Below are 140,138 nucleotides of genomic sequence, written 5' to 3'. Positions count from 1 at the left end.
AGTCAGAGAAAGGATTACCACTTCATGGCCCCAATCCAGAGAAGTAAGTCCTGCTAAGCACAGATTCACTTTCTTTGGATCGTGACTGCCCCCCCACCCTTTCCCCCCTTGTAGAAAACATCATTAAGAAACAGGCCCCTAAAAACAAACAAGGCCTAGCTTAAATTGTTTGGGGGAAATATGTGGCTATTATAAAAATAATAATATTTGGATACAGAATCCCTCTGGAGAACAGAAGAGTACGACACAGTTCCCTTCCAAAGGCTCATTAAGCATTCTAATGGCACATCGATTTTTTCAGTTCAAAGATGCAGGAAGGACCACAAGCCGAGACAGTGGGACTTCTGGCCTGCCGAGAGGCCTCCCCAATCATCTCCTGCTCAACAACCAACAAAATCTAGCCGAGAATTCTCCAAACGTACATGTTTTAAAATGGCTTTTTAAAGAAGCAGAACAGATTCAGCAAATTCAGAGAGGAGGATAGGTCTATTGATGGTTGCAATGCCACCTTGGCTAAATAGAGCCTCCATGTCCAGCTGCAGTCTACCCCTTGAGTATTGGATGCTGCAAGCGAAAACAAAAAACAAAATCTAACAGCTGTGGCCTCCGTGTTCTGCTTCCTAGAAACATCTGCCCTGGGGCCGCTGTTGAGAACAGAAGGCCAAATTAGAATGGGGCCTTGGCCTGACCTGAGGGCTCTTCTGGAACTAATAGCCATGATAGTCCAGAATGGAGCCTCCATATTCAGGAGCAGTCTACAGAGAACCGGACGCTCAAGAGAGATGGGCTTTTGGTCTGATCTAAGAAGGCAATACTTGAGCGTTCTTGTTTTGCATTTGTTAACCCTGGCTGTTTTGTTGCTGCTTTCCCCCTCTTCCTCTTAACCAAAGCAAAAAAAAAAAAACAACCCACAACGGTGGTGGCAAGTCTACATCGATACAGGCTCCGACTCCCACAAGAGGGGATGCAACCCAAACCTCTCGCTTCGCTCCCATGTGCCAGGAGCGAGGCCTGAGGACACAGAGGCTTGTGCAAAAAGGAGAGCGAGGCCTGTGCGTTTCCATGACAACAGAGTACCCCCGCCACTTCCAGCCTCTGCATCCCTTCTCCATCCAAGAACATTCAGCAATTCAGAAAAAAGGCCGCCGCCGCGCATACTGAATTACAGCCATTTCCCACCGACTGAGCCGTCTTTGGGAGGGGGACATTTCGGCATTCGTTCCCCACCTCCCCGATTCCCCAGCGAACCGTTTTTCTTTTTTCTTTTTTGACACTTACAAAATGGCCGCCCTGCCCGAATTTGTATTCAAGATTTTTCTTCTCCTTCCGAGAAACGAACACCACCACACTTACAATACAATACAATAAAATAAAATAAAATAAAAAATCAAATCAAGGGCCAGGTCATATCCTGAGGACCACTCCAGGGGAGGGGGTTAGGGAAGGATGTTGGAGGGGAGTGTCCTTCTCCCCAGCTTTTTCCATTTAAAAAAACAAAACCTCCTAAAGGAGTAGAGGATGGAGATCTCCGCCCAGCCAGGTCACCCCCGAAATCTGGAGTTAATTATGCTGGAGAGAATCTAGTTGCAACCCTCCAGACCCCAATACACTGCCCCCCTCACCCCCAACACTTGCTAAAGGCCACCCCCCGGACAAATTTTTCACAAGAAATACAACCAGGATGTCCACAGGCAGAAATCAGGAAGAGTTGCTTCTCCAAAACACAGAACCAACGGGCATTATTCCTGGGGCTGGAACAAGGCAGTGGGGGGTGGTTTAGCAGCCCCCATCCGATATGAGGCAGCAAAGTTTCAGTGTCCAAGGCAGCCAGGATAGAAAATCTTGCAGCGTTATCGGCTTCAGACACGTGGCCTCAGGCCTGTTGTGGGTCCATCCCACCCCGCCACAGTCTTAAGAGTGTTGCCGTCATAGTCCAGGAGGGGCGCATCCCAAAGAAATGGCTAGGACCAACTTAAGGATCTCCCCCCCACCTCAAATGACTGTGTTAGAAACTCACCAGCGTATAAACCATACTGGGTGGCACAGCATGGAGAGAAAAGGAGAAAAAAAGAGAGACAGGAAGGAAGAAAAGAAGCGTCACCAGAGTAAAGTCACAAACAGCAAAGAAAGATCCGCATTTAGACTAACGGCCCATTTGCAACAACTACGATAGGAACGTTGAAATATCAAATCTGCACAAATTACTGCAACCAAAGTAATAGTTTTGGAGGGAGAAAAACCCATATATACTATTTGTTTTTAGATGCACATGGATCCATTTCAGAATGGACCACTTTAGAAGAGGCATTCTTTCCTGGGAAAGATGGGGGAATGCCTCTTACAGACAATGAACCTTTCAATCCTCTTGAGTTTTCACTGCTTTTCTGCAGAGCTGATAGAGTGGGCAAGCAACTCAATGCCCAGTGGCTTGAGTGCAGGAACATGCAGTTTACCAAAGAATAGATGTGCTAGCTAGGGATCTGGCTTCCACAGGATTCCTGCCCCCACCCCCTGCAAAAAACAAGTAGCGACAGCATCCATTCCCCATGCAAAACCATTACCCACTGTGGAGCAGCCTTCCTTCCTCTAGGTTGTCCCCATCACTGTGTTCTTAACATGGTTTTCCAAGATTGCCTCATAGTTCACATATGCACCAACCTTCGCTTGCCAGATCTAACACGTAAAATGATCTTCAAATCCAAAACCGACTTACCTGTACAAGTAATAGAAGAATGACAACAGGTAAAAGGCCAGTTTGCACCATGACTCCTTCTGGCAATAGTTTAAGATGTCTGCGTTCATGATGGAGACGGCATCATACATCACCTCCGAGCCATCTGCCGGGCGGTGAAAGTACCTGGAGAGGGAGAAAACAGCTGGGTGAGGACTCCCGAGAAGGGAAGCCATGGCCATATCGACAGGGAGGAGCCTACAAGAGCTTCAGGGATGTCCCAGACTTCTTCCCTATACATTTAGCTATTTAGGAGTTTGCTGTTCAGCATTGCCTTTATAATGGCCTCTCCAAATGTACCCTTAAACATTTCTGGGTTGGGGGATTACAGGAGAGGCTAGATTCTGAGCCAGGGCTGAAACCAGATTTCAAGGCCAGGGTTTCAGCCTGCACAATTATCTTTGGCCGGAGAAGGACAATCTCTCTCTTTCCTCTCCCCACTCACCCTCACCCCCACAAGCTCCTTGGAACAGCAATTTCCAGGACCAGAACTTCAAGTCTCCAGAGATGTTCAGGAATAGACTATAATCTCAGTAGCCTAACAGGTTGGTCCCAATGCAGGGAAACATAACGATCCCCTCAGGCTATTTATGTCTTGCAGACAGGTCAAATTTCACAGCTAAAACTGTTTTTGTTTTTTAAAACCCTGTTTTGGTGGGCGGGGTGGTTTGTGTTTGTTTTTAAAACAATACTTCGGCTAAACACCCAGTTCTGAAGACCCGGAATCCGGGAGTTCTAAATATGGTGTGTCTTTCCTGAAACCCACTGCAGCTTGGAGAAAAGAGTGCCTCCGACCATGTAAAGCATCCTTCCTTCCACAATGAGAATGACTCAGTTTTGAGACCAGATGTTCAGCCTCTCCCCAACCTCACCCCTATAAAAACCCGGCTGTTAATGCGGGGTCCCATAATATTTTATTGATTGATTGATTTCATTACATTTATATCCCGCCCTTCCTCCAAGGAGCCCAGAGCGGGGTGCATGGTTGTTTCTCCACCACCAAATAGGTGACGCGGGATATTAATGTGCTTCTCAAATAACCACAGAGCTACAGTAATTAACCTCTGGTTTTTGAAAGGCAAAACCAGAATCTTTACTAGTTAGTGCTGCATCCTGCCACATCCTCATCCCAACTGGACCAGCCCAGAAAGACCCCCTGCAGAAAGAAGAGAACTCCATTGCTGACTGGAGCACTGCTAAAACTAGGAAAATGCCCCACTCAAAGAGGCGAAGGGGGAAAGACAGGCCCTGACCGGTCCCGATCCGTGCAGACAATAATGAGCTCAGTGAAGCAAAGGTACCTGCAGAAGCAGAAGGAGCTACCTCTGTAAACTAATAACAGGCCATCAGAGCTCAATCTCACCTCCATAAGTGGTAGAAAAGCAGTGGGATGTTGAGACCCAAAGTCACCCATTCGGCTGCACAGAGAAACATCAGGCAGAAAAGACCATGAATGGAATATTCTGGAACCACGAGCTGCAAGGAAAACACTCCCAATCATCAGCACTCCGCGGGGACACCCAACGAACGACGGTGACAGGCAGATTATTTTAACACTCCAGACTTAAGCTGGTTTATTTATCGTACGTTTATCCGCTTTTCCTCCGAGGAGATCAGGGAGGCACACATATTATCCTCTCCCTTTGATTCTCACAGCGACTCATGTATAGGCCAAGAAACAGTGGCTGGCCTGGGTGAATGACGCCCAACATAGGAACATAGGAAGCTGCCATATACTGAGTCAGACCATTGGTCCACCTAGCTCAGTATTGTCTACTCAGACTGGCAGCGGCTTCTCCAGGGTTGCAGGCAGGAATCTCTCTCAGCCCTATCTTGGAGATGCTGCCAGGGAGGGAACTTGGAACCTTCTGCTCTTCCCAGAGGGGCTCCATCATCCCCTGAGGGGAATATCTTCCAGTGCTCACACTTCTAGTCTCCCTTTCATATGCAACCAGGGCAGACCCTGCTTAGCTAAGGGGACAAGTCATGCTTGCTAGCACAAGACCAGCTCTCCTCTCCTAAAAAAAAAAAAAGCAAAGCAGATGCTCTACCACTGAGCTAGGGCCCCATGTGTCATGTAGGAACATAGGAAGCTGCCATAGTCTTCCTGACATCAGACCCTTGGTCTATCTAGCTCAGTATTGTCTTCACAGACTGGCAGCGGCTTCTCCAAGGTTGCAGGCAGGAATCTCTCTCAGCCCTATCTTGGAGATGCTGCCAGGGAGGGAACTTGGAACCATCCTGACGAACAGTGCTGGATTAATGGAGACTGGTGCAATCCTATACACAGTTACCTGGGAGTAATTTCCACTGAGTTCCCATTTATTTCAGAGTAGACTATGAGGTGTGGCACAGGCTGTGCATTCGACTGCACATGCGCGAATACGATTTCACTAACCCAACACGAGTCAGGAACGCAGGCTGCAGCTTTGGCACAAGCAGCGAGCTCATTCACAATTGCAGTCTTAGGCAGGATGTTGGCCATCATTTACACAGGACAGTAACTGTTTCTCAGCCTATACTTGAGTTGCTGTAATACAAAAACACATGACCGACTGTTTCAACATCGCCATCCCCACAAGGACACAATCTCTCCAAAAAAGGAACCCTCCTAAATCGACCCTCTAATACCACAGAGGGCAGCAACACATCCATCCGGGCTAGCGTCAAGGCTCTTCTGTGGGTTAATTTATTTATTATTTCTCTATGTAAACAGCTTTGGAAACTTTTGTTGAAAAGTGGAATATAACATTTGTTGTTGTTGCTGATGATGATGTGCAAGTGGTATGCATTGTTAATCTGAATAGTGAACTCCTCTAAGCCCCTCAAGGGACCTCCTCTCTGGGGTGCAAGGACGCTCCAGAAGAACCCCGGACCTCGCAGTCCTAAGAAAGACTATTCAGAGGAGAAGGGTAAACGGGGGTGAAGAGAGGCTCAAGGAAACTCACCTTTCTCAAGAGGCAGCAGATGCGTTCAATGTTTTTCAATCTCTCTCTCTGTGTGGAAAAACGGGGCAAAATTGGAGTCTCATTGCTACAGTAGGAAGTGGGCAAGACGGGGCGGGGGAGGAGGAGGGGGAGGAGGGGTTGCATTCATAGGAACATAATCAAGCAGCATTAAATACTTCCGTAGGGATTATACAGTGGGCAGAACAAGAGCTTAGAAAAACATCAAGCTTTTTCCCCCTATGCCTTACGAAGCTAGGAAACGCACAAATAGATTTAAGTGTCTAGGAGGAAGAGGACTTGGCAACGACCCAACATGAAGATCTGAAAGCATTTTACACACCCTCCTTCTCAACTCCCCCTGTAACACAGTTGGGGCAGAGAATGATTACCGTATTTACCCCAATAGAAGATGACCTTGAATTTAAGACAACCCCTTTAAAATTATGGGTTAAATAAAGGTTTTACTATTTACCAAAAAGGAAGAGGACCCTACATTTAAGACAGCCCCCCAGTTTCTAACACCAAAGCACTTGGAAAAAAACCTAGTCTTGGATACAGGTAAATACAGTAATCGGTTTTTGTAAAGCACCTTAGTCCTCTAGTAGATGCTATGTAAAATCATCATCCTAAATAGATAAAACCCAGTTGGCAGTATTTTGTCCCGTTCTCTCCAATAGTCTGTCACACAGAACACAAGAAGCTGCCTTATACAGAGACAGACCCTCAGCCCGCCTATTCATTTATTTTTTATTTATTCAACATATTTCTATACCACTCAAACCTTGCGTCTCTGGGCGGTTTTCAATTAACATCATTTAAACATTAAACCAATTAAACAATTAAAATCATTTAAACAATTAAAATCATTTAAACAATTAAAATCATTTAAACAATTAAAATCACTTAAAGCCCAACATTAAAAATATTAAAACTATAAATCTAATTAAAAGCCTGGGTGAATAAATGTGTCTTCAGTGCCTTTTTAAAGGTTGCCAGAGATGGGGAGGCTCTTATTTCAAGAGGGAGCGCATTCCAAAGTCCGGGGCAACAACGGAGAAGGCCCGTTCCTGGGTAGCCGCCAAACGAGTTGGCGGCAACCACAGACGAACCTCTCCAGATGATCTTAGCAGGTGGTGGGGCTCATGGCGAAGAAGACGTTCTCTTAAATACCCAGGGCCTAAGCTGTTTAGGGCTTTAAAGGTAATAAGCAACACCTTGCATTTTGCCCGGAAACATATCAGCAACCAGTGTAGTTTTTTTCAACACAGGAGTAATATGGTCTCTCCTAGATGACCCAGAGACCAACTTGGCTGCTGCATTCTGGACCAACTGCAGTTCCCAGACTACGTACAAAGGCAGCCCCACATAGAGCGCATTGCAGTAGTCCAGCCTAGAAGTTACCAGCAGATGTACCACCGTTTTGAGGTCGTTCGTCTCAAGAAACGGACGCAGCTGGCATATCAGCCGAAGCTGGTATAAAGGCACCTAGCTCAGTAACCCTTTACACTGACTGGCAGCGGCTTCTCCAAGGTTTCGGGCTGGACTCTCTCTCAGCCCTACCTGATGATGCTTCCAGGGATTGAACCAAGGACTTTCTGTATGCAAAGCAGATGCTCTACAATTGAAAAGAGGCTTTGCAGCATTTTTTGGTGGATAGATGCTCCATAAAGAATAAATGAGCAGCCCCCCTCAGGCAAAGGTCGGCCTTATTAAGTGGCTCCTGCAGACCAGGCCAAGGGCACCTTCTCAAAATGGCGCTAAGCACCTTTTAGAGTGGTGGTTCTCTTCCGTTTAGTAGCAGCAGAGCCGTGGTCTCCTTCAGCCGAGCAAAGCAACTCTCCAGAGGCTGTTTCTGTTTCTTTTTAGAGGCCCTTTGGGGGAAACTCTTTTCCCATCCCCAAATTTCTTCTGCTAAATAAACCTCTCTGAGAATGTAAAGATGTATATAAATATTATACATGCACCTGTTTTCTTAGGCTTCAAGGGAAAACATCTCCTGAGCGAAAAACATTTTAAGACTCCTTTAATTGTTTTCCCCCTATATTTTTAAAGCAACGTACACCGTCTAGAAAGAGATATGTTAGGTGGCTTACAAATATGACAAGCAAACACACACAACTGCAGATGTTGCTGCACAAATCATTAATAAAAAGCCTTGTGTCATTCATTAATTGCTATTAATTACACCTATACCTCACACGAAAAGTCAGGGTAGGCTAGAGGCAATAATGCACCGCAAAAGCTAAATCAGATAAAAGCTGGAGTGTGAGGCTGACCAGAGTGTCTTAAATTGCTTTTTACAAACTATAGTGGACAGATTTCTGCCCGCCCCCACTCAAAGATTTCTGGGAGGAGAGCTGGTCTGGTGGTAGCAAGCATGACTTGTCCCCTTCGCTAAGCAGAGTCCACCCTAGTTGCATATGAATGGGAGACGTGATGTGTGAGCACTGGAAGATATTCCCCTCAGGGGATGGAGCCGCTCTGGGAAGAGCAGAAGGTCCCAAGTTCCCTCCCTGGCAGCATCTCCAAGAGAGGGCTGAGAGAGATCCCTGCCTGCAACCTTGGAGAAGCTGCTGCCAGTCTGTGAAGACAATACTGAGCTAGGTAGGCCAGTGGTCTGACTCAGTATATGGTAGCTTCCTATGTTCCTTTAAAAGGGCATAAGCAAATAAGGCAGAGGCTTAGTTCATTAACTGACAGACACCACGAATCCCTGGCAAAAGAGACGTGGAATTGACCAGGTGCTGGTTTCCTCCCTTTGCACTACAACCAAGCAATCCCAGTCAAAGGCGGTTGGAGTAGAGACCGCATGTTGAGCGGTCGTCTCGAAAGCAAGGCACCATGTAATCCGCCAAGCGTGTGGGGAATACATCTGCCAGCAACCGGGGATAATGAACAGTTCAAAATCGTATTTATCCAGCACGCTGCCTTATCTGGTTTGCAGCCCTTAATCCAGAAATTGTATTTTTAACTAATTGGCAGTAATTATTTTGTAAGCCTCGGCTGCTGGCCCTGAAATCCTGACCCTGCATCGTCCGGAAGGTCAAGGCTGCGATTCCATTCATACACCTCCCGCTCTGACCCACACTCTGTTCTTCCGGACTTGGAGAGCAGGGCGCCCCTCTTTTTATAAGTGGCAATATTTCTGAAGACAGACTGGCTAGAGTCTAGAACCATTCCTTCTAAGTCTACGGTCTCTCTCCATTTCTGCTTGCCTCTGTTTGTCGACTTTTAGACTGCAAGCGCTTTGGGGCAGAGACGGGTCTCTTCACACTCCAGAGCATTCGACTCTGACACTATTCCAACTTCATTAGCTACCGATACATTTCTGGGCCAAATTCAAAGCCCCCGGCACCTTGACCCCTGCTAACTGAGCAAAGAGACACCTTTTTAAAGTGCTGATTCTCTTTCTTTAGCAGGGGGAGAGCAACTGGCCCTATCCATCCCCAGCATGGCATCTCTCCAGTGGCTTTTGCTGGTGTCTATCTCATACTCATTTTTTAGACTGGGAGCCCTTTGGGGACAAGGAGCCATTGTATTTATTTATATCTATGTATTTATTTATATCTATGTAAACCGCTTTGGGGACGTTTGTTGAAAAGCAGTATATAAATATTGGTCATATATATTCATAATGTACACTGATAGCACACTCGGTGGACTATCTACTTCTGGTTTAACATTTATATGGGCCCTTCCTCCAAGGAGCCCAAAGCGGTGTACATGGTTATATTTATCAGCAACCCTGTGAGGTCGGTTAGGCTGAGAGAGAGGTGACCAGCCCACAGTCACCCAGAGAGTTTCATGGCTGAACGGGGATTTGAACTCGGGTCTTCCCAGTCCTAATCCAACACTCTATCCACTACACCACCCTGGCTCCAAAGAACCCTTTTCAGGGCCTATCAGACTGAGTCAAAATCCGACACGTCACTTTCATCACCCCATTTGTAGGTGGCAACATGGGAGAGGCATTTTAGAAATTTTGAGGGTGATGTGAAATGCGGGGGGGGGGGAGATATGGACAGCTTATGGGGGCACTCCTCTAGATAGCTAGCACCCATTTCCCTCTTTTAGAATTTTGCAACACAGCGACATAGCGTTGTTTCTGGGGAGTTTAATATACTTCTATACTGCTTTCCCAAAATTTTTTTACAACTTTATTGAGGGAAATGAACATGGTGGCCACTAAGTCACCCGGAGACGCATAACCACTACTGTGAAACCCCATACCCCATCACCCTCTAAATTTCATGCCCAAAGTTTGGCTTCAGCCCTAGGCTTTTTTTAAGGGGCGAAAAAACCAGAAAGAAACCATGTTTCTTTCTTTTTTTTTTTTTAAGCAGGAGGCTGCAGTCTTCCTATTCTTTCATTCTTTTATGCGCTTTTTTATTGCTGTGCAATGTTTTTATTTTCTTGCAGTTTTAATTCACTTTATAAGTCGCCTCTGGGACCGAAGGGGCAGAATATAAAATTCATAAATAAATCCAAGCCATGCCCCAGAGAGGCCCATAAACCAGATCCATGCTTCCTGCAGTTCTGCTGAGGGCCCGGGGTCCATTAGCTGCCCTGACAATACTGTCTACACTGACTGCCAGCAGCATCTCCAAGGTTTCAGGCAGAGGTCTTCCCGAGCCCTACCTAGGGATGCTGCCAGGGATCGAATGCTGCATGCAGGGACCTTCTGCATGCAAGGCAAATGCTCTGCCACTGAGCTCCGGCCCCATCCCTAAAGGTGGCCTGGGAGGTCTTCCGTCCAGACAATGGCCACACCACGGCAGCATCAGCAAGGTGGCTGTGTCGTGTGCTTAATCTAGACCAGGCTCTGGGAAGGCTCTTGGCGATGCCCAACTTTTAAAGGGAGAGAGGCCCCGTTTCTGGCACCAGCAACCTGGATCTAGGATGCCCTTGCGTTCCCGATGACGCCTTCCTGCAGACCGGGACAGCCTTGGCTGTGTGCCGTGCGTTCTTCCGAGATGCGAGGAGTGGAATTGAGGTCAAACAAAACTATTTTTACTTGTGGGGCGGGAGGGGCAGCCTAGAAGATTCGCCACTTCCTCAGTTTGATGCCAGCTGTACCACTCATAGTTTCAGGGACATCCCAGAATTCAACCTACTTATTCTCCTCTACGACAAGCGGCCGCTCAGTACCCTTGAAATGCTCCTGATTTTCCACCTTGGGTCTCCTCCTGTCCTGGATTCTCCTTCCAAAACACATCTCCCTATCTGCAAGAGAGCTATCATTTGGGCACCCACCCAAATTAACCGTTAAATAGCTGCAGACCTTTTGAAGTTATCCAGGCCATTCATGGTGAGGTAAAAATGTGGCTTCCTGCCCGCCACCAAAAAAGCATCCCTGTTCTTTGCTACCCTACCCTCTGATTTTCCCCATTATCATAAAGTGTAAGCCCATTAGGAGCGAGGACCTGTTGATGGCTTTGCTTAGAAAACTCTGCAACGTGCCACAAACACGCACGGGGTTGTAATAATGAGAGCAGTAATATAGCTATCGTCCACCTTCAGTGGCGCGGCGGGGGAATGCTTGACTAACAAGCAGAAGGTTGCCGGTTCGAATCCCCGCTGGTACTATATCAAGCAGCAGTGATCTAGGAAGATGCTGAAAGGCATCCTCTCATACTGCGCGGGAGGAGGCGTTGGTCAACCTCTCCTGTATTCTACCAAAGAAAGCCCCAGGGCTCTGTAGGCGCCAGGAGCTGAAATCGACTTGACGGCACACTTTACCTTAACTTAGTATAGCTATCAATAGCTCAGTAAAGTTTTGTTAAAAGATACATTTGTGGGGTCGAGTCGGTGTCGACTCCTGGTGCCCACAGAGTCCTGTGGTTGTCTTTGGTAGAATACAGGAAGGGTTGACCTTTGCCTCCTCCCGCACAGTATGAGATGATGTCTTTCAGCATCTTCCTATATCGCTGCTGCCTGATAGAGGTGTTTCTGGGGAAAATACCAGCAGGGATTCAAACCAGCAACCTCTTGCTCCCTAGCAAGAACCAGCAACCTTCCCGCTGTCCCATAAGGTGGCATAAAGTTTTGTTAAAGAGTGACTATGTGGAAACTTCATGTACAGGAGCAGTATACCTATGAATACTAGTTGCTGGGGTACAAAAGCAGGCGATGGCCATAGGGGATGGGGCCATAACTCGGTTGCAGACCACCTGCTCTTGCATGCAGAAGGTCCCAGGTTTAATTCTTGGTGTCTCCAGGTAGGGCTGGGAAAGACCCCTGCCTAAAACTCTGGAGAGCTGCTGCCAGTCAGTGTAGACAATCCTGAGCTAGATGGACCAAGGGTCTGATTCGGGATAAGGCAGCTTCACCTGGATTTTCAGATTATCCTTAGGGGCCCTGCTCCAGGCCACCCCCATGGCATCTGAGGCAAGACGAAGAGTCACCAGAAATCATTGTGGCGCCCAGTCGACAGAACCGCCCGCCCCAATAAAGAAAGTCCCTTGTTGCCTCCCCCACAATTTCTCTTTATTCCTTTTGGCACGCGCTGGAAACATTTCTATTCCCAGGCTTCTAAGATCTAGTTGGTTTTTCTCTGCCTTTATATGTTAAAAAAAGTCTTTTCTGCTCGTTTCGGTTGTTTGTTTTAATGCCGTATCGTTGTACGGCGCTCCGAGAGCTTCGGCTGAAAAGCAGCTTACAAGTGTCACGATCCACGCGAAGGCTGCAGGACGGAAAGAGCCGGGGGTCCACTTCGCCCACCCGGATCTGGGCCATCTCTAGCCCCCCAGCGTCAGCGAATCGTCTGGCCTGCCGAATTGGCAGCCCTTCTGGCAGGCACAGAGCGGGGGAGGCAGCACAGAGAGCTGGGGGGGGCAGCGGCTTCCCCCTGCTGCTTCAAGAGGGTGTTGAGCGACACTTTCAGGGCGGGATTTCAAAGGATTTCTGCAGCTGAATGTTCCCGGCTCCTGCCATTTCTTTGTGCTCTTTCAGCGGCTGATGAAAGGCGTCTTTCATCCTCCAATTGCATCACAACCGCCCTGCCAGCTTTCAAAAATCAGCTTTTTCCTGCACTCTCCCCTTGTCCTCCTCTCCCTGCTTGCCTCCTTCACCCCATGGGCCATGACTGCAGCGAGGAGGCGCCCAGTTCAAGGCGAACCTCCTTCGGGGAAGGGTGTTTTGATTTTCCCAAAGGGCCCTTTCCAAACCTACAGCACGGAATACCTTTGTGATCCTTGTCCTGATCAGGCATTCACACGGTCTAATGCTCTCAGCACGTTATAACCTTGGCTTGAATCCCTTTAAATAGGGAGGCAGCTTTGGGTCAATAGACCCATTAGATTTTCAGCGGCAGACCCCAAGAAAATGAAGGGCTATCGTGTGGGATTAAAGGCAGGCCCTTGATCTGAGATGGCTGGAATAAATGGGGCCTTAGCTCCATATTAGAACATCGGTGCTGCATGCAAAAAAAAATGTCCCAGGTCCAGTCCTGCATTTCCAGGAAGGGCTGGGAAGAATTCTTGAGACCAAAACCATTTTAATTTTAATTTATTTTATTTATATTTATTTATTTCTATGTAAACCGCTTTGGGAACTCTTTTTGTTGAAAAGCGGTCTATAAAAATATCAGTCATCGAAACCTTAGAGAGACACTGCCCGGTCAGTGCAGACAATACTAGATGGACCAAGGGTCTGGCTCAGTATAAAGGCCCCTTCCGATGTTCCTAGTACTGGACTGAGAGAGGGGAGCCAGTCTGGTGGTAGCAACCCTGACTGGTCCCCTTAGCTAAGCAGGGTCCCCCCTGGTTGCATTTAAAGGGGAGATTAGAAGTGTGAGCACTGCAGGCGATTCCCCTGGATGGAGCCGCTCTGGGAAGAGCAGAAGATTTCAAGTTGGCTATTCATAAATACACTTAATATTTTAATTGTGTCTTTTTTTACCATCTTGTGTTAAAAAAAATTTTTTTTGCTTTAAACCACCTTGGGATTGCTTTAATGAAAGGCAGTATATAAATTTAACAATAAATAAATACATGATCTTGGGCAGAGACCTTTTCTTTCCTGCTAGCAGGAGCGGCCTTTTCATGAGGCGAGTCCAGGGCCGTTGGGTGGCAGATCTCTGGGTCACCAGCAGGGCGCTAAGACAACATCGGCGCTGCTCTGTAGGCCAGATCTGGCCCTTGCAAGCTTTGTCCGGAGAGCTTCTCTCCGCCCTCTTTGCAAAGCCTGCAAGAAGCACGAGGAAAGGAGAGGAGAGGGGGCTTCTAGCCACCTCCCCTCCTCCCTGCCCTCTGTGCCACTCCCAAAGCTTGCAGAGGCCGGTTCTGGAAGGGGGCTGTGCCTACGTCAGGGATGTGGGGCCAGGCCTTCCGTGCCTTGCCTTGGACTCCACGGCGTCCCGCTCGCCAGGAGATGCTCGCGCCGTCCACGCCACGTGTGCCTGCCGATGCAGCAAAACGAGGCGAGAGGATGCCGAGAAAGCAGAACGGAACCGCCTCGCTGGGGAGAACAGGAGAGGGGTGCCACTTACAGGTCCTCCCTTCCGCTGTGTTCAGAGGCAACTCCGTTCCTGACTGCAGGGAGGTCTTAGAACAGAGAACCTATGCAGGAAAAGGCTACGGCCGAACCGTGCAGAGGAGGGCTTCGTTCTCGCACCTCAGCAGGCTGCCACCGCCTCCTGCTGCACAAATGGGTGGTTCGAGGTGCAAGGGCTATGGGCTATTCTGCTTGTTTCATAGGAACCTAGAAAGCTGCCCTATACTGAGTCAGACCCTTGGTCTATCTAGCGCAGTATTGTCTTCACTGACTGGCAGCGGCTTCTCCAAAGTTGCAGGCAGGAATCTCTCCCAGCCCTATCTTGGAGATGATGCCAGAGATGCTCCATCTAGGGGAATAGCTTGCAGTGCTCACATTTCTAGTCTCCCCTTCATATGCAACCAGGGAGGACCCTGCTTAGCGAAGGGGACCAGTCATGTTTGCTACCACCAGACCAGCTCTCCTTTCAAACCAAACAGGGTTGCAACTGTGCGAGAAGGGGCAGGGGTGGAGGGACGGGAAGGGGAGAGACAAACGGATGGACACAGAGAGACAGACACACCTCAGACATGACATGTATTGACTTACTGCCCTGGCCGGGTTGCCCTGGTCGATGGGGTTCTTGAAGTCCATCCGCAGCTCGTCAAAGGCGATGATCTAACCGGGGGAAAGGAGGGAGGCAAGAAATTCAGCTTATTCCGGGGACCTGCCGTTCCGAGAAGCAAACCTCAAACTGTAGCATCAGCAAGTTCTAAGAGCAGGTGTTCATGAAATCAAGGACGTTTGTACATCCTTTATTGGATTCCTTTATTTATTTGCAGCAGGATTTGGGGTTGGTTTGTTTTGCATTTTTGCTTGCGGGAGGGGTCTCGGTTTGGGGAACAGACACGGAGCAAGGTCACAGGATGCAGCCCCTACTTGTGGGGCCACAGTTTGGCCATCTCTCCCCACTCCTTCGGCTTCCTCCTCAAGACCCACCTTCCCCAGACAGCCTAGACCGTATGCCTTTAATCTGCCTTCCTGACTCTAGCCAGATAGAGATGTGAGGGCCTGGATGGAAACCAGGAAAGTGGGGGGAGGAAGGTTTCACCCCCCTTTTTTTAACTGGAAAAAACTGGTCCCCCCCAAGGGGGGGGCAACTGGTTTTTTCAAGGCTTTCACATATCTGTAGCCAAGCTTTGTCATGGCCTTCACCCATGTTTTTACCTCTCTATCCGTCTCTCTCTCTCTCTCTCCCCCACCCCACAAGTTCCCTTGGGATTTGTCTAGTTTAGATGGTAAGCTACTGGGGAGCAAACATCTACGTGATTCATGCATTCATTTATACCCCACTTTTAAATTACCCAATGGACCAAATCAAATTTATGTCCTTAATTGCTAAAAGCACCGTTAGGAGAAGACAGCAGCCTTTGACACACTTTAAATGCTCACAGGAAGCTGCCACATACCGAGTCAGGCCCTTGGTCCCTCTAGCTCAAAGCTATCTACACAGACTGGCAGCAGCTTTTCCAAGGTTACAGACAGGAGTCTCTCTGCAAGGAAGCAGGTACTCTTTCACTCAGTTACAGCCCCTAAGGGGGATATCGTACAGCGCTCACACGGCCGACTCCCATCCAAATGCAAGCCAGGGCAGACCCTGCTTAGCCAAGAGGACGATTCACGCTTGCTACCACCAGACCAGCAATCCTCCCAATACTGCTTTTGGGGTACAGGGGAGGGGTGGGGATGAGCTTCTCCTTGCTCTCCAAAGCTCTCACCTGGAGAGAGACGGTGGGGATCTGTTTTCTGACATCCACCAGCTCTTTGGCCCCATGCCTTTTCCCTCCCTCCCTCCAAGAGCTCTCTCTTCCCCTTCCCCACCTCTCCTCAGCATCTCAAGGAAGTTCCCAGCCATCAAGCAGTTGCCACGAAGGGGGCGGAATGAATAACCCAGCCATTTCCCTTGGTGTGCCACCCCCACCCACCCCCCCCGGACCCCGGTGCCTCCATTTTCCTTTGGCACCAGATGGCACCCTACCCAGAGCATCTTCTCAGGAACAAGCAGGCCTGCAGGAAGCAGCCAAACGGAGTGAGTCACTCGGGATCTTCGGAGAGATCATCTCAAAATCAGGGATGCGGAATCGGGGGGGGGGAGCCCTGCTGGCTCAGAGCCCCTAGTGCTGCGGCGTGCGCCAGAACCACCCACGGCCTGACAGGTCTCCTCCCTGTTGCTAGCTGTGCTTGCAAGGCTCCGTCCCCGGCACCTGTAGTTCAAGGCAGCCTTTCCGCGGAGAGATGCCTCTACCGCAGGGATGCTTTCCCACAGCTGCGGGCCTCCTCTGCCACACACCTGCCCTTGCAAATTCCCATTATGGTTTCGACTCCTGGCAACCTCTATGTCGGCAAATTTGTTTGTCGGCAAATTTGTCCTGGCAAATTCCCATTACGGTGTTGACTCCTGGCAATCACTGAGCCCTGTGGTTGTCTTTGGTAGAATACAGGAGGGGTTGACCATTGCCTCCTCCCACGCAATATGAGATGACGCCTTTCAGCATCTCCCTAGATCGCTGCTGCACAATATTGGAGTTTCCCATCATCTGGGAAACACACCAGCGGCAATTCGAACCGGCTTGCTAGTCAAGTCATTTCCTCACTGTGCCATTAGGAGGCTCCCACTGGGATTAGCGGCTACAAAATGTGTGGCGAGGGCCACTAGCTGGATTCAGAACATAAATTTGCTGAAAAGCTCCATTTAAAAAACAAGTATCTAGCCCTTATGGTCAGCACCTCATCTCGCAGGGCTCCTCTAAGGTCGCCTTTTCCATACAGCCTTGAGCATAACCCCTTGGTCCCCAAACCTCACCGAAACCTAACACTTTGGCCTGGTTCACACAACCGTCCACATCTGGGTTTTTTTTCTGTGGGTTACCAACATTAGTGTGAGTGTCAACCCGTGCCAGGGTGGGGCTCTCAGATTCCTCTCGGGCCATAAACCGCCTAGGTTTGGGTTCACACAGTCACTGCTAATGTTGGCCACCCCCACACCGAACTAAGATTTGGCAAACCAGGCCCTTGTTTTAGCAACTGAAGGCAAAGTACATCCTTTCCCCGCTTTGCCTCGGGCCTCCATTTCTTCCCCTTTCCTCTGCCCTCAACCTATGCTAAATTTAGATTGTGAGCACATCTGGGCAGATACCTGTCCTCTTAGCCTTTCCAAAACACCTTGCACAGAGATGACACCGAGCCAAGCACAAACAGGACAGTATGCCTCCATACACACACACACACACACACACACACACACACACACACACACCCCAAAAAAAAAGTATGCAGAACTTCGCAAAGGTGGCAAAGTTAATAAGAAATTATGCAACACGTTTTCCTGACCAAAACAACAGCTGCACAACCTCCTTGTTGTCCACAACCCTTTCTGGGGGACCCTCATTTAGTCTTCTTCTAGATGCCCTCCGGGAGCCTTGAATTATGGGAATGGGGCCATAGCTTAGTGGTAGGGAGTCGGCTTTGCACACAGAAGGTCCCAGCCCCATCCCTGGCAGCATCTCCAGGAAGGAGTGGGAAGGACCTCTGTCTGAAATCCAGGAGAGCCGCTGCCAGTCAGGGTAGGTAACACTGAGTTAGACGGCCCAATGGTCTGACTCTCTGCAAGGCAGCTATGCGGAAGATCTCAGGCTCAGTCCCTGGCAGCATCTCCCCAGGTAGGGCTGGTGAAGACTCCTGCCTGAAACCTCGGAGGGCTGCTGCCAGTCAGTGCGGACAGTCCTGAGCTGCATGGACAGGTGGTCGGGCTCAGTAGGAGGCCGCTTCCTAAATCCGTCGGCTCCCAACTAGTAGTGAAATAATTGAAGGCAAACGCCACGTGCAGGGCCTTTGAGCGGTGACCTGCAATTCCCCCGGGCTCTGCTCTCCCTTGTCTACTGATGTTTCTCAGTTCTAACCAGCTGACCCCCCAGACAGACAGAGAAGGACCCTTCTTCCTTTGCGAAGTCTCTCCGTGTTTGTTCCAGTGACAGTCAAGGCACCCGTCACCTGTCAAAGCAACACCGTGTGCTACAGGCGCCGGTTGGGGTTGCCTAGCAACGCTCACACGCCCGGTTCCGTGTTCCTGGCACAAGAGACAGCATGCCATCCATTCTTTCCCCGTGCCATCTCAGCCCTCCTTTTCTCTCTCCCTCTTTCCCTGTCAACCAAGTGTCACAGGGACATCGGAAGCTGCTTTCTGCCGAGTCAGACCCTTGGTCCATCTAGCTCGGTCGGTATCATTGAACCAGGCTGGCAGCGGCTTCTCCCAAGGTTGCAGGCAGGAATCGCACTCAGCCCTATCTTGGAGATGCTGCCAGGCAGGGAACTTGGAACGTTTGATGCTCTTCCCAGAGGGGCTCCATCATCCCCTAAGAGGAATCTCTCCCAGTGCTCACACTTCTAGTCTCCCTTTCATATGCAACCAGGGTGGACCCTGCTTAGCTAAGGGGACAAGTCATGCTTGCTAGCACAAGACCAGATCTCCTCTCCTAAAAAAACATGCAAAGCAGATGCTCTACCACTGAGCTATGGCCCCATATGTCATGTAGGAAGCTGCCATAGTCTTCCTGACATCAGACCCTTGGTCTATCTAGCTCAGTATTGTCTTCACAGACTGGCAGCGGCTTCTCCAAGGCTACAGGCAGGAGTCTCTCTCTCAGCCCGATCTTGGAGATGCTGCCAGGGAGGGAACTGGGAAGGACCTTCTGCAGGCAAGCAGGCAGGTGCTCCTCCCATCCCCTACAGCGCTCACACATGGAATCTCTCATTCAAATGCAACCAGGGCGTACCCCGCTTGGCGAAGGGCACCATTTATGCTTGCTACTGCCACCAGACCAGCGCTCCAGCTCGCCAAAGAAAGGGGGCCGGAGATCAGCCCAGGGGGCTACTCCTGGAATCAAAACGGAGATGGAAGCAAGGGTAGAGATGGTGAAGAGGGTAGGCACAGGGTTAAGGTGAAGGTAAAGTGTGCCATCAAGTTGATTTCGACTCCTGGCACCCACAGAGCCCTGTGGTTGTCTTTGGTAGAATACAGGAGGGGTTTATTTTATTTTATTTTATTTTATTTTATTTTACTCTACTCTATTTTACTCTATTTTATTTCTATACCACCCTTCCGAAAATGGCTCAGGGTGGTTTACACAGACAAATAATAAATAAGATAAGATGGATCCCTGTCCCCAAAGGGCTCACAATCTAAAAAAGTAACATCAGATAGACACCACCAGCACAGTCACTGGAGGTGCTGTGCTGGGGGTGGAGAGGGCCAGCCACTCTCCCCCTGCTAAATAGAGAATCACCACATTAAAAGATGCATCTTTGCCAAGTCAGCAGGGGTTACCATTGCCTCCTCCCGCACAGTATGAGGTGATGCCTTTCAGCATCTTCCTAGATCGCACTGCTGCCCGATAGAGGTGCTTCCCATAATCTGGGAAACATACCAGCGGGGATTCAAACCGGCAACCTTCTGCTTGTTTGTCAAGCATTTCCCCGCTGCGCCACTTAAAGTGACAGGCACAGGGTGAGGCTGGATTATAAACAAGAAGAGTGGAAGAGACTGGGTGGGGGGAGAGAAAAGGAGAAGGCCAGAGGCCTGGGAGGGAGGGAGGAGTTTTTAAAAATATATGTCTGGGTGGTGGAAAGATGGCTGAGGCATCTGTGGCTGTGGAGAAGGTTTGTCTAAAGGCCACAGAGAGAACAGGGAAGTACAAGCAGCACAGATTACCTGGGTGGAGAGGGGCAATAGACGGATAGCAGGGCACTTGCTATTCATGGAGACGGACGCCATCTGAAATCCTTGGCATCTCCAGGTATGGCTGCTAAAGGCACCCAGTCAGAGAGCTGCTGCCCGTCAGTGTAGACAACAACGAACTAGTTGGACCAAGAGCCTGACTCAGTAAAAGGTGGCTTCAGAGAACACACACTAGAGAAGACCTTATACTGGGTAAGGAGCAGGTGAATAATTTGTTCGTTTTGTTTTATTTAACACATATTTTTAAACCGCCCAAAACTTAGGTCTCTGTGCGGTTTGCAACAAAGCAAAATAAATGGCAACAGGGAAAGTCAAAACATTAGTTAAAACAAAACAAATGACAAGGGGAAAGCCAAAACGTTAGTTAAAACAAAATAAATGACAACGGAAAAAGTCAAAGCATTAGTTAAAACAAAATAAATGACAACAGGAAAAGTTAAAACATTACAACCATTTAAAATTTTAAAACAAAACAATGTTAAAACTATTAAATCAATATTTAATTAAAAGCCTGGGTGAACAAATGCACCTTTAAAGAATTTTTTAAAGTTGTCAGAGATGGGGAGGCTCTTATTTCGGCAGGGAGCATGTTCCAAAGCTTTGGGGCAGCAGCGGAGAAGGCCCGTCCCCGAGTAGCCACCAGAAAAACTGGTGGCAACTGCAGATGGACCTTTCCTGATGATCTCAACAGGCGGTGGGGTTCATGACGAAGAAGACGTTCTCTTAAATACCCGGGGCCCCAGCTGTTTAGGGCTTTATAGGTTCTAACTAGCACCTTGTATTTTGCCCGGAAACCTATCGGCAGCCAGTGTAGCTTTGGCTGGATAGCCAATTCTTGGATCCGTATTCGCCGTCACTAATGCAGATTTAAAAACTCTTAAGCATGCATCAAGAGCAGTGGTGCTGGATATGGAACGAACCTTTTATTGCTGGCTTAACCATCTCCTCCAATGCTATGGACTAGATAGTACAAATGTATTCAACAGTCCATCCCGTCTGTGTGGTTTAGCAGCTGAAGTGTTGGGTTTGGGGCATGAAGCCAGGCAAATGCACCCCAACATGGCAGAATCTGGGCGCCTGAGAAGGCCCCATCTGCACCTGCTGAACATCTGAACAAAGCCTCAGGTGTCGCTGCAAAAACTTGGGCAGGTTCCTACAGGAGGAAGAGATGCTTCACGCATCCTGTCCTCTCCCTACGCACCCATGATGCTTCTGGGCTCACTGGAGGAAAGGAAGAATGGAAATTCAAGAAATTAATGAGCGCAGACAGGCTGATTATAGTCTGCAGCAAGCAGGCAGCCGTTGTCAGTGCCTGACTCAATGGGATAGTTTGGGTGCCACAAGCAATTAAAGCCACACGCCAAAGCCAAGGCCAGAGAACTTAACCTACAAAGCTAGCGTCCACCCAGTCAGACCACCCGGGCCTCTCACGCAGTGGCATTTTCCAGCTTTACCAGAGATGCTGCCAGGGAATGAACTTGGGGATTTCTACGCAAAGCAGAGGCTTCACTACTGAGCTAAAGATGCTTCCGATGGAGCTATGAAGCTGCCTTCTACTGAGTCAGACCCTTGGCCCGTCGAGCTCAATATTGTCTGCACGGACTTGCAGCAGCTCTCCGGGGTTTCAGGCAGGGGTCTTTCCCAGCCCCACCTGCAGGAGCCAGAGATTGAGCTTGAGGACTTCTGCATGAAAAGATCAGGTGCTGTACTACGGAACGAAGCCCCGTCCTGAAGCAGCCAACCAACATCCACAGCTCAAGGGGGCTGGTTCTCAACAGCTGCAATCGAATGCACACTTACCTAAGAAGTAAGCCCCACTGAACACAGTGGGGGCTGAGTGTCAAACAGACATACATAGGACTGTGCGGACTGACTGAAGTTGCCAACATGTGTCTAGGTTGCTCTGTTGGCACCCCACAAGTGGGGACTCACATGAAGAAATAGTATAACTTGTAGGGAGGTGAACAAATTAAATTTCCAGATTCGATTCGATTCGAATCCGAATCAAAACTGGTCAATTCAACCCCAAACAAGCTGACTCCATGCAAATTAAAATTGATTTGCCCTATTTTGGCAGCTTTTTTGACCAAGCAGGGCACCTGAATGGTTTTTAAAAGGTGCCAAAATGTCCCTAAACGGTCACTGAATTGATGCCAGTTGGAATCTGGCCAATTGGAATGTGGCCAGGGTGCTTCGATTTGGATTTGAATCAGCCAGATTCAAGTCAAATCTTTTTGAATTCAAATCAGTTCAAACATCCCTAACAGCTAGGCCACAGACCTTCTGCTAACTGGGCAAAGCGACACACTTCAGGAGGTGCCCCTCTTATATTTAGCGGGGGAGAGCAATTCTCCCAAGTCAACCGAGCACAGCATATTTCTAGTGGTTGTTGCTGATGTCTCCTTTGTATCACTTTTTTGGACTGTGAAACCTTTTGGAACAGAAAACCATCTTATAATTTATAGATTTATGTACTGCTATGTAAACCACTGAGAATTTTGTCACAGGATATAAATATTCTGCAAGAAGTATTCTGCATTTGGCATCTCCAGGTAAGGCTGGGAAAGAACGCTGTCTGCAGCCCTGGAGAACCGTTTCCAGAGAAGACACTACAATAGGTGCCTGTTCTCTGATGTCTGTGGCTGCTTTTAAAGACCATATACAACCTTTTAAAAATCTGTCCAGGCTTTTACCCCTTAGGGGTAGCCAGTCTCTCTGCTCTCCTGATGTTCCGTCTATGTCCTTCTATGGCGGCGGCTGCTTTTTGGTGTTTTAATTGTTTTCAATTGATTTTAATATTTTTATGGAGTTCTATTGTATTTTTACTTTTGTAAACCACCTTGGGGTGGGTTTTATGATAAATCAGTCAGTCAGTCCTGAGCTAGATGGACCAAGGGTCTGGATCAGTATAAAGCAGCTATGTACTTATGTAAAGGGAGCTGGTCTTGTGCCAGAAAGCATGACTTGTCCCCTTAGCTAAGCAGGGTCCTCCCTGGTTGCATATGAATGCGTGAGCACTGTAAGATATTCTACATGCGTGAGCACTGTAAGATATTCCCCTTAGGGGATGGGCCTGCTCTGGGAAGAGCATCTAGGTTCCAAGTTCCCTCCCTGGCAGCATCTCCAAAATAGGGCTGAGAGGGATTCCTGCCTGCAACCTTGAAGAAGCTGCTGCCAGCCTGTGTAGACAATACTGAGCTAGGTGGACCAAGGGTCTCACTCAGAATATGGCAGCTTCCTATGTTCCTAACTGTATGAACCAACAGAAATATCCCATCTCTTAATTTCCTTAAAAATAGGAGAGGAGAGCTGGTCCGGTGGTAGCAAGAATGAACTTGTCCCCTTAGCTAAGCAGGGTCCGCCCTGGTTGCATATGAAAGGGAGACTACATGCGTGAGCACTGTTAGATATTCCCCTCAGGGGATGGAGCCGCTCTGGGAAGAGCATCTAGGTTTCCATTTCCTTCTCTGGCAGCATCTCCAAGATAGGGCCGAGAGAGAATCCTGCCTGCAACCTCGGAGAAGTCTGGGTAGACAATACTGAGTGAGATCAACAGAATATGGCCGCTTCCTATAATGTTCCTGTGTTCCTAACTGGATGAACTGCCGGAGAAATCCCGTCTCTTAATTTCCTTCAAATTAGCTGCAGATAGGATTCCGATTTGGACTGAGTCCGCAGTGCTGGAGGAAAGGGCATTTAACTTTCTCCCCCCACTACAATATTCCTGATGTAATCTCCCTCCATTTGCCCTGTTAGGAAAAACATACTGGCACCCTAACCCTCTCCCAGTGCTGCAGTCACCATCAGTGCTGGGGGATTGCCCTGCGGTAGATGGTTTGAAGGGGAATTTAGGGAGCCAAGAAACCCAATAACAGGCCTCTAATGCCGTACCTCGTTGCACTCATTATTTATTTGTTTGTTTGTTTGTTTGTTTATTAATTTGATTTCTATACTGCCCTTCCAAAAATGGCTCAGGGTGGTTTACACAGAGAAATAATAAATAAATAAATAAATGAATGAATGAATGAATGAATGAATGAATAAGATGGCTCCCTGTCCCCAAAGGGCTCACAATCTAAAAACACACACAAGATAGACACCAGCGACAGTCACTGGAGGAATGCCGTGCTGGGGGTGGAGAGGGCCAGTTACTCTCCCCCTGCTAAATAAAGAGAACCACCATGTTAAAAAGGTGCCTCTTTGCCCAGTTAGCAGGGGATAAGTTAGCATTTAGCTTGGGAACCACCTAGCACAAGCAGTGGTACTCCAGAGGTTGTCGAACTACAACTCCCATCCTCCCCAGATGGAAGTTCTAGTTCGACAGCGTCTGGAGTGCCACCACAAGCTGGGAACCGCTGCCTTAGAGAGACCCTACTTTTAGTGTGTGCGGTGCACTGTCTGTTCTGCACACCACACGCTGTAGATTCAGCACTGTGGACAGCGCCCACAGCCCCTGCTGATGGGGAAGCAGAGGAAAATATTCTCCCAACATTGCAGAGTCAGAAATTGGTATTCACAGGCCCCAGAAGTTATGGCCATTACGGCGAATATTTATATACTGTTCTTCAAGCAAAGTTCACAAAGCGGTTTACAAAGAAAAATAAATAATACTTAAATAAATGGTCCCCTGTCCCGAAAGGGCTCACATTAGCCAAGATGCCTGTAAGAGGGGATTAGAAAATCCATGGAGAATAAATCTGTCAATAGCTACCAGTCGTGTTGGCTATATGCTACCATCCTTAGGGGATGGAGCTGCTCCAGGAAGAGCATCAAGGTTCCAAGTTCCTCCCTGGCAGCATCTCCAAGATAGGGCTGAGAGAGATTCCTGCCTGCCACCTTGGAGAAGCCGCTGCCAGTCTGTGTAGACAATACTGAGCTAGATCGACCAAGTGTCTGACTCAGTATATGGCAGCTTCCTATGTTCCTAGATAACAAAAAATGGAGCATTAAAAGGCCTCTTTTAAAAGATGTGTTTTAAGTTGTTTTTTTAAAAACACTGAGGGAGGGAGCATGGCAAAGCTCTTCAAGGAGAGTGTTCCAAAGCCGAGGGGCCACCACCAAAAAGGCCCTGTCTCTAGTCCCCACCAAATGGATCTCTGTCAGTGGTGGGGCTATGAGCAGGGCCTGAGATGATGAGCGGAGGGCCCTGGCAGGTTTATATAGGCAAATGCGGTACAGGTACCCCAGCCCCAAGCCATGTAGAGCTTCAAAGGTCAAGACCAGCTCCTTGAATCTAGACCAGAAGGGGACTGGTAGCCAATGAAGCTGCTGAAGGATGGGTGTGATGCTCATGAAGTGACTTGCACCCACAAGCATCCTTACAGCAGCATTCTGGACCAACTGAAGCTTCCGAACCGTCTTCAAGGGCAGCCCCACGTAGAGCACATTGCAGTAGTCCAATCTGGATGCTACCAACACATGAGTGACAGAGGTCAGGTCCGACATTCCACAGAAAACCTCATTCTATGGAATGCCACGGGAGGTGGTGATGGCTACCAGCTTGGATGGCTCTGAAAGGGACTTAGCCAAATCCAGACAGGTCTATCCATGGGAACTAGTCTGGGTGGATAGAGGCTTCAGGCAGGACACCTCTGAGTCCCAGATGCAGGGGAGCAACCCGCGGGAGAGAGGGCCTGCCTTCGTCTCCTGCCTGGGGGGTTCCCTGGAAGCATCTGGTGAGCCAAGCAGGATGCTGGACTAGTAAGACCTTGGCCTGATCCAGCAGGGCTGTGACGTCCCCTTCTATTCTCTTTGGCACTCAGGGTTCCGTAGCATTCAGTACCCATTTCATTTTGCACGGAAACAGGTGATGCTTTGCTGGTGTTCTTTGACTGCTGCAGACAGCAAAGATGGAAACACACCCGACCCCCCCAAAAACCCACCACCATCAACGCCCCCCCTCCCCCAAGCCTCCAGGATTTAAGAAGCTGGGCTTCTATACCCTGTATGGATACGCTCCTTTCACAAAGACCTCTCTTCCTCGCGCAATGCCCTCTCTTCTCCGAGAAGCCTAAGGCACAATCCCGTAATCTCCATCTCCTACCGTAACTAAGCTTAAGTATGCATAATGAAAAAATAATCGCATCATCTTCTGCTGTTTACCTCCGCCTCCAATCCCCCTCCCTTCCTTCTCTTGTGTCAATATCCAGACCGGAGGCCCCCCAAGGAAGAGAGCTGTCTTTCCACTCTCTGGAAAGCACGGTATATCGGGACCCACAGCCTGCAAAAATTCAGGAATTGAGGACCACCTGAAGGGATATTCACGGTAGAGATGTCGCTCAGGGAAATTGGGAATCAAGGATGAGGAACGCAGGAGGCTGCCTTATACCCTTGATCCTCAGGATTGTCTGCACGGACTGGCAGCAGCTTCTCCGAGGTTTCAGGCAGGGGTCGTTCCCAGACCTACCTAGAGATGCTACCAGGGAGCATCTCTAGCATCTCATCACCTTCTACATGCAACGCAGATGCTTGTCACTGAGCTAAGGTGCCATCCACTAAGGGGACTATTTTACAGCAGACAGCATTCAAGTGTCGTCACCCCACCAAATGCAAACCAGGGCAGGCCCTGCTTAGCAAAGGGGACACTTCACGCTCACTACCTCACAACCGGCTCTTCTCTCCTAAATTACTAAAGAGAGATGCACCAGGGAATCTAGGCAATGATGCCACACTCTCTGGCCTGGAAACTATACCCTTTAAACCCAAATACATACTGTAGCCACTGGCTGGTGACCCAGCAGTGAGGGGAAATGCACTTTGCACATGCTCAGTAAGAATTTCCTTCCTGCATCAGACGGCCAAAGGTCTGCCTCTTCTGGGGCTCTGCGGAAGTGGAAATTTGTAGAGCAAAGCACAGCAGAGGTCACTGTCTCTTGTGGGCTGTGAGGTGACCAAATGAGGCTGATCCCAGCATCTAGCCCAACAGCTAACAGGGGGTTATTATTTCCTCCAAAAAGGAAGGCTCAGCTAATTGGCCAACAGGCCCAAGGAGTTCCATGAAGTTGCCTCATTCTTTTAAGAAGCCATCACCACATCTGGTGGCAGGGAATTCTCTAAGTTCATAAAGACTTATTACCTTGCTTGTAATAAGAACAGCTCAGGCTGAAAACAGACCCTGAAGATCACTCCGATGAAGCCCTGGGCAGAAATTAGCTTATTTTCCTTTCTTCCGTAGCTCAGCCCCCAAGCAGTTGTGCGAACTAATCAGGATTCCAGAGGAAACCCTCAAGCGCTTTGTCAAACTGCAAATATGGGTCACCACCGTGAGTTTTTTAGGGGCTCTTCTGCCGAACATAAGAATTCCCATCACTTTGAAAAGCAGGGGGGAAAGGGTGCTGATTAATGTCCTATCACTAGCCAAGAAAACTAGTACTAGATATCAAGGGCAGCCCAAAGTTGGCATAAGGAGACCATTTATCAGTGTCAGTCTGGGATGTGTGCACACATCAGGGATTGTATCTCTCTGTATAGTAGGTTGGAGCCAAAGACGCCCTTGCCTTGCGCAGGAAATGTCTTTCGCTCATGGAAGGGCTTACTTCACTCCTCATGCGGGAATGCTGAACTGGAAGAGTGGAATGAAATCCAAAGAAGCCTGTCCACTTTAGTCCATAAACTAGGCCCACAAATAATGGTCATCTCCGGGGACGAACGACCATAGTGGTTTTCAGCCATGTCTGCCCCACTGGTGTGGTGTGGTGGTTAGAGAGTTGGACGAGGACCGCGGAGACCCGAGTTCTAATCCCCGCCCAGCCATGAAACTCACTGGGTGACTCTGACCCAGTCATGTATCCCTCAGCCTAGCCTACCACACAGGGTTGTTGTGAGGATAAACATAACCATGTACACTGCTCTCGGTTCGTTGGAGGAAGAGCGGGATATAAGTGTGTGGGTTTTTATTATTTTATTTTAAAGGTGATCGCATTGCTGCTACTGGCTTCATCACCACTTATTGAGCTAGAGGAACCAACCGTCTGACTCAGTGCAAGGCAACTTCCTAGGTTCCTTTATGCTTCCCAGGCCTTCCTGGAAATGCTGCCAGAGATTGAACCTGCGACCCTCCTGCAGGCAAAGCTAATGCTTCGCCAGTGAGCTACAGCCTCAGCAAGAGGCCTCTCTCTCGATCTTCAGGAGGCAACACAATACAAGGCTTTGCCTACTCATGCACACTCTTGAGACCAGAGCTGCGGTTATGGGATGTACTGTTTTTTTAGGGGCTTTGTTCTTCTAGGAGGGCTGAGGCTCTGCTCACGGCTGCCCGGAGGAGCCTGTCTTGTTGTTCGGAGTGGAGACGGGATTGTTGGACGAGGGGGTCTGACTCTGACACAGGGAGCCCACAGAAGTCGCAATATTAGACATTGTCTGGGGCAAAAAAGAACCCACCAAACCCATCTCACTGCCACTACAAGGGGCAACCTTGCAGGCACGGTTTATTTCTCTGTGTAAACCACCCTGAGCCATCTTTGGAAGGGCGGTATAGAAATTGAATGAATGAATGAATGAACGAACGAACCAACCAACCAAGAGGCAGCAGGACGGAGTTCTTAGTAGCAGGCCTGGCCTCTTCCAGGCTGAGTGAGTGCTCAGAGCTTCCTAGGGCATTGACTTCGCTCCCTCAATGGACGAGCACACTCACGTTCAAAGCTTGCCCCTTGTGCTGGAAAGAAAGAGGCAAGATGTCTCCCAAAACCAGTTGCAGGGCAGTAGCAGCAGGAAAGAGAGCATGCCCTGTGCCCCTGCCCTTCCCAGAGGCATCTGGTGGGACGCTGTGCGAATCAAGATGCTGGACTAGCTAGGCCTTGGGCCTGACCCAGCAGGGCTGTGCTTACGTTCCCCACCCAGGATCCTTGTTGCTTGGAGAGGGAAGTTTGCCTTCCTCTACACACCACCCAGCTTGGCTCACTCATTTGAGAGCTGTACGCTCTGCCAGAGTTCCACCTTAAAGTGGCACAGTGGGGAAATGCTTGACTAACAAGCAGAAGGTTGCCGGTTTGAATCCACGCAGACTCAGGTTACCTGGGCATTGCCTTAGGGAGCCCTTGTTGACAGAGAATAGAAAGCCAAAGAAGAGGCATTTGTAATGCAAATGTTGGTTTTGCATTTTGTTTGGAGCTTGGCTGAAGCCTCCTTCCTGTCTGAATACATGAGGCAGCAGGAAATAGCTTGACTACCAAGCCAGAGGTTGCTGGTTCGAATCCCCACAGCCAGGATGGCTTTAAGAGGGGTTTCGATAAATTCATGGAGGTCAGGTCTATCGATGTCTACTAGTCTGGTGGCTATAGGCCACCTCCAGCCTCAGAGGCAGGATGCCTCTCAACGGCAGTTGGAGTTGGGGAGAGGTCATGCCCTCAGCTCTTGCCTGTGGGCTTCCCGGAGGCATCCGGTGGGCCACTGTGTGAAACAAGATGCTCGACTAGATGGGCCTGATCCAGAAGGGCTTTTCTTACGTTCTCATGCAAATATATTGCGAGCTCTCTCGAGAGCATTCCCGTGGAAAGGCTGCATACAATATGGAGGTAAAACGAACAAACACAGATGAGAGCTGGTCTGGTGGTAGCAAGCATGACTTGTCCCCTGAGCTAAGCAGGGTCCACCCTGGTTGCATATGAAAGGGAGATTAGAAGTGTGAGCACTGGGAGATATTCCCCTCAGGGGATGAAGCCGCTCTGGGAAGAGCATCTAGGATCCAAGTTCCCTCCCTGGCAGCATCTCCAAGATAGGGCCAAGAGAGATTCCTGCCTGCAACCTTGGAGAAGCCGCTGCCAGTCTGTGAAGACAATACTGAGCTAGATGGACCAATGGTCTGACTCAGTATATGGCAGCTTCCTATGTAACATTAAATAACAAACATGTTTAATCTGCCCTGAGCTTGCTGAAGGGAAAGAAGAGACACGATATAATAGAGCGGTGTATTCCAAACGACCCAAGGTTATGTTTGGGAAGCAACTTTGGGACAATTATTCCGTTTCCTGCACCTCCAGACTGTGGCAGTTCATGCTGAGCACGGACGGGCGTTCCCGTTGGAGGGTGTCCCGCCACCGCGGCGGCCACCGCGGCCTCTCAGCTCCGTCCTCACGACCCAGCCTGCCATTACCTGGAGGCCTGAACTCTGCGCCCTCTACACCTTGCTCAGACAAACCCGCTTTTCGCCTCCGGTTCTGCAACGTGGAGGCATCGTGGGGACCGGGGATGACGTGTGTCCCTCGTATCATTATCTCCACGCGGAGCCATTTCCAACGCGCCAGTGGATATCAAAGGCCTGCCGCTCTCGACTGCTGTTCTGCTTCCACACGCCCCCGCACACACGAGGCTCCCCCTGAGATCAGAACTTGCCCCTGACAGGGAGGGAGAGAAGATGGCGAGTGGTGGTGGGGGGGGAGATAAATACAGCATCGTCTTTTTCACCTCAGCAGCCTAGGCCTGGGAGGTTCAATTGGTTGCCAGGGCAACCGTGGCTGCCAATTGTGGGGAGGGGGGCGGTAGTTAAAACCAGACCCAGCAGGCAAGATTGCCTCGTTTGTACTCTCCAAGGACACGTTCACAAGATCGTTCAGCATGCATTTGTGGCCCACAGCGGCCCTCTCAAGAGGCGTGTGTTTTAAATGCCCCCTTGGAGGAAGGAAGCCCTCCCACGAGGCGAGGCAAAGCAGTGGGTTTGGGGCACCATTCAAGGCACAGGGAACCTAGGAAGCTGCCGTATTCCAAGCCAGACCCTTGGTCCATCTAGCACGGTATTGTCGGCACGGACCGGCAGCAGCCATCCAAGGTTTCAGGCAAGGGTCCTTTCCAGCCCTACCTGGAGATGCTGCCAGGGACTGAATCTGAGACTTGTGCTCCCTATAACAGGGACTCCCAGACGTTGTTGACTACAACCCCCATTGCCCCCAGCCAAAGGCCACTGCAGTTGGAGATGATGGGTACTGTAGTCAACATCTGGGAATCCCTGTTACAAGGGACACCGTCTGGGACCTTACGGCTTCTCTAACACTGAGCTACGGCCCCGAACCCAAAGGGGAGTATTTTACAGCAGACAGTGCTCACCTGTGGTCACCCATCCAAATGCAAACCAAGGAAAGCCCTGCTTAGTCAAGGGAACAATTCGTGCTTGCTGCCGCAAGACCGGCTTTCCACCTTGCAAGCCAGCGGCAGGGTCCAATCCGGTGGGAAGCTCTCTCACGGATGTCCTGTTGAAATGAACAGGAGCTGTTCTGAAGCCCCGGGGCAGAGGTCTCGAACCTTGGGTCTGTGGATATGGCTGGGCAATGGATGATGGGTAGTGTAGTCGAGCACCTAGGGGCCCAGCTTAACACATGGCAGCCTTTGCATGTTCTATGTGTTATCATGTATTTATTTATAAATACATGATAGAATTTATTGATTAAATATTTACATGTTTGTTTATTTTTTTAAAAAATGATTCCGTTTCAGCGTGTGCAGGCAGCAAAATGCTGTAACTCTAATGCACAAGGAAGAAAACACACGTTTCGAGAAGAACACGTACACTGACTGAAAAGATAGGTACATGCACCGGCAATTGCTCCGGATTCCCCCCCTCTACACACACAACTTTGGAAGCACCTTTGGTGCAGGGAGCAGATCCCGGTTTCTTTTGAACAAGCTGAAGTCTTCCTTCAGTTCCAGCAAGGCGGTGAGACAGGTCACCATGCTTTGCTTTGAGCTGATGAGCATGGTCTTTCAGCATGGGGAGCAGCCGCGAGGGGGCTACACGGTGGAGCCAGACCCTTGGATTCCCCCCCCCTTTAAATGCATACCATTATTTTTCCGGCTCTTCTAGAACCAGCCACAGAGGCTCTTTTGGAAGAGGTGGAAGCCATAAAACACGCTGTAAGGACTGGGATGAGGGATGCCATTAACAGCCGCTTCGGTTCACTCCCTGTCAGCACAGACGGCTGCTAGCTGTGTGTCACCACGGCCCGATACTGCTAAAATGAGGGGCTTCGAACCTAGCCCTGCAGATCATGTTCTCAGAGCGAGCTGTCGCTTTTGCTAATCAGCAGAAGAGAGACACAGGAAGGGAGCAGAGGCAAGCTTACAGCCCGCCAGGCTTGGTGTGGTCTACTCTGAGTAGTGGCAGCAATCCAGGGTCTCGAAAAGGGGAGCCCTCTTGTCCTGCTACCTGAGTGGCTTCCCGATCCGAGGTGAATGTTGAAAGCTGCCTTCTGAGTCTGACCTTTAGCCCATCAAATGCAGGATAGTCTGCACTGGCTGGCAGGGGCTCTCCAGAGTTTCAGGCACGAGTTTCCCGCAGGCTCGTCTGGAGATGTCAGGGTTCGAACCTGGGACCTTTTGCATTCAAAGCAGATGCTCTGAGTACAGCCCATGCCCAGGGGTGCTGAGCCTGGAAACCACAGGACACATGCTTTGCCACTAAACTTAGATGTAAACTTCCTTGCCAGTCCTTTATTTATTTATGTATTTATTTATTTAGATTTCTATACCACCCTTCCAAATATGGCTCAGGGCGGTATACACAGAGAAATAATAAATAAGATAAGATGGCTCCCTGTCCCCAAAGGACTCACAATCTAAAAAGAAACATAAGAGAGACACCAGCACCAGTCACTGGAGATACTGTGCTGGGGGTGGAGAGAACCAGTTACTCTCCCTCTGCTAAATAAAACGGAATCGCCACGTTGAAAGGTACCTCTTTGCCAAGTTAGCAGGTTAAGGTAAAGCGTGCCGTTGAGTCAGTGTCAACTCCTGGCGACCACAGAGCCCTGTGGTTGTCTTTTGGCAGAATACAGGAGGGGTTGACCATTGCCTCCTCCCGCACAGTGTGAGGTGATGCCTTTCAGCATCTTCCTATATCGCTGCTGCCCGATAGAGGCATTTCCCATAGTCTGGGAAACATACTAGCGGGGATCCAAACCAGCAACCTCTGGCTTGGTAGTCAGGCTATTTCCCGCTGTGCCAGTTACTCACCACAAAATGCAAAACCAACATTTGCATTACAAATGCCTCTTCAGCTTTCTATTCTCTGTGAACAAGGGCTCCCTAAGGCAATGGCCAGGTAACCTGAGTCTGGCTTATTGGTCAGGGGTCCCGGGACAACGCCTGCCCAGGGGCCATATTGGCAGGCGCTTCTGGTATCTTTAGGTAGGGCTGGGAAAGCCTATACTCTGGAACCCTGGAGAACTGCTGCCAGCCAGTGTAGACAGTACTGAGCTAGAGAGACCAGCATTCTGCCTCAGTAGGTAGCAGCTTTATGCCGAAATAGCACAAGAGGCAAAGCTCAAAGGCAACTCAAGCTTCATGGGTATATAGGAACATAGGAAACTGCCTTTTACTGAGCCAGACCATGACAGGGAGGGAACTTGGAACCTTCTGCATGCAAGCATACAGGTGCTCTTCCCAGATCAGCTCCCTCCCCTAAGAGGAATTTCTTACAGCGCTGACATGTAGTCTCCTATTCAAATGGGAGGACCTTGCTTAGCAATGGGTTGCTACCATAAGACCAGCTCTCCTTCTAGGAGGACTGGGTAAAAAAAAAAAAACAGCAGTCAAGGCAAGGCATTCTGCATATGCTCAATGGCACTTGCGCCTTGATTTTGCTGCCATGTCCCCAGGCTGAGCCCGGCATGGGAAAACGGCCCAGAGTCAGCCTTCAAATTAAAACCGGCTCTGCCTCTAGAAGCCTGCCAATCGCTTGTGTACAAGCGAGAGACAGAAGGGGCAGCCGCCGGAGATGCCATATTCACAAGACTTCACCCTTGTAGACCGTGTTAACACACCAGGGAGAAAAACAGACACTCCCCCCCACCCCCACCCCACGCTTATGAATGCAGCTCAAATCGCAATTTTACCTACAGGGACACACAGAATTGTTAGAGGGAACCTTCGCCGGAGGAACCTTCGCCCATTAGAAAATGTGGCCAAGTGCTTGAACCTTATTAAGGGGGTAACCAAATATTGATCATGGAGCTGAGGACGGGAGAGAGAAGGGGGGGGGTCCACTGCAAATGAACAGCACCAGAAGGTCTAGCCACGCCTCCGAAAGCTCAACATATCTGGATCCATTTCCTTTCTGCAGACAGCACCGTTCCAAGCTATGGGTTTATTTGCAATCAGCGGCATCACTCAACCCCACACCTGTGGATACCTGTGTCGGTTTTTGCCCAAAGCGTGGATGAGGAAGGAGAGAGGGAGGGAGGGAGAAAAGGAAAACTCTAAGTCTGCAGGAGTTAAGGGGTTAAAAGATGGGTAGCATCCGGCTTATTAGTAGGGAACATCATTTTGTAAACATATGTAGTTCCCATGGCAACCAGAGCCAGGTTCCTTAGTTACGGATGGAGGAGGGAATAAAGGCAAAGGGATTGGGAAGGGATGGAGAATAATTTTTTCTCCTTTTTTCTCTGGGATTCCTGGAAGCGTCACCAAAAGGAAGGAACAGAAAAGGTAGCCGAGGGGGGAGACAGAGGTGCCGACTGCCCCACAGAAAGGGGCATATCCAGGATAGGTGCTGGATACGCAGGAAGCTTTCAGCACTGAGCCCTCTCTGATTCTGCATGCCTCAAAATCTTTTTCAGGAGATAGGAGATGAGCAGTGAGCAACAGCCTCATAGGACCCAGGGGCCATTTTTTTGGGAAAAAAAACACCCATTATTATTTTTTCCCCAAAAGTGGTCCCAAAATTAATGACCACAGATGTGCAGTAAAGGAAGGGGAAGTTGTATTACACAGCTAATGGTGCCCTCTCAACCTGGCGAGCTATACAAGGCGCCAGGTACTGCAGGAAGAGGGAAGCCTATTTTCCAGTTGCAAATGGCATCGTCTGGCCCCAACAACCCCAACCCACTAATCCTGAAAGCGAGATTCTAATAGCCCCTTGGGCGGGGGGGGGGAGGGAGGGAGGGGGGATCCTGCCACTTGGCCCAGAAATTAGGCTTCCCAGTCTCTCTTAGATGAGACCAGATGCCACACGGAGGAAGCCGGTCAGACCCATAACGCTCAAGATCCTCAAGATCGCCAGTCCTGCAGCAACCAAATTGCAGAGTCCAGATCCACAGGGTTCTGCGCCTGGCACCAGCCTCCTCTTCCCAACCTGGATGGGCACCTTCCACATGGCTAACCTCGGCCCAGCCTCTGTTCCCTGAGCTCCACTTATAAACCTCTGTGTGTGCCCCCCCCCCACTGGAAGAATCCCTCCCTCGGGCACAAAGCCACCCCTGCCCCAGATCCACATTATTTGCACCCCGTTTGCAGCAGTGTCCCACACACAGGACTTACTTTTTTGAGGGGAGTCTGTCCAGCCAAACTGCCTGGGACGTGGCCTTTCCCGCCCCCCGCCCCACCTCAACTCATTCATGGGAAGCCTCTCTCCCATTGCTTCGTGAGCCCAGCCCTGCACCCACCCATCCTGCTGCACCCCACAGCAGCTCCCCTGCTCTGCACCTCCGCCTCAGCATCTTCCAGACCTTGCCTCCGAAAGCCCATGGCCCCCCAATCCCGCCTGGCCCATTTTCTGCGCCCTCCAACAATCCCACGTTGCCTTTTTTTCCCCCTTGGGGCAAACCCCCTGCTGCCCTCTTAGCAAGCTAATGGCGCCAAGCCCCTCAGTGGCTCTCCATCTGCTTGGAGCCTCCCCAGCCTAAATTACACCCCCCCTACACACACACATACCATTTCCCTAGATTTCTTCCTTGATCACTCCCCAGTTGCCTGAACTTAGGGGCTACTGGCCAGCTCACACGCACCCCCAATGGCTCCCCAGGTATCCCGGAACCAGCCCCCCCATTACAGAGCGCCCCCCGATCTCTCCCCCCCACACACCCACATCCCCAGTTCTTCCATGACGGCTCCCCACCAAGCCCTCCCCAGGCTGATCTCTCTCCCCCCCCCACTTCCTCAGCTGCTCAACTACTTGCAAGCTCCCCCAGACCCACTCCCTGCCTCCCCCCCCAGTGCCCCCATGCTCCACACACCCCGGGCCTGCCCCACTTTGACTCTCTCCCAGCCTGACCCCCCACGTGCCTCCATCCCCTGCCCTCCAGGTGCCTCTCTGCTCCCCCCTGAGAAGCTCCCCCAAACCTCACCTTTCACGCACAGCCCCCCCCCGGGGGCCCCACCTGCTCCCATGGCGGGCTGCAGCCCCCTCGGCCCCCCTCCCGCCCCGGCCCGGCCCGGGGGTCTCCCGCCTCACTCACATGCCAGATGACGAAGAAGATGAGCGAAGCGCAGAGGACCAGAGTCAGCATGTAGCAGAAGGCGGCGAAGGTGAAGGCCATGGCGGCGGCGGCGGCGAGGAAGGACTCGGGGTGCCCGCCTGCCTCTCTGGCTCCGCGGGGCGCCCCTCGGCGGCGGCGGCAGAAGCCCCCTCTCCTCCTCCTCCTCCTCCTCGCCCACCGAGCAGGGCTAGGGCGGCTGCTGCTGCTGCTGCTGCTGCCGCCGGCTACTTCGCCATGGGGCAGGCAGGGCGCGCCGTCCAGGCGAGGGTCCGGGCTGAGGGGGCGGCTCCAGGCAGGGCGGCCGGCAGCCCCGCCACGACCCCCGCCTCCTCCTGCTCCTGCTGCTGCTCCGCTAGCGCCGCCGCCGCCGCCGCCGCCGCCTGTCGAGGAGGAGGCGCCGCCCGGGCGAGGAGCGCAGCGGGGGAGCAGCAGGCGGCAGCCGGCGCCGCCGCCGGCCAGGGGCGGGGAGAAGCAGCAGCAGCAGAAAGGGGCGGCCCCGGCTCGCTCGCTCCTCGACGGGGCGTCCTCCTCCGAGAGGCAGAGAAGACGGCGGCGTGGCGGACGCGGGGCAGCGGGGCTGGGCGCAGACAGCGCGCTGAGGGGAGCGCCGGCCGCTCTCTGCGCCAGCGGGGCGCGCGCGCGCCTCTCGCCCTCCCGCTCTCTCCCTACGGCTGCTCTTCTTCGGGGGCGCGGCGGCGGCGGCACACGCAGGGGGGCATCACGCGCAGAGAGAGAGACGGGCTGCCGCGCGGCGCCACATCCCGCCCGCCTTCCTCCTCCTCCTCCTCCTCCTCCTCCTCGCCGCTCGCGCGGGGGCTGGCTGGCGGCGCACCCCCTTTGCCTCCGCTCCTCCTCGCACCGGCACCTGCCTCTGCCTGCGCGCGCACATACAGGTGCCCCGCGCGCCTCTCGCCGCGCAGCTGCCGGTCTCTCTCTGCGCGCGCGCGCACCCCTACCCTGTACACAAACACACCCCTTCTTCTCCTTATCACCCCCCCCCCCAAAAAAAAAAACCCACTTTCGGATCTCGACCCACCCACCCCGAGCTCTGCGCGCGGGGCATCTGTGCCCCCTCGCGCCCTCCCAGTCACAGTCTCCTCTTCCCGCCCCCCCCCCCACACGCTTGCCCTCCTGACCTCCCCCACCTGTTCTTCCTCCCCCCCCCCTTTGAGGCGCCCACACACACCCTCTCTCCACAGACACACATGCACGCGCACAACCCCCCCCCCGCCGCCAATTTTTCCCTCAGTTTCCTTTCTCGCCCCCCTTCCTAGTCGCCACCTTGACTAGGCTTGGGCACGTGATCTCTCGAGCCTCCACAATCTTTGCCGTATTTTTCGACAACAGGTTGTCGGAGAGCAGGTTATAGAGAACAAGTTGTTCTAGCCCCAGCTAATCAGCCTGCTTTCCTTTCACTGTCTCCGCAACTGGACTACGTTTGGTTCACTTCGAGGTTCTCTTGCACCTCAAATGTGTCCCTGCATCCTCCACCATCTTGGATCAGGGTGGGCGACGTTATTACAAACTATACCATTGAGGTGTCTTTGTGTGTCACTCACTACAACTGTGTTTAAACTTGGCTCTGATGGGTTAGACAGTCCTCAAGTTAGTGCACTGGCACCTCAAAAGTTCACCCATCCACCATCTCGGATCAAGGTGGATGACATCATCAGAAATGACCCCATTGGGACATCTCTATGTGTACATACAGCTGTAGCAATTTTTGGTTCAAATCACCTCAAAGGTTTATGCGTCCGCCATCTTGGATCGAGGTGGATGCCATCGTCATAAACGACACCATTGGGACATCTCTATGTGTCCAGATAGCCATAGCAAATGTTGGTTCAAATCACCTCAGAAGTTTATGCGCCCGCCATCTTGGATCGGGGTGGTTGACATCATCACAGACTACGCCCTTGTAAGGACACATAGGGACACCTCAGCTGTACCTGATTTGGTTCATATTGGTCCAGGCGTTGCAAAGTTGATGAGGGTGGGGGACATACGGACACACACACACACAGAATGCCGGCTGATCTCACAAGCCTACTGGAAAGTAGGCTCAAAAGGAAGATGGCACCCCTGTTCCCAAAGGGTTCCTACCCGAGGAGTGCTTGTGCGTCACACACACACACACACACACACACACACACACACACTTTTCATCCTCAGCGGTCCCTGCTGCCTTCACACCTTCCTCACTTCTATCCATAGACATAGACGTGTGCACGGCGGCACACACACTATGTGACCCACAGCCTCTCCACTCTCACGTGGGGGTGCAGCTATAATTGAGTGGGGAGGGGTTCAAATAACCCAGCCCCCCCCCCCAGCTCCTGAGCAGAGGCACACCTAGGTAATTTTGGAGCCCGGACCTCAAGACCTTTGGAGACCAGCCACTCCCACACAGTATTTTTAAGACATTTTTTAACATGACCACACCACCCAGGACAGCCTAGAAAGAATTTAGAGGGCCCCCAGGGGCTGTGGAGGCCCTGGGCTTTGGCCCCGAAGTCCAGGGGTAAGCACTCCTCTGCTCCTGAGGGCCCCCCCAGCTCCACCCCTTCCGATTATCTCCCTCACTCTGAGGGGCCAGTGGGAAGAGGGGGGAACACGGGTCCCCTCTCCCCTAGCTATGCCCCTGCTCATACACACACACACGAGGTCCTTCCTCATTCCACACACTCATAAGTGAGAGAGATATCAGAAAGGAAGCTGGTGCGAGAAGGTGGGGTGGCTACTGTGTCTCACACACCCACAGATCCATTTGCCAGGTTGCCACTGGCCAGTGCCCCTCCCCCACTGCCCCCCAGTCCTCTGGGGAGCAAGACACCCCCCAGCAGCAGCAGCACACAGAGATCTCCCCCTGCTGACTCCCTTCCTGGGAAGAGCATTTAGGTTCCCAGTTCCCTGCCTGGCAGCATCTCCAAGACAGGGCTGAGAGAGATTCCTGCCTGCAACCTTAGAGAAGCCGCTGCCAGTCTGGGTAGACAATCCTGAGCTGAATGGACCAAGGGTCTGACTCAGTATATGGCAGCTCCCTATGTGCCACCAATTTTGGGAAGGTAAGAAGCAGCAGGGATCCTTTCTGCACAGGAAAGGAGGGCTGCCCCTGTTTCTTACCCTCTCCGGCTCCCAGTGCACACACCAGAAGACCAAATGTGGCAGAAAGGATTTGGGTTGATGGTGACCGACCATAAATAACGGCTGGCTAGTGAGCTAAATCTGTGTACTCCTGCTGTCTATATCAAACCATTCCTCCACTCCTTGGCAATGTGTCCATACCGTAGTGAGGGGATATGGACACAAGATAAATATATGAGAGAGAGAGAATATATAATTTACCCCTGCTAACTGAACAAAGAAACACCTTTTAAAGTGGCAATTTTCTCATATTTAGCAGGGGGAGAGCAACTGGCCCTATCCATCCCCAGCACAGCCTCCCTCCAGTGGCAGCTGCTGGTATCTGCCTTATGTTTCTTTTTAGATGGTGGGCCCCTTGTCGGCAGGTAAAGGTAGAGGGTGCAGTCAAGTCAGTGTCAACTGCTGGTGACCACAGAGCCGTGGTTGTCTTTGGTAGAATACAGGAGGGGTTGACCATTGCCTCCTCCCACGCAATGTGAGGTGATGCCTTTCAGCATCTTCCTATATTGCTGCTGCCTGATATAGGCGTTTCCCATAGTCTGGGCAAAATACCAGTGGGGATTTGAACTGGCAACCTCACGTCATTTCCCCACTGCACCATTCGGTGAACATAAGAACAGCCCTGCTGGATCCAGCCCAAGGAAGCCCATCTAGTCCAGCGCCCTGTTTCACACAGTGGCCCACCAGAGGCCGCTGGGAGCCCACAGGCAGGTGCTGAGGGCATGCCCTCCCTCCTGCTGCTACTCCCCTGCGACAGGTACTCAGAGGCATCCTGCCTTTGAGGCTGGAGGTGGCCTGTAGCCCTCAGACTAGTAGCTGTTGATAGACCTCTCCTCCATGAAGTTATCCAAATCCTTCTTCAAGCCATCCAGGTTCTTGGCTGTCACCACATCCTGTGGCAGAGAGTTCCACAAGTGGATCATGCGCTGTGTGAAAAAGTACCTCCATTTGTTGGTCCTAGATTTCCCGGCTATCCATTTCATGGGATGACCCCTGGTTCTAGTGTGATGGGAAAGGGAGAAGAATTGATCTCTCTCCCCTTTCCAAGGCCCCTCAACCAAGTCAGGACATTCCTGCCTCCCACTAAGTCCTGTACCATGGGCAGAACACCAGCCTTTCTCCCCACTTCTTCTTCTTCTTCCTCCCCTCTAACTCTTGACAGACAGCTCTGGCGTCAGGAACGTTGCTCTCCTCTTTCCTCACATGCTGACGGACCCTGACAAAATGTTCCTGTCTGTCAGCAGAGATGATGAATTGGCAAAGGGAGCTATCCGAGCCAGCTGCTGACTCTTTCTTTCTGGAGTTGCTGAGCGGGGTGCTGATGGTTAGATTCTTCCCCCCTGCCCCTTCCTCCTCCATCTGAAGAACGTCAATAATACATTTTATTCTAATTAAGATTATGACTCCCATGAATCAGTAGGTCATTATACACTATCATGAATATTTAAGTAATCCAAAGCATGCTTGTCCTCCCTGCAAACCCCTCTATGCCACCAACCCTGCCATTGAACAGAAAAATCGCAATCTTTCCGTGACAAGGTGAGCCTTCAGTGAGGGACGGTGCCCTTAAAAAGAAAAACTCTCAACGCCATGCTCACCTCAAGATAGGAGTGGAGCATCGAGTTATTCTCAAAGGCTGCAGCCCTGCACGACTTCCACCGACAACCTACGTAGAAGGTTGTTGTGAGGATAAAGTGCAGAGAAGAAAGACGCCTGCTACCCTGAGCCCTTTGAAGGGTAGAATAAACAGTTTTGTAAAAGCCAATGGTTTGAATCCCCACTAGTATGTTTCCCAAACTATAGGAAACACCTCTATTGGGCAGCAGCGATACAGGAAGATGCTGAAAGGCATCATCTCATACTGGGCGGGAGGAGGCCATGGTCAACCCCTCCTGTATTCTGTCAAAGACAACCACAGGTCTCTGTGGGCGCCAGGAGTCGATGGCACACTTTACTTTACCCTTCCCCCTTGGAGATTCACTAAAGTCCTAGCCTGAGCTTTCCCCTCCCAATTATTTAAGCAGGACTCCAACCAGTTAGAAGCTGGTTCTGTTGCTGTGACGGCTGTTTTAAATTGTTTTGTTGTTTAAATTTGGAAACCACCATGGGACATTTGTGTGTGGCAGTATAAAAACATAATCAATAACAACTACGTGACTCTGTGTTTAATGGTGAGAAGTGACGGTTTAAGGGCACTTACTCTCTGGTGAGCGGAAGTTCATATTTAGCTGATGAATCGGTGAAAGCCAATTTTAATCAGCATGGCTGAGAAAGGTACGTTCATTTACTCTTTACTCAAGTTTGGCTTCTTGTGTGTAACTACAGTAAGGAATGAAGCAAAGACAATGGACAGGCCTTTCCTTCCGACAAGTGATAACTTCCGATTACAAAGCCTCACCCTTGTATTCAATATTTCAAGACGGCATCTACTGAGGTTAAAGTAGTGTGTCTTTATTAATTTCCCTAGAAGGAACAGGATATAGGGCAAGACACTTTTCCCTAGGTGGGGAAAGACAGTTGAACCTAGCAATGGGGGAAAGCGTCTATTCAAAACCCCGCAATGTGGCTTTATCTGTTTTGTTTGTTCCTTTCACCAGAAACATGTGACATTTCTCCCCGCCCCATCTCTTTTACTGCTAAGTTACATGTTCTCTGTAATAATCCAGCTCTCCGACTATACAAAAGAGCAACATTGACATCCACCCACCAGCAAATGCTACCCGCCCCCTGAACACTGAAGAAGGTAGAAGCCAGAGGAAGCAATCACTGTGTGATCCTGGCTTTAAGACTATGTCACAACCGAAGAGCTGAGGAGGGGGGTCTCTCTCTTGCTCTGCAAAAGGGGAAAGTCTCCACTGAGGTTGCCCAGGCAACCTTTATCATCTCACAGCCCAGCAAATGCAGCAGCAAGGAGAGGCTATCCCATTCTTAGTACTGCCTGCATTGTCTGGCATTCCCAGCATGGAGAGGTTTAAAAAAAAATTTTTTTTTTAAAATGCAAATCTTTCATTGTAACAAGTGAAACAGGCTTAAGATTCAGCCTGATGAAGAGTCCTGAGTAACTCAGAAGCTTGCTGCTGTTTCGGTTGGTCCCGAGGTGTTGCCAGATTAAGATTTTGGATTAAGCCTAAACACGTCCTTGGTGGGAGTAGATCACACCGAGAATCAATACAGCTTGCTTCTGCATGAACATGCTGAAGCCATAGGAGAGCAATAAATAGTTTGTTAGAGCCCCTGAGAAGTTATAAGGGAGGTAGCATACCTATAAAAATAAGCCAAGTTAGCACACAGAAGCTTTCCTAGGAGCATGGGAAGTTGCTGTATACCAGGACAGACCCTTGGGTCTGTCTAGCTCAGTATTGTCCTACACTGACTGGTAGCAACTTCTCCAAGGTTCCAGGCAGGAGCCTTTCCCAGCTGTACCTGGCGATGCTGCCAGCCAGGGACCGAACCCGGGACCTTCTGCGTGCAAAACACGCCGCAGCCCCAGAGATGCTCTGCTGAAAGCCTGCTCCCTTTTGCCTCACACTGACCTTAATTCTTCACGGCCGAGAGCTTAAAATAGAGGCCTGTACTTTGGGAGGAAGGAGACAATGGCATAGCTCATCCATACCATCAGCGGCAGCAGAAATAGCCTGGCCTGCCGCGGCCCCGGGTCCCTCGCCAGCTGTTCTGAGCCACCAGTGGTGAAGGCAGTGCTGAGCAAAGCAAGTTCTCTCTCTGGTTTGTCTCCCTTTCCTACCTGCTGCGAAGAACTGAGCTCCCAACAGAAGGCCATTGAGACGAGCTGGGGAAACCTTTGCTGGAGGGACAGCGAACTCTGCTGGCCACCTTTGGGGACAACTCTCCAAGCTAAAATTAAAATAACGATTCGCCTTCTAGAGACAGCCACACACCCAAGCTCGCAGTATTCAGAACCATCACTCCAAAGAATCCCCAGCCATACATATGTAAAGCACTGACTGACTGTTTAAGTGCCATCAAATTGGTCTCGACTCTTAGCAACTACACAGATTCTCTCCAGGATCATCTGTTTTCAACTTAGCCTTTAAAGATCTCACTCTCAGTGGTGCATTCATTGCTGTCGTGATCAAGTCCATTCAACTTGCTGCTGGTCGTCCTCTTCTTCTCTTTCCTTCCACTTTCCACAGCATTATGGACTTCTCAAGGGAGCTGGGTCTTTGCATAATGTGTCCGAAGTATGATAATTTGAGCCTCGTCATTTGTGTCTTGAGTGAAAATTCTGGATTGATTTGTTCTAGGAACATAGGAACATGCCGTATACTGAGTCAGACCCTTGGTTTAGCTAGCTCAGTATTGTCTTCACAGACTGGCAGCGGCTTCTCCCAGGTTGCAGGCAGGAATATCTCTCAGCCCTATCTTGGAGATGCTGCCAGGGAGGGAACTTGGAACCTTCTGCTCTTCCCAGAGCGGCTTCATCCCCTGAGGGGAAGATCTTGCAGTGCACACACTTCTAGTCTCCCATTCAGATGCAACCAGGGCAGACCCTGCTTAGCTATGGGGACAAGTCATGCTTGCTACCACAAGACCAGCTCTCCTCTAGGATCCATATGTTTGTTTTCCTGGCTGTCCATGGTATCCTCAAAGGTCTTCTCCAACACCAGAGTTCAAGAATGTCAAGACTTTTTCTACCTTGCTTCTTCAAAGTCCAGCTTGCTCATCCATAGAGCGTCACGGGAAAAACCACTGAATGATTCTAATCTTTGTAGGAATAGACATGTCACAGCATCTAAATATCCTTTCCAAGGCCTTCATTGCAACCCTACCAAGTGCTAGTCTGTGGCGTATTTGACTGCTGGATTCTTGACTGTTGGTGGTCAATCCTACAAGGCAGAAGCTATCTACCACTTCAGTATCTTCATTATCAATTCTGAGACTGGTTGCTATACGTGTTGACACCAGTTTAGTCTTCTTGACATTTAGTCGGAGTCCAATTTTTTCCACTGTGCTCCTTGACTTTCATCATTACTAGAGCTTGCAGATCATCCGCATTCTCAGCTATCAGAGTGGTGTCATCAGCATAGCACAGGTTATTGATGTTTCTTCCTCCAACTTTAAAACCATGCTCATCTTCCAATCCAGCTTCTCTCAGTATATGTTCAGCATATAAACTGAATAAATATGGAGAAAGTATACAGCCTTGTCTTACTCCTTTGCCAATCTGGAACCAATCTGTTTCACCATTTTTCATCTGGGCTGTGGCTTCCTGCCTTGTGTATAGGTTTCTCATGAGAGCAATTAGATGTCCTGGGATGCCCATTTTCCTACGGATATTTCCACAACTTGACATGGTTGATGCAATCCAAGGCTTTTCTGAAGTCAATGAAGCACATATTGACTTCTTTTTGGTATTCTTTGGCTTTCTCAATTATCCAGCGTGAATCATCAATGATGTCTCTGAAACCAGCCTGAACATCCGGCATTTCCCTGTCCACATAGGGCTCTAATCTGCGTCGGAAGATCCTGAGCATTATTTTACTAGCATGAGAAATTAAGGCTATTGTGCAATGGTTTGTAAAATCGGTCACATCTCCTTTCTTTGGTATGGGATGTAGACAGACCTCTTCCAATCTGTTGGCCACTGTGTCGTTCTCCAGATTAGTTGGCATAGTTTGGTTAGAGCCTTGACTGACTCGGGAAAGATTAGTTGGGGTTTAAGTTAGGAACGTAGGAAACTGCCTGCCTTCTACGGACTATTGGTCCATCCAGCTCAATATTGTTTGCACAGACTGGCAGCAGCTTCACGCTTGCAGGCAGGAGTCTTTCTTGGCTGTGTCTTGGAGATGCTGCCAGGGAGGGAACTGGGAACCTCGGGTGATCTTCCCAGAGCAGCCCCACCCCCTAAAGGGAGTCTCTTACAGCACGCTCACATGCAGTCTCCATCCTAGCCACACACAAACCAGGCCAGACCCTTCTTAGCAAAGGGGACAATCCATGCTTGCTACAAGATCAGTTTGATGGTATAGGGCTGGCACTCTGTGTATTAAATCACATAATGCCCATCCTTCACACCCAGTCAGGAAATCACGCACTTCCGGCCAGTACCGTTGCAAATTAGAACAAGGTTGCAACCTTTAGCATGCTTAACACTATCCAGGTTGACAGGGCTGGAAACGTGCAACACAAGAAGCGGCTTTATACGGAGTCAGGCCCTTGGCCCGTCTCGCTCAGGATTGCCAACACTGACAGGCAGCGGCTTCTCCAAAGATTCAGGCAGGAGTCTTTCCCAGCCCTACCTGGAGATGCTGCCAGGGATTGAACCTGGGACCTTTTGCACAGGGGTGCTCTTATCCCTGGACTTCCCGGCTGAAGTCCAGGACCTCCACGCCCCCAGGGCCCCCCAAACTGTCTTGGGTGGTGTGGTCTCCACTGGCCCAGACGGCACCGAGTGTGATTATAACCTGTGTGCCGGGTGCTTCAGAGAGGTGGGGAAGTGGGGAAAGCAATATGTGGGATGGGAACTAGTTGAAATGTTCCTGCTCATGCATGTTGGCATAAATATACCTACTTTTATAGTCTTGCATCCTTGCGAGTTCCGTCGCCGTTTGTGCTCTCAAGAACCCACGCGTTAAAAATACTGCCTGCGTCACGGGGTGTGCAGGGGGCGGATGCTCAACTTGCAGGGGAGGCCAGCTCCAAAATGGCCTAGGTGCACTTCTGCATGCCAAGCAGGAGCTCTTCCCCTGAGCTTCGGCCCCATCTCCAAAAGAGGCACGCAGGGGTCTCCCCCCCTAGGCACTGGCCACACCAAGACCTCCTTCGCCTCGACAAGGTGGCTGTATTTTGTGCCTTTAGACTGGGGTTCTCAAACTGGGGTCCCCCCTGCTAACAAGAGTCAAGAGGCACTTTTTAAAGAGCAGCGATTCTCTTCATTTGACGGGGGAAAGCAACTGGCCGTCTCCATCCCCAACACAGCATCCCTCCAGTGGCTGTGGCTGGTGTCTATCTTGTGTTGCTTTTTTAGATGGTGAGCCATCTAAAAGGAGGGGGGAGGGAGCCACTTAATGTATGCAATCTATAGAAATCGCTTTGGGGACTTTGGCTGAAAAGCGGAATATAAACATATGTTGTATTGGTCCCCAAAAGTCATTCGACTACCCTCACCCCCATCCACAATGGCCTTAGACCATGCTCTGGTACCCCAATGTTGAGCAATGTAGCAGATGGGACAAGAGCCCACCCATCAAAAAGAGACTCTCCTATGTTGTTGTTGTTATTATGACTACATTTCTATCCCGCTCTTCCTCCAAGGAGCCCAGAGCGGTGTACTACATATTTAAGTTTCTCCTCACAACAACCCTGTGAAGTAGGCTAGGCTGAGAGAGAAGCGACTGGCCCAGAGTCACCCAGCAAGTCTCATGGCTGAATGGGGATTTGAACTCGGGTCTCCCCGATCCTAGTGACCACTACACCACGTTGGCGCTTTATGTTGGTGTGTACACACACCACACCCACACCCAGATTTATTTTGGGACTTCTCTCCCACTATGGTTGCTTTGCGTGCAGACAGTCGGGGCTGGATCCCGGAGCAACGCAGCTTCTTCTGTGGCAGCCGTTTAAAGAGTTGGGTGGCAACCCAACGAAAAAAGCTTACTGCCATTTCTTTTTAGACAGCTCCCTGCACAGACATGGGGGGGGGGCACTTTATTTTATTGTATATCCTGCCCTTCCTCCAAGGAGCCCAAAGTGGTGCACACGGTTATGTTTATCCTCACAACCACCCTGCGAGGCAGGTCAGGCTGAGAGATATGCGACTGGCCCAGAGTCACCCAGTGAGTTTCACGGTCGAACGAGGATTTGAACTCGGGTCTCCCCGGTTCTAGTCCCACACTCTCGAACCACGACACCACACTGGCTCTCGCTAACCTAATTAGGTAACTTCAGCCAATCCACTTCAGTTTGATATAACCAAACAGACCTCTGTGTTAACTAGGCCAGTGGCAGCAAACTTCAGGAAGTGAGAGGCTTAGGATGAGGTTGTTGCCACATATGGGCACACCCTTTACTTGAAGGGAAGGAGGCAGGCAGGCAGGCAACCAACCACTCCCCACTGCAATAGCTTAAAAAAAACCCACACATTTATATCCCGCTCTTCCTCCGAGGGGCTCAGAGCGGTGTACGTGGTTATTTTTATCCTCACAACAACCCTGCGGGGTAGGTTAGGCTGAGAGAGGCATGACTGGCCCAGCGTCACCCAGTGAGTTCCATGGCTGAATGGGGATGCCAAATCGGGTCTCCCTGGTCCTAGTCCAACACTCTAACCACTACGCTATGCTGTCTCTCACTCATGCTCAGGTGGGGCGGCTCCCTGCCAACGTGGGTTTCTGTGCCCCGCCGACTGAGAGGTCAGCGACTGTTTCGAGTCACACAACAGGAGGGTGCAGACAGACACACACACCCCTGCTGATTCGGTTCCCAACAGCCACGCTTTTGAGGGCAATCGGAAGAGGGCCATGACCGCCGTGATCTGCCCCGCGGCCGGCCGAACGAAGCACCCACTGGCACAGGGAACGTAGCCACTCGGTGGCCAAGTTCTTCCTGTAGCCAGGACTGTGCACACACTGCAGTCCCCACCCCCAGCACCCCACCAAACCGTGCTCCGACACCAGTGCTGGGGGCGGCGTCCAGATAGAGAAAACCTAAGCCTGTAGGGAGGTGAAATCCAAGTGGATTGACAGCCTGCCCCAACTCAAGAGGTCAAGGGGAGACTTGAGAAGGTGGGGCCAGCACCGGGCAGGGTCCAAGAAGGGGGTGGCGATCCAGACAGGGGCCCAAGTGCTGGGTAGGAGCAGCGTCGAGACAGGCTTCCAGACCCACAGGCACTCCGGAGAACCAGCTGTGCAGTGGCAGAAACCAAGGGAGGCCAGCACAGGTGAGATGGAGTGCTAGCTGCAGTCGGGATAGGGCAGTACAGCCCACAGACACAGCTCATCCTGCATTTTCTCCCGGCGGGGGGAGGGAAATCAGGTCCCACGGCACCCTGCCCAGATCACAGCTAGCATATGGCCACCTTCCCCTCTTCCAGGCTTTGTTCCCCTAGCCCACCCCCCCCCTCAAGATCTTGAAGCCTGGCCAGATGTTCTCCTATCCCGATGTTGGTTCATGAGAACACCCAAGCTAGGACATTTCCTTAGGGACATAGGAAGCTGCCTGATACCGAGTCAGACCCTTGGTCCGTCGAGCTCAGTCTTGTCCACCCAGACTGGCAGTGGCTTCTCCAAGGTTGCGGGCAGGGGTCTCTCTCCGCCCTGTCTCGGAGATGCTGCCAGGGAGGGGATTTGGGATCTCAGGTGCTCTTCCCAGAGCGGCTCCATCCTTTCAGGGGAATATCTTACAGTGCTCACACAAGGGAGTCTCCCACCCAAATGCAAACCGGGGTGGACCCTGCTTAGCAAGGGGGCAATTCATGCTTGCTACAAGACAGGGTCACAGATTGGCAACAGGTTGGGCTTACGTGTCCTGCACAATACCCCCCTCCCTCCACAACTAGAATTTCACATCGTAGGCACAAATAGACAGAAGGGGGAGAGAAAAGAATTCTGTCTATCCTCCGTTTCTGGACGGAGCGTATGCCATTCAGACTCTCTGTCCGGGCCCTGGAACAGAATTGTGTTTTCACACAGCGGGGCTTATCCCTGCCGCACTCCTCCTCCAGTGCGGGTTGCTGTGTGCCTCAGACCCACAATCCTTTCTCCTGAGGGGGTCTCCACCCTCCTGCCCAACTGCATGTGGACCCCTGTCCCCTCTCCACCCTCTTTTCTTATAGCTATATCACCCTTCCTTCAAGGGGCTTGAGGCTGTAAGATCCTCTCCCCCCCCAAAAAAAACCCCAACCAACCAGCAAACATAGGTTGGACTGAGAGATGCTGAGTGAGGCAGGGGCTTCCCACAGGAGTGGGGATGTGAAGCCAAAGCCTCAGTGCTCTATAGCCAGTATCCCTCGCCCACCTCACCACACTCCCTCCAGGGACCCACTGATGCACCGAGGTACAGGCAGCTTTCATTTAAAAAGGCACGTTTCTAGCCCTCAGTGTGGCAACACCACGTGGACATACAGCCTCCCCCCCCCATACCACACTGTTTCTTGTGACCCCAGGGTGCAATGGGGAAAGGGCAGGGGCTGGAAACCAATCTCTCCCTCCTGGGAGGCCAAGAACCGCCACCCCACGCCCACCCCACAGATGAAGAGGCAGCTGTGATCCGTTCGCTCAAGTCGCTCTTGCACAAAGGCAGGGTTGGCACAGTTCAGCCTCCTGCTCCAACGGCTTGCACAACCCAGCTTCCTCCACGAGTCGGTTTAACCGACTCGCCTGCCAGCGGGCGTTTCAGGACACGGACGCCGTGAAATCAGTACGGCTGGAGCCCTACCCAAACCGGACTCAGGCATAAAGGTCCAAGAGACACAGGCTTCTTGTAGTGGTGACTAGCTGTCGAGAACACCCCCCCCCAAGAGGCTACACCCCAGAGCTGCACTTTGGCCCTCTGGCTATGACACTACAACTCCCATGACCCCCCAGTTGCAAATGCCCAGGATGATGGGAGTGGTAGTCCAACAGGCCTAGGCGATGCGGAGTCCCAATGTAGCATCCCTACACATGGAGTGCATGTTGACTTTAGCGGGCGGGATAGAAGCACTCAAGGCTAGGCGAGTCTGTCCCACTTCAGCTCTCTGCTTGAGGACGTTTCTAAGGCAAACAGCAACCGGAAAAGAGACACTAAAAATGAGAGGCCGGACCTTGATTTACAAAATTTAAAAAATAAATAAATTCAGCTAAAGGCGGCAATCCTCAACTCACCAGGGTGCAAGGCCCACTAAATTCAACAGGACTTAATTCTGTGTGTGTGTGTAGCCCAGCTCATACGAATGAGTAAGGCGTCTCTATAGGGGGGAAAGCATATTCAAGTGAGATGTGGGTGTCTCACAGACAGGAGGGGATGCTTCCAAGGTGGTGCTTGCTATTCACTGCCCCCTGTATTTGGGGCATTGTTTTCATGTCAACTAAATACCGGTAACTGACCCACCGACTAAAAGGCCGCAGCTCTGTTCGAGACACCCTTGGACTCATCCTTCCAAGGGATGCTGTCCCAAGAGCCAAGATGAAAGTGAGCCTCTTTGGCCAATTCCAAGACGGTGGCTCTTAACGGGGGGATGACGGTTACCTGCCCGGCCACGCCAAGATCGTTAGCCATTCTGTACCACCAACACGATCCTGAGGCCGGCATTAGCCATGCGGCCATCACCGCCGCCGCCCCAAAACCACTGAAGAAGGAACACAAGACTACACAGCCAGGCCTGAAAATCCCTCATTTTGCAGAGGCTGGTTATGTTTTTATTTTTTATTTTTTTAAGATTTTCCTCTCATTTGTGTTTTTAATTTCACTTGTGGAAAAAAAAAAGCGGACCAACCAAACCTTCCACCCACTGCCTGGCCCAGCGGGGTCCCTGACATTCTTTAAATAAGGGGGGGGGGAGAAGGGGAGCGCCATGAAGGGGAGGTGAAGCTAGTTCAGAAACGACGCTTCTTGGTGCTAAAAAAAAAAAGAGAGAGAGAGAGAGAGAGAGAGTACAGCATTCTCGGGAGCCAGGGTCCCAGCACCAAGGGGACGGATCGGCCTCAATTTGGTCATTGATAAGGGAAGGGGAGTGTGTGTGGGAAAGGGGTTCAGTGGCGCGGCCCTGCAGCAGCAGCAAGGGAGTGGGGAGAGGAGGGGGAGACACAGACGGGGCCAGAGGTGTGTCACGCAACAAGATGGCCACGGGCCACGGACCAGGCCCACCAGCCACTCACAAAGCACAGAGGGGTGCCCAGCTGTCCAAGGTAACATTCGTCGGCTGTGGAAGGCAGGAGCTGGGGAGCTGTGTGCCCCCCACCCCAGCTCAGGGGTGAGGAAAAAGCAAGTGAAATGAGGCTGGCGCGCCCCCCTCGCCCTGCAAGCCGTGCCATGAAGGTGGGAAACCGTTCTCTCCCACCACCACCACCACCACGAGGGCAACATGATGTCTACTTCTTGAAGAGGCTGGGGGATTTTAGGGGTGGGGGAGATAAGGAGAGAGGGGAAAAAAGAGCCACGGAACAGGGTGCCCTGAGAGGAAAGTTCCAGGAACAGCGAGGAAAGGGGAGGAGAAATATATAGTGCTTCAAAGAAGGCAGGAAGTGAGTGACAAGTCAACAGGAGATGCCAAGCGCCCCCCCCCCCCGGCAAGCAGGAAGGAAGCCGTCACCCACATGCAGGGGAAATGAGTGTGGCGGGCTCCAAGGCCTTCCCCGGAGAGCGAGGGGGGACAGACCAGACAGACACCAATCCCCGGCCAACTAAAACTTGCCCACTGGCCAAATCACTAGTCAATGTGACAGAGGAAGGGAGGAAGGGGCACATACACACACACACTGGAGCTCGGGCCTGCCCACAGCAGGGTGCGAGACCCACGGGGCAGCAAGCAAAGGGACGCTGGAAGGGGAACACGCAGAAATCCGGCCCCGCATTAGAAAAACCACGGGGGGGGGGAGGAGGAAGGGATGGGAGGAGACAGAAAGGGCAGCCAACGAAACCAGAGAAGAGACCGTTTGCTCCGGCCTCGCCTGTGGGGCGGGGGCGGGGCAAGGGGGGCAAGCCGGCCGTCGCCCCTTCCCCCAACTCGTAGGAAAGCCTTCAACCTGTACAGAGCCCACCCCACCCCAGCCCCACCGAGTTAAGTGACGAAAAACCAGCCAAGACGCTCAACGGCGCTCAGAGCAGCTGAGCTGGAAGAAGGGGTGGGGGAAGGACCCGTCCCCCTCCACCGAGGTATCATCCGGGAAAGCCACCTTCAGAAGCAAACTGTGGGGGGGGGGGGGCTGGACAGCAGCAGGGAAAAGGCCTCTCCCCAGCCTGCCCCCCCCCCCGACACACGACCGTCATGTCCCTCCTCCTCAGCAGCAGCCGCCGCCTCCCTGTTTGACCGGAGTGCTGTCGATTTTCAGGTTGGGTCTGTCTCCGCTGGCCGGGGCTCCGGGGCCCATGCGCTTCTTGATCTCGGCTGCCATGGTCATGAACGACTGCTCCACATTGGTGGCGTTCTTGGCGCTGGTCTCCAGGAAGGGGATCCCGAGTGAGTCCGCAAACTCCTGCCCGAGGGGGACACACACACAGAATGGGGCAGAGGGAAGGTTAGAACATCCGAACAGCCCTGCTGGGTCAGGCCTAAAGAGGCCCATCTAGTCCAGCATCCTGTTTCCCACAATGGCCCACCAGATGCCACTGGGAGCCTACAGGCAGGAGTTGAGGGCAGGCCCTCCCTCCTGCTGTGACTCCCCTGCAACTGGGACTCAGAGGCATCCTGCCTTTGAGGCTGGAGGTGGCCTGTAGCCCTCCGACTAGTAGCCCTCAATAGACCTCTCCTCCATGAAGTGAGCCAAACCCTTCTCCAAGCCATCCAGGTTGTTGGCTGACAGGTTAGAAAGGACCAATACTGGACTCCCTGGACAAAGGGAGGGATGGACATGTGCGTGCGATTTACAGGCTGCAGTGGCAGTATGAACGAGATGCCCTTCCAGAATGCAGGCAGGGACCACTCTTGGAACGTAAAGGAGCACTCCCAGACAAGCGCCTGCACACAGAGATGGAGCACCCTTTTGCGGAGCATCTCCACCATCATTTGGTTTTTGCAGATCAGGTACTTTTAAAAAACATTTCTATCCCACCCTTCCTCCAAGGAGCCCAGAGCACATGGTTAGGGTTATCCACACAGCCACCAGGCGAGCTAAGTTAGGCCGAGAGATGAGTAACCGGCCCAGAGTCACCCAGTGGGTTTCACGGCTCAACAGGGATTTGAACTCAAGTCTGCCCGGTCCTAGTCCAGCACTCTAACCACTACACCACACTGGCATGACCTGTGTGGAGCAGCACTAAAAAGGGGATGGGGGCTGAAGCTCAGGGGAAGAGCGTCTGCTTGGCATGCAGAAGGTCCCAGGTTCAATCCCTGGCAGCATCTCCAGGCAAGGCTGGGAGAGACGCCTGCCTGGAACCTTCTGCACGCAAGTATGCAGATGCTCTCCCACTGAGCTATGCCACCCCCTCGGAGGAATATCTTCCAGGGCTCACACATGTAGTCTCCCATCCAAACGCAAACCAAGGCAGACCCTGCTTAGCCAAGGGGACAATTCATGCTCGCTACCACCGGACCAGCTCTCCTCCCCAAGCTCCTAGGATGCCCCACCGGCCATCCAAAGTGGTGCAGGCCACTCTCCCACCCCCTCCCCCTCCTGCCATGTGGACCCGTCCTTAAGGAACGGTCGTCCGCCAAGGAGCGGGCTGGTCTGCGGGGCCGGGCCGGGCCAGCTCACCTTGGCAGTTGTGTAGTCCACCACTTTCTTCGTGGTCAAGTCGCACTTGTTGCCCACCAGGAGCTTGTTGACGTTCTCACTGGCGTAGCGCTCGATTTCCTGCAGCCACTGCTTCACGTTGTTGTAGGATTCCTGGCCATTCGGGCACAAGAGGGAGAAAGAGGGTCAGGCGTGAGCGATGCTGGACGGCCTGCTGGACGTTAGTGAGACGATCAGCTGAGGCGCGAGAAAGGCAAGGCTCCCGTTGCATTCGGATAAAGAAGGCCGCGCCCTGGGGCTGCGCTTCCTTCAGGACCTGTGTTGCCCCTCTCCGCCTGCCCGGCTCCCAAGATGGGCATCACAGATCCAATTTTCTGGCCTGCCACTAACTCCGATTCAATGGGCAGGCACCAGAGCCAAGGCCGCCTTGTTGATGGTCGTTGTGAAATGCCCTCCCCAGGGTAAGCCACCAGACCCCCGTCCCTGACACCTTGTGCTTTTAAGAAGTGGGCCTTCAAGACACCCTTATTCCATCAGGCTTTTAATCGCTCACTGCATGCCGTACCTGATCCGTTACGTCGTACACCACAATGATGCCGTGTGCCCCGCGGTAGTAACTGGACGTGATGGTCCGGAACCGCTCCTGCCCAGCCGTATCCCACTGCAGAGCGAGGAGAGAACAGTTGTGCTCAGCACCCGAGGGCTACTGTCTCTGGGTCAGACTGGGGGACTGCCGAGAGGGTTGCTGCCTCGTACAGTCCTATAAAAATTCTAACATGCTGCATCTCCCAGGATCCTCTAAACCAGACATCCCCAAACTGCGGCCCTCCAGGTGTTGCTGAACTACAACTCCCAGCATCCCTAGACACAATTTTTTGTGGCTAGGTATGCTGGGAGTTGTAGTTCAGCAACATCTGGAGGGCCGCAGTTTGGGGATGCCTGCGCTAAACCCAGGGATTAGGATTCCACATGCAGGAGATTTTCAAAGATGCCGGAGCATTTCCTCTAGAGCAGGGCTGCTCAACTTTGGCCCTCCTGCAGATGTTGGCCTACAACTCCCATAATCCCTGGTTATTGGCCACTGTGGCTGGGGAGTTTGAATGCAAAAACAGCTGGAGGGGGTAATCAATCATCTTTATTATGGCCCTAGACCAACATAAAATATAAAAGGGTATATGACGTAACCTAAAAGCAATAGCCATCTATAAAATTGTAGTTAATAAAACACTGTGGAGTTATGAAATCTACAACTGCAGGGTCTAAGACCTAAGCAATGAGGCTATGAACCCACGGCATCGTTACAATCTAATCTAGCCAGATATAAAACTATATTAATGAAAACTGCTTATGAAACTGTACTAAAGTGATACTATATTAAAATTATGCAATTTATAATAAAAGCGTGTGTTAAAATGATCAAAGCACAAGCGTAAACTTTTATACTATACTATGAGTACAAACTATGAAAGCTAAAAAAACGAAGAGTCAGCAAATGCATGTAGTGCTGTAGCAGGGGAACCTAAGTTGAGTAGGCCTGCTCTAGAGGAACGAGACCCAAGATGCAAAAGGGTGCCTCAGGGACAGAGCCATTTCCATGCAACGGTCCACACACTGGGACTTGCATATCCAAGGGACGTCTTGACGCTTCTCTCTCTCTAGAAGATGACACTGACTCTTGCCAACTTAACACAAAAACCTGCACAGCCAGAACATTTACTCCGGTCCACTGGAGATGCTGGCTAGCGGGATACTCACAATCTGCAGTTTGATAGTTTTGCCGTCCAGCTCGATGGTGCGGATTTTGAAGTCCACCCCGATGGTGCTAATGTAGCTTTCTGTGTAGGTGTCATCCTGGGAGGGAAAGAGCAAGTTTCATCACACGGGAGGCACGGCAAGAAAGAAATGCTTCTTTCTTGGTTATCATAGCACACGTGCACACATACAACAATCCCTAAGCAGACAAGCATGACTTGTCCCCTTAGCTAAGCAAGGTCCACGATGGTTTCATATGAAAGGGAGACTAGAAGTGTGAGCACTGTAATATATTCCCCTTAGGGGATGGAGCCGCTCTGGGAAGAGCAGAAGGTTCCAAGTCCCCTCCCTGGCAGCATCTCCCAGACAGAGCTGAGAGAGATTCCTGGCTGCAACCTTGGAGAAGCAGCCGCCAGTCTGTGAAGATAATACTGAGCTGGATAGACCAGTGGTCCGACTCAGTATGTGGCAGCTTCCTATGTCCCTATATGCCACTTTTCAATGAAAGTTCCCAAAGTGGTTTTTATATATATGGCTCCCTGTCTCCAAGAGGGCTCACAATCTAAAAACACACAAGATAGACACCAGCAACAGCCACTGGAGTGTCGTAATGTGCACGAACCTCTTACGCGGCCTATTCTTAAAACGGCAAACAGGTTCGGAACCCCCATGTTCAAACCGGTTCATTAAGGACGGGGGAGGGTGCATTTATCCCCTCCCCACCGCGCTCCTCCCTCCAGCACTCTGTGGATAAGTAGTCAGGCGGGGCAGCAGCGTACTTCCTTGCCACCCTGTTGTTTTACTGACCGGAAGTGCCATGCATGCGTTGCGCATGCTCCATAGAGCGCCCAAAGGGGAAGCACGATGGGTGGGGGGTGTAAGTGCACCCTCCCCCGTCCTTAAAGCCACCCCCACCCCAACATCGGCTCGAAGGGAACTAGTTCTGTCTCCCTCCTACTGGAGTGATGTTGTGTTGGGGGCGGAGAGGGCCAGTTGCCCTCCCCCTGCTCAAGAAAGAGAATCACCACTTTAAAAAGGTGCCTCTTTGCTCAGTTTGCAGGGTTGCATTTTAGGCCACTCCATTCCAGCTGCCTCCCCTCTGGCAGACCAACAGCTGGAAGGGAAAACAGGCCTAAGCAGGGCTCGATGATACTCACAGCAAACCGTAGTAAGAGGCATGACTTCCCCACGCCAGAGTCACCGATCAGAAGCAGCTTGAATAGGTAGTCACTGGAAAACACACAAAGGCCAAAGGGCAGTTGACATGGTCAGAAAGCAGCTTCCTAGCTCATCACTGGTCAGCTTCCTTTCCAGACACCGTACCAGGGTGTGTAGAGAATGTGATATTCCCACCCTGGCATACTCTAGCCTGAATATTCTGCATATCTCCACATGGACCACAAGCACTGCAGTACAGAATCTGGCTTCCCAGGAAATTCAAGCTCTTTGGAATGAAGAATTTTTAAAAAAGAAATTAACGTTATGGCCGCAAGAAGAAATTCATCATGCAAACTGTTTATTTCCTGAAGAAAACCTGTAGCCAGAGGAAGCTATGCGTTCTCCTTGTTCCCAACTTGTGCTTCTATGCCCCACAGATTAATCCTCCCCACTGCCCTAATCCATGTCTTCCTTTAAGGTATTGCATGAAATCCGACAAGATTTGTAGGCTCCAAGCACTACGCAAAAAGGTGACGCATGAGATTGCATCAATGCTATCCGGCATCCAGTTAACTGTAAAAATATATGTTTCTTCAACAAATCAGGCATTTTTGTTTCCTTTCCAGGCGTTTGACTGTGTGAGAGCAGCCCTGCCTCTCTGAGAGGAGGGGAAGCCTTGGCCATTTTAAAGACATGGTTGCCCATGGTAAACTCCGTGGCAGACCCCTGGCACCCTGCCTAGAACTAATAAGGACCACAGAGTAAGACAGGCCCACAGGAGACACTGCAGGGAATGAGCCATCCACTCCCTTTGGCCTCGTGTGTCAATTTCTTGCTGCCTTCACTTGATTTTGTTTTACCTGCCCTTATTTTAAAAGCAGTTGTTTATAAGCTGCTTTTCCACAACAAAGATGCCCAAAGCAGCATACAATCAAAACTAATGAAACAAATCAAAGCCATCCAAATAGATTTTTCAAAACATTCGGAGCCAACTACGGTACAAAGTAACTCCTGCGCGGATGTTTGCACAAGCTACGGTTAGCTTTAAAGAGCACTGCATTGTTACAGTTTCACAGCTGGGCCCCGAAGACACCATTTCTGGCCGTTTTTAACACGATCTCCTCAACTTTATCGCCAGCCCCTTCAAGGCTTTGGCTGGGCCCCTTTGAAACTTCCAACCATTAAGTAGAACCAACATCCTAGCCAGAACATTTTGCATTGGAGCCAAGAGATGATGGAATGAGGGATCGTAGCTCAATGGCAGAGAGTGCCTGCAATGCACATAGACGGTTCCAGGTATGTCCAGATAGGGCTAGGGAAGACCTTAATCTGCTGCCAGCCAGTGCAGACAATACTGAACTTGACGGACCAAGCATCTGACTCAGTAGGCAGCAGTTGCCTATGTTCATCTAAATGCCTTCCTGGGGCCCGGAAACTCTCCCCACTACCCACCCTGATACACACCAAGGCCCAGTTGAGCAAGCTGCTGATGACCCCTTCCTCGCTCGCCACGCCACCCAGCTCCCTGAGCTAACAGGCCGCTTGCTATCTCTCCGTTCTCTCCTGCGTACAGCGGCAAGTACAGCCCAACTGTCAGGAGGAAGGAAGTTTCCTAACTGGAGTGTCTGACTAGCACACAGAGGGGACAGGAAACAGGCGAGTCACGGGGGGGGGGGGGTGTTGGCACTTTCCTTTCCCCAGCACTGAGGGGAGGGTGCATTCTCATCTTCGGGGGAACCGAGAGGCAATACCGATGGGTCAGCAGCAGCAGCAGCTTGTGCCAGGAGAGCTGAGCCTGGGGCTGAGTCCCTTGCTCAAGGCACACACCCGGGTGGGCTTAGGAATGCCTCCCACCCGTTCGAAGAGCAGAAGGGAGAGTCCCACAGGCTTAAGAAAGGTGCAAGCACTGTACAAGACTTTGGGATCAACTATAAACCTGACTTGTGATTCTGGCCTACGAGTAACCCAGATTCGGCCGCCTCTCAATCTGAAGGATCATTATAGGCCCTCTCACCCACGTCACGTGGGTCTGGTTTATTTGCCAGACTGGGCCGCAACGCAGAACCCAAGGGCAGATAGCAGTCTCTCCCCATTACACACACACACAGCTGTCGGGACAGAGAACCAACCAGTGGCTCTTAAGGCGGCGGCAGCAAAATCCAAGCGTGAAGATCGAGGGACCCTGCTGCCTTACGAGCCCCAAGACAGCGCTGAAGGGACGTGGCAACCTCCAGGTTAACCCAGTGGCTCGCTGAAGGAGATCCATCTATCTTGAAGGGCTTTTCAAGAAAGCCAGCTTCTCAGGGATGATGGGGGTGGGTGGGTGGTTAATGCTTTGTGACTCTGGGCCAGTCACTTCTCTCTCAGCCTAACCTACTTCACAGGGTTGTTGTGAAGGAGAAACTCAAGTATGTAGTACACCGCTCAGGGCTCCTTGGAGAAAGAGCGGGATATAATTGTGAAAATAATAAAATAATAATAACACTTCACCTAAGTATACACACACACAACCCTACACCTCAAGACAAAATTCCCAGGCCCCTAGTTTAAAGCTAGTTTTGCTACTCTCTGGAAGGCCATCGAGCAGATACAAGAACCGTCCCTTTGCAGCTTCATTCACACTTCCAATTCTTCGTAAGTATTTCGGACCTTGGCCAGTACAAAGTTATGATGAGGTGCCACCCACATCTGAAGTGAGGAGCACCTAGAGGAGCGGGCATGCGATTCTTTCCAACGCCGCGTCCCTGGAAGCCAGACATTACTCCCATCCAATAATGCTGGCTTACCACCCCTTAACACAGGCCGGCACAACTGAAGGCCTGGGGGCCAAATCTGGCCCACGGAGACTTTTTTTCTGGCCCCTAGAAAGGAATATACTGCAGCAACAGCCGGAGCCATGAAGGAGCTCTTGGCCTTCCCCAATGCTTGGTGCGGTCGGCCACTTGATGCCCCCAGCGCCCCCCCCGAATGAGGCTTAATGACGCCACCCTTCTTCCCCCAGACTCCAACCACCTGCCCCCTCACTTTTATTAATATTTTAAATAATTTTAATGTAGTAATTAACGTGCGTTAAGTGGACCTCGGCCCCACGCAGCAAGTCATGGTGGGTTCCGACCCACCGGGACATCTGAGTTGTGCACCCCTGCGTTGACACGGGCTGAGTTGGCGCAGCAAAACGCTTCAAGTGTGACACTCGGTGCTTATTTGGAGAGTTCAAAGCGGCTTTCATCAGCCCTGAAAGTAAGGTCAGTATCAATACCCCTTTTACTGCAACCGAGAGGATCGTGGATCACCCCGCCCCCAAACCATCTAGCGGATTTATCTCCCAGCCACCTGGCTACACCAATGCTCTACTCTAGTCCACGCCCAGCTTTGGCACAACCAGAGTTCGGAAGACGGCAGCCTTGCCCTGGACATCTGAAAGGGAGTCTGCTCATGGCCAACGGCTTCTGTCACCACTGGTGTCAACTCAGCTAACTTCATGAACTGGGGAGTGCATTCATAACCCAAGTAGAAACTTCTGTTTGTTAACCTTGGAGGTTACCTGATCCCACAAATGCCAAAGCTACCTTGTCATCACTGCCAGCAACATCCTTGAAGACTGCAGGGAGCTAGGCCACTCCTGGCCAAAGCAGTCCACGAAACTTACTAACACACTTGTCCACATGTATCTATATCCAACAGTCATAGAGGATAAACCAACTAAAGTGGGGGGGGGGGGAGTGAACTAATGCTCTTCCAGTTTACAAAAGCAGGTCACATTACACAATACTTGCCACAGGCTACTAGGCAAGTAGCCATTTATAAACCTCAGCCAGAGACTGAGGAGGATCATTGCAGCAGGAAGAGTCATGGATCCCAGCACTTAATTTGATCCTGAGCTCACTGACTTTGGCCTCCACAATTTCAGAAGAAGCCCTTCTGACTTTTAGTATTTAAATCTTCTTTCCTGTGTGCTAACTGGGGCTCTGCTTCTATTCCAGCAAGCCAACGTCAAATCGGAGATTGGTAAACCCCGGGTATGGGTTTACCAAATCAGAAGCCAACTTCTAGGCAGAATTCAGTTACAGAACCTCTTATTTTTCAATTGTGCATACACTCCCTGGTCTGGGACCAGCCTACAAGAGGGTCCAAAACAAGATTCCGCAGACAGTCATTTTGGAATAAACTATAAGCTTTAAGTGAGTTTCTGTCACTGTCCCGTGTGCACCAAGAATCTGTTAGTGAAGTCTATTCTTGAGAAGGGGATCAACAAAAGAAGATCCTCGGTAGCTGTGCTTCCATACAATTCTTTAAAATATTCCGTTTACATAAAATGACTCCAGTTCAATAAACTCTTTTACAATTCCTAAAACTTCAGTGTTACTAACAATATGGGAGGTGTCAAGAAATAAACCAACAAGAATTTTGGTTTCTCTTTAAAGAGCAATTACTGCTCAGGCCTTTTTTCCCTATAAATGGTCTACACAAAACCCTAGCTATTGGAAGAGTCTCTCCATCAGAGATAATATGATTAGCTGTGGAAAGCGTTACCAAGAGTACCTACAGGTACCACCACATGGCTTCACTGGATGAAACTACAGCTAAAGCAAAGATCAGTGTTTAATGTTCCTCTTTTGAATAGCCCAGAAGCAAGTCACAGCCACCAGAATGACTTCTACAAAAGAGGCATTCCATAGGGGTGGCCATGTAAGGCTGTGGCCTTCTACCAAGGGTCTGACTCAGTAGAAGGCAATAGTGTTCCCTCTAACAGGGATTCCCAAATGTTGTTGAATACAAGTCCCCAAATGGCCAAGCAAAAGCCATTGCAGCTGGAGATTCTGGGAGTTGTAGTCAATATCTGGGAATCCCTGTTAGAGGAAAAACTGGAAAGCAGTGTTCTATGTTTTTGATGGAAACGTAAAGAAAAATCAGACTAAAGAAAGTTATTAAGAGAGGACCAAAGCTCAGAGGCAAAGCATCTGCTTCTCATGCAGGAAGTCCAAGGTTCAATCCCGGGCAGCATCTCCAGGTAGAACTGGGAAATATGCCTGCCTGAAACCTTGGAGAAGCCACAGCCGGTCAGTGTAAACAAGCCTGAACTAGATGGACCAAGTGCCTGACTCCGTATAAGGCAGCTTCCTATATTCCAGGCTTGTTATCAACCACTTGCCTGAGGCGATGTATACCATTCTGAGCAAGCATAGTGGGAGTACTTAGCTGAGCCAAAAGCCTTAGAAGCAGGAACAGTATATCTGTGTGCGCACACAGACGATCCTCTACAAAAAAAAGTGAGGCAAAGACATGGCAAGGTACAACTTGGTCCTATAAGTTTACTTGAAGTCCCACTAAGTTAATTTAGGTCAAGTAAGCACACAATAATAATAATTATTATTATTTATTCAATTTCTATACCGCCCTTCCAAAAATAGCTCAGGGTGGTTTACACAGAGAAATAATAAATAAGATAAGATGGATCCCTGTCCCCAAAGGGCTCACAATCTAAAAAGAAACATAAGATAGACACCAGCAACAGTCACTGGGCGTACTGTGCTGGAATGGATAGGGCCAGTTACTCCCCCCTGCTCAATAAAGAGAATCACCACATTAAAAGGTGCCTCTTGCCAAGTTAGCAGGGGCAATTACGGCTTTAGAGAGGGATTTTTCTTTTGCAAGGCAAAAGAACTGTGTAACTGTGTAAGCATTCCATGAGACAGAAGAAAAGAGTTAAACGCCTTTAATTGGAGCAAAACAAAAAACACACGGGTGCGGTTTGTTGGGAGAAACTGAGTAAGATGATAAACACTGGGGTGGGCAGTAGAGATGATTAGCCTCTAGTTCTGGAATAAAGGACTTCCTCCACCACACGCTCAACATGTTCCTGATTCATGATATGTAATGTTTATATAGTGTTTGTCAAGAAAAAAGTTCTTAAAGCAGTTTGTAGAGGAAAAGGAATGAGAATCGGGTTTCCTGCCCCCAAGGGATTCTCAATAATGCTAATAAAGCAAACCAGACACACCAGAAAGCCCCTGGGAGAGACATGATCCAGAGCTAACAGGGGAAGTTGCTCCCCACCTGTACAGTATAAGAGAGCCATTCCTTTCAAAGCTCTCTTTGCCAGGTCAGCCGAGCAAAGTTATAGCACACTTCCTTTTTGATCTTACTTCCATCTGCATTTGAAAATATGTTTTCAACATGTCATTGAAATATACAGATGGCTCTGGAAAACAGTCTGGGCTGAAATACATTTTAAAAAAAGAGTAAGAGGAGATGAGAAACAGAAGAGTGGAAAGTTGAGAGATGGTGGCGAGGCAAACTCTTCTAGATTGTCATCCCTTTGGGGACAGGGATCCAACTTATTTATTTATTATTTCTCTGTGTAAATCGCCCTGCGCCTTTTTTGGAAGGGCAGTACAGAAACCAACCAACCAAACAAACAAACAGTGCCACCAGAGTGAAAGATATATGTTGACAGTCCACTACTAAGGGGAGAAGGAAGGAAGGAAGGAAGGAAGGAAAGATAAAGCAGAAAAAATTAGGGCTGGGGGGAGAAAGAGGGCAGTCGAACAAGCAAAGCATAGAAGGGTGGCACACTGTGGGACGACCGGTCCCCCTGTTGCATGACTACCTGAACTCAAAACTCTCCACCAGGGGTGCAGCTATAATTTGGCAGATGGGTTCAAAGAACCCAGGCCCCGCAGCTCCTGAGGACCCCCCCATCTCTACTCCCACTATAGTCTTCATTATCTCCCTTGCTCCAAGGGGCCACCAGGAAGAGGGGCAAGCACGGGCCCCTTCTCCCCTCGCTATGCCCCTGCTCCCCACTCCCCCTTTCCTCCCTGCCCTATGGGCCCCCCTGCACTTTCTCCCTGGAAGGAGAAAGGAAGGCCAAGTGGAAACCCCAATGCCACCCCCACCCCGAGCCCCCTATGGGGTGCTCCTCCCTCCTCCCCCTATTAGGGTTATGGAGTGTGGGGGGGGGAGGCGAGAGGGATGCCAGGCAGCAAGTGGAGGAGTGGGGGTCGCAAGCGGGGCGGCCGCGGAGTGCAAGGGGGCCCAGAGAGCAGCAGGACTGCAGTGGCGGGGCTTCCTTTCACTGCCCCCCAAAATACTGCTTCCCCCTAGAGAACAAGAAGCGGGGGGAGAAACAGCCCCTCCCTTCCCTTCCTCCCCACCCCCCGGACTGTCAACAGGGCGGGGCGGGGTCTTGGGTAGGCCTCATGCGGCGCCGGGGGGGGGGAGAGGGGAGCCAGGCTCCTCCCACCCGCAGGGCCAGGGCCAGGGCCAGGGCCGGGGGGAGGACACTCACTACTCGGGGTTCATGGCGGCTCCTGCGCGGCTGGGCGGTCAGTCGGTCGGCGGCTGACGAGCTGCTTCCCTCCTTCCTGCCGGGCTGGTCCGGTCGCTCCCTCACACAAGATGGCGGCGGCTCCCTCCTCCCCTCTTTCCCTCAGGTGCGACTTTATCACTGCGCAGGCGCCGTCGCCGCCGCCGCGCGGGGAGCTGTGGGAAGCGTAGTCCTCCGACGGCCGGGTCTCCCATCTCGCTATCCCTCCAGCGGCCGAGAGACCGCCTTACCTGCAGGGCTCGGCCCCGCTGGCGTCAGCGCACATGCCCCGCCTCCCCGGCGCGCGGCAGCCTGGGAAGCCGAGTTCCACGGCGGCACCGCCCGCTCGCTTTCTCTAGGCTGCCGGGCAGAGCTTTGCTACGGAAGTGACGTTGAGCATTCCGGAAACGGGGACTCGTTGGTTGGAGGCCTTCAATCTAGAGTCGGAAGCGGCTGTGTGACCTTTCCGGAGGACGCTGAGCGGGTGGGTAACGTGTGGAAAGGAGTGGGGCTGAAGAGTGGGGTTGAAGGGGGGGGGGGGGTTAGTTCTCGCTGTTGTCTACGCCGTGCGGATCCAGGTACCCTTTTGGGAAGCGACGAGCTCTTTCCTTGCTGGTTGGCTGTGAGTTCCTTTGGGGTGGATTGCTTGATATTATTTATCATTATTTATTATTTAACCTATTTCTAGAACGCCCCCAACCTACGTCTCTGGGCGGCTTACAATTAAAATCTTTTGAACGTTAAACAATTAAAATAATTTAAACACTAAAATCATGAACACTAAAATCAGTTAAAAGCCAACATTAAAAGTATTAAAACTATAAATCTGATTAAAATGAGGTTAAAACTATATACAGATGTTCATGCTTGGGAAGCTTCCAAGGCAAACTTGAACCCACTACTAGGATTACCAACAGTCCCTTATTAGCAGGGACAGTCTGTCACTTACAGGATGCCATTTGTTGCTTATTTTCAGCGAATGGGGAAGACCTATGGCTCAGATCAAACCAGTTGTTTTCACTAATAAAGAAATAATTAATGAGCTCCAACCAATGTTCTAATTTTTATAATCAGTGAGTGGAAATAGTTTTGTTCTGGGCGACAGTATCAAGGTAGCGTGACACAACCCTATCTCGGAGAAAGCGGAGGGAGGGGTAAGTGCACCCTCCCCCACCCTTAAAGTGCAACCAGCGAAACAGCCAGTTGTTCAAACCGGTTTGAAGGCCTTTAAAAGGGCCTCCGAACAGGCACACACACATCCCTACCCTATATATGAGAGACAGCCCTATTGAATACAGTAGGACTTACTTCCAAATACTGGCCAGGACAGGGTTTCTTAAACCCATCAGCCCATCATGAGTTCTTCTCTGGTTTTTATCAATGAAATTGTCATTAAAAGCTGCACATCAAAACAGAAATGTTTAAGCAATCACTCTAGGCAGCTGTCTCAGCCAAAACGCCAAGTTACATTCAGAGGGTATAACTATGTTAGTTATGGGATGGACCATAACTTGGTGGAAGAGCAGCAGCTTTGCATAAGTCCTAGGCAGGTCCTAAAATTCTAATTAAAAGCTTGAGAGAACAGGAGAGTCTTGAAGGTTTTCCTGAAAACAAACAAGAGGAGAAGACGCTCTAATTTCAGCAGGGAGCATATTCCAAAGCCCTGGGGCAGCCATAGAGAGAGCCCGGTCCTGGATCGCCACCAGACAAGCCGGTGGCAACCATAACAGGACCTCTCCAGAACATCGTAAAAGGTGGGAGGTTTTATGACAAAGGAGGAGCTCTGTTAAATAGCCTGAACCCAAGCCGTTAAGGGCTTTATAGGTAGTAACCAGCACTTTGTATTTCACTCGGAAACATACTGGCAACCGGTGCAGTTCTTTTCAAACCGGTGTTATATGGTCCCTTTGTGCTGTCCCAGAGATCAATCTGGCTGCCGCATTCTGTACTAATTGTAGTTTCCGTACTATGTACAAAGGCAGCCCCATGTAGTATGCATTACAGTAGTCAAGCCTGGAGGTTACCAGCATATGTACCACTGTTTTAAGGTCATTCACCTCTAGAAATGGACAACACTGATGTGTCAGCCGAAGCTGATAGTTCATTTAGTCCATCTGAACCTAAACCACAAGTGCTGTCCACTGAAAATCACTCCCAACACAGATCTCTGTGACCGTAAAGGATGTGAAGAAGGCTCTCTCTTCACAAATTGTGTTCCTGGTCCTTTTCCATTGGTTTTTCATTTTTTCAGAAAATCCTGCCAAGATGGGAATGCACTTTGGGAACCTGGTAAGAATGCGGCATGTAATCACTTACAGCTTGTCTCCATTTGAACAAAGAGCATTTCCTCACTACTTCTCCAAAGGAATCCTCAACGTTTGGAGGCGATTTCGTGAACGGGTCTTCCGGGTGGCACCTCGTAAGTGACTAAATCAGTGGCTGTTTGGACTGCTCTGTAGGTCCGTCAGTATAAAATGTATTCAAGTGTAGTTCTTGAGGACTGCTGTCCTACATTTTTGAGATGAGTGCACCAATAATCAAAGCTGGAGATTAGAGGAGGTCTGAACATGCTGGTTGCTGAAACAAGACAAGAGATGGCAAGCAAGCTGTTGCTTCTCCGCTGTCCTGTGTGGAAGAAGAGTTGGAGCCTGTTTTGTTTAAAAAGTATTTTCTCTGCAGTATACTAGGAAGACTAGATGGCGTAAGAGAGCAGGAGAAAGTGAAAATCTCGGCTAGTCAGTAGCCACATGTTCCTGAATTATAATATCCGTAATGTGATTACACAGTAGACTTGGCCACGAGTTGATGTTATCAATTAATAATCTCTTTAGCACTGAAGATTGCCTTTTAGTGCATTTCAAGTGGTGAGAAAGCTTCACGTGCTGTTGCCAGAGTCCTTAAAATGACATAAGTATTGTAATCTTTGGGGTTATATATTCTGTGTAATATATTGTAAATTGCTTCGGTTCTAGTTAAAAGAGTGGTATACAAATATTTTAAATAAGGAGACTGAAGACTCTGGGTGGTTGTTATTTATTAATAATAATATTTATATACCGTGTTTCAGCCGAAGCTCTCAAAGCAGTTTACGTTAAATAAACCTAGTTCCTTGCTCCAAAAGGGCTTAAAGTAAAGTGTGCTGTCGAGTCAGTGTTGACTCGTGACCACAGAGCCCTGGGGTTGTCTTTGGTAGAATACAGGAGGGGTTTACCATTGCTGCCTTCTGCGCAGTGTGAGATGATGCCTTTCAGCATCTTCCTATATCGCTGCTGCCCAATATAGGTACCATCGGGGATTCGAACGGGCAACCTCATGCTTGCTAGGCAAGCCATTTCCCGCTGCACCATTAGGTGGCTTACAGTATAAAAAAGAAACATACGGTAGATACCCACAGCAACCACTAGAGGGATGATGGATAGGAAAAGTTCCTCTTTTCCCGTCCTAAACAATGGAAAAAAAGCTGCAGCTAGTGATAGATCTTTAAAGGAGTGAGGGATCTCAAAACACTTGCCACATTCCTAGGCTTTCATAATGGTGAAATGTCAGCTTTTAAAAGTTTGTTATAAAGGATGGCGTTGGATCACACTGGAATGGTATTCGAGGCTGTTAGTTTGGTACCCAGCCTACATTACTTCAGGATTTGATCACCTCATCATTGCAACATGTAACACTCATACTATCCTTATGGAGTTCACTGCCCAGGATGTGGTGGTGGCCGCTAGGTCAAATAGCTTCAAAAGGTGGTTAGAATAATTCATGGAGGAAGATGAAGAGCTCTGTCAATAGCTATTAGCTTTGATGACTGTCCAGAACACCCAGTTTCAGAGGCAGTCTACCTCTGGATATTAGATGCAGAAGGACAAAATCCAGAGAAGAGCTTTTGCCGGGTGGATGTTTTGATCCAGTCCCGTAAGGCTGCTCTTATATTTGTTCCCAGTATTGTCCTCAAGACTTTAACTGCAAGTTTTGATTTCACAGTTGCCTTTAAAACATGTGCAATTACAAGGACTATCATTCCCTGGAAGCAGTTCAGTCTTAATTCCTCAGGTCAATTCTCAGTGTTCCGAGGGGTACACCCAACGCACCTCTGAGACTGGAGGTTGGGCTGGTCCCTACTGAGGCTCATATCTGGTTTATTAAGATTAGTTACTTAAGTTTATTAAGATTAGTTAAGAAAGTAAGACCTACCCCGAAAGTAAGACCTAGCAGTAATTTCTGATGTACCGCTAATTGCCCTAGTGCATTTTGGGGGGCTAAAATTAATATAAGACACTGTCTTATTTTCGGGGAAACACGGTAGCTGAAATTGGAGTCAAACCAGATGAGAGATCATACTGTTTCTGGGTGGGGAAGAGGAGATGGAGAAGAAGATTCGGAGTCTAGGCTTGCATCCCTCAACACTGATTTTATTGGGTATCGTGAAAGCCAAGGAATCCCTAAAACGATGCATCTGGGATATAGTGCTACAGGAGGATAGGGTAGAATTATGTGCTTTCCAGCCCTACGAGGTAGCTTATTTTGTAACTCCTCGGAGCTGAAATGGTGAGTGCTGAAGCCTCACTTAAACCGACGAAACACCAATATCAACTTACCATCCCCAAAGTAAGGAGAAAGTTTACATTCGAGTGCTTTAACCCACTACCCTCGGCTGTCATGGATAGCCCTTACTCACGCACACCTGCGTTGATGCGTTGATCATCTGCGTTGATGCCCTTGTCAGGATTGGTTGAGTCAGTTGACCATGTGTTACTCCGCTGCCCATTTTACGGAGATGTCCATCTATTGCTCATAACACCTATTTTACCCAGGCAGGTTGTTCAATTTTTACACTTCTCTCCTTTTATCAGACTTTAACACTGATGCCACTTATAGGGTGGCAAAGTTTAGCAACATTGCAAGTTGTGTTAGGAAGCAGCTTGATCACGCTTCCCCTGTCACTGTAAATAGGTTGGTGTTATTGTATATGATGATATTTATATTGTGAACTGCCCATGGATTTTTTTGTATGGGGCGGTATCCAGATGTACTAAAGAAAATAAGTGAATGAATGAATTATAAATTCTGTATTGTTGTACTGTATTTCTACTATTACTAATAATATTTCTGTACCACTCTTCAACCAAGGTTCTCAAAGTGGTTTGCATAGATATAAATAAATAAATAAATAAGATGGTACCCTGTCCCCAAAGGGCGGTCATGGGCCATAATAAATTTGATTTTGATCCATTTCACAGTTGCCTTTTAAAATACAGTATGTCTCTATTAATGTAAGAAGCTGACATGATTATTTCTTCTTCCCTAAGCATTTGTTGCTGGCTATCTTCTCTATTCCTGGGGAACAGAAGAATTTGAACGTTTGAAAAGAAAGAATCCTGCAGACTATGAAAATGATGAATAAAATATGAAGAAACTAACCTGAAAAAAACAACAGCTGGATGACATGAATACCCAAGTATTTATGATGACACTTAAGATACGTGTTCAATAAATCTCAATTTCTGTTCTGCCCTTGAGTGTGCTGTAAGCTTTTTCTGGGGGAATGTCCAGCCATGGGCTGTTTCTTGCTGTTGTTTTCTACACAACATACAACTCCCTCTCAACTTAAAAGAGCCAGGGATGGCCTCCCTATGGATGAAGGTTGAGGCAGGGGCTTAATGTTTTAGACAACATTAACAGCAACCTCTCTCAAATCTTCCCAACAGGACAAGGTTGTTTTTAAATATATATATATATATATATATATATTAAAAAATCAAGGGTTCCTTCCAGGAGAAACAATAACTAAGGATTTTTCTTCAGATGGTTTTTCATGACTTTTGCTTTTTATTATTATTGTTGGGGGTGTGTGCGTTTAACACCACCCAGGGGCTTTTCCCGTAGGAGATGCAGTACATCAGTGTACTAAATAAAATAAATAAATGGCACGGATTCCTCACACTCTCTCGCTTTCTAAAAACATCATTTTAAAATTAAAAAAATATTTTAAAAAAATTAAAATTATTTTATGATTTAATAAATATAATAATTTTATTAATAGTTTTTAAATAAAAAAAATAACATGTTATTTTTTTTTTTAAATTTGGGGTGGGGGACATTTTATGGCCTTGTCTGCCTTACGTTTTGTTCTCTAAAACGCGATCCACGCCGGCCTCCTCACAGAGGGAGCGCGCGCCTGAGGGGGGGGGCGGGAGCGCGCGAGCCCGAGGAGGAGGAGGGGGGGAAGGGGAGGGGGGACGAGAGAGAGAGAGAGAGAAAAGAAAAGAAGGGCGCGCAGGCGCGATCTCGCCACTCGCTCGCTCGCTCGCGCTCGCTCCCCCGGGCCAATCGGCACGCGGAGCCGTCGGCTCCCCGCTTTCCCCTTTTCTCGCCGCCGCCGCCCCCCCACTTGCCCCGCCAAGGGTGGCAGCACGCGCTCCCCTGGGCCGCGCCCCACCTCTCTCTGCCCGATCAGCCGTTGGTGTCGCGCGCCTGCGCGCAAGGGCAACAGGAGGAGGCGGAGGCAGGCGGCTGTGGTGGTGGTGGAGACGGGGACGGGGAGAGCAGCCGAGGCGGGAGCGGGCGGCGCTCCTCAGCCATGGCGGAGCGAGGGGTGCCCGGCGGAGGCGGCAGCCAGCGGGGATCGGCGGCCCCGTCCCCCCTGCAGCCCGCCGCCCCGTCGTCTTCGTCGTCCTCTGCCGCCGCCGCCGCCTCCTCGTTGTCGTCCTCGGCGGCTCCGGCTCCTCCTCAGAGCGCCCCGGGGCAGCAGCAGCAGCAGCAACCGCCGCCGACGCCTCCGTCCTTGATGCCGCCGCCCCCGGCGCCCCCTCAGTCCTCCGCCCCCCTGGGCCCCGTGGGGGGCGCCCCGCTCGCGGCCACGGCGGGGGGGCGCCCCGTCCAGATGAACCTGTACGCCACCTGGGAGGTGGACCGGAGCTCGCCCAGCTGCGTGCCCAGGTGAGAGGGGCGGGGCGGGGGAGGGGGCGCCCCCCGAGCTGGGGCAGCGTGTGTGGCTCGCCAGCTGCTGGACTACAAGCCCCATCACCCCCTGGTACACTTGATTACAGCGGGGAGTGATGGGGCTTGTAGTCGGGCAGCCCCCAACACCCCCCCCAGCCAAGGTTGCCCCCCTGCCTGCCCTGCATCCAGGGCTGTGCAGTGTGTGTGTGTGTCTCCAGCTGCTGCTGGACTACAAGCCTCATCACCCCCTGGTATACTTGATTACAGTGGGGAGTGATGGGGCTTGTAGTTTGGCAGCACACTCACACACACCAGAGCCAGTTGCCCCCATGTCTGCCCTGCATCCAGGGCTGTGCAGCTTGGGTCTCCCAGCTGCTGTTGGACTACAAGCCCCATCTCCTTCAGCTGGGAGTGATGGGGCTTGTAGTCTGGCAGCCTCCAGAGAGCCAAGGTTGCCCACCCCCATCCTACATCCAGGGCTGCACAGCTTCGGTCTGCTTGCTGTGTTGTGGGGACTGCAGCTCCCGTCATCCCTGGTTGGCTCCTGTGGTGGGGGGTGATGGGAGTTGTAGTCCTGCAACATCTGGAGAGCCAAGGTTGCCTATCCCTGTCCTGTACCCAGAGCTGCACAGTCTTGGCCTCCCAGTTGTTGTGGGACTGCATCTGCCATCGTAGCTGAGTGCTGATTCCTCTGGCTGGGGGTGGCTGATCCCACAACAAATGGCAGCCCACTCCTCGCTTAAATCGATCCCACCTATCAGCATGTACAGCACTTGGGTGTGAAAAGCAGGGAGGAATGAGAGTTTCTATTTGTAATAATGAGTACGTTCTAGCTGCATGTGGTGCTCTTTGACGGGGCAGAGCGAAAAAGGAGATGCACACCCCTTATCCACCAGCTTGGGGAAAGAGGAAGCTGTCTTGTATAGAGTCGGACCTTTGATCCACCTAACTCAGGATTGTCTACTCTGACTGGCAGTGGCTGTCCAAGGTTTCAGGCAGGGATCTTTCCCAGCCCTCCCAGAGATGCTGCCAGGGATTGAACCTGGGACCTTGTGCATGCAAAGCAGATGCTTCGCCACTGAGCTACTGTGCTTTCCCAATGACTGTAAAAAAGAGTGGTATCTCTCCCCCACATCCCCTCTTATCTACCATGTACAGGTGAGAGAGAAGGTGGGGAGGGGTGGAAAGGAGATCTTTTTTTAAAAAATGGCCTCCTTTTTCTGCATTTATTGCTCAGCAGAGGAGAGGGGAAAGGGCAGGGTGGCAGAGAGGTAATCTGGAGGAAACCTTGGTCCTGGGGTGGTCCTCCTGCTCCTTCTTCCCGTTGTCAGTATAAACCAGTACACTGGGAGTGTTAAGCCTGGTGGGAATCCAGAGCAGTCTGCCCCCTCACTCTCTGCAGCTCTCAAAAAGGGTGTGTTTTAAAATCACTCACACAGTCGGTTGCCGTGTGCAAGGTGAGAGAGAAAGGGGCTGCTCCCCACCCCTTAACACCCCCTGCGCTTACAGGGGGGATGTCTTACACCCACTTCTCTACAGTGCTCAGGTGAGAGGAAGTTAGACCAGACTCCACCCACTCTTCAGGACCTACTTTCTCCATCATCCACATGAAAGAGAAACATCCCTTAAATGCTCATATCCCCTATGTATGTAGAATGATTCTCTCCTCCCAGTATACAGCTGCTCCTATATAAAGGGGAATGGTCTCCTGTCTTCCTTCCCCCCACCCCATATAAAGGAGGAGGGGAGATCTTCATTATGCAAGGGTGTAGAAGATGCTTAAGAACGTGTTCTTTTGTGTACGTAGGAGAGGATGTCGATGAGTAAGGGGCTTATTATCATTTTACATCTCTCACAGCAAAGACAAGTTTCCTTCATATGCAAGGGAGGGGTAGATGTTCGGACATCCCAGTCCCCTCACCAAACACTGAAACATGTGGGAAAGAACTGCCTCTTTAGAAAGTCCCCCCATACCTAAAGAGTGATGGTGAGGATTCTCTTGGGTCGCTGGGGATGTAGATATCCACGAAGAGACTTGTCTTCTGTGTGTTGGCAGGGCAGTGGTTACTTATATGAGAGGACTGTTGGTGTTGAGTCGGCGGGTTCATTCTTTATGTGTGTGAGGTGGTGAAGTGTTTCACGGCGGGCTGTTTGTTCCCCTTCTGACAACTACATCTTCACCCCTCACGCACACCGTGCCAAGGAGAAGCAGCCCTCCCAATGCCAGTTCTTCTCCTGTATAAAGGAGAATGAGTTCTTCTCTCATAAAGGAGAAGCAGGCCTCTTCATTATAACTGCACTCCCCATATATGACAGGATGAGAGCCCCTTATAAATACCTTTGTGTGTCCCCCCCCGGAAGGTGAATCCGGTTCCCATCCTTAATCGCCTGCAATTCCTCCTTGCTCGTCTAAAGGAGAACTAACTCAGACACACTCGCACTCCAAAGTGCACGCCGAGCTGCCTCTGTGTCAGGTGAGAAGGGAGTGAGTTCCTTTCCCAGAACACAACATTAGTCAGACTAGCATGCCTTAACGCTGTCAGTTCTCTCTCCCTAATGAAAGGAAAAACCCCGCAGCCCACTCATGTGGGAAAGGTGATGTGTTCCCCTCAGGGTGAAATTAAGGCCAGCTTTCTTGGAAACGTACACTACACACCCTGCTTTCCCCTTTGAGCAAAAATAATTGCCTTAAGATGCACCAGCACCTACAATGCATCTTTGCCTTTATGTGTGTGTGCTTCCTTTTTTCACATTTCTCAAGGTGAGAATTTCCCATTCCTACAACCGCTGCTTCTGCTTGGTGAGAATGAGACTACTGAATCCTCTACCTATTAAAATATGCCTTCTTGAGTCCACAAGAACTCCTCCACAAATCCACCCTTGCCCTGTTACGCTCTTGTGTGAAGATAAAACACATTCTCTCATTTTGAAGAGCAAACCTCCCTGACGCAAGCAAAATTGAGATGTGCACTCATAGCTCCCCTAGAGATCATGCTGGGTGTCCTGCCCCACTGACAATGAGATGATCCACCCCATTCAGATGAAGTGTTAGCGAACTGCACCAGGATCCTCCCCATCTTCCATTGGAGGAGCGGTGGGAGGTGAGGCTACCTGTAGCCTTCCATTGTGGTATGGGATTTTATCCCCACAAAGACATGTCTCCATTTTATCCGAGCGCCATCCAGGAGCCAAGCCAGTCGGCGATCCCACTGTCCGAAGACAGAACCTTGACTATGTAAATGCTGTCCCCTGCAACCAGTGAGCACTTGGCATAGATAGACTTGTCAGAGGCTTCTTTTAAGGCCTGCCCTGTATTTTGTCAGGACTCGCCATAAGACCTTCACTGCTACCGTCATGGAATCTTACTTCTTATTAACAGCTTGATCTAGGGTGCCCTGTACATAATTCATAGTGCCACCCTACGTGCATCGTTTGGCAAATGCTTTCTCCCTGTCACAATCCTTGGTCCTATAGTTCCATTTAGATTGTAAGCTCCTCAGGACAGGGGCCTGCCTGTTTTTGCTTGCGTGACTTGTAAAGTGCCATGTACACTGATGATGCTATAGAAGTAATAAACCGACCACTTTGCTCTCCAAATGAGACATGGGGACAGCTGTCTGTAGGTTGCAAGCGCAAGTCCCCCGCAACGACTGCATTTGTGTTTCTCTCTCCCCCACCTACATTAATCATCCGCTGCCCTCCTGCATCTATTTCTTCTGTCCCAATTGGCCTTGAAGAACTTCATGTCCAGGTAATGTTTGCCCTCTGTGCCCCCCCATCCCCCCCCCCAAGTGAGGCTGTCCTGTAAGATCTCCTTTTCTTCCCTATGCTTCAAGCAGAGACACACACCCTTCCTGTCTCCTTTCATGAGATGGGGTTTATTATGCACACCAAACTGCTGCTGCTCTGAGGACCGGCCAGCCACTTTGCTCGGCAAGAAATTGGCATTAGAGGGAAATAGCCGTTTGTGCCCACTGGGAGATAAGCAGTGGTCTTGAACTGATTTATCACTGTTTATTTTTAGTCTGCCTGGACCTGTTTGATCTTGAAGAGCCCAGGTGGCTGATTATCATTCTCCTCTCACACAGACACCATGCATGTTACCAGAATTATGATGCTAATCTCTTGTTCAGAACCAACATGACTTGGCCAATATCTTCCTGCTAGCGAGCACAACACCAGTATGTTTCGAGCACTAGCACATGTTGTGGCATTTTGTGGTTGCTGAGACAACCTACCTATCTACATCTCCAGGGCGATATTTTTGCCACCCACCCTTTTCTTAAACAAGAATTGTACAGTGATACATCTGTTGCGGATATTTAGATGCCGCTCAATTGAAGGATTGGTCTCAGTGGCTGAATATTAATTTGCTGTAGAGTTGTATGTTCTTTTGGTTTGAATGAGGGAAAACTTTTAAAATACAGTACATAGTTCACATAGTTCCTTGAAAGCTGTAGGGAATAATCCCAGCCAGACCTGAGCTGCAATCCACTTAAGAGCAAGCTTCTTTTCTTCAGAAAGCCAGAACAAAGAGCACTGATGCTTGGACTCTAAATTCCCCCTCCTGTAAAAATCCACTTGCAACTGATTTGCTTGTTTTGCTGATTGCTTGGGTACTGGGTTCAAAACTTGCAATATGCTAATTTTTGGTGCCCCACTAAGTTCTTGAAGGAAGTGATGTAAAAGGGCAAACTTTATTACCAAATGAGTAATTTTGGGATTTTTCTGTCTAAATATCTATTATCTGTTTCCGATGAAGGGATGGATTGATAACCTGTGCTGGCAGCTTAGTTTTCTCACCCTGCTCCACTTTCTGAGAGAGCTTCAAGATGTGCTTTCAGTAAAGCTGCATTTACTTTAGGATGGCCTTTCTACAAAGTTCCTGCTGTGGAGAGGGAATTGATTTAAGGCCACAAGGGCTCATAACAATCATTCCAGTGCAATCTTTTGCCATGTTTATTTTGTGAATAAAACTCATAATTTTCTGAGCAGGAGTTCTTGGAGTGAAAGGCAATAGATGGGGAACATCTCATTCTTGGCCAGCTGCTGTGGGGATTTTGGTTGTGCTAGGAGTTGGTGTGTTGCTGACCATCCTCGTGGTTGATGTGTCTCTGCAATCTCCATGGGCAGTCAGTCAGTTCCACCTCTTTCACGTGGCTCTTTGCACAGCACCGGAAAGCGCGTTACATGCTTCATTAACACAGGAATTTAGTTCCTGTCGCGGAGGAAGTTGCTGAGCAGAATGTTTTCTCATTCCAGAAGTGTCAGTGGTGGTGACTCTCATCGTTGGCTGTGCTTTTCTACAAACCCAAAGTTTGTACTTGTTCACTGCCTGGGGATTTTCTTCCCTGGAAACAGAAGTGCAAACCCGTTTATGAAGCTATCTTACTGTAATAGTGCTGAGAATGAGTGGGAACGTTATCTGGTACAGTCTAAAGTAATTCACTTGCCTGGCAAATATAATTTTTTAATATTTAGTTAGCGGAAAACCCATCACACTTGGTGTGTAAATCTGACACCTTGAGACATTAAGGCTGCAGTTATAAACTCATTCACTCTCTGTAGCAAGTTTCTGTACATGTAATGAACTAGGAGTGGTACATGTCTTGTATATCTCTCCTTGATTGTATATGTATCAGCAGTCGCTTTAGCTTGTTCTGGACTAATAGAAATGGGCAATGTTTTCTCTTTTCTTTTTTGTCGCTTCCCACTGTGACCTTCAGTTACAAAATATTTATTTGCTGTTCTCACGTATTTCTCCTGGCTGAAGGGCTCTGCTGATTTCCTAGGGGGAAAGTAACCATAGCAGGTGGGAAAGCAAGTTTGCCGATGCTACATTTTTCAGTTCCAGCAAATAAATAATATTGGCCTTAACTGTTGAGATTGCTGAGTTGTCCTGAGAAGAATCTTGTAATGGAAGATACACAAACTCTGTGCTTGGAAGGCATCAGTTCCCTAAGGGACAGTCCTCTTTGATACACGAGAAGCATTATAGTAATATTGAGAACTGATATAGGGATTTTTGTTTAGGATATGCATGTTTTTTGTTCATTGTCATCATAGAGCTCCTTGCTGTTAAAGTTCCAACCTTGCCGGGTTCCTACAAGTATTTATTTTCTAATACAAGCATAGTCTAAATTGTTCTTAAGTTCTCTATGTCAATAAATAACATCTTAGCCATCTTATCTTCCCACTCCACTAGAGATTCATAGTGGTTCATTTACTGATCCCCAAGCAGGGAAGATCAACCCTTTTGAATTTAGGCTCTTAACCGAGCCACTTTTCTTTGTTAAGAAAGTAATACTACTTTTTTTGTCTTACTTTTTGTCACCCTGTCTGAGGGAAAGACTCTGTGAGGTGTGCAGGCTGTAGTATGTGGGTTAATTTTAATCCTCGTTGTTAAAGGGTAGGTCTAGCAAACTGTTATCTCTGGCATCTGAAGACTATCTGGCCACACTTCTAAAAGTAGATCTAAGTTATTTAGTGATTTGAAGGCATGTGGCAGATCAGGTCTTGGTATCAGACTTTAGCAACCACAACAGTATATTTTCTATGTGTAGTTGTAATAGAATTTTGTGAGAATTTGAAAGCCTTCATATTAGGGCTACCCAGTTGGTTTAATCTTTTTACTGATTGATTAAAATGAATCTGCATGTGCCAAAAACCTTAATATAAATGTCGCTTTGTGATACGGAAGGAACTGTCTAAAGCCAGCGTGGTGTAGTGGCTAGAGTGCTGGACTAGGACCGGGGAGACCCAAGTTCAAATCCCCATTCAGCCATGAGACTTGCTGGGTGACTCTGGGCCAGTCACTTCTCTCTCAGCCTAACCTACTTCACAGGGTTGTTGTGAGGAGAGACCTAAGTATGTAGTACACCACTCTGGGCTCCTTGGAGGAAGAGTGAGATATAAAAATGTAAAAAGAAATAAATAAAAACTTAATACCCAAAAGCTACTCATTGACAGAAGGCCATCTTGAACTACTCACTTTCATTCCCGGTCCAGGACATGTCTATTAATGGCTACTAGTCTGGTGGCTGTGGGCCACCTCCATCCTCAGAGGCACGATGCCTCTCAATACCAATTGTAGGGGAGCAGCAGCAGGAGAGAGGGCCTGCCCTCACCTCTTGCCTGTGGGCTTCCCAGAGGCATCTGGTGGGCCACTGTGTGAAACAGGAGGCTGGACTAGATGGGCCTCCAGTAGGGCTGTTCTTATGACAACCACTGTTGCTTCAGCAAAGCAATGTGTGCCCTTAGATTTCTCCTCTACCAATTGTGTATGTTACTAACGTTGAGGAGCCCTCTCCTTCCAATTAAAACTAGCCCGCCACTGAAAAGTCGACTAAAACTTGAGGTGATCTACTGATAAATGCTTGTAGTCCTACTTAGTATACATATTTGGCAGCCTCCATAACTGAAATGAGAATCAAGAAAAGGATGCTTACATAAGTAAAAGTTCACAGTTAAATTAAGAAACCTGTTTCTTGGCTTAAATGTTTGGTTTCAGTAACTTGATTTTTCAGGCGTTCATTTCCTGGCACCAATGCTCTTCTACAATGTGTTTCTATATTATTGTAGTAACTTATTGCCCTCATGAATGACCTTGTCTGGTGTTGGCTTAGTGATAAGAGCTTGAATGTTGAGCCAATTAATCTGCTCTGAAACTGTCATGAATGGAGGAAAATACAGGCCTGCCTTGGCATCTTTAACCTGATTCTGTTGATGTTTGTTCAGATGCAGTGCCTGCCGGGTTCAGTGAGTTCATTGCCAAGCAAGTGAACATAGGTTTGCAGGCTTCGGGTCCTGATTCATTTTACACTGCCATATTCCCTCTGAGATAAATGAGAGAATATGTGAGTGTTAAGTACTCTGCATTGGTGCCTTCAGAGTTGATATAATTTGTGAACCGAGACTTTGGCACAGTTGATGAATTCCGCAGTAACATAGATTCTGTAATGTGAATAACGCAGTAACATGAATAATGCAGTAATGTGTTTGAAGTGGATGAGGTTAGGGGAGGGGTGGACTGGTGGAATATATGGAGGGGGAGTGGACATCTTTACATATTGGTAGTGTTCTTCTTTATCCTCTGATATCAGATGTTGCCCCAAGCCCTTGAGATATTGATAGGTTATACGCATTCTGATAGATGCATGTGGTTATAGGCACTCTGGAACAGTCGATAGAAGCGGGAGATGGACGGAGGCAGGAGAACAGCTGGATATCAGTAGTACAGTTTCTGAAAGAACTTTGCATAGTTAAAGCTCAGGCCTGCAAAACTGTGGGATTTAAGAGTCTACTTTCACGGTTAATGTGCCAGCCAGGGAATTGAGAGAGACAGGTCATCTTTAATGTATGAATACCTCTACCATAGAGCTTCTGCCTTTTGAATTATATGTTGTTCAATAGTATGTCTGATCAGAAGGCATCTATATGGCAGGTAATGCAGGCGTACATAAGCTTTGCAAAGACTCTGAGACAAACAGAATAAAGAATAATAAAATAAACCAGAGGCCCCTGCAGTATCTATTACTGAACGTGTAGCTGGAAGAATTCCTCTTGGAGTATGTTGATGAAAGAGAGAAGCCATTTTCAGTTCACCGCAACAATGAATCTTTGGGAGTTTTCAGAATACTTAACGGTTAGAATCCTAAAACATGCTCACATAATACAGAGGAGTCATCGCCCAGGGGTAAAACACATGTAAAGCACCCGGTTTGCATGCTGAAAGTCTGTTTCAGTCGCTGGCATCTCCAGTTCAAGAATCTGGTCGCAGGGTTGGGAGCCTGCTGCCAGTCAGAGGAGAAAGTCCTAGAGGAGTTTTTGACAAGTTCCCTTTAAATAATCAGGTCTGCAGCTCAGCCTGGTCAGAGCACAAGACCTTAGTTCAGGTCCTTCTCCACCTGGGTATCCACTGCCCAGAGAATAAAATACAGATGTGAAGTGAAATTGGAAACATTTCTTGCATCATGCTCAGCTTATGTAGCTGTATGCAGACACAGAATAGATTGCAACGTCAAATAACGACAGATGGAATCTAATAGTGCATTAAGTAACATGTGTTGCTCTTCATTGTGACTGGCTTATCCAGACCAGATAGTTCTTCCTTGTATCCACCCTCCTTTATGTCAATTGGTCCGTCTCATCATGCCCCTCACTCTGGTCTATGTCTGGCTCTCTGTGGTTTCAGTAGGTGCAGAGCTCACCCTAACTACCCTTTTGTAACAGTCGCATCCTGCCTTGTGGTCAGTGTCATCAGACTTGTTTACAGGACAAGGCACATTTGGGTCAGAGCTCTATAATATGACTTTCTATCAAACCCATAATACTCTATTCACGTATATTCAATAAGTTGTGTGCAAATCTAATCAAACTCTCTTCCACTAGATAGAAAAATAAAGTTGTTATAGAGCAGGAGTTCGCAACCTTGGGTCCAGTGTTCCCTCTAAGGCATGTGCACGTGTGTGCGCTCACATGTTTTTTGATGTCCGTTCAGTTAATTTTAGATCCCGCTCAGGTTGAATCAGGAAGGCCGCCCTCTGAATGGAGGTGCGCACACACTGCCTTGATACTGCCACCCAGAACAAAACTCATTCCACACACAGATCAAAAAAATTAGAGAGAACACTGCTTGGGTCCCCGGATGATGTTGGACTACAACTCCCATCATCCCTACCCAAAGGCCATTGTGGCTGGGGATGATGGGAGCTGGAGTCGCAACACCATCTGGGGACCCGGCCGAGGTTGGGAACCTCTGTTATAGAACAATGGTGTGGCTTGGTATGAAGCAGCTTCACATCTCCATAATGATCAAAGATCTTGCTTTTCATTAGCCATTTCCCCCTTCCAAAATATTGGTATGCTGGCCACTTTCCTGTACATGGGTGGTGTCTTGGGTTGTGTGTATAGTTTGTCCTCGGGTAGCATGAGTGGTAATTCTAGATGACTAATAACTGCTAATACCTGTGATGCCAGAGGTTTGAAAGCTGTGTTACTGAAGCATGCCACCGTAGTGGGATAACAGCATGCATTCAATAGCCCCTCACCTGGTTGCCGATGGTAAGAGCATGAATCTCCTCCCAGTGACCAGGGAAGTTTTGTGAAGTTGGTGGTGATACTCAAGGCTGCAGATGACTCCCAAAGGTATCTAAGGGCAAGTGGTTAGGGGGGAAATGTCTGTGGGCTAGTAGTGTTTGTGTCCTTATTTGCAAGATGGACAGACCATGGTGTTGGTAGAGAGTGAAGCAGAGAGGAAGGCAGGTGAAGACGTAAGGTGCCTGCTCCGACCGGAGTGTCCTGCCCTGTAAGGGAGCCAGACTGGGCTTGGTTTGGTTTGTTGAAGTGGAAGAGTAATGTCTGTATTACATTCCCCCTGCCCCCGACCTTGTAAGCTGGTTTGGGGACCCCGGCTGAAAAAACAAGATAGAAATCGGCAAATAAATAATGATGTCATTCCCTTACAGTTGGGTATGAATGTCATTGGTCATGGAAATGCTTTCCAGGGCATCACAGTGGATATTGCTTCTGCTTCACAACACCATTGTTGCCAGCTTTTTCCTGACTACATGTGGCCTTATAGGCAATGAATCCCCCTCCTCCCCTCCCGCGCCCCAGTTTTTATAGCATGTGAATCTTTGTTCCATCATATGGCTTTCTGTCTCCTTTGCCTTGGATCTCCTCTGAATTCTTTGCTGTGAATGGATTTGGGAGAACAATTAATTTAGCTGAGGCCAGTGGCTTTTCTGATATTGTATAATCTTGAAAATGAATGATTAATCCCCAGCAATTCTTTCTGGTAACTCAGTTTTGGTTTGACCTCTGTTAAGGGAACATTGGTGTTTGAAGTTAAACATAGGCGTGAATAGGCCTGATACTGTTAATGGAATTGGTTAATTGTTTTCATGGAGGTGTTGTGTGGTGGAGCAGGGAAGGGGGAGAAGGGTCTTTGTAGTGTGCTTAGTGGCCCAGCGGAGAAATGCTTGATTAACAAGCAGAAGGCTGCCGGTTCAAATCCCTGTTGGTGCTATATTGGGCAGCAGCAATATAGGAAGATGCTGAAAGGCATCATCTCATATTGTGCAGGAGGAGGCAATGGTAAATCCCTCCTGTACTCTACCAAAAGAAAACCAAAGGGCTCTGTGGGTGCCAGGAGTCGAAATCGACTTGACGGCACACTTTACTTTACTATATTTTTAATGGTACTTAAAGTCTTCTTGAAAGCAATGACTTGGTTGAGAAGAAAGAATGATTCACAGTCGTCATCCCCAAATTGATACTAGGCCATGTTTACAGATGCAATATTTGCACTTCAATACCTCTTCTCATAGGTCTGAAGTTAAAATTTAATCTTCAAAAGCAAAATGCTCTAAGTCAGGGGTGTCCCACTTCTGTTTTCTCAGGAACTGTTCAGTTTTACAGATGAAGGTCCAAGGAGAAAAAATATATACAGGCGGACCTCGATGTTCACGGGGGTTCCATTCTTGATTGCAGCCATGGACACTGAAACAGCTAGTATTGAGGCATTGGGGGCTATGGGATCACGGGATTAGGTTCCTGCTCGCCTTGAAAATGGCTAAACATTGCCGAAAATTGGCCAAATTTTGAGGGGAAATGCAGGAGGGAGCACCTTACCATGCTTTGCTGCTCCCCCAAGTTGTGCTGCGCCCTGGAATGCTCCCAAATCAGCCAAAAATTGCCTCAAAGTCACTGGGTTTCTTGGTTCCCCCTGCCTTAAATGGAGCCATTTTGAGGCTCTGAGAAACAAAATGTCAGCCAGAAATGATGTCCACGGTCATTTCAAGCCACCCGCGGATACATGAGGTTGGTGTGTTTTCCCTGAGTATGCCATGGTTGGGTGTCTTTTTCCCAACTGCAGATACATGAATCCGTGCCTAATGAATCCGTGGATAACAAGGTTTCCCTGTATTGTCATATAAGCAGGACCTTTCACAAATTGGCATATTCTTTAATCAACTTGGAGCCATCTGAGAAGTAAGAACTTCACAGATATGAAAGTATGCACTTGGATGCATCTGGAAGATTACATACAAGAAGATAGATATCATGAAATGTGGAGCTGTCACACTCTCAACTTGGGAAACCTTGTTTTCCTTATGAGTGAAACTCTGGGAAATTTTTCTGTTGCATCTTGTTTACAACTTAGTAAGGCCACCAGAGGTCAAATCAAATTGCCATGGAAGGAAGGTGGAGTTGTCCTGAGGACCACCAAACAATTATCCCATTCCCACTTTAAAATATGAAAGGAAAAAGGCTTGCAGAGACCATGCCATGGAATCATTATGGATCTCTCATTCCTGGAAGTATTTGGAAGTAATTCCTATTTAGAGTAAGAGGAATTTACCTGGAGAGGCTAATAATTTACTCTTTTGAGTTCACATTCACATAGACTATTGCTGAGGTTTGATGTGTACATAATATATGAAGAAATGGGGTACCATTTAAGTTATTGCAAAATGTAATTAAGAAATCTGTGTTGAATAAAACAAATATTGGGCCAGGGCAGTAGAAATTGCATTGTGGGGAGGTAGGCATTGTTAGCCTTCAGATTTGCATGTGGGCAAAGATTTCTCAAGCATGTGTGCCAAATATTTCTAGTCATGGAGAGTTAAATTTCCTGGAAAATAAATGCCACTGACATAAATAGGCCCTATTCTTAGATTTGTTAAATGAGAACTTCCTTGGAGCAATTGGAGCTTATAACTTGGCCTAGGTGTACAGGAAAAAATGCCATGTTGGATTAGGTGCTGGCAAGTAGTGAATGATAAAGGGTAGCTAGGAATCAACTTACGTGTGAGTTGATCCACTTTAATTAGAAGGTCAGTTTAAACTAATTCTGTGGTTGAACCATTTGATTTTTAAAGGACTGATGTTTCTGCAATGAAAGAGATCTGTCAGTGAGATGAATTATATTGGAGAGTGCAGTGTTTGGGGTTAACCTCTCTTACGTTGGAGTTAACTACTCCTACCTTTGAGTTAACCCCTCTCATCCAGAAATGTCCATATGATGCAGAAGAGGTTAATTAAATGTGGAGGAAGCCATTTGAACCTGGAGAAAAATTGTGGATGTTTAGAATGTTGGTTTCCTTCAGAGAGTCAAACCAAACCCTAAACAGGAACCAATGCAGAACCTAAAAGCTGTTGGTTGCCTTGAACCAGAGCTGTACCCCTAAACACAGAAATTGGCAGCTATTTCAGAATAAGTGGTTTGACAATCCAACATTCAGCTTTCACTTGTATGAATCGTGTTGTGTTTTCATGCTTTTCATATTATTATTATTTATTTGATTTCTGTTCCAATCTTCCAAAAATGGCTCAGGGTCAGGGTGGTTTACACAGAGAAATAACAAACAAATAAATATTTACAAATCCTTATAAGTAATAACAAACTCAACCCAGACTTTGAATGGTGTGACTCCCTGGGTTTTTTTCCTAGGTGCGGAGTCTGTACAGGAAGCATAGCAATATAGGGATCAGGAAATGGTTAAAAACCAAAGAGAGCTCGGTCTTACATAGATTATAAAAACAAGAAGAGATTCCATAGTTCAATAAGAAAACAGACTGAGATAAGTGAGGCCATTGTCTATTCAAGATGGGGAAAGAGAGGAAGGGCAATCTGGTGATGGCACATATGCTCACTCAGCTTTGATGTTGATGAAGGTGCCATTGAACGGTGCTATCCTGAGATAATTATTGACAGTGGCTTTGAAGGAACTTACTGTTATGCAGATCCAAATAAAGCTTAATGCTTTCAAGCCTCGAGGTAGGAGTACCTGACAACTGGTATAGCCAGAGCTGAGCCTGTCATCATCTCTGTAATAACCAGTTCCTGGGCTCTGTGTTGGATAACGTTCTAGTGTGATCAAGAGTAGAAGTAAATGTGCTGCATTCAGCACGGCTGTTGTGGAAGGAGCGAAACAGGCTCTCTCTGAGGTCGCCAGTGATAGGTTTAGCTCCTGCTGCAAAAGTGTTCCTAAGTCACCCCTTTACTTTCTCCTCTGTATTGTGTCTTTACTTTCTCCTATATATTCTTTGAGTCTTGGCAAAGTCGGTTGCCCAGCATCTACCAAGAAGGACCCCATAAAGATGTGTGTGAGCAGTCGACATTTATGACCTGAGGATCTACAGTGGTTTCAGTGGCGGTGAAGATCCTCCAGAAAATGCTGAAGGATGGGGACTCAACAACAGTTAGCTTAAAAGGTAGTAGCCTGAGTTTACAGAGAGAGGTCTCAGCCTGCCTAATCTGTTGTCCTTTTTTGAGAAGGTAACTGGCTTTCAAGGGAAATGCGGCTGGCTGTTTGTGTTTGGACGGAAGGGAAGCGTTTGACGTAGTGTGCTGTGCTTCCATTTCCATGTGCAGTTTTCAGGAATATTTGCCAGTGTTATGCTTGGGAGCACATTGTGCTTATTCTAAAGTTTTCTGTTAATGGGAACAAATGGCGAGTCAAATAACAGCGTGTTGGCACATCAGTGAGAGAGGGCCAAAAAGGGCAGGGATTTGTGTTGGCTGGCAGAATCCTCCCAAGTGACTTGAAGCTGTACTGGCATAATTACCTGGTCCAAACTACTTAGCCCAGTGACACTGCAAAAACAGAGTAATGAAATGTGCATTGTGGAAAGAAAAGGATAATTAAGGGTCTGTGGATTTGGCTTCTCTCATTGGGAGTCTGCATTTTTAAAATCCCTTGATGTAGAGTGAAAGTGAATTGCTGTGATGGGTTTATTTTAAATGGTCACCTCTCCCTGCCAAACTCTCTTCTCCGTTTTCCTGCCCTTTTAAAGGGGCAGAGTTGAAAATGGGAATACTCTATTTTATGTGGGCCGTTGCCCTCTTGCATATTATTTTGTCTTGTGTAAGACGAGGCCATTGTGAGCCTTAGTTTTTCTTAGAAAGGCTCACAATGGCCCTACCTTAAACAAGTCAAAGTATGCAAGGGGGCAACTGCCCACGTAAAATCCATGACTGTAGATTTCAGACATGTCTTTTTCAGCTGTGGTGGCACAGTGGGAAGCAGCTTGCCTAGAGTGCAAGAGGCTGTTGGTTCAAATTCCCGCTGGTGTGCTTCCCACACTGTGCCTAGTAAATACATTTGTAGTCCCCTATATTGGGCAGCAGCAATAAAGGGAGGTGCTGAAAGGCATCATCTCATACTGCACAGGAGGAGGCACTGGTCAAGCACTCCTGTATCCTACCAAGAAAATTACATGGAATGTGATCATTGGAGTCGACATCGATTCGACAACACAATCTTTCCATTCCTTTCCTTCTGTTCATTGCTATAGCACTTTTCCAGATTAAAGCATGTTTTATGATTGATCATCAGTAGATTGTCTTAAATCCCACCCCCCATGGTGATATTTAATAAGTTTGCTTGTTAAATATTTGTCCTTTGAGCTAGGATTTCTTGTCTTCTGCCACCATAAACAAGCACATCCTGTATAGGGTTATTTTGAGCAAATGTACCAGCCTTTGGCACGTACTTGATTTCAGCCATTTTCTAGTTGGTTTTCATCATGGAGAGACTAGTGGTGCGTTGCCCAAAGTGTAACCGAGGTGGTAATTTTGCACCTGTCGCGTTTTATTCTTCCTTTGAACTAGGGAGACTGAATTTTGTTACTTTATTAATTATCCAAGTGGAGTGCTGTGTTTTGCTTTGGGTTAACTGACGCTAGAATACTAGATTATGTGAAGACATTAAGCATAGTGGTGTACTTTGACATATAATGGCATTCTCATCTTCCTTGTAGAGGCACTAAATCAGAAATGTCTTTGGTGTAATTTTAAAATAGTGTTCTTATTTCCCTGTTGGGGAACCCCAGGATACCTGCAGGGATTTGCAAATGTATTTTTGCATGTGGAGCTGTTAATGAAGATGACAAAGCTGCTTCTCAAAACATATCTTTTTGACTAATTTAAATATGGAAAATGATACACACTTGTGGGAATACAACCATCAAAATGAGCAATGGGCAGTGATGGTGGGCAAGCTTCCTCTCTCTGGGAAGAGATAAGATAATTGAGATGATCCTGCAAGTTGTATTTTTGTGATGGTTGGCTGCATGTATACCGCCTCCTCCACAGCATCTGCAGTCGGCCCAGCTCTTAATAGCAGCTTATTTGCATCCACTAGAACCCTTTGGTTTGGGAGAGATCATCTGTGTCTCATCTGGTCTACGCATCAGGGCAGAATTGATTTAATTATCCTTAAACTATTGCTGATAGATGGGTGTTCCACTGGAACTTAGCTTTGGATCTCTGCAGGGCTGTTATCAGCCAGTACCCTTGGCAGTTTGTCTTGCTGTATCTGGTGAAGAGCACTGCTGTGCTTTTATTATTATGCCATTTCAAATCAAGGACTCTGGTCCTGCAGGATTGCTAGAGCCCGCTGGCTGTAATCTCACCAATCATGTGCTTTGTTGATTTAGAGCAATGGCTCATGGACCTCCCTTCCAAATAGCAGAGCCCTTGCTGACTTCATTTTGGGTCCTGCCCGGCATTGGCATCTGCAGGATAATCTTGTCGTAATTTGTATGCAATAAAAAATTGAGTACTTCAGGAACTGTTTTTGGTAGTAAAAGCGGGGTTGTAGGTCATGGCAGTTGAGCTATAATGAAAACTGACCAAATGAAATGAATGCTCTTGATTACTTTCAATTCATAACTTTCACATTCATAAGTAGGTTGCCTGACAGAGAAATGAATTGCTCCCACCATCATCTCAAATATAGTTGTGTGGATGGTTCACGATAGGAGTCTTCTGTGCAAGCCCTGTTGAAAGGAATTGGAATTGTGTACAAACTAAAGTTTTTAAGTTCTTTGAGAGTGTCGACAGGCATGTGGTGGATAAAGGTGTTATAGTATACTTGGACTTGCAAAACAAGTTGAAATCTTCACCAAAGGCTCTTGAGCAAATTTAGCATTCGTGGGGTAAGGGGACAGGTTCATGTGTGGATTGGTGACTGGTCAAAGGACAGGAAGCAGATGGTAAGAATAAATGCACAGATTTCACAGTGGGTGGAGGGGAGTAAGAAGTGGAGTTCCCCAGGGACCTGTACTGGGACCAGTGCTTTTTAATTTATTCATAAATGATCTAGGAGTTGAGGTAAGCAGCAAGGTGGCCAGATTTGCAGATAACTCTAAACTATTCAGGGTAATGAAGTTCAGACGGATTGCGAGGAACTCGAAAAGGATCTCTCCAAACTGAGTAAGTGGGCTACACAATGACAAACGTGTTTCAGTGTAAGTGTGTGTAAAGTGATGCACGTTGGGGCAACCACTACCACCTCGCAACTCCATATCCTGTACACTGATGGGGGACTGAGCAGTTTATGACTGACCAAGGGTTGTGGTAGACAGCTCACTGAAAGTGTTGACTCAGTTTGAGACAGCTGTGAAAAAGGCAAAGTCCATGGATGGAATCATTCGGAAGGGGATTGAGAATACCCAGAACCATGGGTCATCCCAAGAAATTGATTGCCAAGAAATTCAGAACTGACAAAAGTAAGTACTCCTTCACACAGTGCATAATTAATCAATGGAATTCTCTGCCACAGGATGTGGTGATGACTACCAGCTTGGATGGCTTTAAAAGAAAAATTCATGGGTCTATCAGTGGCTATTAGGCTTGATGGCTATGGACTAACTCCAGGCTCAGAGGCAGGACTTGCCTTTATCTCTTGCCTATGGGCTTCCCAGAGGCATCTGGTGGGCCACTGTGGGAAACAGAGTGCTGGATTGGATGGGTCTTAGGCTTGATTCAGCAAGGCTGTTCTTATGTTCTTAACTTGCAAGAAGAGCTCTACTGGTCCAAAGCTATGATTAGTCCAGTGTCCTGTTTCCAACTGCAGTCAGCAAGATGCCTTCAGAAAGATCACAAGCGTGAGTAAAGGCTTGGATTTCATAAATTAATTATGATTATGTGAAGAAATGTTTTCTCTTGTCCATCCTGAATTGGTGGCTATCATGTTTGTGACTCAGGGTCCTAGTGTGGTACAGCCAGATGAAACTTTGTGGAGCTTGCATTCATTTCCACAGGATTTGTGCAGGAGATGTTCATGTTGGAATGTGTCCCTGGTGCGTGCCCCAGTTGAGAGTGAAGTGGTGAGCAGAAATGATGGACGGTATACTCTCACAGTATTCTGATAAGCCACACGGTATAGGCTTCCAACTTGCCATCCTGACAGGCATGGTCAGGAGCTCATTTCCTTGGCCAAGCAGATCCTCCTGAGTGCTGTTCTTCATGGACTTTCCTCTTTCAATTTCTTCGCTGTCACATTCCGTATATCCACCGTGTGGATGCTCTTGTTCGTGCAATGGTGAGGCCACGCGCTGTTGAAGAACGATCATGCAATGAATAAATGATGTAGCCGCTCTCCAGCCAACCTTAATGTACTACTTATGAAACTGCAATTACTAAAACATTTTATGAAGTTTATTACTAGATGGCAAGAATGACTCGGCAAAAATGGACTCCTGAGATTTCAATATGTGGAAAAACCCCAAGCTTTCATAGCTTGCTTTTATTTAAAACAAAACCAAACTTCTGTGGTTTGAACACCACAATAAAATTTAAAAATTCCAATGATTTTTTTTTACCTTTGCCATTTGCAAATCCTAAAAACGTGCCTCAGCTAGTCCTGAATGATGCAATTTTAAGGAACTGTGGGCTACTTTGGAGGTAATCTTTTCAGCAAGAAACAGCTTGAACAATGTCTCATCAGCTTATTTGCAACTTTGGCTTTGCTGCCATTCTGTGCATCAGGGCTGAGTCATTATGGGTAATGCCCTTTGTTGTGCTGATCACACATCGTTTATACTTGGTCTAATTGTGTAGATCTGTCAACACACTTGGCCAAAGTGGGAAGCTGTTTGGTCTAGTCAAAATCATTGTGAGTTAGTTATTTTTGTGGACTTCTTGCCAGGCTGCCATGTGATATGATGGAATACTGTAATGGGCCATCTCTGGAAATTGGGAAGATCCTTACAATAGTGGTATCCATCCTTCCATACTGGTTCCCCATTTATCTCTACCACTCCTATACTCTACCAAGAAAACCACATGGCTCTGTGGTCTCCAGGAGTCGATACCAACTCGACAGCACAACCTTTCTTTTCCCTTTTCTGTTTCTTATGCAACCTTCTAGATGATGATGATGATGATGATTAAATGTATTATCTAGGAATGGAGAAGAGATGGTCTAATTATTTCTCTGTTGTGTATGTGAACATATACGTTGCCTCTGTTGTTGCTTAACAGAGAAGCGGAATTGACTTTCTTAGGATAACCGCTTGCTTTTCTCACTAAAATACTGGCTTCCTTTTACTCCACTCGGAAACAATGTGTCCACTGGGGAGCAATCTGGATTCCATTCTGACTTGTCCTTGTCAAGTTGCTAACCTTTTGGTTTTGTTCTCCTTACTCAGCTGGAGGAGATGGTACATAGCCACGCACGCACAGCTTGGTCCAACGTCACTTTCTGCCTTTTTTTGGGGGGTGGCTATTAATATTTCAATATCCTAGACATTATGCTGTGAAAACAGGCTGGGAGTTTCCCCTTGGTTTCATCTCTGCCTCAATGCGCGCTCCATTCTTCTTCCACTTAAAGATTACTGTACTGTATTATGAGGAAGGGATGTGGGGGGAGGTATTAACTGGACCCATTGTGGCTTCCAGTTAGCTTTTAAATGTCATGCAGCAGCTGTAGGGAATAAATACACTCTTGAAGTCCTAGGTCATCTAGCTCTGCTTCCTTGTAGTCAGCATATGAGGTGTGCAGGGATCATCCAGAAACTGCTGTTGCTTAATCATGCAAGTTACCTGGGGACTTGCCATTGCTGTGTGGAGTGGTGTAGGAAACAGTCATCCAACTTCTTTCCCTGAAGAGCTTTCCAGAAATGATCGGAGTGGCAATTCTGGAACTAATCTCAAAGCGACGGAGTAATTTGGGAATATGCCTGGGAGAGTTGGTGTAGCTGAACATGGGAGGCACCACGTCCCAGATGAGATACCTGCAAGTCTACAATGGGTAAAAGTGTGTGTGTGTGTGTAGCCTGGTCAAAAGCTAGGTCCCAAGTCTGGTAGGAGAAGGAGAAAGACTTGCTTCTGGCATGCCGTGCATGCCTCTCCCTGGGTTAAAAATCATGTCATACCCAGCTAAGGCTCTTAGTTTAGAAATGGAGAGCAGATTCATGGTGAGGAGGATGTAAACGAGCATCCTGTCAGATATTTCCCACCTGGAAAAATTGGAGTGGAGGGCTCTGGATGCACACAAGCCAAAGCCTAGCTCCCTTAGACTAGTTGAAGAGAGTAGTGGTTGACGGACCCCTTCCTTTTGGGGGTCTTGGGGCTGGTGGGGTTTGTGATTCCGTCTCTGGGAAAGTGGTGGCTTTTCCTCCTGCATTCTTCTGGCTAGGCCAAGCCTCCTGACTTCGCTTTCAAAGCACTGCTTGTCGTGCCCTTTTCACCTTGGTTCCATACTTGGACTTCATGTTTTCAAAAGTGGCATTACTTCTAATGAAAAGAATAAGTGTGAAAGGATTGTGTTGTCGCTAGTTAAGCTGTTGGTTTCTTTTGTTGTCCTGCACGGCGTATTAGGTTTTGGTTTCTTAGCATCTGACTTGTTTCGTTTGCCCTGCGCATTTGGGAGCTACTGCTGGCTGAGTACAGTGTGATTTGCCTTCTGAAATGGCTATCTGATATTTTCATATGAATGAAAATCAATACGAAATTGTCTGGTCTGTATTGATTCTAAATATGAATAGGCAATAACAGGAGACTGGAGATCAAATGTGGGGCAAGAATAATAAAGAGTTATTAATGGGGAGCAAGTGGTGGGTTTCAACTCCCCTGTACTCTAAGGCTGCTTTTCAAAGTGAGATTGGCCTTCTGGAGGGAGTTGGTTCTCCTGATCCCCATACTTGGGCCAGAGAAGAGCTTTTTCTTAACGTCCAATTATGTTGGAGCGATGTGTGTTGAAAGTAAAGTGTTCCACCAAGTTGATGTTGCCTTTACTTTATGTGTATTGCGGGTGTGTTGCGTTTTTATTTCCTCCACATTTGTATTCCACCCTTTTCCTCTTTCAGCAGAGTATAGATTGCATACATATGCTAGAATCTACGTAATAGATAATTTGCATTTGTAACCCCTGCCAACTGAGCAAAGAGGTATGTGTTAAAGTGGGGGTTCACTTATATTTGGCAGGGGGAGAGCAGTTGTCCCTATCCAACCACAGCACAGCATTTCTCCGTGGTCTACCTTGTGTTTCTTTTTAGATTGGGAGCCATTTTGGGGCAGGGAACAACTTTATTTATTTTCCTATGTAAACTGCTTTGGGAACTTGGTTGCCAAGCGATATATAAATATGTACAGTCGTAATCATTTTGGGATTGTCCCATTTTGTCTTTGCATTTTGTCTGAGGGATGACCGTATTAAGGTCACTTCAAGGCTGAGGAGGAATTTGAGTCCAGGTCTTTGTGATCAAAGTCCCAACAACATTGTTAGGAGAGCCAAAGCTCAGAACAGTATCGGGTAGCTTACAGGTCTAAAAGCTACCACTTTGTAAGCTTATTCACACAGCTGCCTTGCTTATGGATGTCCCTCTTATAGCATGTGGGTTTGACTCTGGAATCCTTTGGGACTATTCAGAAATGCAAGGGACCAAAAGCCCATCTAATCTAATCCTGTACAGGATGTAGAGCCTGTATGATTCAGATCTCAATATGCCACAGGCAGAGGACAAAGATGCTCCATTAAGATTTCTTTTTCAGTTTTTCTAGACTAGCCCTTTAGTTGGACAGGCATCTTGTGTATTCCTGTTCTCGTCTTGTGGCACATTTCAGTCTGGGTGATGGTGCTTAACACCTGGAGGTGATGGACATTTCTGCCTTTGAGTAACGTTGAACTGCATTTTAAGGTTACAGATCCTTTGGTTCTTGGTGTGGATCTGGGATGGAAAGTCTTGCCCACGGACAGGTTGCAGGCATCTCAAACCTGGTTGTGTGTGTGACTTAAGCTAGTCCACAACAGCTTCTGGGACACTGAGACGTTGAGATCCTTGGGATTTAAAAGCTGCATAACCTGCCACGTGAAGTCCTCTTAATTTGTGGCAGTGTATGAGCTTGCATTTGTGTTTCATGTGTGTCGGGGCATCTTGAAGAAAAGCAGAGTTCTTTCTGCACTTCACAGCTTCCTGCTTGCTCTTCAGTGGCTGCCAGCAGTCAAAGATGTTGAGAAACAGGGTTCTCTTCTGATGTCAGAGCATGCAAGTCTGAACAAACCTTCTGCTCAGTATCCCGATCTGCAAATTTCCCATTTGCCAGTTCAGGACGTGTTTTGACTTGGCTTAGTGTGGCTCATTGGCTTGGTCATCACTTGGAATGTAGTCCCTGATGAGCAATGGGAGGAAGGCTCTTTCAGATGACCTTGGTTGTCAGCTGTTGAATGTTTCAGCTTTGGAAACATTGGTGCAGAACACGAGAGGGCAAGAGGTTTGCTTAGCCGTCAATGTGAACTGCGAGTCAAATAGTTGTAACTAGTGTGAAAGAAGAGTAATGCGGGGGAGGGGACAAGTAATCCCTCTAGAATGTTGCTCAATTGCGGAATGTATCAAACCCCAGTGTCTGTTTTTCAAATGGATAACACAAATCCCATAGGAAGATTTCATACTTTTTGTCTTTCTCAATTCCCCCTCTCATTACTTGCATTTTGGAGCAAAGAGGGGAATCAGAGGCCAAGGACAGCACGGAAGAATTGGAATGATCCTCAAGAGGCAAAGCCTAAAGGAAGATTGCTCGGTTACCTCCAGCATCTCATCACCCCGACCTCACTTCTTGAGCCTGCAGTACCGGGCACCCAAGGCAGTTGCTCCAAATGGAGAAGCTGGAGGTTGGAATTCCTTGTGCTGTTAGGAACACAGGAAGTATTGAGTTTAGCAGCATGTTCCTAAGTGACCAGATGCCTGTTGTTTCTAACAGCCTCTTTCAGACGTCTCTTATCCCAGAGCAACAAAGAGTCTTTCAGCACCTTAGAGACTAACCATTTCAAAGAAAGCTTTTGTGGACTAGATAAATCATCAAATGAAATGGCCTTGGTTGTCAGGAATATGAAATATACATATGGGGGTGAAGAAAAAAAGTGGGGGGTGAAAATACCTGGGGTCAAAGAGTTCTAGAATGCAAGGGCCACAATCTGTGACAATAGTTATGGGAAATTTTACATGAAAATTATAACCGAATGTACCTGTTGCATCCTGTAATGCTTTGACCCCTCTGCTTGCTTTCCTTCCCCATTTCCCTGTGTATGGATTTGCCAGCTAAGGATAACAACATTTCATGCATCTGATGAAGTGCGCTGTAGTGCACAAAAGTTCGTAACTTGAGTGTCTTAGTCTTCATGGTTTTGCTGCAGCTGATCAGCATGGGGAGCTGGTACCCCAAAGCAACAGCCAAGAGGACTGAGGTGTCAATTTGCATTTGACTCTGAATCTTTCCTCACTTGCTTCTCAGGGTGCTGTCTCCCAACTTGATACTTCAGCTTCATGCCTAGGATCCTGCTAGATAAGCAGGGTAAGTGATTTAGAAACTCCGGTTGAGACTGTGATAGCAAAAGGTACGAAAGAATTTACTTGAGGGAAAGTGCAGCAGAACGTGGCATGAAGGGTTAAACTGACACTAATCCTTCAGGCCGTGCCCTGTTGTACTTTCCCTTGAGTCACTTGGATCAAGGAGGAACACTACCTTTTACTCTCTGACTTGTGACATAAATGAGTATTGTAGCACTGCATTGCTAAGAGAGGAGCATTTCCCTCTGTACAAATGCTGCAATTGATTTCAGTGGGAGAGTTAAGCCTAGGGCAGAACTTCCTCGCCTATTCATTTTCGTGGTGCTTCTCTTCATTTCAAAGGGCTTCACTTTGGCTGAACTTACCTGCTTGCTGGCCTATAATTTATGTTCGTGATCTCTTGACCATGTTAGGAAGTTGGGAGTGTCCTGCAAGTTTGCATGTCCCGCCCCCCCGCTCTTTGGTTCCTTCCCTTCTCCTCTGTCCTAATCTATGCTAAGCTCCTTCGGGCAAGAACTGACTCTTGCTTATGTTCTGTGAAGCACCATGTGTGTTTATGGCACTTGATACATCAGAATTCTGAACCATTAGAAGAATGATTTCCTGTAACTCAGTGTTAGATTGTTGGCATTGGCAACTTTCCCTGTATTTGGCCATGGTTTGTTTGAAAGGCTCTGTACTTTGCAAAAGACCGGGATGTCTGGATCAGGCCCATCCAGTCCAGCTTCATGTGTCCCACAGTGGCCCCTCAGTTGCCTCTGGGGTGCCCATAGGTAAGAGGTGGGGGCATGCCCCCTCCTTTGCTGCTATTCAGAGGCATCCTGCTTCTGAACCTGGAGATTGCCTCTAGCTATCTAGAGGGAAAGACTTGCCCTCCATGAATTGTCTGATCCCCTTTAAAAGCCACCCAGCCTAGTGGCCATCATCACAACACACATCCTCAAGGAATAAGTGTGAAGGATGTGGTTACAGGCCTTGCACTGTTGGTTGCAGAACAGGGTACAAATACTGGCTTTAGAGATCAATAATATTTAGGCATGTAAATAATCTGTATAGCCAGATGACTTTGAAAAGTTTACATATAAGTATTTTGGTGGCATAGGGAGGAGAGGGGTTAAAGTGCCCTCAGGAGGCCCTTTAATTTAAATGGGAGAGAACCCTGGTCTCCTTGTTTTTTTCCTGAACTTTCAAAGACATTTGATTATAGCAGATACTATGCATTTAGACTCTTTCTCAGAGTTAATGCAGCTGTGAAAATGGCTTCCATTTCAAGAACCCATTTCTGCTGCTGCACTCAAAGCATTTGGAAGTTTACAGGATAATTGCACTGTAATTTTTTCACTTAATTGCAGTCTTTCAGCCGTCTTACCAATCAACATTTCCCCTCATTGTTAAACTCTCTTTTTAATGTAATGTGTGCTTTAACACTAGACAAAGGCTCTGTGTGTTTTTCTGTCTGTCAGCTGCAGGATGGAGGAGAGCTTGTTGTTTGCCCGCAGCCAATTTGTATGTATGTTTCAAGAAAAACAAAACGCTTCACATTTTCCTTTTAAATGGCACTTGTAAGATGATGCAAGAATGGATCCAGTTCTGTGCTTTTCAGGACAACTTTCTCTTTCAGAGGTTCTTTCCCTTCAGGAGGTTCCTGTGAAGGTTCTAAGTAGAAAGCTGGGGGTGAGAGAAAGGTCTTTCTGCTTGTGATGGTAAACGGAGGTTCCGGTTCTGCTTGATTTTTCTTGGCCAATTTCCTTTCTTCTGTGGAGCTGGGCAAGTGGCAACCTTCCTGCTAGGCTTGGTAGCTCTTGCTCTGCCTGCACCGAAGGTCATATATGACAGAGACTGACTGATTTGGCTACCGCACTAACTTCTAGCACCCTGGGAGTAGGCTGCTTCTCATACCTATGGAATGCTAAGCCATACACAGCCTGCCGAATTGCTGAGAGTAGAACAAACTGTCCAGAATCTAATCCTGAAGAAATGGAAGATGGTCATAGCATCACCATTAGAGCCAGGCTCTGGGTATGGTTGGGCGAATGAAAGAGCCATATGTAGACCTGCAGATTTAACTTGACATGTTTGGAAACAATCTGGTCATGCTTTCTCAAGATATATGAAAATTAAACTTTGGTTTGCGTATTTTTTTAATTCCTGGTATATGGTCTTTGAACATAAATGAAGTCCGGTTTGTTTGGTTTTTTTAGACCAGGATTCAGGAACATGGCGGTCATAAGGTCCTGGTGAGTGTTCATCAGTTCAGCGCATGTCACGTATGGGGGAGCCAAGGCTGGGAGAAGGATGTAGTGAAACGGGAGCCTGTCCTTCCAACTTGTGTGGACAGATAGTTCTTGCAGGGGTGCTGCATATGATTTGCTTCCACTTGTATCAAAGCAGCAAAGGTGCACAACATGGTAACAGCTAGCAGGAGAATGACAATTAACTAGAGTGTTGATAGCTGAAGCAGTTTGAGTGTTCAACGGTTTCCATCTGCTTGTATATAGTCACAAATGTGGCATTTTTCAAAGGGGTTAAAGCTTCTGTTGTTAACGCCCCCTTGCAGTCACTCTTCATCTGCATCCACCCCCTCAATGCCAGGGAAAGTCTGTTTTCTGAAATATTTTTAGTGCGTATCCAAGCATCCTCTTTTTTCCCTTTTTCTTTTTGGCCTAACGCAGAAATGTATGCCGGGTTTTGCTCGGTTCCTGTGGTAAGAATCATTCCAGCCAAGATGGGGGAGTGGTCTGCCTGGGCTCAAGGCAGCTTCAGATGTTCGTCGAGGTATTTTTCAAAGGCTTTGGGTTTGCACAGGGGAAGCAGCAGCCAGCCAGTGTGAAGATTGGAGCGAGAACACAGGCAGGCGTCCTCCGGAGTGCTTCATTTTGAGCTGACTCAGAGCAGGAGAGGATTTAAAAACTCCCCAAAGCTCTCATGGCTACAAGACAGCAGCCTTGGGCAGAGAGCTGCGGCCACTGTTTCCCGCCTCGCCTACCAGCCAAAGCCCCCCTCGGCCGATGCGGAATGCAGATCTGCTTGTGTGCCGTATGTGATCTGGATGGGCTGTGGGGGGGGGGCATTTCCCCTGCGCCGACTTCATTCCCGAAGCTTCCCATTGGTTGTGCTTTTTAGCATCAGCAATTGAGCTTGTGTTACAAAATGACTCGGTTTCCCGAATCCCGCCGCCCCCCGCCACCCCCGCCTTCAGACCCATTGCTCTGTTTAACTTTCAGCTGCCCTTAAACGTTATTGGCTGAATGCCAGCCCTTCCAGAGCCGTTTCGCCAGTTTCCCCCTTTAATGTGAAAAATAGCCAGAATGGCCGTTCTCCCCAGCCTGTGGCTTAATGAAGCATGAAGAAAGCACATTAAGGGCTGGCCACCCCCCTGAAAGCGAGGCATGTTCCATTTTTTTTTTTTTTTTAAACGCAAGAAAGGAGAAATGTCACCTTGTGCACGAAAAACACAGTTGCTAAGGTCTGGATTCTGTTTCCTTTGATCAACGAACAACTGGCTCGATCAGGCTCAGTTTCTGAGCGGGGGGGGGTAGATCAACAACTTGGCCTATTTGACTTGATACGACTGAAATCTGGTTCTAATACTCAGCATGTTGCAGATTAGGGCTTTCCCCCCATAGAACTGCTGCTATCCAAGCAAAGGAAGTTGAGTTGGCTAAGAGGTAACTATAGACAAAGAACTGTCCGGCATGGAGGCCACTGCAGCAAAGGCCCTTCCTCATAATCCTTTACAAAACACCAATTATGGGGTCTGACCCTGCAGAAATCCAGCTGATGACCCAGCCCTAGAGGGTTTCTAATCTGCAGCTGAGAAAACAGAGAATATTTTTGCACTGTGAGCTTTTCTGTGCAGCTTAGCCTTGGATTTATCCTTGAACCCTGACAGTGTGCCTAAGCTCTGGTGCCTAGAGAATATAACTGATAAATCTTGGTATGCGTCGGCTAAAACGTAGATGTCATTTAACAAAGCTTTCTGCATAGGAATTTCCGTTCACTTAAATTGCTTCCGGCGGTCTGCATAAGTGGGCTGCATAACTGGCAGTTTAAAAAGTAGCTAAATGAGTTATATTGGCCGGTTTCAGGGGATGTCTTTAAGGTCCCATGTTGGGCAAGAAAATGTCCAATATAGAGAGGCCTCTCTGCCAAACATCCTCTGTAACAGCTAGTGAGTATATTCCAGACATTCTGGGTTTTTTGCTTCAGTTACATTGTAGCATTCTGTTTGCCTTCAGGTTCATGGTACAAGCTTGGAGTTGGTAACGGAAAGTTGATTACAGGACTGCGAAGTCTGTGAGCATAAAGCTGGAATACTTTGTACGGCTGCTATCCCCGCATCTTGCTGGCTCTCTTACCTCTGCCTTGATGACCTTGTCTTCCTCTGACATGTCAGTTCCTACCAAAGATCTCATTGGTGTTGAGAATCTCTGTCTTGAAAGCAGGTTTGTTTAAGCAATGTGTACAGAGTTGGCAGTGATTGATTCTGAACGGGCCATCGGAGCCGTGTGGCACACACAGGATCTGCTGCTTGGGAAATTATGTCAGGCATCAGCGGCACCGTTCTGCTCCTGAAGTCTCCTTCTCATTTATGTTTGCTGTGAGCTAGCAGAGCTTCCATATTCTGCTGCACACCTGCCTGCTCCACTGGTGTTCATCTGTCTCTTTCTCTGCCCGTCCTTTAGAATTTGCTGCTGTTTGGGGTTCATTGATTTGAGCAGATGAGGGATAGATGGACTATGGGAGACCTAACCAATCTTGATGCATGTGGTGAACTCGGAAATGATTTCGATTGCAGTTCGCCCATCCCTCTTTCTCCGTATATTACTCTTGTTTTTGTTTTTTTTTACCAGCTGACAAAGATGAGGGCTTCTCCTTGGAAAACAGGCTTTCCTTTAAGGTTGGGTGGGAGCCTTATTATGGTCCACCCACTGGACTCAAGCCAGCTGTGACCATCTACTCCACAGTCTCTTTCCTGGAGAATCACCATTTGAGATGTCCAGATAACGTTGATCTAAATGATCTAGGACCAAGGGCTCTCAGGAACTGCCTCCACACATATGAATGGGCCTGAGGCGAGAGACCAACTATTGCTGCCCTGCTCTCGTGGGTGGGCTCAAGGAGCAGGGCCTTTTCTGTGGCTGCAGGGAAACCATGGAATACCCCCTGCCTATGGAGGTTCGCATGACCCCATCGCAACTTGTCTTGGCAAGCAGCTATGGAACGTGAAACATGTTGTTGTGTACCTCGGGCTGCTCCCCTACCCCCACACCTTTAACTTAGCAACCAGGGTGTGTGATCAGTATTGGGACCATGGTGCAAGCCTAGGGGTTTGCAGTGGTGCCTTTGGGGGCAAATAGCTGCTTCGAGGGAAGCCAGTTTTTGCAGGAAAACCTGGTGCAAAAGATGTAGCCCACCCTTGCCACTGTCCTGATCAGACTTGTCCACCACGCACAGCTGCTATTTAAATTAAGAGAAGGGGATGTGTTATCATCCTAACTTGGCCCTGAGGTTTTTCTGGCAAACGGTTTCTGATGTAGTCTTTAATACAGGGTGGATTTTTTTTTTGCTGTTGGTTAGTCTGACTGATATGTTGTTTATTATTTATTTATTTGATTTATATACCGTTATTTATTTATTTGATTTATATACTGCCCTTCCAAAATGGCTCAGGGCGGTTTACAATTAAACGTTGGTTTTAATATTACTTTATTCTTATTTTTTGATATATTGTATTAATCACAACAAAACTTTTATAGAAAGGCAAGAGAGACATTCTGATTGGGAGAAGAGGCATCTAGTGCATTTGGGCTGCAGTAGACAAATGCGTGTGTATTGCGTATGTGACTTGCCCCTAGAAGTGTTGACCAATATTGTGCCTGAGTCAATAAGATATGGATAAGTGGTTAACCATTGGTTTCAAAAGCATGAGGTACGTGCTTTCAGACTGCATAGCTTGTGGGACCTCTTACAACAAATGAATAGCTCACTTCTTTTGCTTTTCAGTGACACTATGCTAGCTGTTCTGTAGCCTTGGTAGCCAGGTGACATGAGCCCACATCCAAATTTTTAATTGACTTTTCACCAAGATATCAACATTTGAATACACTGAAGAACCTTGATGGTGTGAAAATGTAAAAAAGAATAAATGCAATTTGTCACACTTGCTGTTAAAGATTATTACTATTGACTCCAAAAGTAAATTCATTCAAGACCCTTTAGTATTGTTGGTTATATTTGATTTATTTTAAAATGTATATCATACTTTAGAGCCCCAAGAAGCTCTAAAAGTAGCTTATAAAAGCTTCTCACAAGAAAATAATGTTAAAATCTAGTATTGGGAGCAGCTCCTACTGAGGTGAAGAGGTGTGGCTCCGTGGTTAGAACCCGGATCCCTTGTTGTGGAAGACCAAGACTTTAAGACCTGTGGCTGTCAACTGCTGAAACAAGAACTCTCTGTGCTGCATTGGGTATAAGAAGGAAAAACCCTTCCTTAAAGGATTTTCAGGAGACTTGTTTGCTAATATTTGGCCTGAGGAAGAGAGAAGAAATGCATTTGCATAGCCATCATGGCCGTGGGCCCTCAGCAGTTCTGAATATTTTGGAAGTTCTCAGCTCCACTGATAAATGGAGAAAAATTTAATTGGCTTTTAAAGCTTTAGTTGATTAATCAGTGGATTAAAGCTTGCTGCCCTAGGAGATGCCTAACAGTAATTAACCACAGCTACCCAAGGGGAACGGCTAGTTGGCTACCCTACGCTTGACCTTTTTCTTAATTTGCATTGAAAGCTTTGGGGACCCAAGTCGTAGTATAGGTGGAGCTGGAGCCTTTGTGTTGAGTGACACCCTTCCTTGAGACTTCCTGCAAAAATGCCTTAGTAATTGGTTTCAGAACACAAGTTCTCAAACTTAGTCACAGTGGACTCTCCCCAAACTTGTAGAAAAATTAGTTTGAGTAATGCAGTGCAGACCCAAGTGAGCACATTCAGTTCACAGGACAGCTGCCAAACTCTTCTTCTCAAGGGAATGGGAGTAATTTGTTTTTAATTTGAGGGGAGTGAGAGGATATGAACACATAAAGCTGCCTTTTCCTGAATTAAACCTTTATTCCATCCAGCTTAGTCTTGCCTGTGTCGATTGGCAGCATCTCTTCTATCTGAAGATGCCATGGTTTGAAACCAGGAACCTTTTGCACGCAAAGCATATGGTTTATGAAGACGGATATTTATATACCCCTTTATATTTTAATTGTATTGTTTCCTCCCCCCTTGTTGTGCTGGTCATAGACCATAATAAACTTTGATTGATATACCCCTTTTCAGCAAAGGTTCCCAAAGCAGTTGACGTAAATATGAATGGATAACTAACTAAATAAATAAAATGGCTCTACTGGGGATGGATAGGGTCGAGTTGCTCTCCCCCTGCTCAGTAAAGAGACTCACCGCTTTGAAAAGGTGCCTCTTGCTCAGTGCGCAGGAGACTTGCTACTGAGTTCTGACTCGATTTCACCTTCGGAGCTTTGAGGTATTGTGAGAGCCTGCGATTTGACATTGGGTTTCCAAAGGGAAGGGAAGCAAAGTAACTTGGGAAAATGAAGGGGGTTGATCTCTTGGCCCCAATAGGTGATATCAGGCAGGTCAGCTAATGGGGAAACACACTTATTTATTTTATTTATTTATTTGATTTATATACCGCCCTTCCAAACTGGCTCAGGGCGGTATATAAATCAAATCAAACTTCCGCTCACAACTATGTTTGTTAAAGCCCAAATTGGAAAAAGACTCTTGAATCCCTAGATAGAGTGAGGGGTTCAGGCCACAGATGCAAAAGCCTCTTCAAAATCTTGATTTTGAGCTTGTTTGCTGTTTGGAAGTTATGCACACGGGTTTTTGGCTTTTGTCGCTTCCTCTGTCTGCCCAAAGACACTTTGCCCTTGATCGGGTTCCCTTCCCCACCCCTTCTCTAACTTCAGGAGTTAGGCTTCAGCTGTCTGTGTTGGAGCCAGTAAAACAGCATGGAGAGTGGAAATAGGCTTTTGTTTACATGGAGAGAACTCCGAGGCTAATCTTTACAAGGACTTCTGGGAAGAATCTGCTGCTCATCTTTCCTCTCTGCTGTTTATCCCTTATCTCTGACCGAAGAAAGGCCCTGCCTTAGACATACCTCTGGAGTGCTGAATTACCATGAGTGCTGATCTGAAAAGTTAGCACATTGAGCCTCCTTTCCTTTTTTTTTTAAGCAACAAGTTTCAGAGCTTCAGTTTTACTGACCTAACTAGAATATAAGCTTCAGGATGTCCCCCCTGCTAACTGGGCAAAGAGGCACCTTTTAAACGTGGCGATTCTCTTTATTTAGCAGGGGGAGAGTAACTGGCCCTCTCCACCCCCAGCACAGTATATCTCCAGTGACTGTCGCTGGTGTCTGTCTTACGGTGTGTATTTGTAAAGATTGTGAACACTTTGGGGTCAGGGAGTCATCTTGTTTATTTATTTATCATTTCTCTGTGTAAACTGCTTTGGAAACTTTTGTTGAAAAGTGGTATATAAATATTGGTTGTTGTTATAATCTTTGGAAATGGTCTGTGACTAAGGCAGTCTTGCAACCGATCAGCAAACGCTTTGTCTTAATACCTGCACCCTTCTTGTATGCAGCCACAGCGGCTCGAATAGTATATGCGCAGAAATGGAAAGACAATAAAATGCCCTCAAAAGAAGATTGGTTGATAAAAATTTTTGGAATATGCGGCGATGGCAAAACTTACAGCACTTATAAGGGATGAAAATTTGGAATGTTTCAAAGAAGATTGGGAACCATTTTTACTTAAAGAACGATTTTTCTAATATGGACGTTTCCGTGGAGTTTGAAATATAGTAATAACAGCAGGTTGGGTTGGGTAAAATTGAGTAGCAATGTGGAGTACGTATGTTTTGAATTATTATAGCAATGGTTTATATGTATAGTTAATGTGAACCGCGCACACAGGTAAGCGGGAAGTCAATGTTTACTTAATCAAATAAATGAATGTAGTTGGATTGTAAAGCTATTGTAAAAGCCAATAAAATTTTAAAATGCAAAAAAACCCAAAACCAACCTGCACCCTTCTCCTCCTCTGGAAACCTCCGAGTGGCTTGCGTAGGGCTCTCATCCATCTGCTGATCAGGGGCATAGCAATGTTACTTCCTACACTGGGTGTTCCCAGACCAAGTATTTCTGGGGAAATCCCAAGCATCGTGTCACCTACGTGCTTGCAAACATTGTCCTGGCTTCTAAAGCAGACCGGTGGACAGACACCTTAATTCGAGCCCCCAGGAACTGGGAAGACTTTCCCCCCAAGCCCTAAGGTCAGAGATTCTTGTCCCGTTCACAATATCCAAATGCCTTAAACATGCGTTTCATTCGCTAGGAAGCCAGCTAGTGAAAATGGGCTTCCTACCGGTGTGCAATTAAACTTTGTGTGGTTTTGAAATGTCACAGTGATAGTCAGGTCCCAGCTGGTTTCCTTCCTATGCCCGTGAGAGCTTTCGCTTACCTTGTCACTGAGGTAGAATTTGGGCAAGGGTCGACTAAGGGTATCAGCTGCAGTGGCTCAGTTGGGAAGCAGCTTGCCTGGGGAGCAAGAGGCTGTTAGTTCGAATCCTCGCCGGTGTACTTCCCAGACTGTGCCTAGTAAATATAAATATAAAGGAAGGTGCTGGAGGTGGATGCTAACTTCAGTGACAGCGGTAAAGGCATCAGCTCATAGTGTATGGGAGGAAGGCAATGATAAACCACTCCTGTATTCTACCAAGAAAACCACATGGTCCTGTGGACGCCAGGAGTCGATGCCGACTTGATGGCACAATCTTTCCTTTCTTTTTGACGCCCAGGCTTGGTAGTTGCCTGTTTGTGTCCTGAAGTTGCCAAGTGCAGAAAACCTTGTTTGCTTTTAATCCTATCTTACATGGCATCTGGTATCAATGTTGTGCTCTGTCTGTTGCCCACTCAGAGCCTCGAGGGTTGAGCAAGCAAGAGAGAATAGAATGATTTTGTCTCCTTGTCAGAAGCACAGCAGGTTGTGTGCCTTCTGCTCTATGGATTATATTCCTGTTAGGATCCCGACTTTCTTTGGGAAAGCTTTGTAATAAACACAGGTATTTATCTGGTGGTTTTTACAAATGAGATGAAAAACACTTCAGCCGCCAAGTGCCACTTGGAAATCTGTTTTCAGTGCCTCTTCACATTCTTGAAGCTGACAGCCTTTCTCATTCAAGTTTTGGTTAGCCAAATAGAGGCAGACCACTGCCTTACAAACACGGACAGCGTTGCTAGCCTCTTCGCACTCCCCACTGCGGTTTATGTTTCAAAAGCCTGGAAGTGCTGGCAATTACTGGAAAGACAACTTGCTCTGTTGAAGAAATGGCTATTCAAAGAGCAGAGGCAGGGAGGTTGCAGCTTTTCGGAAAGGCCAAGCCGACCTCCTCTCTACAAAGCGATGGCCAAATGTGGCTGTGTAGAAGTTTTTGCTCTCTCCCCGCCTGCTCTAGGAGTAGTTGTAAGCTGCCTTTTTTGATGCCTCTTTTTCTTCCTCTCCACCCAAACAGGTTGTTCAGTTTGACCTTGAAAAAGCTCATCATGCTCAAAGAGATGGACAAGGATCTAAACTCTGTGGTCATCGCAGTGAAGTTGCAGGTACATATATATGTAGGGAGTGAGGAGGTTCCAAGGTATATAAGGGTATATTAGCCAAAGCAAGGATCTCCAGCTCTGCATAGCTGTGGGAGGGTCCCTTTCCTTTCCTCGTCATCCTCCGTGTTTGAATCCAAGTGTTGCAGAAGTCACAATGCCTGGCATCCTAAAGCAGGCTTCTTTCACAGAGGCCATTTAGCTTCTCCTCCAGTGCTGAAATGCTAAACTGGAGGACTCAAATGAAGGAGAGGAACAGAGAAGAGAACAAGTAGGGAAGAGGAATTCAAAGCACGATGCGATACAGCACTGTGCGCCCAAAGGGGTTATAGTTGGCCATAGTTTCCTCTTTCCTCCAATGATAGGGGTCAGATTCATCCTTAGGAGAACTTTCTCTCCCCAAGAGTTATGTGGGGGGCACAGACCCGAGGCTCCCATTCGGATCTGTGCTCCTATTCCTGTTAAGGAGTTATTGGGAGTTGGAGACATCCTTTTGTCCCCATGAGCACTTCTTCCCCCTCTCCCATTGTGGAGCAGAGTAGAGGAAGCACTTGGGAGGTAGGGGATTCAGCCTTGCCTCTCTCCCTTTGCCATGGAATGAGCTGTCTAGCTGGGAGCCTTGGACCCCAGTTGATTATGTTGGCTGTCCAGAGGGATGGCCCAGTTGGTGGCTATAATGCGGTCATCCATTTCAAATCAACCCTCTTATGAACATGAAACCTTTGGAAATGGGCCAACCCCTTAGATTGGGCCAACCGGTGTGGGCTGCTGCTTTCCTCGGTTGCTTCCCTGAGGTTTTTTGGTGGGTTGGGGGAAGGCTTGCTGAAGTGGCCCAGCATTTTCTCCACCTTTCGCAAGCACGGAGAACTGGCAAAAATGTGGTCCATGCCTCCCTTGATCTTTGTGGCCTGCAGGGTTCAAAGAGGATTCTGAGATCCAATGAGATTGTCTTGCCTGTCAGTGGACTTGTGGAAACGGAGCTTCAGTTGACCTTCTCGTTACAGGTAAAGGCAGCGTACATGCTTGGCAGAGTGCTGACATGGCTGAGTATTTTGGAATGCTCCGTGCTTTGCAGGAGGGTGTTTTACGCATAGATATTCCCCAAGGCATTAGTGAGCAAAGCTGTCTGTGGAGCCGAATACTTTTGATCCCAAAGAGCTTTTTCCAGTTGCGGCACTCGCCACAGCACGGCTGAGTTGCTTGTGGGAAAGGGCACTGGCAGCAGCCTTGGCAGCCCCAGTTCCCGATAGCATATTTCGAAGGTGTTGGGACTGCAGTAAAGAAAGTGCCCCTCAAGCACCACCAGGATCTGCTGAATGAACCTGCCGGTTGGTGCTGCAGATCATCCTCTGGTAGCTTCCATCCTCATCCTGTTATAGGTTTTGAACAATAAAGGTGTTCTGTGCCTGCTCTGACCTGCAGCATCTCTTTGGAGTGGCTTTGAATATCCTCTTCTCTCCTTGTCCCGTCCCACAATCCCTTCTCTGACTGCGCAGCACACAAAACAACTGGTCTCCGGTTGTTGTGTTTCCTATTTTACCTGTGGCAATCTTGAAAACTGTGTGAAGTGCTTGGAGATTTTTGAGGGAAGAGAGCTGTGAAATGTGAAATCTGCTTGCAGCCATACCGCCCTCCGCCTAGGATCCCACACTCTTCCCACTGGATGCCTAGCATGGTCGATTTTCCGATCTGCATGTGATGCTCTTGTCATGTGTTGAAGATAGCTTTCCAGGCTGTTTCCCCTCCCCTTTCCTCCAGGGAAAACATCAACCTTTTTTGCTTTTGCACTGCATACATAGCCATTTCCCAGCACAAAGGAGGCGAAGGCTCTGGGCCTGTGGAGCACTGTATAAATTGTATGCATTCTGGACTGCATTGTTTAGCTTCATTGACGCTCAGCGTACGAATGAAGCTTTTAAAGCATTTGAAAAGTTTATCTAAGATGCATCAGACAGGACTTCTGTGCTGTCCTTCTCCCCTGGCTAGTTAATGCTGGTATGCTTGACCAGCCAAGAGGGAATGGATTCTAGGTGTGAGGAGGAGCTCTTCATTTCAACCAGGGCCTTTTTCGAGACTAGTTCCGACCATTTCTCTTGGAGCTGTGTTCATTAGGAAAGCAAAATGTTGAATTGTGTGTTTACTGGGTCCATTTTGGACCCTGTCCCATCTGCCTCGTACCTCAACACAGCAACTGCTCCTGCAGCGCTTCCTGACCCTAGTCAGCAGGCTGATGGGACATCCCTCTCCTAAAGCTTCCAGTGTTTCCCATGGCAATGCCATCCTTCTGAAGACATGAAACATGTAGATAGCACATTGCACGCCAGGCATATGCAGCCTCACTTGAAGCTGTTTGAAATGGGCTCCCTGCTGATCTGACGAGGATCATTGCCAGGAGGGATGTGACGTTTTGGGATCAAAGCAGGGCGGCTTGGCTGACAGGCCTGCTCCTAAGCTCTCTCTGGGACCTTCTTGGTGTGCCATTGATTCCCCAAATAGGTGCAGAGGAGTGCTGCGTTCTCTTTGCTTGGCAAAGAGCTGGAAACCTTGCAGTTTGTTGACTCAGCTGGGACTAGTAAAAGTGTACCTTTCCGTCTGCTCTCCTCACGATGGGACTAGTTGCTTACTGTACGAGTTTGGTCTGCTGCCGATTTGCATGTCACTTCCTTTGGGTTCCTCTTGCAGTACCCCCACTTCCTGAAGCGAGATGCTAACAAGCTGCAGATCATGCTGCAACGGAGGAAGCGCTACAAAAACAGGACCATTCTGGGCTACAAAACCCTAGCCGTGGGACTTATCAACATGGCTGAGGTAAGGCAAGTGGAGATGGCTTGAGCTCTTTCTGCCAAGTCGATGGCGCTGGTGAAATTTCCTAATATCCCCTACCAAAATCTCTTGTCAGGAAAGTGGGAATCCTTTCATTTTCCCCAGGTTGTCTCAAACAGTGATGAAAGTGCATAGACATGTGCATAAACATGCATGCGTACAAAATGGGTTTGGAGAGATGTGGATTTGGACAGTGAAGCTGGGATAACCCCGATTCCTGCCACCCTCATAAGTGGACTAAAAGTGGCTGCGTAGCCTCTCGATGCATGCCCACTGGCAGTGGTGGGTACCCGTAAAGTTGCTTAAAGTGCCTTAAGCAGCTAGGGGTTTTTTTTGTGCGCCTCTCTTGGGGATCTCAAGGTCTGTCATGGAGCCTGCTTCCCAACCTTGCACTTGGAATGCATCTTTGGGGAGCAGAGTGGGTTTGGAGGCTGGCAAGCCTTGCCTTGCAAGTGGGTAGGGGATGCCCAAGGCTTGTTGGCTTGTTCATCCACCACTGTTCCCTTTAAGGCACGCGTGTGTGTGTGTGTGTATGCGCGTATGCGCACGCTCACACGTTTTTGGATGTCCACTCAGTTCCTTTGAGATCCCGCTCAGGTTGAATCAGGAAGGCCCCACTCTGAATGCAAGTGTGCACATGATACTGCCACCCAGAACAAAACTCATTCCGCACACAGATGAAGGAAATTAGAGAGAACACTGTCAGCTGCCGGCCCCCAGCAGTACTGTGCTTGGTGAAGGCTGGAGAGAGACAGCAGGAAGAAGGAATTTTTCAAGCACATACTTCTTGCTCCGTCCCATCTCGGACTGATCTTTTTGCTTTGGTCTCAATCCGACTTCTGACTGTGACAAACTTTTTTTCTAGACTGATGGACAGTTAGCTGGTATCCTTGCCCACTCCCGTTTTTGTTTGTGTTTTTGGTTTTTTGGCCCTCCAACTTCTAGGAAATGAGATGGGGTGCTCTAACCACTTAGCTCCGTTTGTTTAAGCTTTCTGTGTGCTCCCCTGAGATGACGCCGTGTTCCTTCTCCAGGTTATGCAGCATCCAAGTGAAGGAGCCCTGGTGCTTGGACTCCACAGCAACGTGAAAGACGTTTCAGTCCCTGTTGCCGAGATTAAAATCTATTCTCTGTCCAGCCAGCCGATCGACCATGAAGGGCTCAAATCAAAATTATCAGGTAAGGAGAGATCTTGTCAATACATTCCTTGGCTTCTGAGCAATCCCAGTAGCTGACATGTACTGCCAGGAGGCAGTCTGTTGATGACGGCTGTCAACTACCAGCTATACGTGGAGCACTGCAGGCCTTTCTAATACAGGCAGACTCTCCCCACCATCCATTTGCTCTGCAACTTGGAACCAAACTGCATTGTTTCCGGTTTCCTGATGTGGTAGTTCTGCTTATCGTGGATATTTATATCAAGCCAAGAGCCTTTTAAAGTCACTTTTATTTCCTTTTATTTCTGTCTAAGTAGATTGAAGGGTTCACCACCCAGAAATTCTAAAGCAGATTTGAAATGTTCAGATTTAACATTAACAGAAGGTGCAGAAGAGGGCAACCAAGATGATCAGTGGCCTGGAGCATCTTCCTTAAGAGGCAAGGCGACAACATCTGTGGCTTTTTAGTTTAGAAAAAAGACGACTGAGGGAAGACATGATAGATATCTACAAAACTATGTATGGAGTGGAGAGAGAGAGAGATTTTTCTCCCTCCTTCACAACACCAGAACCAGGAATCATCCCATGAAACTGATGGCCAAGAAATTTAGACCAACAGAAGGAAGTACTTTTTCACACAGCACATAATTAATTGATGGAATTCTCTGCCACAGGATGTGGTGAAAGCCATCAGCTTGGATGGCTTTAAAAGGGGCCTAGACAAATCCATGGAAGATGGGTCTATCAGTGGCTACTAGTCTTGATGACGATAGGCTACCTCCGAATCCCAGTTGCAGGGCAGCAACAGTAGGAGAGAGGACATGCCCTCACCTCTTGCCTATGGCTTCCCAGAGGCATCTGGTGGGCCACTGTGGGAAAAGGAATGCTGGACTAGATGGGCCTGATTTGGCAAAGCTGTACTTATGGAACACTGGTTTGTTATCTTTTCTGCAAGGATCTGCAGACTGTAATTCTGGCCACAGACCATTGCTTCTGTTTCCTACCACACACCTAAATGTTTAGGTATTTTGGTGAAGGAGCATAAGAATCTCTTTCTACAGAGGACTCTGGGCATTCCTGTGGTTCTGTGGGAGCAGAAATACACTTATTAAACTGGCTTAGTTTGGGAGCAGTAAATGTGCCTTGGACCATCTAGCCCTGTGATCTGGTGAATTATCAGGCTGTCCTGCCCACTTATCCAATGTGGCTTTCTGTTCTATAGTGCTTGCATGTTGGTACCCATCTTGCTTGTGCTGATGAGCCGGGCCACCATTCAGTGGTAGAGCACAGTCTTTGCTTTCAGAAGGTCCTGGGTTCAGTCCTTAGTGGGGGGGGAGGTGTCTCTGTCTTAGGCTGGTTAGGACCCTTTCCTGAGACCTTGGTCCACTGGCAACCTTTACAGTAGACAGTACTCAGCTGGCTAGGCATAAGAGCTGGTCTTTGTGGTAGCAAGCATGAATTGTCCCCTTTGCTAAGCAGGGTCTGCCCTGGTTGCATTTGAATGGGAGACTCCATGTGTGAGCACTGTAAGATATTCCCCTTAGGGCAGGCCTGTCCAACTTAAGACACCCCTAGCTGTTTTTGGACTACAACTCCCACAATCCCCAGCCACAGTGGCCGATAGCCAGGGATTATGGGAGTTGTAGGCCAGCATCTGCAGGAGGGGCCAATGTTGAGCAGCCCTACCTTAGGGGATGGGGCCCAGCTAAGTTGAAGAGCACCTGTATGCTTGCATGCATAAGATTGCAAGCTCCTTTCCTGGCATCTCCAAGATAGGGCTGAGAGAGGCTCCTGCCTGCAACAGTGATGAAGCCGCTGCCAGTCTGGGTCGACAGTACTGAGCTAGATGGACCAATGGTCTGACTCGGTATAAGGCAGCTTCCTGTGTCCCTAAGGAAGTTTCATCTCTTGTGTGTTGCATACATATTTTGGCATAAAGTTTTGACAAGAGAGGTCTTGGTAGGGGAAGAACACCCCTGTTCATTCCAGCCATGTTGGGGCGATGCCAGCTCTCCTGCCGAGCAGATGAGATCACCGGTGCACAGCTACTGCTTAGCAACCTGTGGGGCAGGGGAATGCTGGGTCGCCCATCTCAACGTGTGTGACTTGCCAGAGAACCACCCCAGAGCTTCTTGGAGCCTCGGCTCAGCAACGTCCACTTGCGCTGTGCCTTGTTTTGACAATCCAGCCTAATTCCTTCCAACATGACTATATTTAGCCTTCTGTCTTGGTATTCTCTGCTTTACGACGTGCGTGCTCCCGGATGGCTGCCTGGGCAATAAATCTGGTTGCTAGGGAAACGGATGGAGATGTAGGCTCCGTGTTGGATTTATCCTGATATTTGGGTTTATTACCAGCAACATTGTGAGTGACCAGATGCGAGAGAGAGAGAGAGAGAGCCGGGAACCGAGATGAAGTCATCACTTGACGCTCCAGGGTGGCAGGTTCCAGAGTTCTACACTCATAATGTGGAAAACGATTGGTGGTGTGCTCTTTGTGGTGGCGAAGGAGGTCATATGTAATAGGTGAAGCTCTCCTGAAAATGTGTAGAGTAAACTCGGACAGATTTAAAAATAATAATAATAAGTATTTGGTGTGTACCCTACCCAGCCTCCAAAGGGGCCTCAGAGGTGCCACACATGGAGGTATGGAAGGTGCCATACTTCCCAGGGCACGGAAGACTAGAATGGTTGGGAGTCGTTTGCCTGTTGCAAGGACGTTTTCGGTTGAGGGAGAGAGAAGCCTCTGCTTTTTGACTGGCTTGTCCTGAATGCAGGATCATTGGGCAACGTTTCTCTGCTCTGTATTCTGCTCTATATTCTCCCCACCTTTCTCACTAATTGCTTCCTCCCAGATACCCAGAGTCTGACGCTTTGCGGGGGCCCATGTATTGGCCTTGACAGACCATTTGATGGGCCCAATAGGGCAGTTGTGCATCTTCAGTTCTGCTACTTTGCTTATAAGCCTCAGCCCCACGGAGGACTGATTAGCTGTCAGTCTGAATGAGAAAAATCAAGTCTGAATGCGCCCAGGGGGGCTATGCAAGTGCAATGATTTCCATAGCTTCTGAAGCTGGCTGGGCAGACCCGAGCTGACAATCTGAATGAGAGTTTTAAATGCAGATGGGATCCCTCTGGGTGCTTCCTGAAGATGGGGGAGAGGCCATGTTCCTCAGTTGTGGCCCAGAATTGCTGGCATTGTATCCGATTCTATTGTATCAGAGACGCAAGTTTTGGGCGGTATAGGAATATTTTAAATGAATAACTAAATAAATAATGCTGGAACACCCCCCAGCCCAAAAGCATGGTGGAGTATCTCTAAGACCATGTGAACGGGAGCAGACCATTGCTGGTGTTCCTGCTGAATTAAAGTCCTAAGCTGACATGCTGCAAGAGGATATTTACGCAAACACCCCTGTGTTTGTCCTGGGACTCGCTATTGGGCTCTCTAGCATCGGTGTGCACAGGGGCAAGGTGACATGTGAGAAGGGAGGGGGCGGGGCAGCCCTCGCTTGCTGAATTAAACGTGGTTGACGCCTTGCCTTGAGTTGGACTGAGCTTGTGCACTCTTGGTTCCAAGATCTCCCCATGCATCAGTCTAGCTCCAGTTCCACGCCAGAAAAGCAATAATGCCTGGTCGCAGATCAGTCACGGTGGCTTCTGGCAATTGTCTTCCAGATCGGTCACCTGACATTGACAACTACTCGGAGGAGGAGGAGGAGAGCTTCTCTTCTGAACAGGAAGGGAGTGATGACCCCTTGCATGGGCAGGTGAGCATCTCCTTTCACTTACTACTACTGCTACTACTACTACTATGGATATTCATATATCCCTTTCAACAAAGGTTCTCAATAAGAGGCTTTCAAACAGTTTCTGTTTTGTTTCGGTTTTTAAGGTGAACAAAAGCTAACCCAAGGGCAAGAACCTAATTGGGAAACAAAGGAGCCTCAGAAATAGTTGCTCACACAGTCCCCCCTGAAGCCATTTAAAAAGGGCGCAATGTAGCAGAAGGGCGTGGCGTGGAGACACGGCGCTTTGAACGCTGATGGCTGGCTCCACAAAGGTTAGGTAGATGGCAAGCGCTGCTGACCCTTTCCCAGTCCGTGCTGTCGATCATGGTGATAATGATGACATATGTTGTTACGAGGCAGCTAACCAAATTTTTGTAATAATGATTATTATGCCTCCTAACAAATTGTTCTCTGGCCGGCTTCCATCACGACAACAATAAAAACATCCAGTTGAAACACATAAGACGAAACAAACAAATTACAGGATAAAAGAGAAAACGCAGTGAATGCAAGGGACTCAAATGCAGAGGCTCCCTGCGTAGGTTTTGCCAGTGTCGACCATCGCAGACTAGTCGGAGATCTGGTCCGGCCGCTGAGTGAAAGAAGACCGGTAGCACTACACAGCCCATTAAGAGTCCGAGCCCAATGTCGGATTGGGTCTCTCTGGCTGTTGCCTGCGAGAGAGCTGAGATTGTGCCTGCCTCTGGAGAGTCCTCTGAATGGCTTGCGTCCTGGGTGACGCTTTTGTTCTAAAGTGCTTGCTCCTGCCCTTCTCTCTGTAGGATTTGTTTTATGAAGAGGAGGACCTTAGGAAGGTGAAAAAAACTAGAAGGAAACTGACCTCGGCTTCTGCCATCACTCGGGTGAGTAGCATTACAAGCAGGTTTGTCCCGTGAGGAGTTTCAGCCCCGTTTCCACTTTGCTTCCTCCTCTCTTCCACCCTGTATGTTTCACTTTGGTAATTCAGAGAGTCCAGGCATAGGTGAGGTCCACTGTGTGACGATGGCCCCTTGAGAAAGAGGAGGCAGCTCATCAGCTGCGGAGAAGAGCAAGCCCCCCTTTTCTGACGGCGGGCAGCTCTGTTTCTGCCGTGTGCCAGAGGTTAAACGGCTCCTGTTTGGTGCCTTTGGCTGTCTCAGTATATTGGGAGCCTTGCTTGTTCGTCTTCCAAGCTGTCACTTAGCCTTCCCTACGTGGGTGGCTATAATCAGGCTGGCTGGGATGCCAAGATGCAGACTCTGCCAGCAGGACTTGGGACTTCTGGTGATGCTCAGCCCAGACATCTGTGAGCCTTTCGAGCCGGGCTTAATGCGGGCCGTGGATCAGCTCTGAGCCTCGTAAAACCCTGGCCAGGAGCATTCTTTTGAGGAGGGCTGCTTGGAGTAGAAGCTGGAGGGGGGTGGCTCTGGCCCTCACACTGCCAACAAGGTCCCATGGTAAGAACCAGCAGTCGGTGCAGTTAGGTGATTTTGGAGCCTGGACCTAAAGGCCTTTGGAGCCGCCGCACCCCCCCCCCGCCCGCTGCAAGTTAAGTGTCATCCACCGACACACACGGGATTTTTAACACGTGAGTTCTTGAGGGCATAAAGAGCAACTGAACTCACAAGAATGTAAGAATATAAGACTATATACCACCCTGAGCCATTTTTGGATGGGTGGTATAGAAATCGAATAAATTAAATTTAAATTAAATTAAAATATAAAGCAAATATGCATGAGCAGAAACATTTTGACACACAACATAACATATTCCCACCCCATATATTTCTTTCCCCTTTCCCCCCTCTGCCTCTAAAGCAGAGGTCATGCTCAGGTGCTCAATGCAGGTCACAGTGATGCTCAGCCAGGCCCCCCCCCCCCCCGGGCGCAGTGTGGGCTGGTGGCATGGCAACCGTCTCACCTGGGGCAGACGAAAGAGGATTTGGGGGCCCCCAAGTGTGGAGGACCTGGACTTCAGCCCAGAAGTCCGGGGGTAAGAGCCCCTCTGAGGCCAAGTGGTGGTCCTGCGAGACTCTGATCTCGCTCTGGGACATCCAGTTGTCTGTCCTTTTTGTGAAGCCCTAGCTTCTCTGTGGAAGACTCGAAAGGCAGTGTGAATGCCTTTGCGGAGGACCAGTTTCCCGGCCCAAGCCCTAAGAAAGCACCCCGTGACCCGCAGGGCTGCATTTGAGGAGAGGGAGGGGGCATCTGTGCCAAGCCCTGGAACTGTTTCAGCAGCTGGTCTGACCAAGTCCCGTAGGCGGCATGCTCCGAGCTGCTCGTTCTCGGCACCCGACACGGGCTAGCTGGAGAAGAGTGCCTGAGAGTACACGGGGAAAGCTATTAGCACACCACCAAGCTCCCACACCTCTGTGGGGAGAGGCAGCGTTTCCGGGCAGCCTCACTCCCTCGCCTGGCTTTCTCCTCAATGGAGCGCCTGTACCGCCTCCTGCAGACGGGATGCATTGCTCCGTAATGCTTAACGGTGAAGACGAGGCTCTGGAGCCCTGACTTGTGGAGCTGCCTTCATGAAATATTCACACCTCTCCCGGCAGGGTTGCAAGCTAAGCAGGGCTGGGAGGGAGGGCTGGTGGGATGCGGAGTGGTTCTGCAGAGATGGGCATTCTGGGTGCTGCCCTGCTCGATCCTCCGTGGTTGGTGCCATCTCTGTGGGCTCACGGCGCACGTCACGGTGTTCTGGAAGATCTGCTGCCGTGAGGCGCTCTGAGGGTGCAGGCTGGGAGGAGAGGTTGTCGGGAGAGTTTTGTGCTCCGTGTGGCTACCGTCGGCCTAGGAGAGCCTCTGGCCCTCTCAGCATTGGCATTGGCCCTGCTGCTGCGCCGAGAGGGCCCTGCTGGTGTCTCTGCTCGTCGCTTGGTGGATTGCCTTCTTAACGAGTAAATGGTCCCTCTTTTTCACAGCAGCCAAATATTAAGCAGAAGTTTGTGGCTTTGCTGAAGAGGTTCAAAGTCTCGGATGAGGTAGGTGCCGCTGTCTTGTAGGCCTGCAACTCTCCCCCCCGCCCCCACGCTGTGATTCCCTTGAAACCCTGGCTAACAAAGGGGTGACATATGCACATAGGCAATCTAGCTGGCCGTGTGTGTGTGATCTTGCATGTGGATTTATGTGGGAGTCGCAGGATTATTGGCACTTTCGGTGGGCTGGGCTGGGACAACTGGAGGGACCTTGCTTCTGTCCCCTCGGGTTGGTAGCGGGGCCACTTCCCCCTCTGGCCCAGAGCTTGGCGATCGGATGGGGCAGGGCTGGCTGCGGACTAGGATGTCATGCCTCGCTCGCTGTTCTCTGTGTGGGGAGGAAGCCCAGAAGAGGTGGTGTTTCCTGTCCGTGATACAGAAGAAAAGAGACAAGCTGCTGCTCATGGTTTCCAAGTGAAACGGTTTGGAAATGAGGTCACCGCGATCTCCTCATGGCAAACTGGAGCCTGTTCCAAACCCCCCTCGGTTCGAAGCACCTGAACGAGAAGTTGCTTGTGTAAGAAGCGGAGGAGGCCGGCCCCCCTGTGGATGATGGGAAGCCGTGTGACCTTGAGGCCGCTGACTGCCGAGCCTTTCCCAAACAGGTCGGCTTTGGGCTGGAGCATGTGTCCCGGGAGCAGATTCGGGAGGTTGAGGAGGACCTGGACGAGCTCTACGACAGCCTGGAGATGTACAACCCCAGCGACAGCGGCCCTGAGATGGAGGACACGGAGAGCATCCTCAGCACGCCAAAGCCAAAGCTCAAGTAAGTGGAGGGAGGGAGGCTGGGCTGGGCTGGCCCCAGGAGGTGGGAGTGGAGAGCCAGAATTCCTGGGCGACACATTCAGCCATCTGCTGGGCTGCTCTTGTTCTACCAAACTCCTTCCTCTGCGAGGGAACCTTGAGGCCCTGGTGACTGTGCTAAGGCACTGTTGGGAACAGAGGAAGCTGCCCCATATGGAGTCAGACCCTTGGCCCATCGAGCTCAGGGTTGTCTACACGGACTGGCAGCAGCTCTCCAAGGTTTCAGGCAGGAGGTCTGTCCCAGCCCTGCCTGGAGATCTTGCCAAGGGCTGAAGCGAGGACCTTCTGCGTGCAAAGCAGATGCTCGACCCCTGAGCTGTGGCCTCTTCCAAAGCGGCTGCCATGTTCGTGACTGGGGTGGGTGGTGTCTACAGCACCAAATGGGTCGCCACGAGGCAGCTACCAGGCTGGCAGCATCCATTAGGGGAGCATTTGTCCCAGTGGCCAGGCCTTGGAGAGTGGCACCCAGCTGCCTGTGGCGGGAGTCCGTCAGCCCCTGCCTTGCCAACCCGTCTCCCAGGTCTTTGGGGAAAGAGGTGCTCTTCCTTCTCTTTGCTTCTTGAGGACCCTTTTTTTAAATGGCAGAGTGTCTCTGGACCTTAGCTTGAGTCTCTTTTTTTAAAAAAATATTTAACAATCCATCTCCTGCAGTATTTGGGTGACTGCATGGAATCCGCAAAGCCTGTGCGTGTGGCTGGGAAAAGGAAAAGGAAAGTTTGCACGTCATGGGAAACCATCTTCCTCTGGGCTCCCTTCCAGGGAAGAATCTTCTCTTCCAGCATCGTTGCCAACCCACCCAGCTCTCTGGCCGGCCCCTCTTGTTTCCTTGAGCCCTTTCTGGCTGCAGAGGAAAGAGAGCAGCTTGCTCCTTCCGAAATGGGGTCTGGCATTTCTCCCCCCTCCCTGCTCTCATGGAATAATCTTAGTGGTTAGCTCTTAAACAGAAGTGCAGTTGTGACTGGATTGTGTTACAGCCCTGGCAGCTGTGCCAAGAGGAATCCTCCCGACGGCAGCCTGCATGGCTTGCCCATAAGCCTTTCTGGTGCCTGTTTATCCTACCCACATAATTGAAGCCCGGCAACTCTCCCAACCCCCCCGAGCTTGATGTGGTGAAATGGGTGTTGGATACGTCTGCTGAAGGCCGGTCAGGCTCCCACAACAGAAGGTGTTTCTCTGGGAAACCCATACTGGACCAAAGAAGGGCAAGGTGGCATCGTCACAGACCAGATGGGTGGTCAAGACTATGTTATCCTGCCAACTAGCCAAAAAAGAGATGCCTTCCCCTATCAGAGGACATTCTCAGCGGCCTTTGATAGGGCTGTCCCACTTGATGTTATTTGCCAGGCCGCTACTTGGACATCTCCTCACTCCTTTATTCCACCTGATGCCCTTGATGTCTGCTCTAGAAGGGATGTGGCCTTTGGCTTGGCCGTCCTACAGTTGCTCTTCGCATGACTCCCACCTCCTGCTAAGATTTTCACTGGGTGCAGCTTGCTGTGCGCCCAATCGTGTAAAGCACAGAGACCCTGTCGAAGAACGTCAGGTAACTTGGGTTCTTCTAGGGGTCATCTGAGCTCTTGCATGCCCACGCAACCTCCCCTCTCTAGTTCCCTAGGTCCTATGGACCACAGGAAGGGGAGGGGCTACCACCTATCTAAGAGAGAAACTAGCCTGGACAGTTCCGACGAGGTCTCTGCACAGGCGCAAAGCCCAATCGTGTAAGAGCATAGATGAGCACTAGAAGAACCCAAGTTACAGGTAAGCAACCTGCCATTTCCCTTGGACCAGGGAGTGTTTTATCTGCCGCCTCAGGAAGGAGGAGGACTCGGCAACAGACACAGGAGTTTGGTTTTTCTTTTAACTGATGACAGCTGAATGGAGAGTTCAAACAGGTTGTTCCCTGCCACCATCGCACTACCCAGTGTCAAATTCCAGCCTTTCAAAGGGAGGAGCAGAACATTGATCTTCTATGGAAGAAAGCCATGGCGAAGGGCTTTGATCCCAACTTTGATCCCAACTCCTTCCTTTCTTTCTCCCTCGCCCATTATTTGCCTTTTGACGTTCTCCCCATCCACTGTCCTCCCCTCCCACCTCCCTCCCTAATTTCACTGCTCTCTTCCTTTCCAGGCCTTTCTTTGAGGGGATGTCCCAGTCCAGCTCCCAGACTGAAATCGGCAGCCTTAACAGCAAAGGGAGCCTCGGGAAAGATGCCACCAGCCCAGTAAGTCACAAGAGGAACCCGAATTGTCCCGCCGTATCGGCTGCCGTGAAGGAAACCCAGCTGGCTTGGTCCAGGAGGCATTGCAGTATTCGGTGTCAGTGTGGGGATTAGATTGGGGAGAGCCATTGTTGGGGGCCAGTAGCTGGCTATACAGTAGCCCCGTCTCAAGTGGATAGAACCAGCCCGCCTGCCAGGCATGGATAATACTTATCTGTCGGCTTGCTGTTTGCAGAGCAAGGATAAACCCTTATCTGCCTCAGCCGCATGTGCTTGTATGCACCTGTATTCCTGTTTGTCTAAGGGGTGAAGTGTGCAGAGGGTTGAGGTTTGCCTGGGTGTAACAGCGGCATGAGGTGATGACGCAGTTGTGTGATGCAGTGTTGGGGCCCCCTGGGATGTTGATTGCCTGTGGGGAAGTGGGACCAAGGACCCTAATATGGAACTTACACACAAGGGCTGAGAATGTATTGGGGTCAGCCATAGTTGCTGCTTTTTTGTGTGTGTGATTCATTGTTGAACAGCTTGCAAGCATACCTGAAGTGTCTGTTCGCAAAGACTACCTAATATGAACGTCCTCATACTCCAGGGACACCAAGTGCTTTATAATTAGTAGTCTTGGGCTGATTCATCTGTTCTTCCAGTGGTGCCACCCAAACTGGTTCCACCTACTCAGGGCTCCAGCCACTTCAGAGATGTTTGGGTCTGCTGCTTTAAATTGGTTGCCTGGGGTAAGGGAAATGAGGGATCTGGCTAACGGGTCTGGTGATGTTACTTGTGATTGGCTGTACTGTGAAAAGTGCAGACAAGGATTAGCAGAAAACAGAAGTTGGAGAATTGGCTTCTGCCAGCACTGGAGAGTCTGCTAAAGACTAGTGCCTTGCCCAGCTGTATAACCTTGAGGGCTAGAAACCTGCTTGGGTTTTCTGGAGATCTGTGGGATGCTTTCCTTCCTCTGCCAGGGGCCCAGTGCTGTCATTCACAGTGCGGCCAGGCAGTTGAAGGATCTTGATTTCCGACCTGCCTCAAACAACGATTGCAAATGTGCCCATTCATAGTCCCAGCTTGCCTTGCTCCCTCGCTGTGCTGCCCTTTCTCACCACAGCTTGCTCTTTGTTCCAGATGGAAGCATCCATGGGGGACAAAATGAAACCCCCCCGGAGTAAAAACACAGATGACAGCATCAATGAATCAGACACGCTGGTGAGTGCACCTTGGTATTTCTGGGAACTGGCAAAAGACATTTGCTGTGAGTTGTTTTATCACCGAGCTGAGTTCTGAATGCGCCTCTTTGTCCCTTCCTCTAGGAATGGAATGAGCAGGATTCCTTTGCAGACTCCACCACTACCTTAGTCATTCCAGAAAAAGTCAAGACGCCGATGAAGACCAGCAAGGGAGAGCTTCAGAGCATGGCATCGCCTAGGTAGTGCTCGGCAGGTTCTGCTCACTTAGTGACATCCCACCCCTCCCAAAACGGTTGGAAGTGGCCAATAGTCTGAATACAAAACAGATCAGCTGCCAAGCACTGAACACCCAGTGAGCTATATCACATCTTAATGGCGTGTCTTAGCAGACACGAAAATTCCCTCGGCAACTATGCTGGTACAAGGGATACTGCGGAGGGACCCCTTTCCTCCTTCAGACAACTGAGCCACATGTCCTCTTGTCCCGGGCCTACATCAGAAGCTGCTGGAATCTTGCCTAAAAAGAGGAGATTTCACGGGAGTCAGCAGCCCATGAGGAACTGGCTCCTGAGAGCTCCCTGGCCCTGCCACTTGGCCCCAAGTTAGCCTGAGTGAAACAGATAGAGAGGGAGATTCCCTGCTCCTAGCATCTCTAGATTGCAGCCGTACGGGACAAAGAGAGAGGCAGGGATACGACCAGATGGAGAGGAGCAAGTGTGGATCCAGCACACTTGGGTTGGATGGATGGTTGGTTAAATTTCTATACCGCCTGTCATTAAAACATTCTCAAGTCAGTTCACGCAAGACTTAAAACAAGACTACAAAAATGACACAATTAAAATAGCTAGAATATAAAAATGCAGATCTGAGTTAAAAAAACAAGAACAATATAACCATAGAAGATACAAAGCAGCAGCAATAGGAATGATCATATATTGCCTGGGTAAAAAGCCAAGATTTCACATGCTTTCTAAAAACTGTGATGGAGACTGAGGAGCGGATGGCCACCAGGTCAGCATTCCAGAGTCTGGGAGCAATTACTGAGAAGGCCCCGTCCTGCATGCACGACAGCCAAGCCACCCTCATTGTCAGCACATGAAACAGAGGGCCACCCCCCCCCCCGCAAAGGATCAAAGCCACTCCAAAGCAGCATCTCCGATTTCTATACTCAGGAAGCGGTCCAGAAGGATACCATGGATATCGATGGTATTGAATGCCGCTGAGAGGTCCAACAGAACGCACTCCCACTGTCTAGCTCCCCTCATAGGTTGTCCACTAGAGCTACCAAGGCAGTTTCAGGATGCTGCTATATCCAGCATCATCCAAGACCCTCTGTAGCTGGGATGCAGTCACATGTTCTAGCACCTTGCCCAGAAAGGGAGGGTTAGAGACAGGTCTATAGTTATTCAGGTTGGAGGGAGCAAGGGGCTACGCTGAAGGCTTCCTGGAAGAGAAGGGGCTGGGAGGAAGGCCTCAGAAGATGACATCAGCTGTCCCCGTTGTAGAAATAAGGGCGGGCAGCAAGGACAGATGAGCAGAGTCCAAGGGCTGGGGCCATTTGGGGTGGGCAAGGTCATGGGCTGGTGTGTGCTTTCCGAGTGAGTCCTGCCCAACTCCTGCCACGACTTGCCCTTCCCCTGCATGTGGTGTCTAAGGGAGTCGCCTTCACGGAGATGTGACACACACGCCGGCACTCGGGCGTAGCTACAATTGAGCGAAAGAGTTCAAAGAACACGGGGCCCCCATCTCCTGAAGGCCCTCCAGCTCCACCCCTCCCTATTTTCTTCATTATCTCCCTCACTCTGGGGACCGCCAGAGAGAGGAATGAACACGGGTCCCCTCTTCCCTAGGTACGCCCCTGCCGGCACTCCTTTTTAGACAGTCACCGCTGAGGCTGCCTTCCTTCCTTCCTTCCTTCCTTCCTTCCGCTTCCTCCGAGCTCGGACTGCCTCTCCTAAGTTGGCTCATTCCGGGCCCTTGTAATCTGCTCTCTTTGCTCTTCCCAGCCCAAATGTGCCACAGCTGCTGCTTCCCCCCCCCCCGGGGAGGCCACAGAGGACTCTGCATCTGACCTGCGCTCGCCTTGCCTTTCCCGGGCCCTGCTGCGTCTCCCTTTGCCAAGCAGATGCTGAGCGGGAGACGTGCTCAGTGGCACCATATGTTCTTTGCTCGGCTCCTCTGGCGGCTACCTTGCTCCCCCCCCCCCCGCTCAGTGACCCGCTTCGTTCCCGAAAGCAGCGCCTGTTCAGAGTGGGCCGCGGGGCCTTCTCCCGGAGTCTCCACCTTTGCTTAATGTCTCAGGCAGCAGCAGAAGGTTGGCCGTGCCTTCAGGCTCCCTCAGCTGCAGCCGCGTTCCGGGAAGTGTCACTGGCTAGGGGGTTTTCTTGCAGCAGCCGGCTCCAGACCAGACAGCGCCTTCTTGCCTTCTCCGTCGAGCTCTTTCCCTACCTGCCAGCATCACCGATTCCCCCCCAAGAGCGGCTTTGTTGCCAGTCACAACGTAGAGAGAAAGCCAAGGGCTGCTTGTGGCATTTGGCTTGCTCACTCGTCACCCCCAGTCCCAATGCTGGGCCTAGAAAGCCCAGATCCTGTCACTGGAATGAATTATGTGAATGAAGTTCTCGCCGCCTTTTCCGTGGTTTCCGAGAGTTGGCTCTTAAAGAACTGTTTTGCCAGGGCTGGAGCGGTAGAAGGCGAGGTGGGCAGGAGGCGAAGGGAACGGGAGCTTATCGCTTGCAGATGGAATCTATACGGTCTGGGGGCCAGAGCAGGGCATCAGAGCCCCACTTGCTGATGAAAGGCCCGACCAAACTCCTCCATTCGCCAGACTGTGTCACTATCTTGGGGAGGTGGGTTTGTTTTCCCGGAAGTAACGCGGGCTAGAAACATGGGCGGTGTGTTTTAATATCCGCGGCAGCTGTCAGATGCTAAGCGCGCATGAGCTTGGGCATGGATCATTTGTCTGGGCTTAGCAGGGCTAGGGAAAGTCCCAAGGCTCTGTTGGCGGACTAACACCTACCTCCATCACAAGTCCAGGAGTGAAAAGCAGCCCTCTTCCTCCCACGCCCCAGCTATGGCACGGCTTTCATGTCTCTCCCGTGTGTGGTCAGTCACTCGGGAGCACTTGGGGGCCTTCACACCGTCTCTCCTCTGCTTGTAACAGCAAAATGGACAGTGCCACCCACACCCCCCGGCAGAAGCGCAGCACCCCGCTCAAAGAGCGCCAGTTCTCCAAGCCCCTCAGTGAAAGGACGAACAGTTCGGACAGTGAACGGTCACCAGACCTAGGCCACAGTACACAGGTAAGCACCCCGGGAGCTTACAGCCATGTGGCTTCCGCTTCCTCTGTTTTGGTTCAGCAGGGGTGGGAGGGCCACCTTGCACAGCCACTTGGAAAATGGCAACTGCTGGGGAGACTCCCCTCAAAGGGAAGCTAGCTCTGGGAAGTCTTCTGGGAGCCGTGAGGTATTTCTGTTCCGCTGTGTGTGTGCAGCACTGAACAGACCCAGGATGTGCCATCTTATTTCTGTGTTGCGTTTTTATATGGCTTTTCTGCCTTGACCAAGGCATCTAAATATTAAAAAGAAACGAATAGCAGAAGATCTACCAAGTATTCTTTTAGTACTTGTAACATCTGAATTAGTATGTTGTCTTTGGAATGGAATGGAGTAGATTTGACTTGAGTGTTCATCCTTTTTGCTTCCAGACTTAAGGATGCCATGACCATAGAAATGTGTGTGGGGAAAGTGGGGGAGAGGGCGTGAAGATGGGAGTCAAGTGACAGGTCAAAGCAGGGAGGCTTCTCCAGAGATGAGTGGAAGCCCCACCCCCGGCTCGGAAACTTGTCCCAAGGCCTCCTTCCGTTTCCGAGCCCTTTCAAGACACCTCCATTGGCGTTTGAGTTTGCTTTCCCTGCTTTCCCCCCATGGCACTGAACCGACTATTGCAGACATGAGGAAGGCACCTTGGACTGCCCTGATTAGAACGCCTTGCAATAGGGAAGAGCAGGGTAGGAGCCGATGAGGACCTTGTGCATTGCAGACCTTCTGCCTGTTGAAGGCAAGGAACAGGGGCATGTCGTGCTCTCTTGGCGCTGGCCTCGTTGCTCGCTATTGAAGCTGGAAGGGTGCTTGGCCCAGTGTCTGGATTCCGAGTCCTGTTGGGCGAGCCATGCTTCAACAGTCTTGCAACTTGCCCCGCCAGATTCCTCGCAAGATCGTCTACGACCAGCTGAACCAGATCCTCGTGTCCGACGCCGCTCTGCCAGAAAACATCATCCTTGTGAACGCGGTTGACTGGCAAGGCCAGGTAAGGAAGCGAGCGGCCATGGTCGCTCTCTCCCGTCCGCCACACCACCCCTGTCATGGCCCCAAATTCTCGTTAGTGTGCCGTGTCCACGACACCTTGCAGAGTAACGCACATAGGACAGGCCCCTGTCCCCAGGAGCTTAGTCTAAATCGTGACAGTACTGCGACATTAGGTGAGGCTGTTGGCTTCTGGCTAGTCCAGAGACACCGTTTTCCCCCCAGCCCTGAAAGTCGGATTCTGCACATCCGGCCTGAGCAGAATCAGTGGGATTTATTACGCACACTCTGTAAGCCTGGTCTGATGTATTAGATGCAGACACTGTTTTGCGCGAGCAAGCAGAAGGAATCCATCTGGTCTGTGCCATCGGAGCCGAGCTAGGTGGAAAATGAGGCTCTAGAGAGGGAGGCACTTGTGTGTGTGCGGCTGCAGGAGGAACAGAGCTGTGAAAAGACATCCCTTGGCCAGGCTGCTGAAATTCTTCCCACTCCCATTCCAGTGTCTGTGCCTTTAGTGAGGTGAGAAGCCATTGGTCTTCCAAACAGATAAAGAAGCATGTTTCCAAGCCTGACGGATGCCTCTGGGTTCTACGAGGTTCGACCTGTAGTCACCGAATGTTTCTGGTGATAGGCCAAAGAGCCCAGGAGTGCTAGAAAGACTGAGAGGGTGCCTCGGCTGATCACCCAGGCTGAGGTTTCTGTTTCAAACGAACCCGATTTCATGGGAGCCTGTGCCTCGGAATGACTGGAGCAGGGTCCTCACAGAGGCAGATCGTCTCGAAATGACTGCGGCAGAATGCAGTGCCTTTGGATGCTGCGTGTCCATGGTGGTCCTGCTGCACCCTGGCTGCGCGTCCCTCTCTCGCCCGCTGGGCCTGGCACGCGTGGAGGCCGGGGCTCAGATTTCCGTCACCTCCGTTGTCACTGTGGCATGTTGAAGCTTGTATCCAAGGTGCTTAAAGGTGCTCGGTTACCAGCCTTTTGTCTGAGGGCATATCTCCTGTGATTGCCAGTCGGGGAAGAGGGGTGTTGGGTGGCAGCCACCGATACGGCTTCCACTGCGGGCTGACTGCCTTGTTTCCCTTCCAGTATGTAGCCGATCTCCTTCAGGATCAGAAGAAGCCGGTGGTTTGCACGTGCTCCACCATTGAAGTGCAAGCCGTCCTCTCTGCCATCCTCACCCGGATCCAGCGATAGTGAGTGCACCAGCTTTCCACCAGCATCTCCATTGTCCATATTGTCACCAGCCCTTAGGAAAGCAAGCCAGGGTCCCGTTGCCTTCGTTCTGAGCACCGTGACTCATTCTTCCCTTCAGCATGGCCCACCCCAACCCAGCCTGCTTCAGCTTTCCACCCCGGCCAGTCTTGACTGCACTTGAGTCACTGAATCATCCGTTGAGTGGCTTCCGCGAAGGACACTTATCTGGGCAAGAGAGGGCAGTTTTTCTGTCTGCACATGAGCCCTCAAAGGCACCGCGCTCTCTCCCTAAGGCGGGCAAGCAGGAGGGCTGTACCTCTCCCTTCAGCACAAGGGCTGGCTTATCCCACAGGTGGGAAGCAACGTAGTCGGACGGTGAAGGCCACCCACCTTCCCAAGAGAAAACGGGAGCTGGGATCCGGAGCGAAGCTTCTACGTTGGGCTCTTGCTTCGTCTGCCTACAGGGCCTCTTTCCTGTAGACACTGCAGAGGGTCGCAGCATTGTGTGGCCGGGCTCCTTAAGAGTTTGCAAGCTTGCCTGGTCCCATCAGCGCAGAAGTGCGGCCTTCCCTGCTTCCAGTCATGTGTCCGGAAACGGCAAAGTTCAAGGCATCCGCATGGGATTTCCGCATCTTTTTCTCCCCCAGTGCTTGGGTGCCCCCTAGCGGGTGCTGCTCATTCTCGAAGGCCTGCTTGTTTTGTTCTACGGGGAAGGAGGTTGCCGCCGTTCAAGAAGGGATTTTTCTCCCCCTCACACCCCTGAATCCTTTATCTTGTTCCTTCAGATGCAGGGACGTTGGGAAAGCTTTCTTGGGGCATTCTCGACATCCCCGCTCCTCTTCATGCATCACAAGCAAGTGGGAATTCCCCTGTGTGGAGGGGAGTCAGGGTGCCCCTTTGGCTTGTGCGTGCTTGGGCTGTGCACATCGTCGCTCCTGAGCGATGTTCTCCGGCCAGCATCTGCTCTTCCCGCTTTACGATGGTAGTGGGAGCTCACCTGATACACGAAGCAGCCCTTCATTGAGTTTGAGTGGCTTGCTTGCATGAAGCGATGAGCGAATGGTCTCCGCACGCCCCACACCGTAGCGTTGTGGAAGCCGAGTGGAGGAGGGTTTGGCCGCTGCCTGGGGGAGGCTTCTGAAAGTCAGCGCAGGGTAGAAGTAAAAGGAAGGCCTCCCCGGAGAGAACTGGATGTGCTCAAATGCAGACAATCAGCGCCTGTTAAGGCCTGCAGTTCTGTGGTCCGTCATTTGCATCTGGAATAAGGGGGAAAAGCTTTGCTGCTCTTGAAGGAGGGAAGGCACCACTGCCCTGCACGCCTTCGCTTGTCGGGGTGTGTGTGTGTGTGTTTTGCTTTCGGCCCCAGATCCAACATCGCCATGTAAACCCTTGCCCAGCTCCCAGTCTTCGTCCCTGAGCACTGGTGCTCCTGCTTGGCACTCTCGGCGCCTGGCACGCAGCTGCCCTGACGGCCCTGCTTTCTTTCCCTCTCTCAGCTGCAACTGTAACTCGTCCATGCCGCGTCCGGTGAAGGTGGTGTCCGTGGGGGGCCAGAGCTACCTCAGCGCCATCTTGAGGTTTTTTGTGAAGCAGCTGGCCAACAAGACCTCCGACTGGCTGAGCTACATGCGGTTCCTCATCATCCCACTAGGTAACTGGGCCTGTCTCAGGGGCTTCCTCGGGTGCTCGGTGAGTTGAGAACCCTCTGTGCCAGTTGCCAGAAAGCCGCCAGGGACATTCCACTGAGCAGAATGAGTGCGAGCCGCGCGGCCTTCCCCAACCCAAACAATTCACCCCTTTACTCTTGCTGAAGAGAAAAACTCAACGTCCTGTTTCTGGCTTATGGCAAGCTGTGGTGCCTCTGGAGGAGGAGAACCTCCCGGCCAAGAGCACAGATGGTGAGGGGAAGCTCCTCTTGGTCACAGTGAGAGCAAGAAACAAACCGTGTGCCGCAGTCCCAAACTCATTTGCTTGGCAATAATTTCCTTCATAGGAAAAGAAATAGAGCCGATCAGTGGCTTGGGAAAAGATGGCTCTTTGGCGCCAAGGGGTATGTTGCCATGCCGGACACCTGTCTTGGTGCTGGACTGATCGAGCTTTCCAGGGGGAATCATAGACAGCCCTTGCTTGCTTTTCCTCCACCAGGCTCTCATCCTGTAGCCAAGTACATGGGCTCCGTGGACAGCAGATACAGCAGTACGTTCCTGGACACCACCTGGAGAGAACTCTTCAGCAAGTCCGAGGCTCCTGTGACTGGTAAGAAGGCGTGGTCAGTATGCAGCGGATGGCCAAAGCGCTTCTCCTCCTAAAGCCGTCTTGCCACAGGAGGGATTTTGCTTGTGTCTGTATGCTTTGCGGGGGGTTGGGGGTGTAAATTAGAGGCAACCTTAGCTGGGGCTCCCAACTCTCAAAGCAAGTGTGGACGTACAAAAGTCCTTGGTGGGTGTGGCCTTCTCCCAGACTCCTGGCTGGCTAGGCGACAAGGAGACAGTGTCGCAGCTGATATTCAGAAAGAGGTTGCCATGGACCTGGACAGAACCTGCAGGCCTTGGCCCGAGAGCCTGTTCCCCTTGGGGCCCAAGAGCTGATCCTCCAGCGGAGTCGAGGCTGGGGACTGCCATGAACTGTGCAGCAATGAACAGGGTTGTGATCTAGAAGTGAGGTTCCTGGGGAACGCTTGGTGGCCCTTGGCATTGATCGAGACGGGGTTCCCGATACCATCCATGTGTCCAGTTCTGCTCTCTGTGTGTGTGTCTTTGCCACAGTGGCACCCTTTTAGCCTCCCTGCCGATCCGGATGCCTCAGTTGGCTCTGAGAGCGAGCAGTGGGTAGCCTTTCCCCTCTCGCAGCCAGTGCCCCTTTCCAGCCTGACTCTTCCTTTGGCTTCCGCTCTCCTCCAGAATCCCTCGATGTGGTTGGGCGCATCATGCAATATGTGAGTGGCGCCAACGTGACCCACCACCTGCCTGTGGCCGAGGCCATGCTGACCTGCAAACACAAATTGTGAGTACTTTCTCTCATCATGCAGCGTTGATTTGGAGGCTCGCACACAAAAAACCTAAATAGAGCTGGGCAAGCTAGCAGTGTTTGTATGTATACTGGTCAATGACCATAATAAAGATTTGATGATGATGATGATTGGTGATATATTAAAGCTTAACCCAGGCATGCTGTAGTAGATAGGCCTTGGGCCTGATCCAGCAGGGCTGGCCTTAGGTTCTTATGCCTTTACAATCTTGATCACATTCATCTACAAATCAGCCTTGTGAGTCAAGTCGCTACGGGATGTGCATGAACCGACTCTCTTGAAAATCCCTGGTGTGGGGCGGCAGCATACCTCCTTGCCACCCTGGTCAGCATCAGACCAGAAGTGCCTAGTTCGGCGGTCCGCAAAAGGATGGCTGGTCTAAAGTCCCTGGCAAAAACTTAACTCATGTACGGTGGTGTATTAGCAGACCTAGTTGTTGTGAGCCCAGTTCTGGCTCTTTGACAAACCCACAGAAGCTCCGATTGGTTTTGAAATCGTAGGTTTTCTGGGTTTTGTCAGTGACTCGCGGCCAGTTTATACAACGTTTTTCCCTGGGCTGTACTGTTTCAGTGGGCATGTGGTGGGGGTTGAGGGTGTTGGTGTCTGAATCCTTCCCCACGGAAAAACTTCCTGCAGTTGGGAAAATAGCAGAGGAGCAAGCAGCTGAGGCTGAACCCATCTCCAAGCATGGCAGTACTCTCTCTGTAGCCCAAAATGGGTACCGACCAGGGGGAAGTTGACTGCTCAGGTTTGCTGTTTGTATTTAAAAATGGGGCTTTCATTGTTGGTCTTTAAAAATGGGGGCTTTAGCTTCAACTGTTAGAGTACTCGCACAGTAGGACTGCTTGTATAGGCAGACACAGCCATGACTTGAGCCAGTGCAAAGACCTGTACACAGGCTGACCCGAGCTGTGTGATGGTGCACAGGTGCGAACTCTTGTGAGTCTCACAGGCCAAGTTGCGTACTCTCCGTGCAGGCTGCAGCAGCAGATGTTTGGTCTTCAGCACAAAATGAGGGGTCTGTGCTATTAATGTGGTACTTGGCCCTGAAAGGTTAATCACGATGGCGTAGCCAGTTGTTCCGTGGGGTTGTACCAAGTGGTGGGCTTGACTCTCCAGGTGTTCTGGGGTTTCTATCTAGTTGTGTGTAGGTAGGACGTTGCACCTTTTAAGTCATTTTTCAGACCCACAAGGTGGGAAGGTCTTGTCCTCTCCCCTTCTTGGTTCTTTTCTTTTCCGCCCCTTGGATTTTAATGGCTGCTTCCTTTGCCCACAGCCAAGATGAAGATTCTTACCAGAAGTTCATCCCTTTCATTGGGGTAAGAACATCTCACTTTCTTAGACATTTCATCAAAGTAACTACCAGCAACACAGTGGAAAAATAATCAATCGATCTATCTATATATATATGAAATAATTCTCCTAGACATATCCGTGGCTAATCCCCTGCGTGGCAGCTCTCACGTGAGCACCTGCCTGGGAGATAGCGATGGGGAGACAATGGTGGTGGCAGCCGGTCGGCCGGAGGATGGTGGCAGCAGGCCTGGCCTGGAGGAGGAAGCCGCTACCAGGAGTGGGTGGGAGGAGGTGGCAGTCGGGCTTTCTGGCTGGCCTGACAGCCAGCCGGGACCCACGAGGTGGGGGTGAGAAGCAAGTGGGGTGGGGAGGAAGCAGGCCAGCCAGCCCACCAGAAAGCACAGGGCGGGTGAGAAGCAGGTGGTGATGGGGAAAGTGGCCGGTCAGCCAGAAAGCAGACACTCAGCCCAGCTAGTTAGTCCATAAGTAACCGTATATTAGAGTTTTAAGAATTCAAAGCCTAGGTTCTTGTCAAGATAGTGTCGATGCTACAATAAATGTAGTATTCCTTTTATCTAGATTTTAACTGTCTGCTTTTGGAATAAGCATGTGTGAATTTCTCTGGCTGTATCAACAAGAATCTCTTTCCCAGGTGTGACAGCCTTCCCCGCACATTTGGATCACTTGGTAGCTGTGATGTTCTATCTCCACAATGGTTCTTGCTTAAAATCTCTTTCCCGCCCCCCACCCCGGGGCTCTGAGGTGTCCCGGACAGATGCTTGGTGCCCAGAGGAAACGTGTCTGTCCAGAGGCAGGCATGTTACTTTTGCTGGGTGCCTCTCTCTATTTCAGCAGCAGTTGCATTGGGGAGGGAATGCGGCGCTTGAGTCATTCCACGGCAAATTCACCTCCTTAGCTAACTGACAGCATTTGCTGTGGCAACTCGTCTTATGTGCAAGGCAATTAGCTGGCATTTAGCAAAACCTGGCTGCCCCCCCCCATGCCCCCCACTTGCTGATGCTGAACGTTGGTTGTGGCAACATTTCAGATGCGACGACGTCATTTTTAGCTTGTGCTAAATTTGTCATTCGGGATTGCGGACGTTTGATTATGAACTTGGCAGTAAGCCTGTCTGGATCCTGGCTGAGGGGTGGTGAAGTCATCAGCAATGGAAAGCAGACATTTTGCGTCGATGCTCGTACCGCTGTGTCTTCTGTAATGTCATTTGGCACCGTGCAGATGGAAAGGCCGGGAAGCCACCGCAGCCATGGTTTACTCAGTACAAATCGAATGCTGAATCGTGGGTAATGCAGCCATGGTTCATATAGACTTGCTGCAGCCATGGTTTCACCTTCCACCAGTCCTAAGGCTCGTGTTCAGCTATGATGCTTAAAGGGACCAAGCCACGCATAAGGGTTCCATTTGCGTAAGGTCACATGTTGTATGTGCACCCTTCCTCCGGGCAATTGAGGGGTGGGGACAGGGACAGACAGGGGTGTAGGCACAGCCGGAACCAGATGTAGCCGTTCTGCAGCGCATCCCTCCTTTGCTCCCACAGCTTGTCTGTGCCCCTGTAACGTTCAGGTAGCCTACAAGACCCCACATACAAGGTGTGAGGGGGGCGTGGAGGGCAGGTGAAGAGAAGGCTCTGCTGTATCTTCTCGTGGGTGATCCTCCAGCCTAATCCGATGATGGTCTTGGAGAGAGAACAGGAGGAACACGTGGTTCCACCCAAACAGCTTGCAGGGAAACGGCTCCCTTGCCTGCATCTTCAAGGACACAGTCTTGTTTTCTGCAGGCTGTGCCGTTGAAAATCCGGGGAAGGTGCCGGAGGTTTGTGCTCTCACAGCTCTGCCGCTGGCTGTGCTCTCCTGTTGTTCCCATCCTGCCCGCCCTCCACGCTGTCCAAGGAAGACCCTTGCAAAGCCCAGGCTCCCCTTTCTGCTCTGGCCGACCCAGCTTCTGCCTGGTGGTTGCCAGGTCCTTCCAAGCCCCGCTCTAGAGTCAGTGGGCTGCTTTTGCAGAGGCGTTTTCGTGGGGCAGGAAGGAAGCTCCTGCTCTCTGCTAGCTCACCAGGAGGGAGACAAGCGGGATTCTGACCACTGGGGGACACTCTTTCCCCGCCAAGGAGATCAGCGTGCCTAGCAGCAAAGGCCATACTTACCACAGGGAGGAGCAGGAAACAAAGGTGTGTGCCCTTCTTGACAGAATAGCAGAGGCCGCTTGAGAGTTGAAGTACTGGGTTTTCCCCACTGCGTTGATCCTCAGCGGATCAACGATGGTCTTCATCCCCCTGCAGAATCACTGCCGGCTTCTGGGTCAGCTTCAGCAGCACTGAGGCCGGAATGAGGCAGGGGGTGGGGGCTGGGATGGGAAATGCAGCCCTGCTTCCTTGCCCCGAGCGCGTCGGCAGGCTCGTTCTCCCGGGGGCTGTGGAGAACCCCGGGACCGGCCTGGCTCCATGTGTGCTCCTGTGATCGCACCCCACTAATGTGGAATTTGTAGAGCCGCTAAGCCGTTGCTGCTAGAGCCAGGGCTGCAAGTGGCCACCCTCGGATCCTGGCCGGAAGCCTACGGTGGGGAGCCCAGGGTGTCTGTGGACAGTTGCTGGAGCCTGCCGGGCTCCTCGTCCTTCGGACAAGCCTGGCTAGGAAGTTTTGCAGCCCTTAGTCAGCAGAGGCCTGAGCTTGTCTTCCATGGCTGTGAGACCAAGTGGCCTGCTCGGAGGTCTCCGTTTTGACCAGCAGTCAAATGATCGGCCACGTTTTTCAATTTGGGAACGGCTTTGCCTTTCTTGTCTTGTGCTTTCCCCCCCTGCAGGTGGTTAAAGTGGGCCTCATTGAAGATTCTCCTGCCGCTACAGGTAGGACACCCGACACTTCCCTCCTCATGCCACTTAGGGCAAAGGCCGGTTATCCTGGGAACTCTGTGTCCTTTTCACGTGGACTCGGGTTACCATGGAATGGAGCCATTTGCTCGGCTAGCACTGATCAGGAAGTGGTTAGTCCAGCCTTGAGCGAGAGGAACAGCCTCTGCTTTTGAAATACGCTGGAGCGGCAAGCTAGAATGGTTCCCCAGCTGTAAGAGGGGCTGGAAAGTGTGAAGCGACGAGGGTGGATGCCTCCACTACTCTGTGCCCTCCGGTGCTGGGGGCATACAGGCATTGATCTTGCCCCTCTCCCAGTCGATCTGTGGGTCGAGGCACCATCCTGAGGGAGTCGATGAGGGAGTCCTGAGATGCAGCCCACACGTCGGTCCGGGCGAGTGACGGGCCCTTCCGTTTGGAGAACCGAATGCAGGGATCCCGAAGAGAGCCCTTGGCCACTGGAGAAATTCCCTGCTACTCAGGCTGAAGGGCATGGGGTGGGGGGACATCCCCAGGACTCCCACCTAGCAGGGCGTTAGCCATGGCGTGTTGCCTGCTGGCGAGCAGAGCCTCATGCCCGCGTTCCTTTGCAGGGGAGGGAGACGACGCTCCTGTCATCAGCCTCACGGTCCCCTCCACCTCGCCCCCTTCTTCTTCTGGCCTGGCCAGGGACGCCACCGCCACCCCTCCGTCGTCCCCCTCGATGACGAGCGGACTGGCTGTCATGGGGTAAGTCTGGGTGTGGAGGCTGCTGCTCCAAGTGCCACGAGGCCGGTGGGGCCGCATTGGGCTGGCCAGGAGAGTGCCGTGGGTGTGGGGCACCGCGATGCCACCAGCTAGCAGACTGAAGTGTGCCGAGGGGCCTCTTTAAGGAGTGACGCTTGTTCCTGGGCGACCTGCAAGCAGACCCCCTCCGTTCTTCCAGCAGATGCTCCCGCCACCCTTCTCCTGCCCACTGGCCAGCCTCTCTGCCCTCCGCATCCCACAAGCTGTTTCGGGCACGAGGGGAGGGGCAGAAGGCGGGTCTGGGGCAGCAAGGGCCTGGCGGCCTTTCCCAAGGGCAAAGAGCGCTGAGCTGCTTGCAGCCTGCCTGGCGGGCAGGTTTGCGTTGCCTGGGAGCATCCAGTCCAGTGGAAAACGCCGTGTGTGTTTTTCCGGGCCAAGGGGCCCTTGTGCACTGCTCAGAGATTTCGGAGTCTGCTGAAATGGGCCTTCCCTCCTGTGATGCCTTCATCTTTTGGCTTCAGGAGGGTCTGATCTGCTGTGGGCATGGCGGGGGCGGGGGGCAGCTAGAGAGCCCCATTCCTCCGTTTTGTGTGTTTCTGTCCCTCTTGCTGAGTGTCCGCTGGGGTCCCCTTTCCCCGGAGGGGCAGTGAGTGGTGTGGGATACCGAGCTTGCCCAACCGTCCCTTTTCCTCCCCTCTCTCCGGGTCTCAGGTCCCCCAACAGCCCTTACGGTGACGTCATTGGGCTGCAGGTGGATTACTGGCTCGCTCAGCCCACGGACAAGCGGAAGGAAGGGGAGAAGAGGGACGCCAGCTCCAAGAACACCCTCAAGAGCGTCTTCCGCTCAGTGCAGGTGTCCCGGCTCCCCAACAGCGGGGAAGCCCAGCTTTCCGGAACCATGGCCATGACGGTTGTCACCAAAGAGAAGAATAAGAAAGGTGAGTGGGCGGGGGCGGGGGCTCCTGCATGTTTCCTCTGGGGCTGGGGGAAGTCCACATTCCTGGGATATTTGGCAGAAGTGGGAAGAAATGGTGGTGGGTGGGGAGGTCTGTCGATGGCTACTAGCCTGGTGGCTGTGGGCCACCTCCAGCCTCCGAGTAGGATGCCTCCGGGTACCCGTTGCCGGGGAGCAACAGCAGGAGAGAGGGCGGGCCCCCAGCAGTGTCCACTCTCCTTCATTTCATCTGTGTGCGGAAAGAGTTTTCTTCTGGGCAGCAGTATCAAGGCACTGTGTGCACACCTGCATTTCAAGTGGGGCCTTCCTAATTTGACCTGAGCGGGATCTAAAATTAACGGAGCAGACATCAAAAAACTTTTGAGCGCCCGCACGTGCACACGCCTTAGAGGGACCACTGGCCCTCAGCGCCTGCCTGTGGGCTCCTCAGCGGCATCTGGTGGGCCACGGTGAGAAGCAGGATGCTGGACTCGATCGGCCTTCTTGGGCCTGACCCAGCAGGGCTGTCCGTAGGTTCTTAAGTTGGGTTTGAAGAGAAACCAGTCTCGGTCTTGGTTTCCTGCTTTGGACTCGGGCCGCTCCCTTTGAGCCTTGGTGTGGTAGCCAAGGGCGGAGCTGGCCAGGCGAATGCAGGACGCCGAGCTGTACTGGGCTGCCTCTTCCCTGCTGGGCCAGGGGTCTGTGCGTGGCCGCAGCCAAGGTGCCAGGGGGGCAGCCGCAGAGGCTGGGGGCTGGTTGCTCTTCCCGCTGGGTTCCTAGACAGACCAGCGAGCTGATGCTGGTGATCTGCAAGAGGGAGGCAGCTGGCTCACGGGGTCCTTTGTGCTTCCTAGTTCCCACCATATTCCTGAGCAAGAGACCCAAAGACCGAGAGGTGGACTCCAAGAGCCAAATGATCGACGGCATCAGCCGGCTCATCTGCTCGGCCAAGCAGCAGCAAACCATGCTGAAAGGTAACGGAGACCTGCTCCTGGGCGGGGCTTTGGGGCGAGGGGGCGGGGCCGGGGCCGGAGAGCCAGAACACCCCCAGCCAGGGCAGGGCGATGCTTCGAAAGAGCCTCCCGCTGCCAGGGGTGTGCCGAAACGGAGAGGGGGCCTGGCCTTCAGGCTTGCCGTCTCCCGGAGTGCTCGAGAAGGAATGCCGCTGGGCAGGAGGCACAGAGCTCGCGAGGCCAAGCCGCTGGCCGGGAAGAGCTTGGGTTGTGTGAGGGGGCAGGATGGCGGTGTGCGCGACACACACGGCTTGTGGACTGTCAGCCGGCCTTCAAATCCACCTGCCACATAGTTGAAGCTAGGCGGTTGGGATCCTTGACGCCCTTGACGTTAGCTAGGAATGGAGTGGCCATCAGGGATCTTGGCCAGCATGCTTGGCGGTTTGCTTGAGACCTTTGAGGGCAGCTTCCAGTCTCTGTCGGCACTTCCAAGCTCGCGGCATTCATGGTCTCGCTGCAGGACGGCTTCCGAAGTGACGAGTCGCCTTGTGTTCTTCTCCCCGCTAGTTTCCATCGACGGCGTGGAGTGGAGCGACATCAAGTTTTTCCAGCTCGCCGCCCAGTGGCCAACCCACGTGAAGCACTTCCCTGTCGGACTCTTTGGCTCGAAGCCCGCCTGATGGGGACCGTGCGGCGGCCCCTCCTGCGTCCTCATTGCTCTGCAGCCAAACCATCCGCCAGACCGGAGCTGTCCTGTGGTAACGTCATCCGTGTCGCGTCACTGTGTGTTGCTCTGGCCTCGCCAGGGAGGGACCCGGCTCTGTGGCCGAGAGAGAGGCTCCATCTCTGCCTGCAGCCCACGAGCTGCCCGCCCGCCGCTTTCTCTTGTTTGCTGCCACGTCGTCTTGTGGGTGTCCAGCCGCCATCTCTGCGTCTTGGGGCCGAGGCCCGCCGCGGGGGGTTCCACTGGTCTCCCGCCCGGAACTGGCACCCCTGTGCCTTCCGGAAGGACACTTCTGAGAACTTGAGGGCCTGCAAAAACCTGCCGCTGGGAAGCCTCGTCCCTGTGCTGCGTCCGCGCTTTGCTGAGCCAACCAAGAGCGGAGCGCGCTCTTTGCCGACGGTGTGCGCTTGTGCTCGCTCCGTGTCTCTGTCCTCCATTTCAGACTTGGCCTTTCCGACAAGCACAAAGTGGGGAAGCCCACAGGTGGCTGTTTGGCTCGTCAGGCAACCCCGCGGGGCTCCCTCCGAGCCCGGCCTCTGCCCCCTCCTGGTGTCACTCTCCCTGAGTCATCATTCCCGCCAGGCGCCTCTGTGGGTCTTCCCTTCCTCCCCACCGGTCACCATCCAGTGGTTCACCCCCAGCACTTTTCCCTTGGGGTCCAGAGCCTGGCTCCCTGTGGGTCTTTCCAGCATGATTGCACGGAGGCGTGTCTGCAGCGGAGAGGTCAGACCCCACTTGCATGTGAGGCCCGGCCAGGTGGCCGGTGGTTCCAGGCAGCGGGCTGACATCCGGCGCGCCGTGTTTGCTGTGCCTGGCGGCAGAGCGGAAAGGGACGTCAGCCCAGCCACGTCCCGTGGAGCAGCGGCTGCCCTGTGTCCCTCCAGTTCTCCGCACTCTTGAGCCCATCTCCTTGGCATTCCTGCGGCGGTCCCAGCAGCCGCCGCCACCACCCTGCCTTTCCCGGGTTGCTTTTCCGAAGCGGCCTCCGCCCTCTCCCCGGATCTCCGGTGTGCCATAGCAGAGATCGCAGCCCTTGCCAACCGCCCCTCCAGCTCAGCCGCTGCTCGGACCGGAGCCGTCGCCCCCTCCCGTGCCTGCTGGGAGGCTGGCCGTCAGGGCTGGCTTTAGGGCTGACCAGTGGGGCAGCGATCCCACACGCCTTCACCAGTCATGCTCCCGGGATCTCTTGGAGGGAGGTGAGCTGGAGAGGGCCTGTCCCTGCGTGAGAAGACACAGGTCTCTCCCTGGCAGGGCGTTTGCGCATGCTCGATATGATCTCTCCCCCAAACGCCTTCCCTTCCCACTGCCTCTCCTTATCACGCTGGGCTCCTGTGGTGTCGGGGGGGGGGGGACGGACACAGAGGCTGGTATTCCAGGGGGACAGGCGGGTCTCTCTTCCACCCCCCACCGGCCCCTTCTCACCTGGCAGGCTTTTGCCAGCAGAAGCCAAGTGCTTGCCCAGATCCTCCCTGTTTCTAACCTGCTCCACTCCCGTCGTCGTCGTCCTTCTAGGCACCCCGGCGTCAGCCCCGTTGGCTGGCCGAGAAGATCCCTAGGCCCCAGCGCCTCCACAGGTGCCGTCTAAAAGTGATGCCGACATTCTGTAACGCACCCTGGAGGCACTTTCTGGATTCCTGGACGGCGGACCGGCAGAGCTCCTTGATCCTGGCCGATCAAGGACCTCTAGGGCCCCGCCCTTGGGGGTGGAAGCTGGGGCTCTGTGGCGCGACTTTGCCAGTCGGGATCTGCTCCCGAGCCCGCAAAGTGGCCTTGCTCTTGTCTGCCTTTCAGGGGAGGCATCGGTGATGGAGGAGGCCTCGGCATGCTGGGCCTCCTTGCGTCTGGCATCAGATCCCCGTCTCAGTCGGAAACGCCGCCTGTCTGGATGAGACGGCCGGCGGGAGGGAGTCCATTCTCCAGTTTCGTGGACCCCGGGGGTTTGCGGGCAGCTGCTGCCTCGGCATGAAGGGAGTGTGTGTGTGTGTCTGTCTCGGGTTCTCTCGAGCAGGGGGGCCTGTAAAGAAGCACAACCCGGAAGGCTCTTCCCCGCCTGCTTGGCTGGAATGCTGCCTCTCTGTCTCCCAGTTGTCTCCAGCTGCTTCCGAGGGCGGCGGCTGTGAGAGAGAAAAGGCCACTGTGTGGAGGGCACGGACTGGGCGCTGCAAGGCCCCTTGCCGGGACGGGGGCCTTCCCCTTGGAGCCAGCCCCCCGGTTCGGCACCCAGGCTGAGCTGCTGCAATCCAACCCCACCACCAGCACCAGCAGTCACGTGCCCATTCCTGGCTCGTGGGCAGGCTCGCCAGCTCGGGCACGTCTGCGTCCAGTGCAGGCGTCCGGCGGGGAGGCTTGGTGCGGATGGGGTTGGTCAGTGACCTCTCGCCTCTGCCTCGACTGGGCGGGAGTCTTTGCCTCTTCCTCTGGCTTTGGGCCAGTCGGAAAGAGACGGAGAGACGTGTCTGGGGCGGGGGGGGGGAGCCCTGGCAGAAGCCTGGACCGTCTGGAGCTGCAGTCCAGGCCTCTGCAGAAGTGGCCACGAGCCGCCTCCTCCAGCCCGATGGGGGCAGTGTTGCCACTGCCTCCCGCGTGTCTGCTGCGTTGCGTTGGCCACCGTGGCCTGGGCTTGTTTGGCGGTGAGGCCACTTGCCAGTCTTCAGGGCTGGCCAGCTGGCTTCTTTTCTCCCTCCTCCTCCCCCTCCTCTAAAACGTCCTGCAGGGTCTCCTGCCTTTCCCACTGCTTTCCCTCCAAACTCCCAAGGGACAGTGGGCAGAGGGTCCTTCCCCAAAGCAGCTGCGTGGAGGACCCAGAGTCTGCAGCTGCTGAATGGGTGCCGAGTGTGTCGTCCTCGGATCCCAGCCGGTTGGCATCGTCTTCCCCCGCCCCTGTATCTTTCCTCCGCGCTCCGCCCCAGACCCTGACACCCAACCTCGCCCCCTCCCCACCACATCCCGCAGACAGAGAAGCCCCCAGCTAGCTTTCCTTTGGGGAAGAGGAGGCAGGCCCAGTTCCTAGGGAGGACTCCTGTGCCCGGAAGCGAGTGCGCAAGGGAGGCCACTGGGGGGGTGTGCAGAGGTGGTGAGGGCCAGCTCCTGCCTGCGCTTGGGCCACCCGGACCATCTTCAGGCCCCTAGCCGGCCACCTGAGAAATCCCACCAAAGAGCCCATGGACTGATCCTCCTGGGGGAGGGAGAGCCAGGGCGGGAGAAGCCGGGCTCCAGAGAGCTCCCCGGGGTTGGGGTCCACGGCTTCCACCCAGCCAGGCACACCTTGCCTCTGGCCTAATTTCTCGTGTCTTTTGACTGTTACAGTGAGTGGGTCCCGCTGGGGCCCCCGTTGTGTGTCCTGTTCTGCCGTGTGGATTTTGCACATTCTGGAACTTCCTTTAATTCAGATGATCTGGATTTCTCTGTGCTCTTCTGTGTCTCCGCCACTGTACAGAGATATGAGTTTTGTATATATATATACTGTAATCTCATGGTTATTTTTTTGTAAGCGTGTTAAGTCTCTTTGCTTTGGATTGCAGGTCCCAACCTCCCAAGCGGTTCACGTTCAGAATCTCTGTTTGGGTTGGATTTGGGGGGCCTTGTTGGTATTTGACACATTTTATTCTTGGGGTCTGTTGTGTCCCCCCCTCCCCATTTTGGAGTTTTTCATTAAATAAACTGTTTTTTTTCTTAATGCTTCCCATTCTTGAGCTTGCTCACTTGGTAACTTGATTTCTTCCTCCAAGCCCCTCGGACACGGTCCACGTGGAGAGAGTGGCTATAGTTGGCCATAGAGTGGCTATAGTTGGCCAAGAGTGGGGGGAAGTGGGGAGCTGCTGGCCAAGACCCACTGCTGCCTCCCTCCACCTAAAAGCAGAGAATAAAGGGGCAGGTCTTAATAGCAGGCATAAATGCAGAACTGCGGGCTGCATAGGAACATGAGGTTTGCCCAGGACACAGATAAAAATAACCATGTACTGGAGCTCTGAGCTCCTCGGAAGAAGAGCGGGGTATCAATGTTAAATAAATAAATAATAAATAGATAAATAAATAAATAAATAATCCCTGCCCAGGCTTTGGGCCGCTGTGTGATTGACGAGGGCCAGCTCTGTGTTGTGCAGGAAAAGGCACCCTCAGTGTAGGAGATGGAACTGTCTTGTTTTAAAAGCACTCTTGGCTATTACTGCCACGTGAGGATTCAGGATTA

General features: G+C 50.1%; 4 protein-coding genes, 1 long non-coding RNA gene and 1 other non-coding gene across 15 annotated transcripts in view; 3 read left to right on the top strand and 3 right to left on the bottom strand.

Moving 5' to 3' along the window:
• The window catches only part of LOC128336998 (protein cornichon homolog 2), a 73,854-nt gene extending 32,950 nt beyond the window's left edge, over nt 1-40,904 (bottom strand). The window contains exons 1-6 of one of the 6 annotated variants that reach the window (XM_053277410.1): nt 40,869-40,904; nt 14,761-14,829; nt 5,680-5,727; nt 4,095-4,207; nt 2,714-2,857; nt 2,018-2,033 (exon numbers count right to left, since the gene is read on the bottom strand). In XM_053277410.1, coding sequence (XP_053133385.1) covers nt 2,018-2,033; nt 2,714-2,857; nt 4,095-4,207; nt 5,680-5,727; nt 14,761-14,829; nt 40,869-40,889 — 411 coding nt within the window. In that variant the 5' untranslated portion in view covers nt 40,890-40,904. Of the gene's footprint in view, nt 1-2,017; nt 2,034-2,713; nt 2,858-4,094; nt 4,208-5,679; nt 5,728-14,760; nt 14,830-29,916; nt 29,976-30,080; nt 30,316-35,188; nt 35,235-36,105; nt 37,089-40,868 lie in introns of those variants that run through there. The other 5 variants (XM_053277407.1, XM_053277414.1, XM_053277411.1 and 2 more) reach the window with 5 other exon arrangements.
• A 9,675-nt stretch (nt 40,905-50,579) lies between these two features.
• On the bottom strand, nt 50,580-63,955 carry RAB1B (RAB1B, member RAS oncogene family). Its single transcript, XM_053278145.1, has 6 exons — nt 63,796-63,955; nt 56,504-56,576; nt 55,350-55,445; nt 54,160-54,255; nt 53,616-53,747; nt 50,580-52,397 (listed from the first exon to the last, which is right to left on the bottom strand). The coding sequence occupies exons 1-6, from the start codon at nt 63,807-63,809 to the stop codon at nt 52,203-52,205; spliced, it is 606 nt and encodes a 201-aa protein (XP_053134120.1). The 5' UTR covers nt 63,810-63,955; the 3' UTR covers nt 50,580-52,202.
• On the top strand, nt 53,192-53,263 carry TRNAA-GGC (transfer RNA alanine (anticodon GGC)). The gene has a single exon. It is a non-coding gene; the product is annotated as a tRNA-Ala (tRNA).
• Nucleotides 63,956-64,155: 200 nt separating the features above from the next.
• Nucleotides 64,156-69,321, top strand: LOC128337320 (cytochrome b-c1 complex subunit 8). Of its 2 annotated transcripts, none has more exons than XM_053278146.1 (3): nt 64,156-64,297; nt 66,065-66,232; nt 69,117-69,321. In XM_053278146.1, the coding sequence occupies exons 2-3, from the start codon at nt 66,079-66,081 to the stop codon at nt 69,209-69,211; spliced, it is 249 nt and encodes an 82-aa protein (XP_053134121.1). In that variant the 5' UTR covers nt 64,156-64,297; nt 66,065-66,078; the 3' UTR covers nt 69,212-69,321. The 2 variants fall into 2 exon arrangements, with proteins under 2 accessions (XP_053134121.1, XP_053134122.1); XM_053278147.1 differs by lacking the exon at nt 64,156-64,297 and adding an exon at nt 64,300-64,435.
• Nucleotides 69,322-70,060: 739 nt separating this feature from the next.
• On the top strand, nt 70,061-139,625 carry PACS1 (phosphofurin acidic cluster sorting protein 1). Of its 4 annotated transcripts, none has more exons than XM_053278603.1 (24): nt 70,061-70,746; nt 104,910-104,997; nt 105,906-105,995; nt 107,674-107,799; nt 108,849-108,993; nt 112,649-112,740; nt 113,544-113,624; nt 115,665-115,721; nt 116,321-116,481; nt 118,647-118,740; nt 119,860-119,940; nt 120,045-120,160; nt 123,085-123,223; nt 124,125-124,229; nt 125,315-125,421; nt 126,919-127,073; nt 127,568-127,678; nt 128,323-128,425; nt 129,727-129,769; nt 132,567-132,609; nt 133,206-133,341; nt 134,050-134,276; nt 135,127-135,246; nt 135,793-139,625. In XM_053278603.1, the coding sequence occupies exons 1-24, from the start codon at nt 70,388-70,390 to the stop codon at nt 135,903-135,905; spliced, it is 2,892 nt and encodes a 963-aa protein (XP_053134578.1). In that variant the 5' UTR covers nt 70,061-70,387; the 3' UTR covers nt 135,906-139,625. The 4 variants fall into 4 exon arrangements, with proteins under 4 accessions (XP_053134578.1, XP_053134577.1, XP_053134579.1 ...); XM_053278602.1 differs by having other exon boundaries at nt 70,120-70,746; nt 115,662-115,721; XM_053278604.1 differs by lacking the exon at nt 70,061-70,746 and adding an exon at nt 75,980-76,065 and having other exon boundaries at nt 115,662-115,721.
• LOC128337523 (uncharacterized) lies at nt 74,612-77,893 on the bottom strand. Its single transcript, XR_008312302.1, has 2 exons — nt 77,741-77,893; nt 74,612-76,100 (listed from the first exon to the last, which is right to left on the bottom strand). It is a non-coding gene; the product is annotated as an uncharacterized LOC128337523 (long non-coding RNA).
• Nucleotides 139,626-140,138: the final 513 nt, after the last annotated feature.

The sequence above is a fragment of the Hemicordylus capensis genome, chromosome 14, assembly GCF_027244095.1.
Source record: "Hemicordylus capensis ecotype Gifberg chromosome 14, rHemCap1.1.pri, whole genome shotgun sequence".
In the NCBI taxonomy this organism is placed as follows: domain Eukaryota; kingdom Metazoa; phylum Chordata; class Lepidosauria; order Squamata; family Cordylidae; genus Hemicordylus; species Hemicordylus capensis.
Note: the sequence above shows the minus strand (reverse complement) of the source record. Positions and strands in the feature narration are given on the sequence as shown.

What these genes read in the sequence shown, in the direction of transcription:
- RAB1B (XM_053278145.1), bottom strand. An exon ending in TGTACGACGTAACGGATCAG is followed by an intron (nt 53,748 to 54,159) that starts GTACGGCATGCA and finishes CCGAATGGCCAG; the next exon opens with GAATCCTACAACAACGTGAA. An exon ending in TGGACTACACAACTGCCAAG is followed by an intron (nt 52,398 to 53,615) that starts GTGAGCTGGCCC and finishes CCCCTCGGGCAG; the next exon opens with GAGTTTGCGGACTCACTCGG.
- PACS1 (XM_053278602.1), top strand. Translation starts at nt 70,388, where the DNA reads ATGGCGGAGCGAGGGGTGCCCGGCGGAGGCGGCAGCCAGCGGGGATCG. An exon ending in GTCCGAGGCTCCTGTGACTG is followed by an intron (nt 127,679 to 128,322) that starts GTAAGAAGGCGT and finishes GCTCTCCTCCAG; the next exon opens with AATCCCTCGATGTGGTTGGG. An exon ending in AGTTCATCCCTTTCATTGGG is followed by an intron (nt 129,770 to 132,566) that starts GTAAGAACATCT and finishes CCCCCCCTGCAG; the next exon opens with GTGGTTAAAGTGGGCCTCAT.
- LOC128337320 (XM_053278146.1), top strand. Translation starts at nt 66,079, where the DNA reads ATGGGAATGCACTTTGGGAACCTGGTAAGAATGCGGCATGTAATCACT. An exon ending in GGTCTTCCGGGTGGCACCTC is followed by an intron (nt 66,233 to 69,116) that starts GTAAGTGACTAA and finishes TTCTTCCCTAAG; the next exon opens with CATTTGTTGCTGGCTATCTT.